Source organism: Tachyglossus aculeatus, chromosome 23 (genome assembly GCF_015852505.1).
Source record: "Tachyglossus aculeatus isolate mTacAcu1 chromosome 23, mTacAcu1.pri, whole genome shotgun sequence".
Taxonomy (NCBI): Eukaryota; Metazoa; Chordata; class Mammalia; order Monotremata; family Tachyglossidae; genus Tachyglossus; species Tachyglossus aculeatus.
In genome coordinates this window covers 38,637,783-38,764,665 of record NC_052088.1, presented here as the reverse complement: position 1 = coordinate 38,764,665, position 126,883 = coordinate 38,637,783, and the positions used below count along the sequence as shown (strand labels likewise).

Sequence of the window (126,883 nt, the reverse complement as noted above, 5' to 3'; positions counted from 1 at the left end):
GGTAATCAGGCTCTGTCCCACATGAGGATCGCAGTCTTCACCCCCCCATTTTCCAGATGAGGGAACTGAGGCCCAGAGAATATTCATTCATTCATTCATCCAATCATATTTATTGAGCACTTACTGAGTGCAGAGCGCTGTACTAAGCGCTTGACCATATTTGTTAAGCGTTTCCTGTGTGTCAAGCGCTGTTGAGGTAGATATCAAGGTAATCAGGCCCTGTCCCGCATGGGGATCACAATCTTCACCCCCCCATTTTCCAGATGAAGGAACTGAGGCCCAGAGAATATTCATTCATTCATTCATCCAATCATATTTATTGAGCGCTTACTGTGTGGAGAGCGCTGTACTAAGCGCGCTTGACCGTATTTGTTAAGCGGTTCCTGTGTGTCAAGCACTGTTGGGGAAGATACCAAGGTAATCAGGCCCTGTCCTGCATGAGGATCGCAGTCTTCACCCCCCGCCATTTTCCAGATGAGGGAACTGAGGCCCAGAGAATATTCATTCATTCATTCATCCAATCATATTTATTGAGCGCTTACTGTGTGCAGAGCACTGTACTAAGCGCGCTTGTCCGTATTTGTTAAGCGTTTCCTGTGTGTCAAGCGCTGTTGGGGTAGATACCAAGGTAATCAGGCTCTGCCCCACATGGGGATCACAGTCTTCACCCCCCACCCCCCCATTTTCCAGATGAGCGAACTAAGGCCCAGAGAATATTCATTCATTCAATCATACTTCTTGAGCGCTTACTGTGTGCACAGCGCTGTACTAAGCGCGCTTGACCATATTTGTTAAGCGTTTCCTGTGTGTCAAGCGCTGTTGGGGTAGATATCAAGGTAATCAGGCCCTGTCCCGCATGGGGATCGCAGTCTTCACCCCCCCATTTTCCAGATGAGGGAACTGAGGCCCAGAGAATATTCATTCATTCAATCGTATTTCTTGAGCGCTTACTGTGTGCAGAGTGCTGTACTAAGCGCTTGACCGTATTTGTTAAGCATTTCCTGTGTGTCAAGCGCTGTTGGGGTAGATACCAAGGTAATCAGACCCTGTCCCACGTGGGGATCGCAGTCTTCACCCCCCCATTTTCCAGATGAGGGAACTGAGGCCCAGAGAATAATGATAATTATGATATTTCAATCCATCAATCAATCAATCATATTTATTGAGTGCTTACTGTGGGCAGAGCACTGTACTAAGCGCTTGGGAAGTACAAGTTGGCAACATCTAGAGACAGTCCCTACTCAACAGTGGGCTCACAGTCTAAAAGGGGGAGACAGAGAACAAAACCAAACATGTGCCAAGCACTGTTCTAAGCGCTGGGGTAGATACAATAATAATTATTATTATTATGGTATTTGTTAAGTGCTTATTATGTGCCAAGCACTGTTCTAAGCACTGGGGGAGATACACTAATAATAATAATAATGGTATTTGTTTAGTGCTTACTATGTGCCAAGCACTGTCCTAAGCGCTGGGGTAGATATAATAATAATAATTATTATTATTATGGTATTTGTTAAGTGCTTATTATGTGCCAAGCACTGTTCTAAGCGCTGGGGGAGATATACTAATAATAATAATAATGGTATTTGTTTAGTGTTTACTATGTGCCAAGCACTGTTCTAAGCACTGGGAGTGATACAATAATAATAATAATAATGTACTTCCCAAGCGCTTATTACAGTGCTTTGCACACAGTAAGTGCTCAATAAATACAATTGAATGAATAATAATGGTATTTGTTTAGTGCGTACTATGTGCCAAGCACTGTTCCCAGCACTGGGGGAGATACAATAATAATAATTATAATAGTAATAATAATAATAATAATAATATTTGTTTAGTGCTTACTGCAAGCACTTAGTACAGTGCTCTGCACACAGTAAGCACTCAATAAATACAACTGAATCAATGTGCCAAGCACTGTTCTAAGCACTGAGGTAGATACAATAATAATTATTATCATTATGGTATTTGTTAAGTGCTTACTATGAGCCAAGCACTGTTCTAAGTGCTGGGGGAGATACAATAATAATAATAATAACAATAATAATAATAATATTTGTTTAGTGCTTACTATGTGCCAAGCACTGTTCCAAGCGCTGGGGGAGATACAATAATAATAATAATAATAATAATGATAATGGTATTTGTTTAGTGCTTACTATGTGCCAAGCACTGTTCCAAGCACTGGGGGAGATACAATAATAACAATAATAATAATAATGGTATTTGTTTAGTGCTTACTACAAGCACTTAGTACAGTGCTCTGCACACAGTAAGTGCTCGATAAATACGATTGAATGAATGTGCCAAGCACTGTTCTAAGCGATGAGGTAGATACAATAATAATAATTATTATTATTATTATGGCATTTGTTAAGTGCTTACTATGTGCCAAGCACTGTTCTAAGCGCTGGGGGAGATACAATAATAATAATAATATTGGTATTTGTTAAGTGCTTACTATGTGCCAAGCACTGTTCTAAGCGCTGGGATAGATACAATAATAATAATAATAATTGTATTTGTTAAGTGCTTACTATGTGCTAAGCACTGTTCTAAGCGCTGAGGTAGATACAATAATAATAATAATAATAATAATTATGGCATTTGTTAAGTGCTTACTATGTGCCAAGCACTGTTCTAAGCGCTGAGGTAGATACAATAATAATAATAATATTGATATTTGTTAAGTGCTTACTATGTGCCAAGCACTGTTCTAAGCGCTGGGATAGATACAATTATTATTATTATTATTATTATGGCATTTGTTAAGTGCTTAGTATGCGCCAAGCACTGTTCTAAGCGCTGGGATAGATGAAATAATAATAATAATAATAATTGTATTTGTTAAGTGCTTACTATGTGCCAAGCACTGTTCTAAGTGCTGGGATAGATACAATAATAATAATTATTATTATTATGGCATTTGTTAAGTGCTTACTATGTGCCAAGCACTGTTCTAAGCGCTGGGGGAGATACAATAATAATAATAATATTGGTATTTGTTCAGTGCTTACTATGTGACAAGCACTGTTCTAAGCGCTGGGATAGATACAATAATAATAATAATTGTATTTGTTAAGTGCTTACTATGTGCTGAGCACTGTTCTAAGCGCTGGGGGTGTTACAATAATGATAATAATGGTATTTGTTAAGCGCTTACTATGTGCCAAGCACTGTTCTAAGCACTGGGGGAGATACAATAATAATAATAATGGTATTCGTTAAGCGCTTACTATGTGCCAAGCACTGTTCTAAGCGCTGGGATAGATACAATAATAATAATGATAATTGTATTTGTTAAGTGCTTACTATGTGCTAAGCACTGTTCTAAGCACTGGGGGGGATACAATAATAATAATAATGGTATTTGTTAAGCGCTTACTATGTGCCAAGCACTGTTCTAAGCACCGGGGTAGATACAAGGCAATCAGGTTGCCCCACGTGGGGCGCACAGTTTTAATCCCCATTTTACCGATGAAGTAACTGAGGCACAGAGAAGCGAAATGACTTGCCCAAGGTCGCACAGCGGACAAGCGGCAGAGCCTGGATTAGAACCCAGGACCCTCGAATCCATGACCCTATGTAGGACAGGGATGATGATGATAATGGTATTTGTTAAGCGCTTACTATGTGCCAGGCGCTGTCCTAAGTGCTGGGGTGAACACAAGCCAATGGGGTTGGACACAGTCCCTGTCCTAATAATAATAATAATAATAATAATAATAATAATAATATTAACAATAATAACAATAATAATAATAATGGCATTTGTTAAGCACTTACTATGTGCCAGGCACTGTTCTAAGCACTGGGGGTGAACACAAGCCAATCGGGTTGGACACAGTCCCTGTCCCTATAATAATAATAATAATAATAATAATAATAATAATAATAATAATAATGGCATTTGTTAAGCACTTACTATGTGCAAGGCACTGTTCTAAGCGCTGGGGAGCATACGAGGTGATCAGATTGTCGCACACGGGGCTCACGGTCTCCATCCCCATTTTGCAGAGGAGGTAACTGAGGCCCAGAGAAGTGAAGTGACTAGTCACACAGCTGACAATGGGTTGAGCCGGGATTTGAACCCATGACCTCCGACTCCCAAGCCCGGGCTCTTTCCACTGAGCCCCGCTGCTGGGGCTCACAGTCTTAAGCCCCATTTTACAGTTGAGATAACTGAGGCACAGAGAAGAGAAGCGACTTGCCTAAGGTCACACAGCAGAGATGTGGCGGAGTCGGGATTAGAACCCATGACCTTCTGGCTCCAGGCCCTTGCTCTATCATCATCATCATCATCAATCGTATTTATTGAGCGCTTACTATGTGCAGAGCACTGTACTAAGCGCTTGGGAAGTACAAATTGGCAACATCTAGAGACAGTCCCTACCCAACATTGGGCTCACAGTCTAAAAGGGGGAGACAGAGAACAAAACCAAACATACTAACAAAATAAAATAAATAGAATAGATATGTACAAGTAAAATAAATAAATAGAGTAATAAATATGTACAAACATATATACATATATACAGGTGCTGTGGGGAAGGGAAGGAGGTAAGATGGGGGGATGGAGACGCTTAGTACAGTGTTCTGCACACAGTAAGCGCTCAATAAATACAGTTGAATGAATGAACATGCTCCTCCTCAGGGATTGTGTCCAACCCGATTTGTTTGTATCGACCCCAGTGCTTAGTACGGTGCCTGGCACATAATAAGTGCTTAACAAATGCCATCATTATTAGTAGTAGTACTATTATTATTATTCACTAATAATAATAATAATAATGATGGCATTTATTAAGCGCTTACTATGTGCAAAGCACTGTTCTAAGTGCTGGTCTCCCAACGCCCCTCCACATTGTGAGGTGGAGAGTGCAGATCTTTCTCATCTCCATAGAGAAGCAGCGTGACTCAGTGGAAAGAGCCCGGGCTTTGGAGTCAGAGGTCATGAGTTCGAATCCTGACTCCGCCACTTGTCAGCTGTGTGATCTTGGGTAAGTCACTTCACTTCTCTGGGCCTCAGTTCCCTCATCTGTCAAATGGGGATTAAAGCTGTGAACCCCCCGTGGGACAACCTCCTCACCTTGTAACCTCCCCAGCGCTTAGAACAGTGCTTTGCACATACTAAGCACTTAATAAATGCCATCGTTATTATTATTATTATCCCCATTTTTCAGTTGAGGAAACTAAACCCTGCAGAGATTTTGACTTGCCCAAGTGACAGAGCCAGCAGAGTGGCAGAGTTGGAACTAGAGTGCTCATAATAATGATAATAATGTCATTTATTATAATGATGGCATTTTATTAAGCGCTTACTACGTGCAAAGCACTGTTCTAAGCGCTGGGGAGGTTACGAGGTGATCAGGTTGTCCCACAGGGGGCTCACCGTCTTAGTCCCCATTTGACAGATGAGGGAACTGAGGCCCAGAGAAGTGAAATGACTTGCCCAAAGTCACACAGCTGACAAGTGGCGCAGCCAGGATTATTCATTTCATTCATTCATTCAATCGTATTTATTGAGCGCTTACTGTGTGCACAGCACTGTACTAAGCGCTTGGGAAGTACAAGTTGGCAACATATAGAGATGGTCCCTACCCAACAGTGGGCTCACAGTCTAGAAGATAATAATAATAATAATGGCACTTATTAAGCACTGACTATGCGCAAAGCACTGTTCTAAGCGCTGGAGAGGTTACAAAGAGATCAGGTTGTCCCACGGGGGGCTCACAGTCTTAATCCCCATTTGACAGATGAGGGAACTGAGGCCCAGAGAAGAGAAGTGACTTGCCCAAAGTCACACAGCTGACAAGTGGTGCAGCCAGGATTAGAACCCATGACCTCTGACTCCCAAGCCCGGGCTCTTTCCACTGAGCCACGCTGCTTCTCCTAACTGTACTGCACTAACAGCTTAGAACAGTGCTTGGAACATAGTAAGCGCTTAACAAATATCATAATAATAATTATTATTATTATTACAGTACCTGGCACTTAGCACTTAACAAATACCATAATTTCCTCTTCTCCCACTCCCTTCTACTTCACTCTGACTTCATTCATTTAATCATATTTATTGGGCGCTCACTGTATGCAGGGCACTGTACTAAGCGCTTGGGAAGTACTTGCTCCCTTTTTTCTTCCCCCCTCCCATCCCAACGGCATTCATTTCAGCCGGAATTTGAACCCATGACCTCTGACTCCAAAGCCCGGGCTCTTTCCACTGAGCCACGCTGCTTCCCTTATTCATTCGTTCATTCATTCAAATTTATTGAGCGCTTACTGTGTGCAGAGCACTGTACTAAGCGCTTGGGAAGTCCAAGTTGGCAACATCTAGGGACGGTCCCTACCCAACAGCGGGCTCACGGTCTAGAAGGGGGAGACAGACAACAAAACAAAACATATTAACAGAATAAAATAAATAGAATAAATATGTACAAGTAAAATAAATAGAGTAATAAATCCGTGCAAACATATATCCATATATATAGGTGCTGTGGGGAAGGGAAGGAGGTAAGGTGAGTGGGATGGAGAGGGGAGGGAGGGGGAGAGGAAGGAGGGGGCTCAGTCTGGTTACTGAGCTCTCAGTAGGGCCTTATTAAGCGCTTATTAAGCGCTTACTATGTGCAAAGCACTGTTCTAAGCGCTGAGGAGATTACAATCAATCAATCGTATTTATTGAACGCTTACTGTGTGCAGAGCACTGTACTAAGCGCTTGGGAAGTCCAAGTTGGCAACATATAGAGACAGTCCCTACCCAACAGTGGGCTTACAGTCTAGAAGGGGGAGACAGAGAACAAAACAATCAATCAATCAATCAATCGTGTTTATTGAGCGCTTACTGTGTGCAGAGCACTGGACTAAGCGCTTGGGAAGTCCAAGTTGGCAACATATAGAGACAGTCCTTACCCAACAGTGGGCTCACAGTCTAGAAGGGGGAGACAGAGAACAAAACCAAACATATTAACACAATAAAATAAATAGAATAGATATGTACAAGTAAAATAAATAAATAGAGTAATAAATCCGTACAAACGTATATACATATAGACAGGTGCTGTGGGGAAGGGAAGGAGGTAAGATGGGGGGGATGAAGAGGGGGACGAGGGGGAGAGGAAGGAGGGGGCTCAGTCTGGCTGCTGAGCTCTCAGTAGGGCCTTCTTAAACGCTTATTAAGCGCTTACTATGTGCAAAGCACTGTTCTAAGCGCTGAGGAGGTTACAAGGTGATCAGGTTGTCCCACGGGTGGGGGGCTCACAGTCTTCATCCCCATTTGACAGAGAGCTCACCTCCTCCAGGAGGCCTTCCCAGACTGAGCCCCTTCCTTCCTCTCCCCCTCGTCCCCCTCTCCATCCCCCCCATCTTACCCCCTTCCCTTCCCCACAGCACCTGTATATAGGGATATATGTTTGAACATATTTATTACTCCATGTATTTATCTATTTATTTTACTTGTACATATCTATTCTATTTATTTTATTTTGTTAGTATGTTTGGTTTTGTTCTCTGTCTCCCCGTTTTAGACTGTGAGCCCACTGTTGGGTAGGGACTGTCTCTAGATGTTGCCAACTTGTACTTCTCAAGCGCTTAGTACAGTGCTCTGCACATAGTAAGCGCTGAATAAATACGATTGATTGATTGATTGATATACGTTTGCACATATTTATTACTCCATTTATTTATTTATTTATTTTACTTGTACATATCTATTCTATTTATTTTATTTTGTTAGTATGTTTGGTTTTGTTCTCTGTCTCCACCTTTTAGACTGTGAGCCCACTGTTGGGTAGGGACTGTCTCTAGATGTTGCCAACTTGGACTTCCCAAGCACTTAGTCCAGTGCTCTGCACGCAGTAAGCGCTCAATAAATACGATTGATTGAGTGATTGATATATGTTTGTACATATTTATTACTCCATTTATTTATTTATTTACTTGTACATATCTATTCTATTTATTTTATTTTGTTAGTACGTTTGGTTTTGTTCTCTGTCTCCCCCTTTTAGACTGTGAGCCCACTGTTGGGTAGGGACCGTCTCTATATGTTGCCAACTTAGTACAGTGCTCTGCACACAGTAAGTGCTCAATAAATACGATTGATTGTTTGATTGATTGATTGATTGATTGATGAGGGAACTGAGGCCCAGAGAAGTTAAGCTCATCTCCTGGACTGCTCAGTAATGAGAGGGGGACAGAGAGGAGGAGGAAGGAGAGGGAGGGAGGGAGAGGGAGAAAGTGTTTGTGTCTGTGTGTGTGTGTGTGGGAGTATAGGGCTGGCATAAAAAGCACTTTAGCTGCCCCTGGAAAATTAAATTATCCAGGCCCTGGGGGGCAGGAGAAAGTTCCGCTCCTTAAAAAGCCACCCCCTCCTTGGAAGTCTTTGATTACCAGGTCCACTGTCTGGGGAGGTGGGTGGTTTAAAGGATGGAGCTGCTGCAGTGGACCATACCTCGGCTCCTGAAATTCATTCATTCGCTCCATCGTATTTATTGAGCGCTTACTGGGTGCAGAACACTGGACTAAGCGCTTGGGAAGTCCAAGGTGGCAACATAGAGAGACGTTCCCGTCCCCACAGCGGGCTCACGGTCTGGAAGGGGGAGCCGGGGAACAGAGCAAAGCCTATTAACAACATAAAATCAATCAGTCGTATTTATTGAGCGCTTACTGTGTGCAGAGCACTGGACTAAGCGCTTGGGAAGTACAAGTTGGCAACATATAGACACGGTCCCTACCCAACAGTAAGCACTCAATAAATACGATTGAATGAATGAATATACATGCACTATATATATATATACACACACACACACACACACACACACACACATATACATACACACTATATATACTATATATGCTATATGTGCTATATATACTATGTAGTATATACACATATATACACTATGCACTATATACTATATACATACTATACTATATATATATGCATGCTGTATATGCTATATATAGTATAGTTCTACATATACATATATACTATATATGCTATATATATATGCTATATATACTACATACTATACTATATATATACATATGGTATTTACTATATATATAGTATAGTATATACACCATATATAGTATATAGTACATATATACTATATACACACACTATAGTATATACTATATATAGTGTATATGCTATACTATACTATATATAGTGTATATGTGTATATATGTTTGTATGTATTTATTACTCTATTTTATTTGTACATATTTATTCTATTTATTTTATTTTGTTAATATCAATCAATCATATTTATTGTTTTGTTTTGTTGTCTGTCTCCACCTTCTAGACTGTGAGCCCACTGTTGGGTAGGGACTGTCTCTCTATGTTGCCAATTTGGACTTCCCAAGCGCTTAGTACAGTGCTCTGCACACAGTAAGCGCTCAATAAATACAATAGAATGAATGAATATACATGCACTATATATACCATATATATACTATATACAGTATATATGTATATATGTTTGTACATATTTATTACTCTATTTTATTTGTATCTATTTATTCTATTTATTTTATTTTGTTAATATGTTTTGTTTTGTTGTCTGTCTCCCCCTTCTAGACTGTGAGCCCACTGTTGGGTAGGGACCATCTCTATCTGTTGCCAATTTGGACTTCCCAAGCGCTTAGTACAGTGCTCTGCACACAGTAAGCGCTCAATAAATACGATTGAATGAATGAACAGTGGGCTCACAGTCTAGAAGGGGGAGTGAATGGAATAAACGTGTACAAATAAAATAAATAAATAGAGTAATAATCACCCCCAGCCTGAGGCTGCGGGACCCCGCTTCCCACTGAAGCGGAGGAGAGTGTAGGGGGGCTCTGCCGGCTGGCAAAGAGGGGGTCCAAAATGTTCCCCCTTCACCTTCCTGGAAACCAGTACTGCTTGGCCATGGGATCCAGAGAGAACCAGTGAGAGCCAGAACAAAAGAGGAATGTGAGGCCTGGCCTTCCAGTAGGCCTCTCCTCAAGCCCCACATTGATCCATTCAATCAATCAATCAATCAATTAATCGTATTTATTGAGCGCTTACTGTGTGCAGAGCACTGTACTAACCGCTTGGGAAGTACAAGTGGGCCAAGTACCATTCATCCATTTAATCATACTGATTGAGTGCTGACTGTGTGCAGAGCGCTGTACTCTCATTCCTCCCAGTCTCTGACCGGGAGAGCTGCCTGCCAACTTTCCATCAATCAATCAATCAATCAGTCGTATTTATTGAGCGCTTACTGTGTGCAGAGCACTGTACTAAGCGCTTGGGAAGTACAAGTTGGCAACATATAGAGACAGTCCCTACCCAACAGTGGGCTCACAGTCTAGAAAGTGGGCTCACAGTCTAGAAACTTGCCCACCAGCCTCTTCCTTGCCCATTTTCACCGCCATGATGATGACAATGGTAATAACAATAATAATAATAATGATGGCATTTATTAAGCGCCTACTACGTGCAAAGCACTGTTCTAAGCGCTGAGGAGGTTACAAGGTGATCAGGTTGTCCCCCGGGGGTGGGGGGGGAGCTCACAGTCTTCATCCCCATTTGACAGATGAGCACTGTTCTAAGCGCTGGGGATGTTGCCAGGTGATCAGGTTGTCCCATGGGGGGCTCACAGTCTTCATCCCCATTTTACAGATGAGGTAACTGAGGCACAGAGAAGTTAAGGGTATTTGTTAAGCGCTTACTATAATAATAATAATGGCATTTATTACGCGCTTACTATGTGCAAAGCACTGTTCTAAGTGCTGGGGAGGTTACAAGGTGATCAGGTTGTCCCACGTGGGGCTCACAGTCCTCATTCCCATTTTACAGATGAGGGAATTGAGGCGCAGAGAAGTTAAGTGACTTGCCCAAAGTCACACAGCTGACAACTGGCAGAGCTGGGATTTGAACCCATGACTTCTGACTCCAAAGCCCACCCTCTTTTCCACTGAGCCACGCTGCTTCTCCTGGATTCAATCTGATGCTCTCAGTGGATCAGCAGCAAGAGGCAGCAGCTCCCATTGGGAAAAGCCACACCAGGTGGGAGGGAGTCCTGGCATTCCGGGGAGGGAAGGGATCCAGAGACCAAGAGGTGGGAATGATGGATCAGAGGCTGAGAAATCGAGGGGAAAGGAGCGGGAACTTGGATACACTGGAAGAGGGGTAGATGGCAAGCAAAGTAGGGTCCGCCCTCAATGTGTTGGCCTGGATTTTTGACTTGACAAGCTGGGCCCTCTGACTGAAAAGGCTTAGGCTTTGGGGATGAGAATCGCTGCAGCAGCGTGGCTCAGTGGAAAGAGCACGGGTTTTGGAGTAAAAGGTCATGGGTTCAAATCCCACCACTGCCACTTTCATTCATTCAATTGTATTTATTGAGCACTTACTGTGTACAGATCACTGTACTAAGTGCTTGGGAAGTCCAAGTTGGCAACATATAGAGACGGTCCCAACCCAACAGCTGGCTCACAGTCTAGAAGGGGGAGGCAGACAACAAAACAAATCATATTAACAAAATAAAATAAATAGAATAAATATGGGCAAGTAAAATAAATAGAGTAATAAATATGTACAAACATCTATACAGGTGCTGTGAGGAGGGGAAGGAGGTAGGACGGGGGGATGGGGAGGGGGAGAGGAAAGAGTGGGCTCAGTGTGGGAAAGCCTCCTGGAGGAGGTGAGCTCTCAGTAGGGCTTTGAAGGGAGGAAGAGAGCTAGCTTGGCGGATGTGCGGAGGGAGGGAATTCCAGGCCAGGGGGAGGACATGGGCCGGGGGTCGATGGCGGGACGGGCGAGAACGAGGCCCAGTGAGGAGGTGAGCGGCGGCAGAGGAGCGGAGGGTGCGGGCTGGGCTGGAGAAGGACAGAAGGGACGGGAGGTAGGAGGGGCCACTTAGCTGTGTGACTTTGGGCAGTCACTTCACTTCTCTGGGCCTCAGTTCCTTCATCTGTAAAATGGGGATTAAGACTGTGAGCCCCACATGGGACAACCTGCTCACCTTGTAACCTCCCTAGTGCTTAGAATAGTGCTTTGCACATAGTAAGCGCTTAATAAATGCCATTATTATTATCATTATGAATGGAAAGAGCATGAGTGTGAGAATTGGAAGACCTGAGTTCTAATCCCAGCTCCACCACAGCGTGGCTCAGTGGAAAGAGCACCGGCTTTGGAGTCGGAGGTCATGGGTTCAAATCCCGGCTCTGCCAATTGTCGGCTGTGTGACTTTGGGCAAGTCACTTCACTTCTCTGCACCGCAGTTCCCTCATCTGTAAAATGGGGATTAAGACTGTGAGCCCCCCATGGGACAACCTGATCACCTTGCATCCCCCCAGCGCTTAGAACAGTGCTTTGCACATAGTAAGAGCTTAACAAATACCATCATTATTATTATTATTGTCTGCTGTGTGACCTTGGACAGGTCAGTTCACTTCTCTGTGCGTCAGTTACCTCATCTGCAAAATGGGGTTTGAAACTGTGAGCCCTGTGTGGGACAGGGACTGTGTCCAACCCGATTAACTTGTATCCACCTCAGCATTTAGTACAGTGCCTGGCACATAGTAATAATGATGGCATTTGTTAAACGCTTACTATTTGCAAAGCACTGTTCTAAGAACTGAAGGTAAGTTCTTAGTATTTTAATGGTATTTGTTAAGCACATAGTAAGTGCTTAACAAATACCATTAAAAAAAACTCCCCTGCTGCACTGCAGAAGCACTAGGGTAAAAAAAAAAAGTGAAAGGAGGAGGTAGAATGAGGATAAAACACTTTCCAGAGCTTTGGAGATAAGTTGGGTTGGGAGGAGAAACGGAAAGAAGTTGTATTCTCCCACACACTTAGTACAGTGCTCTGCACACAGTAAGCGCTCATTCACTTATTCATTCAATCGCATTTATTGAGCGCTTACTGTGTGAGAAGCACTGTACTAAGCGCTTGGGAGAGCTCACTAAATACGACTGAAAGAATGAAAGAGAAGAGGCAGGAGGAGAGGGGGAAGCTTTCCTGGCAATCGCCACGGCTTTGCCAACTTGTACTTCCCAAGTGCTTAGTACAGTGCTCCGCACACTGTAAGCGCTCAATAAATACGATTGATTGATTGATTACCGGAGGACGGGGAGACTGGAACGGTCCAGGGAAGTGTCACAGAGTCGCCAGGGCCATTGCCGCGGCTGGTTCTGGCTCTCTGCAGGTCTGGGGACCCCCAGAAACATTCATCAATCATCTCCTGGGGGGCAAGACGCGCCTCACGATGATGAGCGACTGGGTCGACGCTACAGAGACAGAGAGATTCATTTGGGGGGGGCGTTAGAACTGATGTACTCGGCCCCAAAATTGGCTTTTCAATTAATTTCATGGATTTCTATCTTCTTTCCTGCTCTCACCCAAGACGGCTGCGTCTCCCGGAGGACTTCAGGATGAGGAAATCCTTCTGAGGCCCCCCATCGACTCGGATCTTTTCAGATCCAACCCCGACCTGTTTAGTGGTCTGCTTTTCCAATCTCCCGTGCCCGGCTTGTATTTCCATCCCTTCCTGGGTTAACATCATCTGCAAATAATGAATGGGATTTCGCATTCCTCCTCCACATCGGCTACCGAAACGTTAGTGAAACAGAATCCACGCCAGACTCTTGTGGGATATCGCTTAAAGGGAAGTCACTGAAAGGGGCTTGCTTCCTCTGGGTTGGGAAGCCATGTTATGATCATTATTATATTTATTATTATTAATAATCGCATTTATTGAGCGCTTAGTGTGTGCAAAGCACTGTACTGAGCGCTTGGGAGAATACAATATAACATCGAACAATTCCCTGCCCACAGCGAGCTCACAGTCTAGAGGGAGATCTCCATTCAGAGCACCTGATGGTGTTTGACTTCAAAACCATTCACTCCTCTTCCCCCATTCTTTCATTCATTCAATCGTATTTATTGAGTGCTTACTGTGCGCAGAGCACTGTACTAAGCGCTTGGGAAGTACAAGTTGGCAACATATAGAGACGGTCCCTACCCAACAACGGGCTGTCCCATTCGGGGAAGGCCTCCGCCAAACAGTCAGCTAGGGAAAATATTCCCAGATGCTGCCCTGATCCACTAAAAACAGATAATAAGAATAATAATAATAATGGCATTTATTAAGCACTTACTATGTGCAAAGCACTGTTCTAAGCGCTGGGGAGGTTACAAGGTGATCAGGTTGTCCCACGGGAGGCTCGCAGTCTTCATCCCCATCTTACAGATGAGGTAACTGAGGCCCAGAGAAGTGAAGCGACTTGCCCAAAGTCACACAGCTGACAATTGGCAGAGTCGGGATTTGACTCCAAAACCCATGCTCTTTCCACTGAGCCACACTGCTTCAACTTATTGGGTTTTCCAGGCCTAAGATAAAGGCTACTGAAGTAAATCACACTCCTGATGTGATATGACAGAGAACAACCGGTGCATTTAAGCACTTGCTGTACCAAGCCCAGGGGGGAGATACAAGATAATCAGGTTCCACATGGGGCTTCCAGTCTAAGTAGGAATTCCAGCTACTGAATTCCCATTTTGCAGATGAGGGAACTGAGGCCCAGAGAAGTGAAGTGACTTGCCCGAGGTCACGCAGCAGACAAGTGGCGGAGCCGGGATTAGAACCCAGGATCTCTGATGCCCCGATCCATGGTCTTTTCATTAGGCCATGCTGCTTCTCACTTTCTCTAGACTATAAGCTCCTTGTGGGTAGGAATTGTGTCTACCAATTCCATTCAATTGGGAGAGCTCAATAAATACGACTGAAAGAATGAAAGAGAAGAGACAGGAGGAGAGGGGGAAGCTTTCCTGGCTTCCTTGTTTCCCTTTCCTTGTTTTTTCCCAAGTGTCTAGTACAGTGCTCTACATGCAGAAAACACTATAAATATCACTGAAGGATTGTTTCTCCGAAGTCCAGTCTCACCATCTCATTTACACCTCCCTCCCTGTCCGGATCCTCCCGCCTCCGCCCACCCCCAACACACCTCTGGTCTCCCGTCCCCTCACACGGAGTCGCTCCGGAGTGAAATTTGCCGGACCGGTCGTCTGGCCCCCTAAAATAGGGGCTTTCTGTTCCCCCCCGCGTACGTGGCTCGGGACAAATTTCCCATATTCCCTACTAGACTGGGAGCCCACTGTTGGGTAGGGACCGTCTCTCTATGTTGCCAAGTTGTACTTCCCAAGCGCTCAGGACAGTGCTCAATAAATACGACCGAATGAATGAATCCGCCCGTGATTTCAATTCTCCTGAGAGAGAGTCCTTGCCAGGACAACTCCCCATCTTAGAAGCTTTCCCCTCTCCAGCCCTCCTGTACAACTGACTCACGGGCAAGACGTCCGGAAGCCCCTCCGGAAGAGGTCTGCAGGCGGCAGAGCAAGTAACCATCACAAGTAATGCCTTCAAAGACGGGCCTCCACACTCCTTTCAAAGTAATAGGAAGGGAGAGTCGCCCCCCACCCCTAAACCCCCACTCCCCACCTCCCCTAGCTAAACATTTCTAGCATTCAACTGCCCCACCAAAGAATGTTTCCCTAATGTTTAACCCAGCCATGCAGGTGGTTAACCCCAGTCCATGGTTGCCAAGATGAATGGCGGAGGAAGGGGAAGGGGGGCAAAGAAGGGGGACGGTCCCCTTGGATGGAGATGGCGGAGTCACATATCCCGACCCCTTCCTGACCACAGGATCCAATAGTCCTCGGGGCTGAGAGGGGTAAACAATAAAAAGCTTGTTTCATATCTGATTAGCGCTTTTTTTTCCTAGGCATCAGAAGGACCTGGATTCTTGTCTCCTTTGTGACCTTGGCCAAGTCACTTCACTGGACCTCAGTTCCCTCATCTGTAACATGGGGATTAAGACTGGGAGCCCCACATGGAACAGGGACTTGGTCCCATTTGATAAGCTTGTATCTACCCCAGTGCTTAGAACAGTGCTTAACACATGGTAATAATAACAATAATAATTCTCTAGTAATCACTGAACAAACACCATCATTATTATTATTATCAGATTCCCAGAGTGGGTGGGTCCAGGAGCTCATCTCTATTGATCAATCAATCACTGGTATCTATTGAGTGCTATGTGCAGAGCACTGTGCTAAGCGCTTAGGAAAGTTGGCCGACCTGTTCCCTGCCCTCAACAAGCTTACGGCCTATTCATTTATTTATTCATTCAATCGTATTTATTGAGCGCTTACTGTGGGCACAGCACTGTACTAAGCGCTTGGGAAGTCCAAGTTGGCAACATAGAGAGACGGTCCCTACCCAACAGTGGGCTCACAGTCTAGAAGGGGGAGACAGACAACAAAACAAAACATATTAACGAAGTGAAATAAATAGAATAAATATGTGCAAATAAAATAAATAGAGTAATAAATATGTACAAATATATATACAGGTGCTGTGGGGAGGGGAAGGGGCAGAAGGTCTAGAGGATGAGGCGCTTAAAACTTCTCTATCGCTTCTGTTGTTGGATGGAGGTGACTACTTTGAGCCTAAGAAGAGAGGGTCTGAAAGGATTTGGGATGGAGGTCTTGGCCCAGACGTAGATGCACTCCAATAAAAAAAGAAAAGAAAAATCCTCTCAATCTCACCTATCACGGGCCCGGCCGGTTGCCAGGATGAGATCGGCGTGGCGTGCAGGACTTTAAGAATGCCAGAAAATTCAGAAAGCCCACAGGACAGAGATAGTAAATTATTCTGGATTGGGATCCGCCATCTGCGTCCTCGGGACTTGGGAAATTGGTGGAGGGGAGGGGGAAGGAAGCAGCGTGGCTCAGTGGAAAGAGCCCGGGCTTTGGAGTCAGAGGTCCTGGGTTCGAATCCCGGCTCCACCACATGTCTGCTGTGTGACCTTGGGCAAGTCACTTCACTTCTCTGAGCCTCAGTTACCTCATCTGGAAAATGGGGATTAAAACTGTGAGCCTGCGTGGGACAACCTGATCACCTTGCATTCCCCCCCCAGCGCTTAGAACAGTGCTTTGCACATAGTAAGCGCTTAACAAATGCCATTATTATTATTAAGAGATTTGCAAGATTAACCAGAAAAATGAGGGGTCAGCCTTCCGAAGTATATAGGCAACTTGAGTGGAAATACTTGGCTAGGAATTGAAAAGTGGATTATGAGACTGCTGGAATAAAGATACATATAATCCCCATCCCCCCCGCCCTACCTCCTTCCCCTCCCCACAGCACCCGTATATATGTACAGATTTATTACTCTATTTATTTTACTCATACATATTTACTATTTATTTTGCCAGTGATGTGCTGCTAGCTTTACTTCTATGTATTCTGATGACTTGACACCTGTCCACATTCATTCATTCATTTATTCAATCGTATTTATTGAGCGCTTACTGTGTGCAGAGCACTGGACTAAGCGTTTGGGAAGTACAAGTTGGCAACATATTGAGACGGTCCCTACCCAACTGTGGGCTCACAGACTAGAAGGGGGATAGAGATGAGTCCCTGGACATGTTTTGTTTTGTTGTCTGTCTCCCCTTTCTAGACTGTGAGCCCGCTGTTGGGTAGGGACCGTTTCTATATGTTGCCAACTTGTACTTCCCAAGCGCTTAGTCCAGTGCTCTGTAAACAGTAAGTGCTCAATAAATACGATTGAATGAATGAATATAATTGTGGTCTCTGTTATGCACTTACTATGTGCCAGGCATTGTACTAAGCGCTGGGGTAGAAACAAGCTAATCGGGTTGGACGCAGTTCCTGTCCCACAGGAGGCTCACAGTCTTAATTCCCATTTTACAGATGAGAGAACTGAGGCACCGAGAAGTGAAGTGACTTGTCCTAGGTCACACGGCAGACATGTGGTGGAGCTGAGATTAGAACCCAGGTCCCTCTGACTCACAGGCTTCTGCTTAATAATAATAATAATAATAATAATAATAATAATAATAATAATAATGGCATTTATTAAGTGGTTACTATGTGCAAAGCTCTGTTCTAAGCGCTGGGGAGTTTACAAGGTGATCAGGTTGTCCCACGGGGGGCTCACAGTCTTAATCTCCATTTTACAGATGAGGGAACTGAGGCCCAGAGAAGTGAAGTGACTTGCCCAAAGTCACACAGCTGACAATTGGCAGAGGCAGGATTTGAACCCATGACCTGTGAGACTGTGAGCCCACTTTTAGACTGTGAGCCCACTCTTTTAGACTGTGAGTCCACTATTGGGTAGGGACTGTCTCTATCTGGTGCCAACTTGTACTTCCCAAGCGCTTAGTACAGTGCTCTGCACACAGTAAGCGCTCAATAAGTACGATTGATAATGATGATGATGATGATGACCTCTGACTCCAAAGCACTAGGGCACACGGCTTCCGTTGATGATGACTAGACCCTTACCTATTGGTAAAACCTGATGACGGGAGAGAGAATGAGCAGGTGCCTGGAGGCGGAAAAACCAAACACAAGATGCTCCTTTGAAGGTGGCCTTTTTCTTCATGCAAGCGCTTAGTACAGTGCTCTGCACACAGTAAGCGCTCAATAAATACGATTGAATGAATGAGAATCCCGTTGTTGGGTAGGGACCGTCTCTATATGTTGCCAATTTGTACTTTCCAAGCGCTTAGTACAGTGCTCTGCACACAGTAAGCGCTCAATAAATACGATTGAATGAATGAGAATCCCGTTGTTGGGTAAAGACCATCTCTATATGTTGCCGATTTGTACTTTCCAAGCGCTTAGTACAGTGCTCTGCACACAGTAAACGCTCAATAAACACGATTGAATGAATGACAATCCCTTTGTTGGGTAGGGACCGTCTCTATATGTTGCCGACTTGGACTTCCCAAGCGCTCAGTACAGTGCTCTGCACACAGTAAGCGCTCAATAAATACAATTGAAAGAATGAATCACAGAGCTCCAGAGGCAAGGGAGGCCACCCTAGCTGGAGAATAATAAAGGTTTTTTGACACTGCAACTTTTTCTGCTCAGCGCGAGGACAATACATTCTGGTCGGTAGTTTTCCATTTTTGATCAAGCACACTCCAACCTCCGGCTTCATCACACGGTACTTGGCACATCACAGCAAAAAACATATATCAGACCTATAAAATGGGGGGAAAAAATGCCCCAGCTGTTTTATGACAGGGACTCTGGCGGAAAGCCCAACATCCGCGCACAGGAATAACAAATCTCCCTTTTCTCCCCTTGCAGATCTAGTTTCAAGAATGGGAGAGAAAATGAGCCATTCCCCTCGGCGACTTGGAGATGTTACAATCACCAGTCATCAGTTTTTAGACCGTGAGCCCACTGTTGGGTAGGGACTGTCTCTATATGTTGCCAATTTGTACTTCCCAAGCGCTTAGTACAGTGCTCTGCACCTAGCAAGCGCTCAATAAATACGATTGACGATGATGATCAGTTGCCTTGATCGAGCGCTTACAGAGCACTGTACTAAGCATTTGGGAGAGTACAACACAACAGAGGTGGTAGAGAAGTTCCTGGCCGTGGCGAGCTTACCATCTTAGAGCCCGCTGTTGGGTAGGGACCGTCTCTATATGTTGCCAACTTGGACTTCCCAAGCGCTTAGTACAGTGCTCTGCACGCAGTAAGCGCTCAATAAATACGATTGAATGAATGAATCTTAGGGCTGGAATAGCTAAGACTCTTCTGGCACCCAGCAGCCTGATGAACAGGGTGTGATGGGTTGACGGGGTTTTCTGGCTGCCGTTTTGTTTTTTTTTTTATAGCATTTATTAAGCACTTACTATGTGCAAAGCACTGTTCTAAGCGCTGGGGAGGTTACAAAGTGATCAGGTTGTCCCACAGGAGGCTCACAGCCTTAATCCCCATTTTACAGATTGTGGCTCTGGAATGACAACCAGGAAGGATTTCTGGCCAAGGCCATTATGGGAAACCCAAAAAGCAATCGCGACCCCTGAGATTCATTCATTCAGTCGTATTTATTCCCCTCGTCCCCCTCTCCATCCCCCGCATCTTACCTCCTTCCCTTCCCCACAGCACCTGTATATATGTATATATGTTTGTACATATTTATTACTCTATTTATTTATTTATTTTACTTGTACATATCTATTCTATTTATTTTATTTTGTTAGTATGTTTGGTTTTGTTCTCGGTCTCCCCCTTCTAGACTGTGAGCCCACTGTTGGGTAGGGGCTGTCTCTATATGTTGCCAACTTGGACTTCCCAAGCGCTTAGTCCAGTGCTCTGCACACAGTAAGCGCTCAATAAATACGACTGATTGATTGATTGACTGTCTCTATATGTTGCCAACTTGTACTTCCCAAGCTCTTAGTCCAGTGCTCTGCACACAGTCAGCGCTCAATAAATACTATTGATTGATTGATTGACTGTCTCTATATGTTGCCAACTTGTACTTCCCAAGCGCTTACTCCAGTGCTCTGCACACAGTAAGCGCTCAATAAATACGATTGATTGATTGATTGGCTGTCTCTATATGTTGCCAACTTGTACTTCCCAAGCGCTTACTCCAGTGCTCTGCACACGGTAAGCGCTCAATAAATACGATTGATTGATTGATTGACTGTCTCTATATGTTGCCAACTTGTACTTCCCAAGCGCTTAGTCCAGTGCTCTGCACACAGTCAGCGCTCAAAAAAACGATTGATGATGATGATGATGATTTATTGAGTGCTGACTGTGTGCAGAGCACTGGACTAAGCGCTTGGGAAGTCCAAGGTGGCAACATAGAGAGACGGTCCCTACCCAACAGTGGGCTCACAGTCTAGAAATCAATCGTGCCCTCTGGTCTCCAGGGGAGGGGACAAGTTGGTGCTCCTTAGACCACTCCAGCAGCCTTGGTCCAAGTGTGGGGAGCACTAGGGAGCACCTTCTGGCTCCAGAGCACTGCATTAAGTGCGTTCAGTGTGTTGAGAGCAGAGCACTTTATGGCAACAGTTAGAAGACATGATCCCTGCCCTCACGGAGCTTACCGTCAAATGGGAGAGGCCTCCACAGAGTCATTTCTACAGGAAAGAAGATGAGAATGGAAAGGATGAGTAAAGTGCTTAAATAGTAAAGCCTTTAATCTTTTACAATCAATCAATCAATCAATCGTATTTATTGAGCGCTTACTGTGTGCAGAGCACTCTACCAAGCGCTTGGGAAGTACAAGTTGGCAACATATAGAGTCTTTTAGTCTTTTAGACTGTGAGCCCACTGTTGGGTAGGGACTGTCTCTATATGTTGCCAATTTGTACTTCCCAAGCGCTTGGTACAGTGCTCTGCACATAGTAAGCGCTCAGTAAATACGATTGATGATATAGAGACGGTCCCTACCCAACAGTGGGCTCACAGTCTAAAAGACTTTTACAGGAAGCAGCGTGGCTCGGTGGAAAGAGCCCGGGCTTTGGAGTCAGAGGTCATGGGTTCAAATCCCGGCTTCGCCACTTGTCCGCTGTGTGGCTTTGGGCAAGTCAGTTCCCTCATCTGGAAAATGGGGGTGAAGACTGTGAGCCCCCCGTGGGACAACCTGATCACCTTGTAACCTCCCCAGCGCTTAGAACAGTGCTTTGCACATAGTAAGTGCTTAATAAATGCCATTATCATTATTTATTATAAGTCACTTCACTTCTCTGGGCCTCAGTTCCCTCATCTGTCAAATGGGGATTAAGACTGTGAGCCCCCCGTGGGACAACTTGATCGCCTTGTAACCTCCCCAGCGCTTAGAACAGTGCTTTGCACATAGTAAGCGCTTAATAAATGGTATTATTATTATTGTTATTTAAGTCATAGCGACAGAAGTGCTACAGGAGGATGGGAGGGCATAAGTGTGGAGGTGACTCAGAGATACTAGGGTGGAGTTTGGGAGGATCGGGACCTGGGGAGAATCAATCAATCGTATTTATTGAGCGCTTACTGTGTGCAGAGCACTGTACTAAGCGCTTGGGAAGTACAAGTTGGCAACAAAAGAGAAGAAACATTGAGGGAAGCCTCCTGGTTTAAACCCCAACCCATTCTGACCCTAGGCTCAGGGGGAAAGCAGGACAGGATGAGCTATATGAAGCAGCATGGCAGAATGGAAAGAGCGTCGCTTGGGAGTAAGAGGACGTGGGTTCAAATCCCGGCTCCGCCACTTGTCGGCTGTGTGACTTTGGGCAAGTCACTTCACTTCTCTGTGCCTCAGTTACCTCATCTGGAAAATGAGGATTAAAACTGTGAGCCCCATGTGGGACAACCTGATTACCTTATATCTACCCCAGGGGTTAGACCACTGCTTGGCAAATAGTAAGCACTTAACAAATACCACTATTATTATCCGCTAATCAATCAATCAATCAATCAGTGGTATTGGTTGAGCACTTACCATGTGAGAGAGTAGTATATAACAGAGTTGGTAGACACATTCCCTGCCGACAAGGACCTTAAAGCCTAGAGCGGGAGACAGAGATCAAAACAAATTATGGACATGGACATAAATGCTGTGGGGCTGAGGATGGGCTGAATATCAAGTGCTTAAAGTGTACAAATCCCAGTACAAGAAGCAGCATGGCTCAGTGGAAAAAGCCCGGGCTTTGGAGTCAGAGGACATGGGTTCAAATCCCGGCTCTGCCACTTGTCAGCTGTGTGACTTTGGGCAAGTCACTTCACTTCTCTGTGCCTTAGTTACTTCATCTGTAAAATGAGGTTAAAACTGTGAGCCCCAGGTGGGACAACCTGATCACCTTGTAGCCTCCCCAGCGCTTAGAACAGTGCTTTGCACATAGTAAGCGCTTAATACATGCCATCATCATTATTATTATTATTATTACAAGGGCAATGCAGGAGGGAGAGGGAGTAGGGGAAATCAGGGCTTGGTTGGGGAACGTCTCTTGGAGAAGATATGCTTTTAATAAGGCTTTGAAGGTGGGGAAAGTAGTGGTCTGCTGGATCTGAAGATAAAGGGAGTTCCACACGGGAAAAGGCTCAGCAGCGAGACGGACGATATCAATCAATCAATCAGTCGTATTTATTGAGCGCTTACTGTGTGCAGAGCACTGTACTAAGCGCTTGGGAAGTCCAAGTTGGCAACATATAGAGACAGTCCCTACCCAACAGTGGGCTCACAGTCTAAAAGGGGGAGACAGAGAACAAAACCAAACATACTAACAAAATAAAATAATAGAATAGATATGGACAAGTAAAATAAATAAATAGAGTAGAGTAACGATATCAAGGTAGAGTGAGCAGGTTGGTGTTAGAGGGGTCAAGCGAACAGGCTGGTTTGAAGAAGGAAGCGTGTGAAAGTGTAAGAGTGTTAGAGTGTACGTTCTCTGTGGATAGGGGATATGGTACTTTGTAAGCCTCATACGCTTATGTCAGTGAACTGCATCCAGTGATCGCTCAAGAAATACTATTCCTACCATTCCTTATTGGTTGCTGAGAGCCCTCCCTCTAGGCTGTAATCAATCAATCAATCAATCATATTTATTGAGCGCTTACTATGTGCAGAGCACTGTACTAAGTGCTTGGGAAGTACAAATTGGCAACATATAGAGACAGTCCCTACCCAACATTGGGCTCACAGTCTAAAAGGGGGAGACAGAGAAAAAAAAAAAAAACCAAACATACTAACAAAATAAAATAACAAAACAAATAAAAAAACAAAATAAAATAAATAGAATAGATATGTACAAGTAAAATAAATAAATAAATAGAGTAATAAATATGTACAAACATATATACATATATACAGGTGCTGTGGGGAAGGGAAGGAGGTAAGATGGGGGGACGGAGAGGGGGACGAGGGGGAGAGGAAGGAAGGGGCTCAGTCTGGGAAGGCCTCCTGGAGGAGGTGAGCTCTCAGCAGGGCCTTGAAGGGAGGAAGAGAGCTGTAAGCTCGCTGTGGGCAGGGAACATATCTACCAACCCCGGGATATTGTGCTCTCCCAAGTGATGATGGTGATGATGGTATTTGTTAAGCGCTTACTACGTGCCAAGCACTATTCTAAGCACCGGGGTAGATACAAGGTAATCAGGTTGTCCCATGAGGGGCTCACGGTCTTAATCCCCACTTTACAGATGAGGTGACTGAGGCCCAGAGAAGTGAAGTGACTTGCCCAAAGTCACACAGCTGACAAGTGGCGGAGCTGGGATTAGAACCCATGACCTCTGATGCCCAAGCTCAGGCTCTTTCCACTAAGCCAGACTGCTTCCCTAAGTGCTGTAAGTGCTCAGTAGAGTAGAGTATAGTACTATGCACACAGACAATGCTCAATAAATATCATTGGTTGATTGATTGATTGATCGATTGAGCATTGAAAGAAAGTGACTTTCTTTCAATACCGCGAGCTAGAATTTCCCGAAATCTTGAGAAGCAGGAGATAAGGCCAGAGCATGGCTAGAACACAGTTGGGTTCTCTGTGAGCTCGTTGTGGGCAGGGAAAGAGTCTGTTTTTTGTCAGATTATACTCTCCCAAGCGCTTAGTACAGTGCTCAGCACACAGTAAGTGCTCAATAAATACATTGATTGAATAAACAATGCAACATGCCCACAGGCTGGAAGGAACAGTGCCCTGTCAACTCCAAAATCAGCTGCTGAAGAGAGGGGGAAAAAAGGTTAAATTCTAACCTCACGATTACTGGTCTCGGCATAGTTGAAGACCCAAATATTTAGACAGGATTCAGCTTGCTACTCCTGCTGCCACCGCCGTCACAGCAACTATCGAATCTCCTGTTAGAGCCTTGATTAAGTCCTTATTTCCGTCAAAGGGCATAGTCCCGATAATAATAATAATAATAATGGTATTTATTAAGCGCTTACTACATGCAAAGCACTATTCTAGGCGCTGGGGAGGTTACAAGGTGATCAGGTTGTCCCACGGGGGGCTCACAGTCTTCACCCCCGTTTTCCAGATGAGGGAAATGAGGCGCAGAGAAGTGAAAGTCACAAAGTCACACAGCTGACAATTGGCGGAGCGGGATTTGAACCCAGGACCTCTGACTCCAAAGCCTGGGCTCTTTTCCACTGAGCCACGCTGTTTCTCGAAAACTGATCCCAACTGTCCCCTTCTCAGTGTTCTTCAGCAACCTAAATATGGTGGTTCCAGCACATTTGAGAGCATTTTGACCACAGAGGCTTTTCTCTCTGCGGCATAGAGGTCACTAAGGCTCAGAAGTGTGCCCAAGGCCCCTCATTCATTCACTCAATCATATTTATTGAGCGCTTACTGTGTGCAGAGCGCTTGGGAAGTACAAGTCGGCAACATATAGAGACGGTCCCTACCCAACGACGGGCTCACAGTCTAGAAGGGGAAGACGGACAACAAAACAAAACATGGAGACAGGTGTCAAAGTTGCCAGAATAAATAGAATTATAGCTATATGCACATCATTAACAAAATAAATAGAACAGTAAATATGTACAAGTAAAATAAATAGAGTAATAAATCTGTACAAATATATATACAGGTGCTGTGGGGAGGGGAAGGAGGGAGGGCGGGGAGGATGGGGAGGAGGAAAGGAAAAAGGGGGGGCTCAGTGTGGGAAGGCCTCTTGGAGGAGGTGAGCTCTCAGTAGGGTTTTGAAGGGAGGAAAAGAGCGAGCTTGGCAGATGTGTGGAGGGAGGGAATTTCAGGCCAGGGGAAGGACGTGGGCCGGGGGTCGATGGCGGGACGGGTGAGAACGACGCCCAGTGAGGAGGTTAGCAATGGCAGAGGAGCGGAGGGTGCGGGCTGGGCTGGAGAAGGACAGAAGGGACGGGAGGTAGGAGGGGGCGAGGGGATGGACAGCCTTTTTTGGGGCCGAGGCTCCTCCTGCCCCTCAGCCTGGGCCAAAATAGTGCTGCCTCTTTAGAAATTAACTCTCCCCCATTCCCTAGTGGGTGCACATCCCTCTAATTTGCAGGGATGCCCTGCAGTTTGAAGATGACGGCTAGGCTGGAGGCGAGATGGAATCAATCAATCAATAATAGCTTTTATTGAGCACTTACTATATACAGAACACTCTACTAAGCACTTGGGAGACTACAACAGAGCTAGCAGACGCCCACTGTTGGGTAGGGACTGTCTCTATATGTCGCCAATTTGTACTTCCCAAGCGCTTAGTACAGTGCTCTGCACACAGTAAGCGCTCAATAAATACAATTGATGATGATGATGATTAACAAATACCAGCAGAACACTCTACTAAGCACTTGGGAGACTACAACAGAACTAGCAGACGCGTTCCCTGCCCGCAGTGAGCGGACAGGATGTTCATTCATTCAATCGTTATTTACAGGACAGTGCTTGGCACATAGTAAGCGCTTAACAAATACCAGCAGAACACTCTACTAAGCACTTGGGAGACTACAACAGAACTAGCAGATGCGTTCCCTGCCCGCAGTGAGCAGACAGGGTGTTCATTCATTCAATTGTTATTTATAGGACAGTGCTTGCTTCACAAATCCCATCATCATTTATTGAGTGCTTACTGTATGCACAGCGTTGGGTAGGGACTGTCTCTATATGTTGCCAATTTGTAGTTCCCAAGCGTTTAGTACAGTGCTGTGCACATAGGAAGCGCTCAATAAATACGATTGATGATGATGATGATGATTTATTGAGTGCTTACTGTGTGCAGAGCACTGTACTAAGTGCTTGGGAAGTACAAGTTGGCAACATATAGAGACGGTCCCTACCTAACAATGGGCTCACAGCGCTGTACTAAGTGCTTGGAAGAGAACAATAGAAGCAATAGAACAACAGATAGACAGTTTTGGGCGGTGGAGTGGGTGAGCCAGACATCAATATAAATAAATAAATGAAAGATATGTACGTAAATGCTGCGGAGGTGGGAAGGGGGGAGAACAAAAGGAGTAAGTCAGGGTGATGCAGAGGGGAGTGGGAGAAAAGGAAAGGGGGGAATTAGTCTAGGAAGTCCTCCTGGAGGAGATGGGCTTTGAATAAGGCTTTGAAGTGGGGGAGAGTCACTGTCTGTGGGATTTGAGGAGGGAGGGCATTCCAGGCCAGAGACAGGGCTGAGGGTCGGAGGCCAGATCCAAGCCGTCACCAAAACCTGCCAGTCTCAGGTCCGCAACATTGCCAAGACCCACCCTTTCCTCTCCATCCTGACCGCTACCCTGCTCATTCAAGCTCTCATCCTATCCCGTCTGGACTACTGCATCAGCCTTCTCTCTGATCTCCCATCCTCGTGTCTCTCCCCACTTCAATCCATACTTCATGCTGCTGCCCGGATTGTCTTTGTCCAGAAACGCTCTGGGCATGTTACTCCCCTCCTCAAAAATCTTCAGTGGCTACCAATCAATCTGCGCATCAGGCAGAAACTCCTCACCCTGGGCTTCAAGGCTGTCCATCGCCTCGCCCCCTCCTACCTCCCCTCCCTTCTCTCCTTCTCCAGCCCAGCCCGCATCCTCCGCTCCTCTGCTGCTAATCTCCTCACCGTACCTCGTTCTTGCCTGTCCCGCCATCGACCCCCAGCCCACATCCTCCCCCTGGCCTGGAATGCCCTCCCTCTGCCCCTCCGCCAAGCTAGCTCTCTTCCTCCCTTCAAGGCCCTACGGAGAGCTCACCTCCTCCAGGAGCCTCCCAGACTGAGCCTCTTCCTTCCTCTCCCCCTCGCCCCCCTCTCCATCCCCCCCATCTTACCTCCTTCCCTTCCTCACAGCACCTGTATATATGTATATATGTTTGTACATATTTTTTACTCTATTTATTTATTTATTTATTTTACTTGTACATATCTATTCTATTTATTTGATTTTGTTAGTAAGTTTGGTTTTATTCTCTGTCTCCCCCTTTTAGACTGTGAGCCCACTGTTGGGTAGGGACTGTCTCAATATGTTGCCAACTTGGACTTCCCAAGCGCTTAATACAGTGCTCTGCACACAGTAAGCGCTCAATAAATATGATTGATTGATTGATTGATTGGGACACTTTGTTCATAAAAATACAGTTGCACTTTTTCCGCATGAGCATCGCTCAGGCATCAAGTCGGAGAAAGGTCTGTTCCCTGCCGGCAGGCTAATAAGAATAATGATAATTACAGTACTCGTTAAGTGCTTACTCTGTGCCAAGCGCTGCCAAGTGCTGGGGCAGACACAAGTTAATCAGGTCGGACACAGTCCCCGTCCCACGTGGGGCTCACTCTCTTAATCCCCCTTTTTTACAGATGAGGGAACTGAAGCACAGAGAAGTGAAATGACTTGACCCAGGCCGCAGCAGACGTGGCAGAACAGGATTAGAACTCAGGTCCTTCTGACTCAGACTGAGCCCCCTTTTTCCTCTCCTCTTCCCCATCCCCCACCCTACCTCCTTCCTCTCCCCACAGCCCCTGTTTGTACAGATTTATTACTCTATTTATTTTACTTGTACATATTTACTATTCTATTTATTTTATTCTGTTAATATGTGTTGTTTTGGAGGCCTTCCCAGCCTGAGCCCCTTCCTTCCTCTCCCCCTCGTCCCCCTCTCCATCCCCCCATCTTACCTCCTTCCCTTCCCCACAGCACCTGTATATATGTATAGATATTTGTACATATTTATTACTCTATTTATTTATTTATTTTACTTGTACATATCTAGTCTTTTTATTTTATTTTGTTAGCATGTTTGGTTTTGTTCTCTGTCTCCCCCTTTTAGACTGTGAGCCCGCTGTTGGGTAGGGACTGTCTCTATACGTGTTGCCAATTTGTACTTCCCAAGCGCTTAGTACAGTGCTCTGCACATAGTAAGCGCTCAATAAATACGATTGATGATGATGATGATGATGATGTTTTGTTGTCTGTCTCCCCCTTCTAGACTGCGAGCCCGCTGTTGGGTCGGGACCGTCTCTATATGTTGCCAGCTTGTACTTCCCAAGCGTTTAGTCCAGTGCTCTGCACGCAGTGAGCGCTCAATAAATACGATTGAATGAATGAATGCATGGACGACTCGTAGGCCGGTGCTCTACCCGCCAAGCCACTCTGCCCGAGTTGTTTAAGCCGTTAGTAGTGGGGTGGTTTGGACTGAGTCATCCACCCACCCGTGTCCAGTGGCACGAGAAGGATGGTAGGAAAAAGAGAACGGGGGCAGACTGCGGTCCCGGAAGGGAACGCTGCACGGAACAGAGGATTACGGGGTTTTGGTCAAAGCAACAGAAAGGGAAGCAGCCAGGCAGGAGTCCAAGAGGCCTTAGCTCCCACTCAGGCCACCTCACTGGAGAAAAAGTTGGAGAAACGACAGGGAAGGTTTCCTGTCTCTTTGGAAAAACGCTAATCTGTCGGGTACTGGTGAGTCAAAAACATAAAAATAAAAAAAAAAAAAAAACCCTGATATCCCTGATGTCTGGACTTCGGACAAGTCACTTGTCATCTGTAAATAATCCAAGAGTGGGCAAACACTTCTTGCTCTCTAACTGTCCCTGCATTTTGAGGTGAACACTGGATCTTCAGCTTTGTGGTTCTTTTTTTAATTAAATCATATTTATTGGGCGCTTACTGGGTGCAGAGCACTGTACTAAGAGCTGGGGAGGTTACAATAATAATAATGATGGCATTTATTAAGCGCTTGCTATGTGCAAAGCACTGTTCTAAGCGCTGGGGAGGTTACAAGGCGATCAGGTTGTCCCCCGGGGGCTCCCAGTCTTCATCCCCATTTTCCAGAGGAGGGAACTGAGGCCCAGAGAAGTGAAGTGACTTGCCCAAAGTCACCCAGCTGACAAGTGGAAGAGTCGGGATTTGAACCCATGACCTTTGACTCCAAAGCCCAGGCTCTTTCCACTGAGCCACACTGCTTCTCTAGAGCACTTACTGTGTGCAGAGCACTGTACTAAGCACTGGGTAGGCTACAAGGTGATCAGGTTGTTCCTCGGGGGGCTCCCAGTCTTCATCCCCATTTTACAGATGAGGGAACTGAGGCCCAGAGAAGTGACTTGCCCAAAGTCACCCAGCTGACAAGTGGCAGAGTCGGGATTTGAACCCACGACCTCTGACTCCAAAGCCCAGGCTCCTTCCACTGAGCCACACTGCTTCTCTAGAGCACTTACTGTGTGCAGAGCACTATACTAAGCACTGGGGAGGTTACAAGGTGATCAAGTTGTTCCCCGGGGGGCTCCCAGTCTTCATCCCCATTTTAAAGATGAGGGAACTGAGGCCCAGAGAAGTGACTTGCCCAAAGTCACCCAGCTGACAAGTGGCGGAGTCGGGATTTGAACCCATGACCTCTGACTCCAAAGCCCGGGCTCTTTCCACTGAGCCACGCTGCTTCTCTAGAGCACTTACTGTGTGCAGAGCACTGTACTAAGCGCTGGGGAGGTTACAAGGTGATCAGGTTGTCCCCTGGGGGGCTTCCAGTCTTCATCTCCATTTTCCAGAGGAGGGAACTACGGTTCTTTGCGAGTGGACGCAACAATAATAATAATAATAATAATAATAATAATAATAATGGCATTTGTTAAGCGCTTACTATGTGCGAAGCACTGTTCTCAGCGCTGGGAAGGATACAAGGTGATCAGGTTGTCCCATGTGGGGCTCACAGTCTTAATCCCCAGTTTGCAGATGAGGTAACTGAGGCCCAGAGAAGTGAAGTGACTTGCCCAAGGTCACACAGCTGACAATTCATAGAGTAGGAATTTGAACACATGACCTCTGACTCCCAAGCCCGTGCTCTTCCCACTGAGACACGCTGCTTCCCGTAATAATAAATAATAATAATAATAATAACTGAGGCACAGAGAAGTGAAGTGACTTGCCTAAAGTCACACAGCTGATAAGTGGCGGAGCCGGGATTAGAACCCACAACCCCTGACTCCCAAGATCTTTCCACTAAGCCACGCTGCTTCTCAATGCGCTGCTTGGATGAATATCCAGAAAGGAAAGCGCTTAGCACAGTGCTCTGCACATAGTAAGCGCTCAATAAATACGATTGATGATGAAAGGAAAGGAAATTTTGAAGCCCACTTCTCATCAAAGAGCTCATTTTACAACGGATGACATGGGTTACTAAATTCCATTGATTGGTTGATCATCATCATCATCATCATCATCAATCGTATTTATTGAGCGCTTACTATGTGCAGAGCACTGTACTAAGCGCTTGGGAAGTACAAATTGGCAACATATAGAGACGGTCCCTACCCAACAGTGGGCTCACAGTCTAAAAGGGGGAGACAGAGAACAAAACCAAACGTACTAACAAAATAAAATAAATATTGATTGACTAGTACTGGACAGAATGGGAAGTCAGTCAGTCAAATGTATTTATTGAGCGCTTAATGTGTGCAGAACACTGTACTAAGTGCTCGGAGACTACAATATAACAACAGACACATTCCCTGCCCACAACAAACTTGCAGTCTGCTCATTGTGGGCAGGGAATGTGTCTGTTATGTTGTCATATTGTACCCCAAGCGCTTAGTACAGTGCTCTGCGCACAGTAAGCGCTCAATAAATATGACTGACGTGCAGTCCCCAGGACTCCCTGCCAAATAGCATCGACACCAACCCCTGGAGGACTGCTGATACACTTTAATGTTAACACTCTTGGCATTGATTAAATGTTTTCTCTGTGCCAAGCACCCGGCTAAGTGCTGGGGTAGGGATCATCATCATCATCATCAATCGTATTTATTGAGCGCTTATTGTGTGCAGAGCACTGTACTAAGCGCTTGGGAAGTCCAAGTTGGCAACATATAGAGACAGTCCCTACCCAACAGTGGGCTCACAGTCTGAAAGGGGGAGACAGAGAACAAAACCAAACATACTAACAAAATAAAATAAATAGAATAGATATGTATAAGTAAAATAAATAAATACATAGAGTAATAAATATGTACAAACATATATCCATATATACAGGTGCTGTGGGGAAGGGAAGGAGGTAAGGCGAGGGGGATGGAGAGGGGAGGGAGGGGGAGAGGAAGGAAGGGATGAGACAATCAGATCAGTTGCAGCCCCTGACCAACATGGGGGTCCTAGTCTAATAATAATAATGGTATTTGTTAAGCGCTTACTATGTGCAAAGCACTGTTCTAAGCCCTGGGGGGATACAAGGCGATCAGGTTGTCCCACGTGGGGCTCACAATCTTAATCCCCATTTTACAGATGAGGGAACTGAGGCCCAGAGAAGTGAAGTGACTTGCCCAAAGTTACCCAGCTGACAATTGGCAGAGCCGGGATTCGAACCCAAAATAATAATAATAATGGCATTTATTAAGCACTTACTATGTGCAAAGCACTGTTCTAAGCGCTGGGGAGGTTACAAAGTGATCAGCTTGTCCCACAGGGGGCTCACAGTCCTAATCCCCATTTTACAGATGAGGGAACAGAGGCACAGAGAAGTGAAGTGACTTGCCCAAAGTTACCCAGCTGACAATTGGCGGAGCCGGGATTCGAACCCATAATAATAACAATGGCATTTATTAAGCACTTAGTATGTGCAAAGCACTGTTCTAAGCGCTGGGGAGGTTACAAAGTGATCAGCTTGTCCCACGTGGGGCTCACAGTCTTAATCCCCATTTTACAGATGAGGGAACTGAGGCCCAGAGAAGTGAAGTGACTTGCCCAAAGTTACCCAGCTGACAATTGGCGGAGCCGGGATTCGAACCCATGACCTCTGACTCCAAAGCCCGGGCTCTTTCCACTGAGCCACGCTGCTTCTCTAAGAGGTGGGGGAAGTAGGGGTCATCCCCGTTTCACACGACGCATCTGAGACGCTCCTGCGTCCAACGCCTCGCTTCCAGGTCTCTCTTGGCCCCCAGAGCTACCAGACTTCACACCATTTCCCACCATCTCTATATGTTGCCCACTTGTACTTCCCAAGCGCTTAGTACAGTGCTCTGCACACAGCAAGCGCTCAATAAATACGATTGAATGAATGAATGAATCTTTAAAATCTTCCTAAAAAGAAAACCCTCTCCTCCTCCAAGAATTGTTTCACCTTCTCCGAATAATTCACACTACTGGCATCACACCAACCTCTCAGCCACCCTTAGCACTTAGGGATTTGATTCCTATCAGCACTTCTGACCCTATGTATATTTTTATTCCGATTTGCATTTGTACATTCAATTATTTAACTATTTCATCCTATGTTTCTTCTACCATCTATTACTACCACTACTAGTAATAATAATAATGATGGCATTTGTTAAGCGCTTACTATGGGCGAAGCACTGTTCTAAGCACCGGGGAGGATACAAGGTGATCAGGTTGTCCCAAGGTGGGCTCACAGTCTTAAGAATAATAATAATAATAATAATAATAATGGCATTTATTAAGTGCTTACTATGTGCAAAGCACCGTTCTAAGCACTGGGGAGGATACAAGGTGATCAGGTTGTCGCACATGGGGCTCACAGTCTTAATAATAATAATAATAATAATAATGGCATTTATTAAGCACTTACTATGTGCAAAGCACCGTTCTAAGCACTGGGGAGGATACAAGGTGATCAGGTTGTCCCACGTGGGGCTCACAGTCTTAATAATAATAAGAAGAATAATAATAATAATGGCATTTATTAAGCGCTTACTATGTGCAAAGCACCATTCTAAGCACTGGGGAGGATACAAGGTGATCAGGTTGTCCCACATGGGGCTCACAGTCTTAATAATAATAATAATAATAATAATAATGGCATTTATTAAGTGCTTACTATGTGCAAAGCACCGTTCTAAGCGTTGGGGAGGATACAAGGTGCTCAGGTTGTCCCACGTGGGGCTCACAGTCTTAATCCCCATTTTCCAGATAAGGTAACTGAGGCTGAGGTAACTGAGGGACCGTCTCTATATGTTGCCAACTGGTACTTCCCAAGCGCTTAGTACAGTGCTCTGCACACAGTAAGCGCTCAATAAATATGATTGATGATGATGATGATGATAATAATAATAATGATGGCATTTATTAAGCGCTTACTATGTGCAAAGCACCGTTCTAAGCACTGGGGAGGATACAAGGTGATCAGGTTGTCCCACGTGGGGCTCACAGTCTTAATAATAATAATAATAATGATGGCATTTATTAAGCGCTTACTATGTGCAAAGCACCATTTTAAGCACTGGGGAGGATACAAGGTGATGAGGTTGTCCCACGTGGGGCTTACAGTCTTAATCCCCATTTTCCAGATGAGGTAACTGAGGCCCAGAGAAGTGAAGTGACTTGACCAAAGTCACCCAGCTGACAAGTGGCAGAGCTGGGATTCGAACCCACTGCCTCTGACTCCAGAGCCCGGGCTCTTTCCACTGAGCCACGTTGCTTCTCTAAGATTGTCTTGAATCTCGATTATCTTGTATCCTCCCCAGTGCTTAGAACGGTGCTTTGCACATAGTAAGCGCTTAATAAATGCCATCATTATCGTTAGCATTCATTCATTCTTTCAATCGTATTTATTGAGCGCTTACTGTGTGCAGAGCACTATACTGAGCGCTTGGGAAGTCCAAGTTGGCAACATATAGAGACGGCCCCTACCCAACAGTGGGCTCACACTCACATTCTAGTCACATTATTACTCTCCCAACAGCTTAGTGCCGTGCCAAGCAAACAGAAGGTGTTTAACAAATTTATTCTATTTATTTTATTTTGTTAATATGTTTTATTTTGTTCTCTGCCACCCCCTCCTAGACTGTGAGCCCGCTGTTGGGTGGGGACCGCCTCTCTATGTTGCCAACTTGGACTTCCCAAGCGCTTAGTCCAGTGCTCTGCACACAGTAAGCGCTCAATAAATACGATTGAATGAATGAATGAATGCTCTCTCATCGATGATGAAAGACAAAAAATTAAAAAATTCAGATAGCGAGTGTGGCTGAACAGGACTCCAGCAGTAGGATGCTTCAGCTGACGTTGCCTGATGTGAAATGTTTCTGTAGCTCAGGGACTACGTGGGATTGTGGCTAGAGCCCGGGCCTGGGAGTTGGAAGGTCATGGGTTCTAATCCCGGCTCTGCCACCTCTCTGCTGTGTGACCTTGGGCAAGTCGCTTCACTTCTCTGTGCCTTGGTTACCTCGTCTGTAAAATGAGGATCGAGCCAACTTGTACTTCCCAAGCGCTTAGTCCAGTGCTCTGCACACAGTAAGCGCTCCATAAACACGATTGAATGAATGAATGAATGACACAGGAAATGGAATGAATGAATGAATCCTTGATCAGGCGACACAAGAAACAGTGTGGTCTAATGGAAAGAGCCCGGGCCTAGGAATCAGAGGGCGTGGGTTCTAATCCCGGCTCTGCCACACGTCTGCTGTGTGACCTTGGGCCAATCGCTGCGCTTCTCTCTGCGCCTCAGTGACCTCATCTGTAAAATGGGGATGAAGAGCATGAGCCCCATGTGGGACAGGGACTGTGTCCAACCTGATTACCTTGTATCTGCCCCAGCGTTTAAAACAGTGCTCGGCACGTTGTAAGCGCTCAACAAATGGCGCTATCGATATTATTATTCCCATTATCGGGAAGCAGAGGAGAGGCGGCTCAGCTGGAGCAGGTGGAAAAAGCAATTATTTTATTATTACCGGTTGGAGTCACGGTCGTCGTGCACGAAGCCCGAGAATGTCAGGCCGAATCTCCGCGTCAAGATGGAAAGAATATCGACCCCAAGCTCCGTTCTCCGGCAGGAATTGTTCTGCCGGGGGCAACTGGCCTGGGAAACTGCTTATAGGCCTCGTTTCCTAGGAACGTTTCTTTGGAAACGGCATCTCCGGGACGAGTTCCCCCCCGTCTTCTCCATGACTTTAATTACCCTTGGAATCGAAGTACTTCCAACGGACAAATTAGGCGGCGGGGGGAAAAACAACTCTTGCTCGTTCCTTTTTTTAGATCTGTGTAATTAGCCGTGCTGGAAGGTACGGACTTATTTTAGGGATTTGCCGCTTTTAACATCGGTGGTGTGATCTCCGTGCGGCGGGTTTGGGGCTGAACCCGCAGCCTGTCTGTCTTCTGAGAGTTTTCTTTCCAACAGGGAAGACTTCCTCAGGGGTGGCATGTTTCGAGAAGCAGCGTGGCTCGGTGGAAAGAGCCCGGGCTTTGGAGTCAGAGGTTATGGGTTCAAATCCTGGCTCCTCCAGCTGTCAGCTGTGTGACCTTGGGCAAGTCACTTAGCTTCTCTGGGCCTCCGTTCCCTCATCTGGAAAATGGGGATTAAGACTGTGACCCCCATGTGGGACAATCTGATCACCTTGTATCCTCCCCAGTACTTAGAACAGTGCTTTGCACATAGTAAGTGCTTAATAAATGCCATCATTATTATTATTATTATTATGTTTTGATCCTGTGTGTAAGCAACACTCCCCCTGGTCTCCCCCACAACTCACATACATCTCCCCACACTTGTGCAGAGAAGCAGCATGGCCTAGTGGCTAGAGCACAGGCCTGGGAATCAGAAGGACCTGGGTTCTAATCCCGGCTCTGCCACGTGTCTGCTGTGGGACCTTGGGCAAGTCACCTCACTTCTCTGTGTCTCAGTGACCTCATCTGTAAAATGGGGATCGAGACTGCGAGCCCCATGTGGGACAGGGACTGTGTCCAACCCAATTTGCTTGTATCCTCCCCAGCACTTAGTACAGTGTCTGACATATAGCAAATGCTTAACAAATACTATTATTATTATCATTATTAGCAGCGTGGCTCAGTGGAAAGAGCCCGGGCTTTGGAGTCAGAGGTCGTGGGTTCTAATCCCACCTCCGCCACTTGGCAGCTGGGTGACTTTGGGCAAGTCACTTCACTTCTCTGGACCTCAGTTCCCTCATCTGTCAAATGGGGATGAAGACTGTGTGCCCCCCGTAGGACAACCTGATCACCTTGTAACCCCCCCAGTGCATAGAACAGTGCTTTGCACATAGTAAGCGCTTAATAAATGCTATTATTATTATTATAGAGCCACGCTATTATGCCTACTATCATTCATTCATTCAATCGTATTTATTGAGCGCTTCCTGTGTGCAGAGCACTGTACTAAGCGCTTGGGAAATACAAGTTGGCAACATCTAGAGACGGTCCCTACCCAACAGCGGGCTCTATCAGTATTATTATCATTATCTGTCAGCTGTAGTGGTCTCCCAACCGTCAGCTGCGCCACTGCTTCACTGAGCCTTTAAAATACTAATTACCTGGCACCCAAATATCAAACATTGGGCTTTGAAGAGCACACGGACAAATACAAGCCCGGCCCAAGCAAATACCGCCGCCTTGCAGAGAGCAACTGCCCTGCTTGGCTTGGTTGGGGAAGTGGGAAAGAGAGCCAGTCGAATGATAAATAATAATAATAATAATGACGGTATTTGCCTAATCGGTTACATATCTATCCCTTTCAAATGGCAGGTTTGTCCCGAATCACCGGGTGTGAGAAGGAGAAGGGGATTAAATTCCAGTCTAGTCTCCTTCTAGACTGTGAGCCCGCTGTTGGGCAGGGACCGGCTCTAAATGTTGCCAACTTGGACTTCCCAAGCGCTTAGTACAGTGCTCTGCACACAGTAAGTGCTCAATAAATACGATTGAATGAATGAATGAAATAGGGACAGCATCTACCAACCCTGTTATATTGGACTCTCCCAAGCCTCAGTACAGTGCTCCGCACTCAGTAAGTGCTCAATAAATATCATTGATGATGATTGACATATTGGATCAATATCTGGCTTACCTCACCTACCATTTCTTTGGTTCTACCTACCTCGGCTTCAAAGCTGTCTATCCACTCGCCTCCTCCTACCTCCCGTCCCTTCTGTCCTTCTCCAGCCCAGCCCGCACCCTCCGCTCCTCTGCCGCCGCTCACCTCCTCACCGGGCCTCGTTCTCGCCCATCCCGCCGTCGATTCCCAGCCCACGTCCTCCCCCTGGCCTGGAATTCCCTCCCTCCGCACATCCGCCAAACTAGCTCTCTTCCTCCCTTCAAAGCCCTACTGAGAGCTCACCTCCTCCAGGATGCCTTCCCACACTGAGCCCCCCTTTCCTCTCCTCCTCCTCTCCTCCCCATCACCCCTGTCCCTCCCTCTACCCTATCCCCTTCCCCTCCCCACAGCACTTATGTGTATTTGTACATATTTATTACTCTATTTTATTAATGATGTGTCTATAGCAATAATTCTATTTATTCTGATAATAATAATAATAATAATGGCATTTATTAAGTGTTTACTATGTGCAAAGCACTGTTCTAAGCGCTGGGGAGGTTACAAGGTGATCACGTAGTCCCACGTGGGGCTTACAGTCTTAATCCCCATTTTACAGATGAGAGAACTGAGGCCCAGAGAAGTGAAGTGACTTGCCCAAAGTCACCCAGCTGACAATCGGCAGAGCCGGGATTTGAACCCATGACCTCTGACTCCAAAGCCCGGGCTCTTTCCACTGAGCCACGCATTGACACTTGTCTACTTGTTTGGTTTTGGTGTCTGTCTCCCCCTTCTAGACTGTGAGCCCATTGTTGGGTAGGGACCGTCTCTATATGTTGTCGATTTGTACTTCTCAAGCACTTAGTACAGACAGTAAGCACTCAATAAATATGATTGAATGAATGAATTTCTTTAAATTCTTTGCACACGTGTAGTCGTATGTTGCATTTTTCTTCTCTTCTACCTAGTAGATCTGGAATAGAGGCTCCGAATTTTTTACCTGTAAAGAAAACGAAATAGCCGATAGAAAAATGTACAGTAGATTTCTGGCTTTCCGGAACACAATCTGGGACGTGGACTGTCTCCAATCTGACTAGCTCTTAACAAATACCATTAAAAAAAAAAGAGGGAGAACAGGTATCGAATCTCCAATTTTGCAGATGTGGGAACTGAGGCACAGAGAAGTGAAGTGACTTGCCCAGGTTCACAAGGAAGACGAGGGAATATACAATAAAAATTGAAGAAAAGTAGAAGCCACAGACCTCACAGACTCTCGGGAGAGACGAGCTCCTTCCTCTCCCCCTCCTCCCCGTCTCCATCCCCCCTGCCTTACCTCCTTCCCTTCCCCAAAGCACCTGTATATATATATATATATATATATATACATATGTTTGTACGGATTTATTACTCTATTTATTTATTTATTTTACTTGTACATATCTATTCTATTTATTTTATTTTGTTACTATGTTTGGTTTTGTTCTCTGTCTCCCCCTTCTAGACTGTGAGCCCACTGTTGGGTAGGGACCGTCTCTATATGTTGCCAACTTGTACTTCCCAAGTGCTTAGTACAGTGCTCTGCACACAGTAAGCGCTCAATAAATACAATTGATTGATTGATTGATTGATTTACAGATCGCGTACACTGAGAAGCGGCCTGGCCTAGCGGAAAGAGCCCGGTCCTGGGATCCAGACATTACTGAAACAACAGTCTGGTCCAGGCCTTCAATCAATCAATCCATCAATCGTATTTATTGAGCGCTTACTGTGTGCAGAGCACTGTACTAAGCGCTTGGGAAGTACAAGCTGGCAACATATAGAGACAGTCCCTACCCAACAATGGGCTCACAGTCTAAAAGATTCTTTTAGACATTACTGGGATCCAGACATTACTGAAACAACAGTCTGGTCCAGGCCTTCAATCAATCAATCAATCAATCAATCGTATTTATTGAGCGCTTACTGAGTGCAGAGCACTGTACTAAGCGCTTGGGAAGTACAAATTGGCAACATATAGAGACAGTCGCCACCCAACAGTGGGCTCACAGTCTAAAAGATTCTTCGAAGCCAAGCGTTAAGGTTGGGAAAGAACACAAAGCAAGAAGCAGAATTGAAAGTGACGAGACAACCTGCGAAGGGGGGATTGAGCAGGGAAGCGAAGGGACTTTTCGGAGAGAGGGCCTAGTCGGTAGATTTCTATCTTCACTCTTCCTCAGATAAAGATACCTCCCTTCTTCAAAATCCCCTCTCAGGGTGGCACCCGGAGAGTTTCCCGTCCTCTACCAGTCTCGGCTACGGGAGGGAGAGTCACGCAGAGGCCTACCCATTCCATTCCTAGCTTGGGCAGGAATTCCTAGCTTTTTAGACTGTGAGCCCACTGTTGGGTAGGGACCGTCTCTATATGTTGCCAACTTGGACTTCCCAAGCGCTTAGTACAGTGCTCTGCACACAGTAAGCGCTCAATAAATACGATTGATTGATTGGGCAACGGCTAGCGAGTGCCACAAGCCAAAACTCGCCCACGCCGGGCAGCGGCGTCGCGGGAGAGAGTCGAGGGCGGAGACTCGAGTTTACTGCGCGGAAGGCGGCACCGGCAGACCACTTGCGTATTTTTCCCAAGAAAAGTCTGCGGATCCGCCACCAGAACGACCGGAGATGGACAGCGGGGCGTTCCGGGAGCGATGCGTCCGTGGCGTCGCTTCGGGTCGGAAGCGACTCGACGGCATAAGGCAAGATTTCTTCAAACGTGAAGGAGACACTCACATGAGCGTGCGCTCCTGGTAGTGGCTTGTGTGCGCTGTGGAAGGTGACGCTCAGCACTGGGCAGAGCGCTGTGTCGGTCGTCATCATCATCATCATCATCATCAATCGTATTTATTGAGCGCTTACTATGTGCAGAGCACTGTACTAAGCGCTTGGGAAGTACAAATTGGCAACAGTGGGCTCACAGTCTAAAAGGGGGAGACAGAGAACGAAACCAAACATACTAACAAAATAAAATAGAATAGATATGTACAAATAAATTAAATAAATAAATAAATAGAGTAAAAAAAATATCTACAAACGTATACACATATATACAGGTCGTCATGTCAAACCTGCACAAACAGCCGTCTGAGCTGCTTGAAGCAACACAGAACCATCCACGCTCAGCACAGGACGGGAATACGAAAACACACAGACACGGGTTCGAAAACCCCCGCACACCCCTAGCCAAAGGTAGGTGGAAAGATGTGTTATTATATGGGCGAATCTGAAACAGTAGAGATAGTCTAAATCATCATCAACGTCCTTCGCCGACGTCCTATTGTGGTGCTGAACAATGAACTGAGCACTCTGATTCATTCGTTCGTTCATTGTCGTATTTATTGAGCGCTTACTGTGTGCAGAGCACTGTACTAGGTGCTTGGGAAGTCCAAGTTGGCAACATATAGAGACAGTCCCTACCCAACAGTGGGCTCACAGTGGGCTTACATATCTATTCTATCTATTTATTTTATTTTGTTAGTATGTTTGGTTTTGTCTCCCCCTTTTAGACTGTGAGCCCACTGTTGGGTAGGGACTGTCTCTATATGTTGCCAATTTGTACTTCCCAAGCGCTTAGTACAGTGCTCTGCACACAGTAAGTGCTCAATAAATTGATTGATTGATTGTACTAAGCGCTTGGGAAGTCCAAGTTGGCAACATATAGAGACGGCCCCTACCCAACAGTGGGCTCGCAGTCTGATGAAGGTCTACCACGTAGGGCATTTTTCTTACAATAGGCAAATGCTTCATTCATTCATTCAATTGTATTTATTGAGCGCTGACTGTGTGAGGGCTCTGTACTAAGCGCTTGGGAAGTCCAAGTTGGCAACATAGAGAGACGGTCCCTACCCAACAGCGGGCTCACAGTCTAGGAGGGGGAGACAGACAGCAAAACACATTAACAAAATAAAATGAATAGAATAAATATGTACAAGCAAAATAAATAGAGTAATAAATAGAGTAATAAATCTGTACAAACATATATACATATATACAGGTGCTGTGGGGAGGGGAAGGAGGTAAGGCGGGTGGGATGGGGAAGGTAAGCTTGAGATCTTACCATGGAAACAGAAGACGACCCTTGCCTTCAAGAATCACACAATCTGGATCATTTAAGAGAGGAAAATCCTCCACCACTCACGATGGTCACTTGCGTATCTTCAATCAATCACATCAGCACCTATATATATGTATATATGTTTGTACATATTTATTACTCTATTAATTTATTTATTTTACTTGTACATATCTATTCTATTTATTTTATTTTGTTAGTATGTTTGGTTTTGCCTCCCCCTTTTAGACTGTGAGCCCACTGTTGGGTAGGGACTGTCTCTGCATGTTGCCAATTTGTACTTCCCAAGTGCTTAGTACAGTGCTCTGCACACAGTAAGTGCTCAATAAATGTGATTGATTTATTGAGCGCTTACTATTTACTGAGCAGCAGCATGGCTCGGTGGCAAGAGCCCGGGCTTGGGAGTCAGAGGTCATGGGTTCTAATCCTGACTCCTCCACTTGTCAGCTGGGTGACTTCGAGCAAGTCACCCAACTTCTCTGGTCCTCAACTACCTCATCTGTAAAATGGGGATTAAGACTGGGACAACCTCATCGCCTTGTATCCCCCCCAGCGCTTAGAACAGTGCTTCGCACGTAGTAAGCATTTGACAAATGCCATCATCATCATTATTATTATTATTATTTTGTGGATAATAATGGACTGTGAGCCTTCTAGACTGTGAGCCCACTGTTGGGTAGGGACTGTCTCTATGTGTTGCCAACTTGTACTTCCCAAGCATTTAGTACAGTGCTCTGCACGCAGTAAGCGCTCAATAGATAAAATTGATTGATTGATTGATTGGAGAGTGTGGCACTAAGCACTTTGGAGAGTGGGTAGACGCCCACGATGGGCTTACAGTTCGGAGGACTAGCTTCGATCACGCGCTCATTTTCTGGGAAGAAATGCATTTAAGTTGGACCAGCTCAGGGAAGACAGTGACCAGATAGATGTCCAATCCAATTTGCTTGCGTCCACCCTGATGATGACGATGATGGCATTTGTTAAGCGCTTACTATGTGCAAAGCACTGTTCTAAGCGCTGGGAAGGATACAAGGTGATTAAGTTGTCCCACGTGGGGCTCACAGTCAATCCCCGTTTTACAGATGAGGTAACTGAGGCTCAGAGAAGTTAAGTGACCTGCCCAAGGTCACACAGCAGACATGTGGCGGAGCCGGGATTCGAACCCCTGACCTCAGACTCCAAAGCCCATGCTCTTTCCACTGAGCCAAGCTGCTTCTCACCCTGGCGCTTAGTACAGTGCCCGGCACATAGCAGACGCTTAACAACTACCACAATTATTATTATTATTATTATTATGAGAAGTAATCTTGGCTCAGTGGCAAGACCCCGGGCTTTGGAGTCAGAGGCCATGGGTTCAAATCCCGACCACTGCCAACTGTCAGCTGGGTGACTTTGGGCAAGTGACTTCACTTCTCTGGGCCTCCGTTCCCTCATCTGTAAAATGGGGATTAAAGCTGTGAGCCCCACCGTGGGACAACCTGATTACCGTGTCACCTCCCCAGCGCTTAGAACAGTGCTTTGCTGTTATTATTATTATTATTATGAGACTGCCTCCCCACCTGCTCCCTTCCAAAAGGATACGGCTCGCCGAGGGCAGGGAAGGCGTCCGTTTATTGTTACAGCGTGCTCTCCCAAGCGCTCAGTACTGCGCTCTGCACACAGCAAGCGCTCAGTAAATAAGACTGAATGGACGAGTGAATGAAAAGCAAGTACTCAGGGCGGGCAGGCCAGGGCTGCCCGTATTCACCAGGAATTCCTCGCCGTTCACCCAGGCCGCTCCGGTAAGGAACGCTGATCCGCGGGCAGCGTGGCCTCCAGCGGCCCGATGAAACGAGACCTGCATTCCGACGCTATAGGAATGTCACCAAAATTACATTTGTCCTGGCTCACCCCCCCTTCCCTTTCCCAACCTCATCTGGCACACCTGCGCCGGGAACGGCTTCCAAAAAGAGAAGGCGAGATTCGGTTTCATTGGCCACGGTAAATTTTTGTAAAGCGCAGATTTTTCAGCTTCGAGAGAACAAAGAACTTCTTGTAACTCTGGCTGATTGTAATTACGGAGAGTCCCTCGCTGCGGATTTGCCCTGGAATATTCATTGTTTAACCTGGAAACGATTTGGAGGGAGACAGAGGGGTGGCCTTGCCCAAGAATATGTATGAAGATGGAGGCTTCCAGTATCTTAATCGCAGGAATTTCACCTTTGGGATTGGAAAAATGTTTTGATGGGTGACCAAAGGGGGAAAAAAAAAAAGATTATTATTCTAGTTTGGTGGCTATAGGGGTTGAGAGAGCAAAGGAATTTGGAAAGCGCTGGCTTTTTTAGAAAGCACAGTCACGGGGGAGGGAGAGGGCTCAAATGAAAGACCCTTTTGGCGGGGCCATGCCATTCACTCATTCATTCATTCAATCATATTTATTGAGCGCTTACTGTGTGAAGAACACTGTACTAAGCGCTTGGGAGAGTACAATACAACAATAAATAGACACATTCCCCGCCCACAACGAGCTTACAGTCTAGAGGAGGGGAACAGACATTAATAAAAATAAATAAAGGATGATGATGATGGCATTTATTAAGTGCTTACTACATTCTAAGCACTGGGGAGGTTACAAGGGGAAGCAGCGTGGCTCAGTGGAAAGAGCCCGGGCTTTGGAGTCAGAGGTTAGGGGTTCAAATCCCGGCTCCGACAATTGTAGGCTGCGTGACTTTGGGTAAGTCACTTAACTTCTCTGGGCCTCGGTTACCTCATCTGTAAAATGGGGGGTGAAGACTGTGAGACCCCGGGGGACAACCTGATCATCTTGTAACCTCCCCAGCGCTTAGAACAGTGCTTTGCACATAGTAAGCGCTTAATAAATGCCATCATTATTATTATTATTATTACAAGGTGATCAGGTTGTCCCACAGGGGGCTCGCAGTCTTAGCCCCCATTTTACAGATGAGGTAACTGAGGCACAGAGAAGTTAAGTGACCTGCCCGAAGTCACACAGCTGACCATTGGCGGATGTCAGTTGTCATCTGTCAAATAAATGACAGATATGGTGCTGTGGGGCTGAGAAGGGGGAAGAACAAAGGGAGCGAGTCAAGGCAACGCAGAAGGGAGTGGGAGAGGGGGAAAAGGGAGCTTAATCAGGGAAGGCCTCTTGGAGGAGACATAGTTGAACCCCAGAGAGAGCAGGAGCAGACTAGGAGCCCCCCAAAAGCCCCCCTAGGCAGGCAGTCCTAAATCTAGTGGGGTGTAGTGGGCTCAGGGTCGGGGGAAGAGGGAGAGGGCAGGACTTCGAAAGATCAAGCCAAGTTTTGATCCCCAGAAATGACTCAGAAGGAGCTGGGCAGGAGAGGTCATTCATTCAATCGTATTTACTGAGCGCTTACTGTGTGCAGAGCACTGTAATAATAATAATAATAATAATGGCATTTATTAAGCACTTACTATGTGCAAAGCACTGTTCTAAGCGCTGGGGAGGTTACAAGGTAATCAGGTTGTCCCACGGGGGGCTCACAGTCTTCATCACCATTTTACAGATGAGGTAACTGAGGCCCAGAGAAGTGAAGTGACTTGCCCAAAGTCACACAGCTGACAATTGGCAGAGCCGGGATGCGAACCCATGACCTCTGACTCCAAAGCCCGGGCTCTTTCCCACTGAGCCACGCTGCTTCTCTCTCACCGTACTAAGCGCTTGGGAAGTACAAGTCGGCAACATAAGTCGACTTCACCCCGGCCGGTCCACCGGCTTTCAGACGGAGCGACCACCTGGAACGCCGGCGTGGACTCCCATCCGGAGTCACGGCGACGACTCGGCCATGTGGGAGGGAGGCGTGCGGCACCCCGTTTTACGGACGGGGGGGATGTGGGGAGCCGGAGCAGCGACCCGCCCCCATTTTCCAGCAGCAGGCGGGAACGGTGCCAGCGGAGCGGCTCAGTTCTCCCAGCTCGCCTGAGCCTCCTTTCCAAGGAGACCACACTTCCTCCCGGACACGCCAGGATTACACACAAGAGCTCTCAACTCCCACTCCTGGGCCTCGGCCACACCGCTTCCCACCTACCCCCTCCGGGATTTGGGCCAGACAAGTCAAATTCACCCTGCGATCTGCCAGGACAGTCCATGCCACACAAACATGAACTCAAATAACCTCCCTGGAGGAAGACCAAAATGCCCTCCGAGGCCCGGCGGAGAAATTTGCCACTGTCTCCCCGCTCTCCACCCCCGGCCCGGAGCTCTGCTCCGTCTCCTGTAGTTGATCCTAGACTTCCGCTGCCATGAATCCACATGGGCCGGAGAAAGTAGCCTTCCCCCATTTTTCATTTGTTTTCATGGTCAAAAGTTTGGCGCTTACTATGTGTCAAACGCCGTTCTACGTGCTGGGGTAGGTGTAAGATAATCAGGCAGGACACATGGGGATCGCAGTCAAATAAGGGGGAGAACAGATACACAGTACGTGGTAATGTGTGCTTTACTTTGGTTCTGATCTGCTGTGTGACCTTGGGATCGTCACTTCACTTCTCTGTGCTTCAGTTACCTCCCCTGGAAAATGGGGATTAAGACTGTGAGCCCCATGTGGGGCTACATATTTATTACTCTATTTATTTATTTATTTATTTATTCATTCATTTATTTTACTTGTACATATCTATTCTATTTATTTTATTTTGTTAGTATGTTTGGTTTTGTTCTCTGTCTTCCCCTTTTAGACTGTGAGCCCACTGTTGGGTAGGGACTGTCTCTATATGTTGCCAACTTGGACTTCCCAAGCGCTTAGTACAGTGCTGTGCACATAGTAAGCGCTCAATAAATACGACTGATTGATTGATTGATTGACAGACAGACGTGTCTCCAGTCAAGGGATCTGTCAGCGTACATTCGGCTCACCCAAGCTCCTACTGGCATTTTGGCCAGCTAAGGATATTTTTTCAGCTCCTGAATGCTAAGCTGTTTTACTGAGCACTTGAGAGACGGCAAGGACCGCACAATTCTGGGAACTACCGAAGCAAGGACCTTGCAATCTTTTGGGGGTTCCCAAAGGAAGGGGTTGGAAGGCAGACAAATTGTTTTTACAAAAGGGGAGGCAAGGAAGAACAAGGATATAGTCGAAGTAGCTGAATTGATAATTGCGTGTACAGATAAGTAAATAATAGTATACCCGTGTACATAAATGTCAGGGAAGGGAATAAAACGCACAGTCACCTTATAAACCACCCCTGCCTCAATTTATTTCTCATTTGTTGACACAATAACTTCCCATTTGTTGACAAAAAATCAGTGTGGTCTATTGGATAGAGCCCGGGCCTAGGAGTCCAAAGGACCTGGGTTCTAATCCCGACATATTTATTACTCTATTTATTTATTTTACTTGTACATATCTATTCTATTTATTTTATTTTGTTAGTATGTTTGGTTTTGTTGTCTGTCTCCCCCTTTAAGACTGTGAGCCCACTGTTGGGTAGGGACTGTCTCTATATGTTGCCAACTTGTACTTCCCAAGCGCTTAGTACAGTGCTCTGCACACAGAAAACGCTCTCCCCCTCATCCCCCCTCCATCCCCCCCATCTTACCTCCTTCCCTTCCCCACAGCACCTGTGTATATGTTTGTACATATTTATTACTCTATTTATTTATTTATTTTACTTGTACATATCTATTCTATTTATTTTATTTTGTTAGTATGTTTGGTTTTGTTCTCTGGCTCCCCCTTTTAAACTGTGAGCCCACTATTGGGTAGGGACTGTCTCAATATGTTGCCAATTTGTACTTCCCAAGCGCTTAGTACAGTGCTCTGCACATAGTAAGCACTCAATAAATACGACTGATTGATTGATTGATTGATTGATTGACTCCATCACTTATCTGCTATGTTATCTTGGGCAAGTCACTTAACTTCTCAGTGTCTCAGTTACCTCATCCGTAAAACGAGGATTAAGACTGCGAGCCCCACGAAGGACAGGGACTGCGTCCAACTGATTTTTTTGCTTGTACCCACCCCACTTAGTACACGCCTGGCCCATAGTAAGTGCTTAACAAATGCCGCAATTAATTATCCAACTGTCCAGTAGTGAATCAGGCAAAAACTCCTCACTCTCGGCTTCCAGGCCGTCCATCCCCTCGCCCCCTCCTACCTCACCTCCCTTCTGTCCTTCTCCAGCCCAGCCCGCACCCTCCGCTCCTCTGCCATCGCTCACCTCCTCACTGGGCCTCGTTCTCGCCCTTCCCGCCGTCGACCCCCGGCCCACGTCCTTCCCGTGGCATGGAATTCCCTCCCTCCGCACATCCGCCAAGCTCGCTCTCTTCCTCCCTTCAAAGCCCGACTGAGAGCTCACCTCCTCCATGAGGCCTTCCCAGACTGAGCCCCCTTTTTCCTCTCTTCCTCCCCACCCCCCTGCCCTACCTCCTTCCCCTCCCCACAGCACCTGTATATATATTTGTACAGATTTATTACTCTCTTTATTACTTGTACGTATTTACTATTTATTTTCTTAATGTTGTGCATCTAGCTTTAATTCTATTTGTTCCGACAATTTTGACACCTGTGCACGTTTTGTTCTGTTGTCTGTCTCCCCCTTCTAGACTGTGAGCCCATTGTCGGGTAGGGACCGTCTCTATCTGTTGCCGACTTGTACTTCCCAAGCGCTTAGTCCGGTGCTCTGCACACAGTAAGCGCTCAATAAATACGATTGAGTGAATGAATGAATGAAATGAGTGGGTAGCACCAGAAGATGTAAAGCCACTAATTCTGGGCCTCCAAGTGTCCCAACCGAGGACTCGGAGAGGAAGAATCAGTGAGATGCAAGGATGATTCTTCCTCCTTCCTCTCCCCCTCCCCATTCCCCCCACCCTACCTCCTTGCCCTCCCCACAGCACCTGTATAGATGTTTGTACAGATATATTACTCTATTTTACTTGTACATATTTATTATTCTATTTATTTTATTTTGCTAATATGTTTTGTTTTGTCGTCTGTCTCCCCCTTCTAGACTGTGAGCCCGTTGTTGGGTAGGGACCGTCTCCATATGTTGCCAACTTGGACTTCCCAAGCGCTTAGCACAGTGCTCTGCACACAGGAAGCGCTCAATAAATACGATTCAATGAATGAATGAATGATGCAGAGTGAGTGAGTGTGTGTGTGAGACAGAGACAGAGACAGAGAGACAGAAAGAGAGACCTTCCTCTAAACACATGGTACAGATTGTCTTCTTGGGTGGTTACGCAGTTGGGAACTGATCTTTTTTTTCCCGAGGTTTTCCACTGATTGGTTAATAATAGTGGGCAAATTTCGCCCAATTCAGTTCATTTCCTCATCATTAGCTACAAACGATCATATAGTTTTTATTACGTGGCTCAGTGGAAAGAGCCCGGGCTTGGAGTCGGAGGTCATGGGTGCCAATCCCGGCTCCGCCACTTGGCAGCTGGGTGACTTTGGGCAAGTCACTTCACTTCTCTGGGCCTCAGTTCCCTCATCTGGAAAATGGGGATGAAGACTGTGAGCCCCCCCTGGGACAACCTGATCGCCTTGTAACCTCCCCAGTGCTTAGAACAGGGCTTTGCACAGAGTAAACGCTTAACAAATGCCATCATTATTATGATAATTATTATTCTCTGGGCCTCAGTTCCCTCATCTGGAAAATGGGGATGAAGACTGTGAGCCCCCCGTGGGACAACCTGATGGCCTTGTAACCTTCCCAGTGCTTAGAACAGGGCTTTGCACAGAGTAAACGCTTAACAAATGCCATCATTATTATGATAATTATTATTCTCTGGGCCTCAGTGCCCTCATCTGGAAAATGGGGATGAAGACTGTGAGCCCCCCTGGGACATCCTGATCGCCTTGTAACCTCCCCAGTGCTTAGAACAGTGCTGTGCACAGAGTAAGCGCTTAACAAATGCCCTCATTATTATGATAATTATTATTCTCTGGGCCTCAGTGCCCTCATCTGGAAAATGGGGATGAAGACTGTGAGCCCCCCGTGGGACAACCTGATCGCCTTGTAACCTCCGCAGTGCTTAGAACAGTGCTTTGCACAGAGTAAACGCTTAACAAATGCCATCATTATTACTATTATTGGTAAACGCCAAATGGTTCTGGTTAAAAATGCAGGCTTGCCACCATCTAGTGGTGAAAGGAAAGTTGGAAAAAAAATCACTTTGGTCAATTACAGATAATTATTGGCAAAAGTGCGATGGGAAAATGCAGCTTTCTGCTTCAAATTATTGATAATAATAATAATGGCATTTGTTAAGCGCTTACTATGTGCCAAGCACTGTTCTCAGCACTGGGGGGCATACAAGTTAATGAGGTTGTCCCACATGGGGCTCACAGTCTTCATCCCCATTCTCCAGATGAGATAACTGAGGCCCAGAGAAGTGAAGTGACTTGCCCAACGTCACACAGCAGGCAAGTGGCGGAGTCAGAATTAGAACCCACGACCTCCGACTCCCAAGCCCAGGCTCTTGCCACTGAGCCACGCTGCGTCTCTAATTACAACCCTGGGAAGCAGCGTGGCTCAGTGGAAAGAGCCCGGGCTTTGGAGTCAGAGGTCATGGGTTCAAATCCCGGCTCTGCCAATTGTCAGCTGTGTGACTTTGGGCAAGTCACTTCACTTCTCTGGGCCTCAGTGACCTCATCTGTAAAATGAGGATTAAGCCTGGGAGCCTCAAGGACCCCAGTATATATGTATATATATCAATCAATCATTCATTCAATCGTATTTATTGAGTGCTTACTGTGTTCAGGGCTCTGTACTAAGCACTTGGGAAAGTACCATACAACCATAAACAGACACATTCCCTGCCCTCAGTAAGATTTCAGTCTAGAGGGAGGCAGGCATCAATGCAAATAAATGTCAGACATGTACATAAGTGTACATAAATGACAGACATGTACATAAGCTCCATTTTGCACCTGTATATATGTATATATGTTTGTACGTACTTATTACTCTATTTATTTATTGTACTTGTACATATTTATTCTATTTATTTTATTTTGTTTAATATGTTTTGTTTTGTTGTCTGTCTCCCCCTTCTAGACTGTGAGCCTGTTGTTGGCTAGGGACCGTCTCTAGATGTTGCCAACTTGGACTTCCCAAGCGCTTAGTACAGTGCTCTGCACACAGTAAACGCTCAATAAATACAATTGAATGAATGAATATACGTTTGTACATATTTATTACTCTTTATTTATTTTACTTGTACATATTTATTCTATTTATTTTGTTTAATGTTTTGTTTTGTTGTCTGTCTCCCCCTTCTAGACCGTGAGCCCGCTGCTGGGTAGGGACCGTGTCTATATGTTGCCAACTTGGACTTCCCAAGCGCTTAGTACAGTGCTCTGCACACAGTAAGTGCTCAATAAATACGAATGAATGAATGAATGAATGAGGATTAAGCCTGGGAGGTGCAAGGACCCCTGTATATAGGTATATATATCGATCATTCATTCAATCATATTTATTGAGTGCTTACTGTGTGCAGGGCACTGTACTAAGCACTTGGGAAAGTACCATACAACCATAAACAGACACATCCCCTGCCCTCAGTGAGATTTCAATCTAGAGGGAGGGAGACAGACATCAATACAAATGACAGACATGTACATAATAATAATAATAATAATAATAATGGCATTTATTAAGCGCTTACTATGTGCAAAGCACTGTTCTAAGCGCTGGGGGGATACAAGGTCATGAGGTTGTCCCACGTGGGGCTCACAGTCTTCATCCCCATTTTACAGATGAGGGAACTGAGGCCCAGAGAAGTGAAGGGACTGGCCCAAAGTCACCCAGCCGACAAGGGGCGGAGCCGGGCTTTGAACCCATGACCTCTGACTCCAAAGCCCGGGCTCTTTTCCACTGAGCCATGCTCCATTTTGCCCCTGTATATATGTATATGTTTGTACGTATTGATTACTCTATTTATTTATTTATTTTACTTGAACATATTTATTCTACAAGTCGGCAACATATAGAGACGGTCCCTACCCACCAATGGGCTCACAGTATAGAAGGGGGAGACAGATGACAAAACAAAACACATAGACAGGTGTCAAAATCATCAGTATGTGCAGAGCACTGTACTAAGTGCCTGGGAGAGCACAATACAAAGGAAGTAGCAGGCACACTCCCTGCCCGTAACAAACAGAGTCTAGAGGGGGAGACAGATATTAATAGGAATAAACAAGTAACTTATAATCGAGTTCTACGAGTTTGCAATCAACAACTGTGTCTGGAGCGGTGAACCGTCCAAAGACTATGTCCCCCAAATCCTATTTAACGTGGATTTTTTGATTATTGAATTTTTACTTTGCATTGTTGTTTGGGTAATTCTCAAAAACTACGTGGGTCTGATTTCCACCAGTTAAAATGGAAGGGCTTATGAGCCAGGCATGATCCGTTAACATCTAACGGGTTTGGGACAACCGGATCACTTTGTAACCTCCCCAGCGCTTAGAACAGTGCTTTGCACACAGTAAATGCTACATATTTACTATTCTATTTATTTTTTAATTTATTTTACACTCTATTTTACTTGTACATATCTATTCTATTTATTTTATTTTGTTTATGTTTGGTTTTGTTCTCTGTCTCCCCCTTTTAGACTGTGAGCCCACTGTTGGGTAGGGACTGTCTCTATATGTTGCCAACTTGGACTTCCCAAGCGCTTAGTACGGCGCTCTGCACACAGTAAGCGCTCAATAAATACGATTGATTGATTGATTGATTTTATTTTGTTAATATGTTTTGTTGTCTGTCTCCCCCTTCTAGACCGTGAGCCTGCTGTTGGGTAGGGACCGTCTCTATATGTTGCCAACTTGTACTTCCCAAGCGCTTAGTACAGTGCTCTGCACACAGTAAGCGCTCAATAAATACGATTGATTGATTTTATTTTGTTAATATGTTTTGTTGTCTGTCTCCCCCTTCTAGATTGAATGAATGAATGCCCCGCAAACCATCCACAATGGCTTCTACCGGCAGGCCAGGCAGGATCTGTTACCTTGGATGAGTTCATTCATTCATTCTTTCAATCGTATTTGAGCGCTTACTGTGTGCAGAGCACTGTACTAAGCGCTTGGGAAGTCCAAGTTAGCAACATCTAGAGACGGTCCCTACCCAACAATGGGCTCACAGTCTAGAAGGGGGAGACAGACAATCAATCGTATTTATTGAGCGCTTACTGTGTGCACAGCACTGTACTAAGCGCTTGGGAAGTCCAAGTTGGCAACATATAGAGACGGTCCCTACCCAACAGTGGGCTCACAGTCTAAAAGGGGGAGACAGAGAACCAAACCAAATATACTAACAAAATAAAATAAATAGAATAGATATGTACAAGTAAAATAAATAAATAAATAAATAAATAAGAGTAATAAATATGTACAAACATATATACATATATACAGGTGCTGTGGGGAAGGGAAGGAGGTAAGATGGGGGGAGGGAGAGGGGGACGAGGGGGAGAGAGAGACAACAAAAGCAAACCACGGCCTCTAGGCGGGGATTCAAGCGCTTAGTACAGTGCTCTGCACACAGTAAGCGCTCAATAAATACGATTGAATGAATGAATGAATGACTCGATTCCCCCATCCTGGAATCGGGGATCATCTGTCCACCCCGGGCCAGCCCCCACAAGCTGACGGAGAAGTTTGGTGCAACCACTCGGGCGTAACTACCGAGACTTTATTTAGGGTTAATATAAAACACAGCCTTAAACACAATCCACAGTCGATTTTCCTCCAGGACGGTGTTTGGGCCGGGGGTCTCCTCACAGCAAGGCAGCCCAGTTCCCAGGTGCTCTGCGGAAAGTGGGCACGGGGGCCTTTTCACTGGTGGAAGGCTTCTAAGCGAATTCGATTAGGATCCTCCGGGTGCCTCAGCGCAATCCCACTCCGCAGCAGCAGCTCGATGTAAGGGGGCCAAAAGGACTCGGCAATTGCCACGTACGGCTCGTGCGGGGTGGTCAGTAATTTGCTTATGAGAATCTAGGGGAAGGATGAAATTCGAAATACACACGTTAGCCGCGCAGTCACGCGAACTCAAGAGAGGCTTGGACATCGTTCGCTTAGCTTCCTTTTCCAAGAGTGAAACGCCGCCGGAGTCATAGGGGCATCTTTAGAAAACTCACAAGCCATTTCTGCTGTTCTGAAATGAGCTCCTTCAATGGTTACATGGAGGAAGGGGGCTTTTACATTTCTGGCTAATTTCTAACTTCCCTTGGAAATCTTCAAGCAGAAGGGAGGAGGAGCCCCTCCTTGCAGAGAACTCCCCATCTTAGGTTTCAAGAGCTTCCTACAGTGCTCTGCACACAGTAAGTGCTTAATATAGGCCATTAATGAAGGTCTACCCCGAGACGGGTCTCTGCCTGGGAGAATCTGGCTTTCTGGGTTGAACTTGGATTTCTATGAGCGCTTAGTACAGTGCTCTGCACACAGTAAGCCCTCAATAAATATGATGGAATGAATGAAAACTAGCCTCCTTTCCAAACATATTAGAAATTATTTATATTATTGCAGTCTCCCCCTCTAGACTGCAATCTTGTTTTGGGCAGGGAAGGTGTCTGCCAACTCTGCTGTATTTTACTCTCCCAAGCGCTTAGTACAGTGCTCTGCACCTAGTAAGCACTTAATAAATATCACTGATTCACTGACGCCCTGAAATGGGTAAGCATTATAGAAATAAAAGCCTATGCTCCAGACTGCTAAGACGATAGTTAAATTAAGGTATTTTTTACACAACTTGAGTTCATCTAAACTTAGCAACAATGTTGTACCTTATGTCTTCTCTTCTTATTACTCTATTTATTTTACTTGTACATATCTATTCTACTGATTTTATTTTGTTAATATGTTTTGTTTTGTTCTCTGTCTCCCCCTTCTAGACTGTGAGCCCACTGTTGGGTAGGGACCGTCTCTAGATGTTGCCAGCTTGGACTTCCCAAGCGCTTAGTACAGTGCTCTGCACACAGTAAGTGCTCAATAAATATGATTGATTGATTGGTTCTCCGCTCTTTTACAACCACACAGATCGACTTCATCAAAATATGCTATATTACCCCAGACCCTCACCCTTCACCTCCTGCTAATTTTATTGTGTCTTCAAACCTTGCCCAACTTGGCATTTGCCGAAATGCCAAGATATTTCCAAGGACACAGCATGAACTTTGAGTTCTCTGACTGGACTGCTAACTCGGGCTGGGCTTTAAAAGGAAAGCACAACCGTGTCAGCCCGAGCGGGAAGCTGAGGTGTCAACGCCAGAAAGTCGGAATTCTTCGATCCTTGAATCCTAAGAGAAGTTTGGTGATATTTGTGGAGCATCTCGTCCGATTCTGTGGAACTCTCCGGGGAGAATCCCTGAGCCCGACATACCCCGCGTTCACCGTCCACAATTTGCAGTGTTCGCCGAAGGTGGGCTCAAATCGGGATGATGCGTTTTACCACCATGGCTATTCGTCAGAAGGAAAACTCAAAGTGGGAGCGTCGGGGCAGTCAGTGTCACTCTGCCTTCCGTTGGGCTGGAGGGGTGGGAGTAATAATAATAATTATGGCATTTGTTGAGCCCTTAATATGTGCCGGGCACTGTACTAAGCGGAGGGGTGGATACAAGCAAAGCGAGTTGGACACACTCCCTCTCAACATCATCAATCGTATTTATTGAGCGCTTACTGTGTGCAGAGCACTGTACTAAGCGCTTGGGAAGTCCAAGCTGGCAACATATGGGGCTCTCAGTCTTACCCCCCATTTTACATTTACATTTTCCAGTCTTAATCCCCATCTTCCAGTGCTTAGAACAGTGCTTCGCACGTAGTAAGCGCTTAATAAATGCCGTTATTATTATTATTATTATACAGATGAGGTGGCTGAGGCCTAGAGAAGCGCAGTGACTTACCCAAGGTCACGCGGCAGGCAAACGGCAGAGTCACGATTAGAACCCATGACCTTCTGGATCCCAGGCCCGGGCTCTATCTAGGCCATGCTGTTTCTCATTGTAGATGCAGTTTGGGGTGGGGGGGGGGGGGTCACCAATTGGGGAAGGGAGGGAAGTTCCCTCTCTCCTAGGGGACGCAGGATTTTTTAGAAGCCTTCTGCTTCTGCTAGCGCATCTCTTTCATTCATTCATTCGATCGTATTTACTGAGCGCTTACTATGTGCGGAGCACTGTACTAAGCGCTTGGGAAGCACAAATCGGCAACATATAGCGACGGTCCCGACCCAGCAGTGGGCTCGCAGTCTAGTCTCCCTGGTAGGGTCAGAAAGCAGGAGCTGAGAGTTTGAGTGGAAGTGTTAGGGTCAGAGTTTTGCAGGCTTTAGGCCCAGGGGGTCTAGGGATACGAGAAGCAGTGTGGCTTAGTGGAAAGAGCACAGGCTTGGGAGTCGGAAGATCTCACACTTAATAATAATAATAATAATGATGGCATTTGTTAAGTGCTTACTATGTGCACAGCACTGTTCTAAGCGCTGGGGGGGATACAAGGTGATCAAGTTGCCCCACGTGGGGCTCACAATCTTTTAATCCCCATTTTACAGATGAGGTAACTGACTTGGACTCACCACTCTAGCCTGTGAGCCCACTGCTGGATAGGGACCGTCTCTATATGTTGCCAATTTGTACTTCCCAAGCGCTTAGTATAGTGCTCTGCATATAGTAAGCGCTCCATAAATACGATTGATTGATTGATTGCACTTTCGTTCATTCATTTCTTCAGTCGTATTTACTGCGCGCTTACTGTGTGGCAGAGTACAATCAACAGACACGTTTCCAGCCCACAACGAGCTTACGGTCTAAAGGGCAGGGGGAGGCCGACATTAATATAAATAAACGACAGATACGGACATAAGTGCTGTGGGGATGGGAAGGGGGATGAACAAAGGGAGCAAGTCAGGGTGAGGAAGAAGGGAGTGGGAGAAGAGGAAAGGCGAAGGCCTCTTGCAGGAGAGGTGTCCTTAATAAGGCTTTGAAGTGGGGGACGGGAATTGTCGGTCGGATTTGAGGAGGAAAGGCGTTACAGGCCAGAGGCAGGACGTGGGCGAGGGATCACTTGGATTTGTATCCTTTATTCCTCCCTCCGACCCACATCACTTATGTACATATCCATAATTTATTTATATTAACGTCTGCGTCCCTCTCTTGACTGTAAGCTCATTGTGGGCAGGGAACGTTTCTACCGACTCTATGTTGCACTCTTCCAAGCGCTCAGTGGCTTGCACAGAGTAAGCGCTCAATAAATACGACTGATGGATTGATGGTTCCAATCCTGGCTCCGCCAACTGTTCGTTGTGCGGCTTCGGACACGTCACTTAACTTCTCTGGGCCTCAGCTGTAAAATCCGGATTAAGATTGTGAGTCCCGTGAAGGACATGGATAGTGTCCAACTTGCCTATCTTTCCTCTGTCTCAACGGTTATTACAGTGCCTGTGAAGTAGAAAGTGCTTAACAAATGCCATTTAAAAAAAAAAAACTGATAAAAACTTGTCTTGTGACTACCGTGGGGGCATCTGGATCTAAAGCCGGGTTAGAAGGTGACTCTGGATCCTCACAAAATCCTTTAAAAAAGTCAAATCACAATACTTCAAAAAGACCATTCTGAGATTGTTACTGCAATAAAATGGCAGTAACGATTGTGACTTAAAGCTGACCAACTGAAACGAGTAGGACAATGTTGGATTTTACGGTATATCTTGAGAAGCAGCATGATTTAGTGGATAGAGGATGGGCCTGGGAGTTAAAAGGACGTGGGTTCCAATCCCAGCTCTGCCAAATGTCTGCTGTGTGATCTTGGGCAAGTCCCTTCATTTCTCTGGGCCTCAGTTATCTTGTCTGTAAAATGGAGATTAATGATAATAATAATAATAATGGCATTTATTAAGCGCTTACTCCGTGCAAAGCACTGTTCTAAGCGCTGGGGAGGTTACAAGGTGATCAGGTTGTCCCCCGGGGGGCTCACAGTCTTAATCCCCATTTTACAGATGAGGGAACTGAGGATTAACACTGTGAGCCCCATGTGGGACAGGGACTGTGTCCAATCTGCTTAACCCCAGGACTTGGCACATAGTAAGCACTTAACGAGTACCATAATAATTATCATTATTATTCATTCATTCATATTTATTGAGCGCTTACTGTGTGCAGAGCACTGGACTAAGCGCTTGGGAGGTACAAGTCGGCAACATATAGAGACGGTCCCTACCCACCAACGGGCTCACAGTCTAGAAGGGGGGGACAGACAACAAAACAAAACACGTGGACAGGTGTCAAGTCATCAGAATAAATAGAAATAAAGCTAGATGCACATCATTAACAAAATAAATAGAATAGTAAGTATGTACAAGTAAAATAAATAGAGTAATAAATCTGTACTGTATCTTCAATTCTGCTGCAAAGTTAGTTTTCTCTCTCAAGTCCCGGAGAGTCTCTCAACTGTGCTTGGTTATAAAATGACTTTGGATGCAAAAGTCTTTGACTCCAAGACATTTCCTCCTAAGCAGAGCGATGATGAGAAGCACTGTGGCCTAGTGGATAGAGTTTGGGCCTGGGAATGAGAGGGACTTGGGTTCTAAACCCAGATCTGCCACTTGTCTGCTGGGTGACCTTGGCCAAGTCACTTCACTTTTCTGGGCTTCAGTTCCCTCGTCTGTAAAATGGGGATTAAGACTATGGACCCCATGTGGGACATGGACTGTGCCCAACATGATTAACTTGCTTCTATTCCAGAAATTAGTACAGCTCCTGGCACACAGCAAATGCTTAACAAATACCATTTTTTGTAAAAAGTGCCTAACAAATAGCATAAAAAACAAACCAATAAGATCCCACTACTTTCAGATTGGCTGCAAGTCACTGTCCGGGGAAGAAAACAGAATACCCCAAGGTACTCACCTCTAAAATTTCATGCAGCGTTATTAGCTGTACGGTTGGTTCTGCAAGCTTTTTCTATAGCAGAGGAAAGGGGGAACGGGGAGGGGAAAAGAGATAGGATTAATTGTATAACTTCCCAAATACTACTGCTCAGTCGACGAATTTTTTCTCTTCTCATACTTCGACCGTCAGGAGGTAATCCGGTAGATTAAATTAGAACATTTTAATAAGACGTTGAAATGATTTGTACAAATTATCCACGATATTGAACTGCATATAGTGACTACCAAGCTAGAAAATGCAATATACAGTTCAAAGCATCTCAGTAATCGTATTACGGCTGCAAAGAAGTTTCACGAAGGGTTTTTCCAAAGTTCTGTCAACGTGTTATTAGCACAGAGCGCTGATCTTTGGGCGCGTGTCCCCACTTCTGGCTGCGTGAGCAAAGAGTGTGTAACACTGGACTAAACAACGCTCTTTCGCAGTTTGAGGTCAGACCATTAATGTCCATTTTTAATGGTACTGCATTCAGTTCTGGTAAAACCCTGCCCACCACCAAGGCAGAAAAAAATTCATTACATGAGGATGGGCTTTTTCTATCCCCTTGAAATGTGACGATCAATCAATCAATCGTATTTATTGAGTGCTTACTGTGTGCAGAGCAGGATGTGAGGAGGGACAGCAGGGAAAAGAGTGAGCACTGGTGAGGAGAAGTAGGAGCCAGGTGGAAAGCCAGGCGGGGACGGGGAGACCCATTACGGAGAGGCAAGATGGTTTGGGACAGGGATTCCTGGAGAAGGGGAAGAGGAAGGAACGGGGCCAGTGGAGGCCTGCAGAAGGTCAGGAGGAGAAGTGGCTGTCTACAGGGAATGGGAGATGCAATGAGGAAAAGAGAGAAAAAGAGGCAAAGAGAGGGTCTGGAGCAGGGCGGTAAAGGAGGATCTGGGTTAGCAGGGGGATTAGGATGCTTGGGAAGAAGGTAGAAGAAACAGGTGACTGGGATGGCTCCACAGCTATGGGTGGAAGGAGATCTAGTGGCTGGGAGGAAGTGAGGAGGGGAGGAAGGAGGGAATCAAGGCCAGGATGCCCATCTTAGTTATTCCAGGGACCAAAAATGCACGGCACTAAATTATCCGGCGGCCCACCGGACTCTGCTCAGGGTCAGCCAGTCGACTTTGGCCTTGAGCATTCCCCGATTTCTCGGCCTACTTTGGAACCCTCATTTTGGCCAGGGCAGAACCGGGGGAGGATACATCTTTTGGGAAGAGCCTAAGCGGGGCCCAGTTCGTGACAAAAAAAATTCAAGAGCAACTTTTTCCATATGGTCACTTGGGTCACTCCAAGCTGGAGTAGACCGTCCCAGTCCTCTGCCTGGAACTGCCCCAAACCTGGGGTGTGGAGGAGAGGGACGGTAGTGTTAGGAGACAGCAAACCCACTCTTGGATTTTAAACACTCATGGATTCTTTTTTTAATCTATCCACAAGGAGAGTCCCCATCGTCATCCACAAAACCACCCCGACCATAATGCTCTCAAGCATACCTTTTTCTTCTTTTTGACATTTTCATCTTCTTCAGGGAGAGGGAAGTGATTGTCCAGAAATTCGCCCAAGGCGCTCAGTAGTTCCTCCTTATACGCTTTGATTTTAATCATCTTACTTTTCAGTTCCCGAACGGCTCTGCCAGGAGATCGTAAAAAGGGGCACGGTGACTGACGCGCCGAGTAAAACACCGATTTTGATTTCCTTGACTCGCCCAGTTCACTAATTCCCTTCAAGACTCCAATCGGGCCCCCAAAGTCCCCGCCTGGGAGTAAAACGGGCACTTTGGGCGAAGTCTTTCGGGCAGCTAGGGGACTGACCAGAACAGGGGTGGGCAGTTATTCCAGCCGGCAGGCTACCTCTTCCTTTTGGAGAGCTCCGCCGGGCCGTGATCACAGTCGAAGACCGTTACTGGTTTGGTGATGGGGAAGGCAAGTTTCGGCTGAGCCTCATCACTTACCAACCGGCGTGTGAAGGGGTGATCAGGGGGGTCCGAGTTAGGGATGCAGATCACAAGGCCTCGAGCCCCAATTTCTCCCTCTCCTCAACTGCCTATTTGGCTCAATCCTCACCCTACCTCGGACACGCGCTAAGCCTCGGCGCTCGCTGTCGATACCTTTGTTCCGAAAAGTGAACCTCTTGGGTTTTCAGCTCATCGTGTGCCACCTTAAGAGACTCTACTAGCTGCTCCTGCTCATTCAGCCACTGCTGCTCTCTGCAGGGGGGAAGGAGACAACAGAGTCGAGGAAAAGGATGACGGATTCAATGGCGGGGAGGAAAGCCCAGAGGACCATTGCCTGTTCCGGCCCGGGGCCACCAGGGAAGCGGGTCTTCGATCAGTCGACCAGTCGTATTTCTAGCACGTACCTCCTCAGATCTTCCTTCAGCTTCATGTTCTGGGCCTGAACTGCAGACAGCACCATTTCAAGATCCTGGTCTAACTTTTGCAGCTACAAGAGAAAACAGCAAATGGAAAGTTGCACGGGGCTTGGAGTAGGCAATGTCAAGGACTCCGCTATGTCCGCCCTTAAAATTTCCACGCAGAGGACGGGAGGGCCATTTTTCTACAAAACTTCGCGCCTCTTTTCCCCACTCCTCAAGAACCACTAGCAGTTGCCCACCCAACTCCGCATCCAACAGAAAGTCCTCAGCAATGGTTTTAAAGCACTCAATCACTTCGCCCCCTCCTACCTCGCCTCACCGCTCTCCTACAACCCAGCCCACACACTTGACTCCTCTAATTTCAACCTACTCACTGTACCTCCATCTCATCTACCTCGCCCTCATCTTCCCTCTGGCCTGGAATGCCCTCCCACTTCATAAAAGACAGACGATCACTCTCCCTACCTTTAAAGGCTCATCGCTAAGAGGTCTTCCCCAACTAAACAGGCTCATCGCTAAGAGTTCTTCCCCAACTAAACCCACGATGTCCAATGAGGAGTTCCTACCCAACTGCGAATCCCGTTTCTCCCCGTTAAATTTATACAATGTTTTCTTACGCTGATTACTGCAGCCCTGGGATCACAGGAGTGAAGCTGCCATGACATACAGTTCCTTTGTGCTAGGGAATAATAGTAACAAAAATAATAATACAAAAACGGCGCTCAGACTGATTTGATAAGCTCTCGTCCGCCGCAGCGGGAACTGATGAGAGTCTGAATTGTCCATGGGTCCCAGGCCGCCTGTCCCCTGGGGGTCTTTTTGAAGCGAATGGCTTGTTCTTGAGTCACTGTCTTTGAGACATTTTTTCATTCCCCAAAGATTTTACTACAGTTTCAACGGCTTAATATCGGACTTACCTCTTCCTTCCCTAAGGCTGAGAGGATATCTTGATTGTTTGGGACTACTGGGGAAACAAAAAACAAACAAACCAAATAACATGTGCGCGTATATCCTCAGCTTGTCTGAATCCAAGACTTTTCCTGGAAAAGTTTCAATTTAGCCCAACGAAGAGTCTGCGGAAGCCCAGGATGTTACATAAGATGGCACTTGTGCGTCTCCACTTAAATATTTTAGCTTTTTGGCAGAGCCGGGCTCGCCACTCGGCTGTAGTTTCCTTGGGCCTTTCCCGCGTTTGAAGCCAGTGGATTGTTGAGAGCCGTGGCTCGCCGGGACAGACGGTCCGGCCCGCGGACCGAACCGCACCCCAAGCAGGTGACTGAGACCCCCGAATTCCAGGGGGATTTCCCGGGCCTGAGGAGGGAAGGAGGAGCCGGGAGCTGCCCGGATCCCGGACCCTGACCCCACTATTCCGGGCTGCCTCGCCTTCCCCAGTGGGAGCGCCCTGCCCCTGGAGGATTCCCCGGGGTCTGGAGAGGCGGGAATCCTGGAGCCACTGGGGTCGGGGCGACCCTCGGGTTCTCTGAGGGAAGAAGCAGTGGAAAGAGACCGGGCTTTGGAGTCAGAGGTCACGGGTTCAAATCCCGGCTCTGCCAACTGTCAGCTGGGTGACTTTGGGCGAGTCACTTCACTTCTCTGGGCCTCAGTTGCCTCATCTGGAAAATGGGGGTGAAGACTGTGAGCCCCACAAGGGACAACCTGATCACCTTGTAACGCGCTTAGAACAGTGCTGTGCACATAGTAAGCACTTAATAAATGCCATTATTATTCTCTGTGCCTCAGTTACCTCATCTGTAAAATGGGGGTGAAGATGGTGAGCCCCACGAGGGACAACCTGATGACCTTGTAACGCGCTTAGAACAGTGCTGTGCACATAGTAAGCACTTAATAAATGCCATTATTATTCTCTGTGCCTCAGTTACCTCATCTGTAAAATGGGGGTGAAGATGGTGAGCCCCACGAGGGACAACCTGATGACCTAGTAACCTCCCCAGTGCTTAGAACAGTGCTTTGCACATAGTAAGCGCTTAATAAATGCCATTATTATTCTCTGTGCCTCAGTTACCTCATCTGTAAAATGGGGGTGAAGACAGTGAGCCCCACGAGGGACAACCTGATCACCTTGTAACCTCCCCAGTGCTTAGAACAGTGCTGTGCACATAGTAAGCGCTTAATAAATGCCACTATTATTATTATTATTACTCTCCCAATTATTATTATTATTATTACTATTATTATTATTAAGAAGGCCAGGCCAGAATTCCCACCCGAAATCCCCTGGTCAGAAACAGCATCTGGGAAGCAGGCGCCTACATCTCTCTAGGCGCTTCCCAAAAGCCCTTTGGAGGGAAGAAGACAGGGAAAAGGAGTGGAGTAGAAGAAAACGGGGGATACGGCCCGAGCCCGAGGACCTGGGTTCTAATGCCGACCGCCACTTGTCCACTGTGTGGCCTTGGGCAAGTCGCTTCACTTCTCTGTGCCTCAATTCCCTCATCTGTAGAATGGACATTAATAATGTGAGCCCCACGTAGGGCTTGGACTGTATCCAACTTGATTACTTTGTACCTAAAACAGAGTTTAGTACAGTGCCGGACACCTAGCAAGCGCTTAGCAAATACCCGGGGGGAAAAAAAGGAGATGGGGAGGAAAAGGAAGATGAGGGGAAAGCGAAAGGGAGGGTGGGGGATGGAAGACCAGTGCTGCTTTATCCAGCGATCCTGGTCAATCAATCAATCGTATTTATTGAGCGCTTATCATCATCAATCGTATTTATTGAGTGCTTACTGTGTGCAGAGCACTGTACTAAGTGCTTGGGAAGTACAAATTGGCAACATATAGAGACAGTCCCTACCCAACAGTGGGCTCACAGTCTAAAAGGGGGAGACAGAGAACAAAACCAAACATAACATACTATAGTATGTTATAGTGTCCAGAGCACTGCACTAAGCGCTTGGGAGAGTAATAATAATACTAATAATAATGATGGCATTTATTAAGCACTTACTAGGTGCAAAGCACTGTTCATTCATTCAATCGTATTTATGGAGCGCTTACTGTGGGCACAGCACTGTACTAAGCGCTTGGGAAGTCCAAGTTGGCAACATCTAGAGACGGTCCCTACCCAACAGCGGGCTCACAGCCTACAAGGGGGAGACAGACAACAAAACAAAACATATTAACAAAATAAAATCAATAGAATAAATATGTACAAGTAAAATAGAGTAACTAATATGTACAAAGATATATCCATATATACAGGTGCTGTGGGGAGGGGAAGGAGGTAAGGCGAGGAGGATGGGGAGGGGGAGGAGGGGTCACCGTTCTAAGCGCTGGGGAGATACAAGGTGATCAGGTTGTCAATCAATCAATCAATCAATTGTATTTATTGAGCGTTTACTGTGTGCAGAGCACTGTACTAAGCGCTTGGGAAGGACAAGTTGGCAACATATAGACACAGTCCCTACCCAACAGTGGGCTCACAGTCTAAAAGGGGGGGGAATCAGCCCCTGAGAGGGCGAGCAGAATTTCTAGCTTCCTCATCTCCAAAGATTCCCTTTCCAGTTTCCATTCCGTTTCTTTTTCTCCACCGTTGCCTCGTCCCGCATCTCCCGCCCGGGGCATTTTCATCATCATCATCATCAATCATATTTACTGAGCGCTTACTGTGTGCAGAGCACTGTACTAAGCGCTTGGGAAGTCCAAGTTGGCAACATATAGAGACGGTCCCTACCCAACAGTGGGCTCACAGTCTAAAAGGGGGAGACAGAGAATAAAACCAAACATACTAACAAAATGAAATAGAATAGATATGTACAAGTAAAATAGAGTAATAAATATGTACAAACATATATACAGGTGTTGTGGGGAAGGGAAGGAGGTAAGATGGGGGGGATGGAGAGGGGGACGAGGGGGAGAGGAAGGAAGGGGCTCAGTCTGGGAAGGCCTCCTGGAGGAGGTGAGCTCTCAGTAGGGCCTTGAAGGGAGGAAGAGAGCTAGCTTGGCGGATGGGCAGAGGGATTGGGGGCATTCCAGAGAAATTTTCATTTCTCTTTTCTTAGCAACCCTTTCCCTTGAGCACCACAGTTGGAAGGGAGACTCGGAGCGCTGAATGTGAACAGGGCCAAAGCGGGGGAAAACACCGCTTGGACATGCTCTCCCGTGTGGGCCGCGTCCGGCCATCGCTCCAGATCGATTACACGGTCACGCTCCGCGCGCCTCCTTTTCCGTATTTGGTCTGACCCACCGTGTTAAGTCACAGTGGGGCTGGGGTTTTTGGGTCTGTTTTTTTTTTTTAATTCCACGGGGCTCCGTCTGCCTCTTTTCACTCTGTTCTCCTTCCCTTTTATGGTTCATGCCCACCATGTGTCACCCAACCATCTCACTTGGAAGAGACGCAATTGACATCAATTAATCCTCACTTTGTTTCGTTCCTATGAACCACTTTTTCCATTCAATTTACTTAAACCCAAATCAAGGGAGCAGGGGAAAATCTCTATATAAGGCAAACGGGCCATCTACGAAGGGTTTTTTCTAAAAAAAAAAAACGGCACAATAAACATCCGCATCTCTGACTCGCATTTCCTGATTTTTCTGTGCCTTTGGCGGAAACCGGGCTCGCGATCCAGACGGCTCCACCGACACCGGTGGGTGATTTCCGCTCTTCCGCAGAAAGCAGCGCCAAGACACCGGGAGGTGTGATGCAACTTGTACTTCCCAAGCACTTAGTACAGTGCTCTGCACACAGTAAGCGCTCAATAAATACGACAATGAATGGAGAGAACGGAATTCGGGCTCGCTCTGTCACGGTCGCTTTTGAGTCAAGGAAATACAGTCACGTAGCTAAGGGTCCACTTAGAGTTAGCGCAGGGCCAAGGAGGGCAGAGTTCATTCACTCAGTCGTTATTTACTGGGCGCTTACTGTGTGCAGACCACTGTACTAAGCGCTTCAAAGTTCACTTCACAATCGGCAGCCCTACAAAGGGGCACTCGGCCTTTTTTCTTGTACCGACACACTACGGAGTGGGGCAGGGAAGGGTGTTACTGGGCTCAGAAAGGCAACGAAGCGTTTTTAGGATTGATTGGCTTCTTGGAGGCCTCATCATCTTAAATTGGGCCAAAAAATCCGGGAAGTGCTTAAAGGTGAAGATGCCTCTCATCGCGTTCATTCATTCGTTCATTCAATCGTACTTAATGAGCGCTTAATGGGTGCAGAGCACTGTACTAAGCGCTTGGGAAGTACAAGTTGGCAACATATAGAGATGGTCCCTACCCAACAGTGGGCACCCAGAGGTCTAATCTGCAGCCCTGAACAATCCAGGACAAGCTCCACTGGGTGGGGAGAAGGGAGGGAGGATGGAGAAGTCTGGCTTAATAATAATAATAATAATAATGATGGCATTTATTAAGCGCTTACTATGTGCAAAGCACTGTTCTAAGCGCTGGGGAGGTTACAAGGTGATCAGGTTGTCCCCCGGGGGGCTCACAGTCTTAATCCCCATTTTACAGATGAGGTCACTGAGGCACAGAGAAGTGAAGTGACTTACCCAAAGTCACACAGCTGACAATTGGCGGAGCCATCATTTGAACCCATGACTTCTGACTTCAAAGCCTGGGCTCTTTCCACTGAGCCACGCTGCTTCTCTAGAGCACGGGCCTGGGAGTCGGAGGATCTGGGTTCTAATCCCGGCTCCGCCACTTGTCCGCTGGGTGACCTCGGGCAAGTCACTTCACCTCCTCTGTGCCTAATTTACTTCATCTGTAAAATGGGGATTAAGGCTGCGAGCCCCATGTGGAGCATGGACCGTGTCTCACTTGACTAGCTTGTATCTTCCCCAGTGTCTACTAAAGTCCCTGGCACATAGTAAGTGCTTAACAGATACCATTGGGGAAAAAAAACAACTCTCTGAGCCCGTTACCTCATCTGTGAAATGGGGATTAAGACAGTGAGCCCTAATTGGGACACGGACTGTGTCCAACCTGATTCTCGTGTATCTACCCCAGTGCTTAGCATAATAAAGATGGCATTTTTATTAAGTGCCTACTATGTGCAAAGCACTGTTCTAAGCGCTGGGGAGGTTACAAGGTGATCAGGTTGTCCCACGGAGGGCTCACAGTCTTCATCCCCATTTTACAGATGAGGCCACTGAGGCCCAGAGAAGTGAAGTGACTTGCCCAAAGTCACCCAGCTGACAATTGGTGGAGCGGGGATTTGAACCCAAGAACTCTGACTCCAAAGCCCGGGCTCTTTCCACTGAGCCACACTGCTTCTCTGGCATATAGTAAGGGCTTAAAAACACCATTAAAAATAATAAAAATCACAGGGATCATGGTTAATTTCCACCTGCAAATTCTTTCCCCAAACTTAGTTCAGTGCCCTTCACACAATAAGGGATTAATAAATACTATTACTACTACTAATAATAATGGCATTTATTAAGCGCTTACTATGTGCAAAACATTGTTCTAAGCGCTGGGGCAGTTACAGGGTGATCAGGTTGTCCCACGGGGGGATCACAGTCTTCATCCCCATTTTCCAGATGACGGAACTGAGGCCCAGAGAAGTGAAGTGACTTGCCCAAAGTCACACAGCTGACAATTGGCGGAGCTGGGATTTGAACCCATCACCTCTGACTCCAAAGCCCGGGCTCTTTCCACTGAGCCACGCTGCTTCTCTGGCACATAGTAAGGGCATAAAAAACATCATTAAAAAAAAATTAAAATCACAGGGATCATGGTTAATTTCCACCTGCAAATTCTTTCCCCAAACTTAGTACATTGCCCTTCACACAATAAGGGATTAATACATACTATTACTACTAGTACTACTAATAATGGCCATTTATTAAGCACTTACTATGCACAAAGCACTGTTCTAAGTGCTGGGGCGGTTACAGGGTGATCAGGTTGTCCCATGGGGCGCTCACAGTCCTCACCCCCATTTTCCAGATGAGGTCACTGAGGACCAGAGAAGTGAAGTGACTTGCCCAAAGTCACCCAGCTGACAAGTGGCGGAGCCGGGATTTGAACCCAAGAACTCTGACTCCAAAACCCGGGCTCTTTCCATTGGGCCACGCTCCTTCTCTGGCATATAGTAAGGGCTTAAAAAACACCATTTAAAAAAAAAAAAAATCACAGGGATCATGGTTAATTTCCACCTGCAAATTATAGTAAGCGCTTAACAAATACCATCATTATTATTATTATTATTATTTCCCCAAACTTAGCACAATCACTTCGCACTATAAGGGATTAATAAATACTATTACTAGTATGAGCCCTCCCCGTCACCCCCACTCCCTCCCTCTCATCAGCATCATCAATCGTATTTATTGAGCGCTTACTATGTGCAGAGCACTGTACTAAGCGCTTGGGAAGTACAAATTGGCAACATATAGAGACAGTCCCTACCCAACAGTGGGCTCACAGTCTAAAAGGGGGAGACAGAGAACAAAACCAAACATACTAACAAAATAAAATAAATAGAATAGATATGTACAAATAAAATAGAGTAATAAATATGTACAAACATATATACATATATATGTACACCCTTTCCTCTACCCCCTTCCCCTCCCCACAGCACTTGTGTGTATTTGCACATATTTATTACTCTATTTTATTAATGATGTGTATTTGTCTATAATTCCATTTATTTTGATGGGATACTTGTTCGGTTTTGCTGTCTGTCTCCCCCCTTCTATTCATTCATTCAATTGCATTTATTGAGCGCTTACTGTGTGCAGAGCACTGTACTAAGCGCTTGGCAAGTACAAGTTTGCAACATATAGAGACGGTCCCTACCCAACAGCGAGACTGTGAGCCCGTTACTGGGCAGGGACCGTCTCTATATGCTGCCGAATCGCACTTTCCAAGCGCTCAGTACGGTGCTCCGCACACAGTAAGCGCTCAATAAATACGACTGAATGACTGAGGGGAATGTCGAGCAACAGCTGGGCTGATTCGCTTTCCATCGCTCGTCTCCCTCGTACCCCTCCTGCAGTTCTGGAACCCAAATCCACGTGGGGGGAAATCCGAGGCTTCGTCCGAGGGTGTCGACGATTTGTGGGACGTCCCTCGGGTGCGTCAGGGCCAATGCTGACCGTAATAAAATATCGTGAGCAGCAGCGTGGCTCAGTGGAAAGAGCCCGGGTTTGGGAGTCAGAGGTCATGGGTTCGAATCCCGGCTCCGCCGCCTGTCAGCTGGACTTTGGACAAGTCACTTAACTTCTCTGGGCCTCGGTTACCTCATCTGTAAAATGGGGATGAAGACTGTGAGCCCCACGAGGGACAACCTGTTTATATTGTATCTACTTCAGCGCTTAGAACAGCGCGTGGCACATAGTGAGCACTTCACAAATACCATCATTATTATTATTATCACAAATACCATCATTATTACCCCAGAACTTAGTACAGATAATGGTACATCGTAGGTGCTTAACAAATACCATAACAAAAAAAATAGTAACAAAAAACCCATCAAGCTGAGGTTGGGTGCCCGAAAGCCAGATTTTACAGTATGTCCTACAAAATGGAGCGCCCTTTTCTTCAGAATTTCAGGGGCACGATAACTAATCAATCAATCAACCAATCGTATTTATTGAGCGCTTACTATGTGCAGAGCACTGTACTAAGCGCTTGGGAAGTACAAATTGGCAACACATAGAGACAGTCCCTACCCAACAGTGGGCTCACAGTCTAAAAGGGGGAGACAGAGAACAGAACCAAACATACCAACAAAATAAAATAGGATAGAAATGTACAAGTAAAATAAATAAATAAATAAATAAATAAATGAATGAATGAATGAATAAATAAATAAATAACTACCAGTTCATCGGGAGTCAGTTCTTTGTGCTTCACCTCATGAAAATAAATCATCCTGAATTCCGGCACAGTCCTCTTTAAGCAGAAATTCCACCCGGCGGCACGGACAATGAACCCCGAATGTCCTCACCGCACTGGCATCCCGGGCCCCGACAAAGGATCGGTCGTTTTTCTTCTAAAGGGTCGCAGCGCAGCTCGAAAACTGATGTGCGTTCATCGCCAGCACAGCCAAGGCATTTTGAACTCGTAAAGATAGCCATCAGGAGTTTAGATAGCGGCGTGGCTCAGTTGGAAGAGCCCGGGCTTTGGAGTCGGAGGTCATGGGTTCAAATCCCGGCTCCGCCTACTGTCAGCTGGGTGACTTTGGGCAAGTCACTTCCCTTCTCTGGGCCTCAGTTCCCTCGTCTGTAAAACGGGGATTAAGACTGGGAGCCCCACGTGGGACAACCTGATCACCCTGTATCCTCCCCAGCGCTTAGAACAGTGCTTTGCACATAGTAAGCGCTTAATAAATGCCAATTATTATTATTATTATTATTCTCTGGGCTTCAGTTCCCTCATCTGCAAAATGGGGATTAAAACCGTGTGCCCCTCGTGGGGCAACATGATCACCTTGTAACCTCCCCAGCTTAAAAAATACCATTAAAAAAAAACAAAACACTCCCCTAGGAGCCAAGCGGCATTTAAAAATGAGCTTCAAAATGAGATCGGATACCTACCCGACTGGACTTCCACTGAAGTACAGTCTTTTAGACTGTGAGCCCACTGTTGGGTAGGGACTGTCTCCATGTGTTGCCAATTTGTACTTCCCAAGCGCTTCGTACAGTGCTCTGCACATAGTAAGCGCTCAATAAATACGATTGATGATGATGATGATGACATCTATTCTACTTATTTTATTTTGTTAGTATGTTTGGTTTTGTTCTCTGTCTCCCCCCTTTTAGACTGTGAGCCCACTGTTGGGTAGGGACCGTCTCTATATGTTGCCAATTTGTACCTCCCAAGCGCTTAGTACAGTGCTCTGCACATAGTAAGTGCTCAATAAATACGATTGATGATGATGATGGACGCTCAGAGCCCGTAGCTGCCCCATTTCGTCAGCATCTCCTACCGAGAGTCGTCGCCGGTGACAGTCTGTCAGTTACCGATGGTGCTCGGACAGAACTTCCTACTTGCCGAGCATTGGATAAAGCACTGGGGATAGATTCGGGATGGTCAGCCGGGACACAGGGCCGGGTCGGGGTTCGCTTTCGGTCGGCCGGGGCCCCCGACTTGTACTTCCAACTTGTCCTTCCCGAGCGCTTAGTCCGGTGCTCTGCACACGGTAAGCGCTCGATAAATACGGTTGAATGAATGAATGAATGAACCTCGGAACCAAGTAGGTCCCGACTGCGGGTGTCGGAGCCGGGAAAAGCTGGTGGGAGTTTGTCCTGCTCCGGTGTCGGGATTGGTGGTTTATCGTGGCAGGGGGAAGAGGAGGAGGATGAGGAGAAGGAAAAGAGAAGGGGAGGGGGATTCTGACGATTTTGACCCGTCTCCATGTTTTGTTCTGCTGTCTGTCTTCCCCTTCTAGACTGTGAGCCCGTTGTGGGGTAGAGACCGTCTCTATATGTTCCCGACTTGTGCTTCCCAAGCGCTTAGTCCAGTGCTCTGCACAAAGTAAGCGCTCAATAAATACGATCGAATGAATGAATGAATCATGGCAGGGGGAAGAGGAGGGGGGAAAGGAGGAGGATGAGGAGAAGGAAAAGAAAAGGGGAGGAGGAAGAAGGGGAGGAGGATTCTGACGATTTTGACCCTGTCTCCATGTTTTGCTCTGTTGTCTGTCTTCCCCTTCTAGACTGTAAGCCCGTTGTTGGGTAGGGACCGTCTCTATATGTTGCCGACTTGTGCTTCCCAAGCGCTTAGTACAGTGCTCTGCACACAGTAAGCGCTCAATAAATACGATTGAATGAATGAATGAATCATGGCAGGGGGAAGAGGAGGGGGGAAAGGAGGAGGATGAGGAGAAGGAAAAGAGAAGGGGAGGAGGATTCTGACGATTTTGACCCCTGTCTCCATGTTTTGCTCTGTTGTCTGTCTTCCCCTTCTAGACTGTGAGCCCGTTGTTGGGTAGGGACCGTCTCTATATGTTGCCGACTTGTGCTTCCCAAGCGCTTAGTCCAGTGCTCTGCACACAGTAAGCGCTCAATAAATACGACTGAATGAATCACTGCTCCACCACCAACTTCCGTCTGACAACCACAGTAGCCTCAAATGAGCCCCTGGAAATGCTGAAGATTTGGCTTGGAGCAAAATGAGTCCGTGAGGGTAACAATACCGAACGGCTGGTTTAAAACTGGCCGCGACTAATGGAGTCCGCGACATTGGGCTTATTTCTTTTAAGCCTGTTTGGCAGCTCGGAGCCGTGGACCCCTTTGCCCAGCGAGTGGTCCCGAGCCTCAGGGACGTGACCGACTCAGTTCTGAAGGATGCCTGCTGTTCATTCACTCATTAATTCTTTCAATCGTATGTACTGAGCGCTTACTGGGCGCAGAGCACTGCTCTGAGCACGTGGAAAGGACAATTTGCCGATAAAGAACCTAGAGGTTCTAGATCTTGGCATTCGCCCCACCCTCAGGTCCACGTTCATTCATTCATTCAATCGTATTTATTGAGTGCTTACTGTGTGCAGAGCACTGGACTAAGCGCTTGGGAAGTCCAAGTTGGCAACATATAGAGACGGTCCCTACCCAACAGCGGGCTCACTGTCTAGAAGGGGGAGACAGACAACAAAACAGATTAACAAAATAAAATAAATAGAATAAATATGTACAAATATGCCCGGCGAGAGGTCCCGAGCCCCAGAGACGTGACTGACTCAGTTCTGAAGGATGCCTGCTGTTCATTCACTCATTAATTCTTTCAATCGTATGTACTGAGCGCTTACTGGGCGCAAAGCACTGCTCTAAGCACGTGGAAAGGACAATTTGCCAATAAAGAACCTAGAGGTTCTGGATCTCGGTATTCGCTCCACCCTCAGGTCCACATGCATTCATTCATTCATTTATATTTATTGAGCGCTTACTGTGTGCACAGCACTGGACTAAGCGCTTGGGAAGTCCAAGTTGGCAACATATAGAGATGGTCCCTACCCAACAGTGGGCTCACTGTCTAGAAGGGGGAGACAGACAACAAAACAGATTAACAAAATAAAATAAATAGAATAAATATGTACAAATATGCCCGGCGAGAGGTCCCGAACCTCAGAGACGTGAATGACTCGGTGCTGAAGGATGCCTGCTATTCATTCGTTCGTTCAATCGTATTTATTGAGCGCTTACTGGGCGCAGAGCACTGCCCTAAGGACGTGGAAAGTACAATTTGCCAATAAAGAACCTAGAGGTTCTGGATCTTGGTATTCGCCCCACCCTCAGGTCCACAGCATTTCTGTATATATCCGGAACGTAATAATTTATAGTAACGACTGTCTCCCCTGTGATCGTCAGCTCCTTGTGGGTAGGGAATGTGATTACCAACTCTGTTAAATCGAACTCTCCAAAACACTGAGTATGGTGCTCTGCGCACGGTAAGCACTCAGTAAATACCACTGATTGAAGGATTGATTCTCCAGAACAAAAGCATATATATATATATACACACACACATATATATATGCATAATGTATATATGTATATGTATGTGTGTGTATATATATGCATGATGTATATATGTATATGTATCTATATATATATAATGTATATAGCTTACATATATATAGAGAGAGAGAGCATATAGCTTTAATTCTATTTGTTCTGATGACTTTGACACCTGTCTACATATTTTGTTTTGTTGTCTGTCTCCCCCTTCTAGACTGTGACCCCGTTGTTGGGTAGGGACCGTCTCTGTGTGTTGCCGACTTGGACTTCCCAAGCGCTTAGTACAGTGCTCTGCACACAGTAAGCGCTCAATAAATACGATTGAATGAATGAATGAATGATTAGGATGGCATTCCAACCATGGTCACCACTAAGCACTGACACGTGACCACCCGAGTTCATTCACTCATTCAATCGCATTTATTGAATGCTTATAGTGTGCAGAGCACTGTATTCATTCAATCAATTGTATTTACTGAGCGCTTACCGTGAGCAGAGCACTGTATTCATTCAATCAATTGTATTTACTGAGCACTTACTGTGAGCAGAGCACTGTATTCATTCAATCAATCGTATTTACTGAGCGCTTACTGTGAGCAGACCACTGTATTCATTCAATCCATCGTATTTACTGAGCGCTTACTGTGAGCAGAGCACTGTACTAAGCACTTGGAAAGTTCAATTCAGCAATAAAGAGAGGTAATCCCTGCCCACACCACACTTACAGTCTAGAAGGGGGGAGAAAGACCTCAAAACCAATAAACAGGCATCAATATAAACAGAATTCTTGATATAAACAGTGCTCTGCACACAGTAAGCGCTCGATAAATACGATTGAATGAATAAAACAAGTAAACAGGCATCAATATAAATAAGTACAGTTATAGATAGATACCTAGAGAAGCAGCGTGGCTCAGTGGAAAAGAGCCCGGGCTTTGGAGTCAGAGGTCATGGGTTCAAACCCCGGCTCTGCCAATTGTCAGCTGTGTGACTTTGGGCAAGTCACTTAACTTCTCTGTGCCTCAGTTACCCCCTCTGTAAAATGGGGATTAAGACTGTGAGCCTCACGTGGGTCAACCTGATCAACTTGTATCTACCCCAGCGCTTAGAACAGTGCTTTGCACATAGTAAGCGCTTAACAAATACCAACATTATTATTATTATTATAAATGCTGCGGGGCATGGAGGGGGGTAGAGAAAAGGGAGTGAGTCCAGGCGACGTGGAGGGGAGGGGGAGCTGTACTAAGCGCTTGGGAGACTACAACAATAAACAGACATAGAGTGTCCTTTTCTGCTGGTGAAGATGAGTGGGGAAGCACTGACTCTCAGCCCTCTTTGCACACAGTAAGCGCTCAGTAAATACGACTGAACGAATGAATGACATTCCCTTCCTTCAGCGTGCCCGCGCAATCGACCGTCCGGACGGTATTCTCGGAAACCGTTCACAGGTAGAGACGGTATTTGACTCTAACCTTCGGCGAAATGCGGCCAAGCCAAAAGCGAGTCTTACTTTCGGGAGTCCTTTTCTGCCATTGATTGCGTTCGGCGGTCAGACCTTTAACTCGCAGAATTAATAATGAGAGCTACGAAGAAAGCAGGAAAAAAAAAGAATTACCAAACCACACTCGACACGGACTGACAACGGCAGGACAACATATCTGGAGACCGAACACTTTGGGGAGGACGGAGCCCGGGGCCCGTCCTATTTATTTATTTTACTTGTACATACCTATTCTATTTATTTTATTTTGTTAGTATGTTTGGTTTCGTTCTCTGTCTCCCCCTTTTAGACTGTGAGCCCGCCGTTGGGTAGGGACCGTCTCTATATGTTGCCAACTTGTACTTCCCGAGTGCTTAGTCCAGTGCTCTGCACACAGTAAGCGCTCAATAAATACGATTGATGATGGGGGGTGGTAGGAGAGGACAGTGGTCTAAGATGGGCACCTTTTTGTGAGCCCAGGGTGCCAGACGCTTCTGCGGAGCTGAACTTACCGTGCCCCTTCAAAACTCTGCCAACTCCAACTCAGAAACCCTGCCTAACAGCAGTAACTGGCTTATGGCCCCTGGAAACATTCCCAAACCCCTTTCCTTTCAAAGACAGAATTCAGAATTGTATTACTTGCTTCAGGCAAACAATCGTAGCTAGGTTTACGGCCCAGGACTTCGGGGAGATGTTACCGCCCGGGTGAATTAAGCTCATCTTTATCTAGAGCCTACTAAAAAATGAAAAATGGGGCAGCGGCACAGCCTCTTGCCAACGTTTTTGAAAGAGCTCACAGAGTCCCTGGAAACAAATGGGTATTTAAGTGCACAATGTGCTGAACGTGGTAATGCGTTCCACAACACATTGCACCAACACAATTTGGCTTTTGTGGTACTGAAGAATTCAAAAAGCAACCGCGTTACTGGAGCCTCGGCCAGCTTCATGTGTTAAAATGACCTGGCAGGGGAGGAAAGAGCTTATTGAAGATAAATGGCTCCTTTTTGAGGCTTTTAAGAAAACATTTCCTTTACAAGATCGCACGGTGCCACTGGGCTATGGCTCCTTGAGGGCAGGGACCAGGTCATCCAACGGAAAAATAATCACTCTCCCCTCCCGCAAAGCCTTACTGAAAGCACATCTCCTCCATGCATTCATTCAATCGTATTTATTGAGCGCTTACTGTGTGCAGAGCACTGTACTAAGCGCTTGGGAAGCCCAAGTTGGTAACATCTAGAGACGGTCCCTACCCAACAGTGGGCTCACAGTCTAGAAGGGGGAGACAGAGAACAAAACAAAGCATATTATTCATTCATTCATTCATTCAATCGTATTTATTGAGCGCTTATTGTGTGCAGAGCACTGTACTAAGCGCTTGGGAAGTCCAAGTTGGCAACATATAGAGACGGTCCCTATCCAACAGTGGGCTCACAGTCTAGAAGGGGGAGACAGAGAACAAAACAAAACATATTATCCATTCATTCATTCAATCGTATTTATTGAGCGCTTACTGTGTGCAGAGCACTGTACTAAGCGCTTGGGAAGTCCAAGTTGGCAACATATAGAGACGGTCCCTATCCAACAGTGGGCTCACAGTCTAGAAGGGGGAGACAGAGAACAAAACAAAACATATTATCCATTCATTCATTCAATCGTATTTATTGAGCGCATACTGTGTGCAGAGCACTGTACTAAGCGCTTGGGAAGTCCAAGTTGGCAACATATAGAGACGGTCCCTACCCAACAGTGGGATCACAGTCTAGAAGAAGCCTTCCCCATCCTAGGTATCATGATCTCTTCTCCCACTCCCTTCTGTGTCGCCTGCAGAAATGGCAGAAAGATACGGAAATTTTCAGTAAAATACTTTTTTTTTAATGGCATTTATTAAGCGCTCACTCTGTGCAAAGCACTGTTCTAAGCGCTGGGGAGGTTACAAGGTGATCAGGTTGTCCCACGGTGGGCTCACAGTCTTAATCCCTGCATTAAGCGGGAGTCGCCCCAGCATGCGTGGCCCTCTTCCCACCCAGAGGAAATGTTCCTGGGAACAAACCTGCCTGCATTTCCACGATCACAAAGGAGTTGTCTTTAGTGGGAAAATTAAAAATGAAATCTTCACTCCTACATCCTCCATTATTGCCTTTTTTACAGAACGCTGCACATAGTAACCACGACAATTATCTGTACAATGCAGGGCTCAGACCTGATAACCTCCCCAGCGCTTAGAACAGCGCACATAATAAGCGCTTAATAAATGCCATCATTAAAGCAAGCTCAGGGCTGCTATTCCACTGCTACGTTGCCGCATGGTGAACCCGATTTAACAATTTTCAGCACCAGGGGCCGAATTGTGAATGGACGAGCTTGTTTCTGAGTCTTTTATGGTATTTAGAGAAGCAGCGTGGCTCAGTGGAAAGAGCCCGGGCTTTGGAGTCAGAGGTCATGGGTTCGAATTTCGGCTCCTCCACATGTCTGCTGTGTGACCTTGGGTAAGTCACTTTTAACTTCTCTGGGCCTCAGTTGCTTCATCTGTAAAATAGGGATTAAGACTGTGAGCCCCATATGGGACAACCTGATCACCTTGTAACCTCCCCGGCGCTTAGAACAGTGCACACAGTAAGCGCTTAATAAATGCCTTCATTAAAGCAAGCTCAGGGCTGCTATTCCACCGCTACGTTGCCGCACGGTGAACCCGATTTAACAATTTTCAGCACCAGGAGCTGAATTGTGAACGGACGAACTAGTTTCCGAGTCTTTTATGGTATTTAGAGAAGCAACGTGGCTCAGTGGAAAGAGCCCGGGCTTTGGAGTCAGAGGTCAGGGGTTCAAATCTCGGCTCCTCCACATGTCTGCTGTGTGACCTTGGGCAAATCACTTTTAACTTCTTTGGGCCTCAGTTCCCTCATCTGTCAAATGAGGATTAAGACTGTAAGCCCCCCGGGGGACAACCTGATCACCTTGTAACCTCCCCGGCGCTTAGAACAGTGCACATAGTAAGCGCTTAATAAATGCCTTCATTAAAGCAAGCTCAGGGCTGCTATTCCACCGCTACGTTGCCTCACGGTGAACCCGATTTAACAATTTTCAGCACCAGGGGCTGAATTGTGAACGGACGAACTAGTTTCTGAGTCTTTTATGGTATTCAGAGAAGCACCGTGGCTCAGTGGAAAGAGCCCGGGCTTGGGAGTCAGAGGTCATGGGTTCGAATCTCAGCTCCTCCACACGTCTGCTGTGTGACCTTGGGCAAATCACTTTTAACTTCTCTGGGCCTCAGTTCCCTCATCTGTAAAATGGGGATGAAGACTGTGAGCCCCCCGGGGGACAGCCTGATCACCTTGTAACCTCCCCAGTGCTTAGAACAGTGCTTTGCACAGAGTAAGCGCTTAACAAATGCCATTATTATTATTATTTTATGTTAGGTGGAGAACAAGGTCAGTAAAATCAGTAAAGAACCAAACGGGTGGAATCGGCCGACTTCTTTTTAATCTGTGTCCATCTCCCGCCAGCGTTTTCTGACTCATGCTACATATCTGTAGGCCCTGCTGAGAGCTCACCTCCTCCAGGAGGCCTTCCCAGACTGAGCCCCTTCCTTCCTCTCCCCCTCGTCCCCCTCTCCATCCCCCCCATCTTACCTCCTTCCCTTCCCCACACAGCACCTGTATATATGTACATATGTTTGTACATATTTATTACTCTATTTATTTAATTATTTTACTTGTACATATCTATCCTATTTATTTTATTTTGTTAGCATGTTTGGTTTTGTTCTCAGTCTCCCCCTTTTAGACTGTGAGCTCACTGTTGGGTAGGGACTGTCTCTATAGGTTGCCAATTTGTACTACCCAAGCGCTTAGTACAGTGCTCTGCACACAGTAAGCGCTCAATAAATACGATTGATGATGATGATGATCTGTTTGCGGCTTAGGACATCCGCATATGCTAGCTTCGGGAAAAGAAATTCATCTCCAGCAACCTCGAAGCAAGAGCGGCTCATCGCCGGCTAAAGAAATTCATCTCCTGAAGAACCTACGCGGCTCTGCCGGCGGTTTCGGTTTTTAAAATGTTCTGCCAGGAGGCGACGGAGGATAGGCGAGGAGGAAATGAGGAGGGCTGGAAAATAAACATTCTTTGGTCTGCTAAAACCAGTAGTAACAGTGTAACCTCCTCTCCCCCTCACCCTGGAGACCTCTTGGGCTTTGAAATAATAAGGCAGAAATATGTTTTCCTTTGTCTGCAATAAGATACAATTACTTGCAGCCAACAAGCCTTGTGAAGGCTGCTATTCTGGGCAGCTGGCGATTATCAATCAATCAATCAATCAATCGTATTTATTGAGCGCTTACTATGTGCAGAGCACTGGACTAAGCGCTTGGGAAGTCCAAGTTGGCAACATATAGAGACGGTCCCTACCCAACAGTGGGCTCATGTGGATTTGGTGATTTTTGAACTCTTAGCAACCCGTCCAGCCTATCCCCCCCGGCACCCTGCTCCCAAGGAAGCCACTCGTCAGATCATCCGCTGCAGCGGCATTTATTGAGCGCTTACGGAGCACTGCACTGAGCGCTACAGAACAGTGCTTGGCACATAGTAAGCACTTAATAAATACCATTATTATTATTATTATATAGCTTTAATTCTGTTTGTTCTGATGATTTGGACAACTGTCTACATGTTTTATTTTCTGTCTCCCCCTTCTAGACTGTGAGCCCACTGTTGGGTAGGGACCGTCTCTATATGTTGCCAACGTACGCTTAGTACAGTGCTCTGCACCCAGTAAGCGCTCAATAAATACGATTGATTGATTGATTGCTCGGGAGAGCACTGCCCACAGTGAGCTTACAGTCTAGATTTATTTTATTTATTTAATGGCATTTATTAAGCGCTTACTATGTGCAAAGCACGGTTCCAAGCGCCGGGGAGGTCACAAGGTAATCAGGTTGTCCCACGTGGGGCTCACAGCCTTCATCCCCATTTTACAGATGAGGTCACTGAGGCACAGAGAAGTGAAGTGACTTGCCCAAAGTCACCCAGCTGACAATTGGCAGAGCTGGGATTTGAACCCATGACCTCTGACTCCAAAGCCCGGGCTCTTTTCCATTGAGCCACGCTAGATGCCACTGACTGTCACCTCTCTGGAGCGGATCACCTGTGCTACTTCTGGCCATTAAATAATAAATAATAATAATAATGGCACTTCTTAAGCGCTTACCATGTGCAAAGCACTGTTCTAAGCACTGGGGAGGTTACAAGGTGATCAGGTTGTCCCACGGGGGGCTCACAGTCTTCATCCTCATTTTCCAGATGAGGAAACTGAGGCCCAGAGAAGTGAAGTGACTCGCCCAAAGTCACCCAGCTGACCATTGGCAGGGCCGGGATTTGAACCCATGACCTCTGACTCCAAAGCCTGGGCTCTTTCCACTGAGCCACGCATGGATAATCTAAATAATAGTAATAATAATGGTATTTCTTAGGTGCTTATGATGTGCCAGGCATTGTTCTAAGCGCTGGGGTAGATACAAGACAATTGGGTTGGACACAGTCCCTGTTCCACAGAAGGCTCACGGTCTTCGTCTCCATTTTCCAGATGAGAGAACTGAGGCCCAGAGAAGTGAAGCGACTTGCCCAAGGTCACTCATTCATTCAATCGTATTTATTGAGCGCTTACTGTGTGCAGAGCACTGTACTAAGCGCTTGGGAAGTACAAGTTGGCAACACATAGAGGCGGTCCCTACCCAACAACGGGCTCACAGTCTAGAAGGGGGAGACAGACAATAAAACATGTAGACAGTTGTCCAAATCGGCAGAACAAACAGAATTAAAGCTATATAATAATAATAATAATGGTATTTATTAAGCGCTTACTATGTGCCAAGCACTGTTCTAAGCACCGGGGAGGCTACAAGGTGATCAGGTTGTCCCATGGGGGGCTCACAGTCTTAATCCCCATTTTCCAGATGAGGTAACTGAGGCCCAGAGAAGTGAAGCGACTTGCCCAAGGTCACTCATTCATTCAATCGTATTTATTGAGCGCTTACTGTGTGCAGAGCACTGTACTAAGCGCTTGGGAAGTCCAAGTCGGCAACATCTAGAGACGGTCCCTACCCAACAGTGGGCTCACAGTCTAGAAGGAGGAGAGACAATAAAACATGTAGACAGTTGTCAAAATCGTCAGAACAAACAGAATTAAAGCTGTATAATAATAATAATAATAATAATAATAATAATAATAATAATAGTATTTATTAAGCGCTTACTATGTGCCAAACACTGTTATAAGCACTGGGGAGCCCACGGGGGGCTCACAGTCTTAATCCCCATTTTCCAGATGAGGTCACTGAGGCCCAGAGAAGTGAAGTGCCTTGCCCAGAGTCACCCAGCTGACAATTGGCGGAGCCGGGATTTGAACCCATGACCTCTGACTCCACTCATTAACAAAATAAATAGAACAGTAAATAGGTACCAGTAAAATAAATAGCAGACGGTGGCAGAATCAGGAGTAGAACCTAGACTGTTCAAGTATCTAGAACTCTTCAACACTGTGAGCCCGCCGTTGGGTAGGGACCGTCTCAATATCAATCAGTCGTATTTACTGAGCGCTTACTGTGTGCAGAGCACTGTACTAAGCGCTTGGGAAGTCCAAGTTGGCAACATCTAGAGACGGTCCCTACCCAACAGTGGGCTCACAGTCTAAAAGACTCTATATGCTGCCAACTTGGACTTCCCAAGCGCTCAGTCCAGTGCTCTGCACACAGTAGGCGCTCAATAAATACGACTGAACAAAGGAACGAACCCATAACCCGTAACCTTCCGCCGCTCCTGTTCGAGGCTGCCCCGTGCCACGGCGAAAAGAAATTATTTACGGTGCAAGGAGAGAGGCTGCGGAAAGAGGACCCGGCTGCTATTTGGAGCCACAAGGGACGGGGCGTCCATTACACAGTCAGACGCCGCCGCTCGACCCGGGAGACCCGGGTGTTTATCAGGACAGTGCTCTGCACACAGTAAGCGCTCAATAAATACGATTGATTGATTGATTGATTGAATAAAGCCCCGCTTGTCTTCCACCGAGGAGATTGTTTGGACGGATTTTTTTTTTTTTTACCACAGCTATTCAGCTCAGTGGGACGGTAGAGAGGGAGGGATGAAGCTGGTTCGGAAAAATCCACGAGTCCGCAAATTTCCTGAGTCAAAAAGGAGCTAAAAGTCCATTTTGCGCTAAAACCCAACTCATCGCCTCCGGTTTCACTTTCCAGGCAGGACCGGCAAATCAAAACCAAGCGAGAAGCTTCGGATGGGGAGGGACGCGTACTGGACGCCTGTCTACTTGGGAGGTGATAAATCAAAAACCAAGCAAGAAGCTTCGGATGGGGAGGGACGCTACTGGATGCCTGTCGACTTGTGAGGTGATAAATCAAAAACCAAGCAAGAAGCTTCGGATGGGGAGGGACGCGGACTGGACGCCTGTCTACTTCATCATCATCATCATCATCAATCGTATTTATTGAGCGCTTACTATGTGCAGAGCACTGTACTAAGTGCTTGGGAAGTACAAATTGGCAACATATAGAGACAGTCCCTACCCAACAGTGGGCTCACAGTCTAAAAGGGGGAGGTGACAAATCAAAAACCAAGCAAGAAGCTTCGGGTGGGGAGGGACGCGTACTGGACGCCTGTCTACTTGGGAGGTGACAAATCAAAAACCAAGCAAGAAGCTTCGGATGGGGAGGGACGCGTACTGGACGCCTGTCTATTTGTGAGGTGATAAATCAAAACCAAGCAAGAAGCTTCGATACTTGGGAGGTGACAAATCAAAAACCAAGCAAGAAGCTTCAGATGGGGAGCGACGCGTACTGGACGCCTGTCTACTTGGGAGGTGACAAATCAAACCCAAGCAAGAAGCTTCGATATTTGTGAGGTGACAAATCAAAAACCAAGCAAGAAGCTTCGGATGGGGAGCGACGCGTACTGGACGCCTCTCTACTTGGGAGGTGACAAATCAAAACCAAGCAAGAAGCTTTGATACTTGTGAGGTGACAAATCAAAAACCAAGCAAGAAGCTTCGGATGGGGAGTGACGCGTACTGGACGCCTGTCTACTTGGGAGGTGATAAATCAAAAACCAAGCAAGAAGCTTCAGATGGGGAGGGACGCGTACTGGACGCCTGTCTACTTGGGAGGTGATAAATCAAAAACCAAGTAAGAAGCTTCGGATGGGGAGGGACGCGGACTGGACGCCTGTCTACATCATCATCATCATCAATCGTATTTATTGAGCGCTTACTATGTGCAGAGCACTGTACTAAGTGCTTGGGAAGTACAAATTGGCAACATATAGAGACAGTCCCTACCCAACAGTGGGCTCACAGTCTAAAAGGGGGAGGTGACAAATCAAAAACCAAGCAAGAAGCTTCGGATGGGGAGCGACGCGTACTGGACGCCTGCCTACTTGGGAGGTGACAAATCAAAAACCAAGCAAGAAGCTTCGGATGGGGAGCGACGCGTACTGGACGCCTGTCTACTTGGGAGGTGACAAATTAAAAACCAAGAAAAAAGCTTCGGATGGGGAGGGACGCGTACTGGACACCTGTCTACTTGGGAGGTGATAAATCAAAACCACGCAAGAAGCTTTGATACTTGTGAGGTGACAAATCAAAAACCAAGCAAGAAGCTTCGGATGGGGAGCGACGCGTACTGGACGCCTGTCTACTTGGGAGGTGACAAATCAAAACCAAGCAAGAAGCTTCGGATGGGGAGGGACGCGGACTGGACGCCTGTCGACTTGTGAGGTGATAAATCAAAAACCAAGCGAGAAGCTTCGAATGGGGAGCGACGCGTACTGGACGCCTGTCGACTTGTGAGGTGATAAATCAAAAACCAAGCAAGAAGCTTCGGATGGGGAGGGACACGTACTGGACGCCTGTGTACTTGTGAGGTGACAAATCAAAAACCAAGCAAGAAGCTTCGGATGGGGAGGGACGCGTACTGGACGCCTGCCTACTTGTGAGGTGACAAATCAAAAACCAAGCAAGAAGCTTCGGATGGGGAGCGACGCGTACTGGACGCCTGCCTACTTGTGAGGTGATAAATCAAAAACCAAGCAAGAAGCTTTGGATGGGGAGCGACGCGGACTGGACGTCTGTCTACTTCATCATCATCATCATCAATCGTATTTATTGAGCGCTTACTATGTGCAGAGCACTGTACTAAGTGCTTGGGAAGTACAAATTGGCAACATATAGAGACAGTCCCTACCCAACAGTGGGCTCACAGTCTAAAAGGGGGAGGTGACAAATCAAAAACCAAGCAAGAAGCTTCGGATGGGGAGGGACGCGGACTGGACGCCTGTCTACTTGGGAGGTGACAAATTAAAAACCAAGAAAAAAGCTTCAGATGGGGAGGGACGCGGACTGGACGCCTGCCTACTTGTGAGGTGACAAATCAAAACCAAGCAAGAAGCTTCGATACTTGTGAGGTGACAAATCAAAAACCAAGCAAGAAGCTTCAGATGGGGAGCGACGCGTACTGGACGCCTGCCTACTTGTGAGGTGACAAATCAAAACCAAGCAAGAAGCTTCGATACTTGTGAGGTGACAAATCAAAAACCAAGCAAGAAGCTTCAGATGGGGAGTGACGCGTACTGGACGTCTGTCGACTTGTGAGGTGACAAATCAAAAACCAAGCAAGAAGCTTCGGATGGGGAGGGATGCAGACTGGACGCCTGTCTACTTGGGAGGTGACTGAGGCCCAGAGAAGTGAAGTGACTTGCCCAAGGTCACAGGGCGGACAAGGGAGAAGCAGCGAAGAGCAGAGTGGCTCGGTGGAAAGAGCCCGGGCTTGGGAGTCCGTGGTCATGGGTTCCAATCCCGGCTCTGCCAATTGTCAGCTGTGTGACTTTGGGCCAGTCACTTCACTTCTCTGGGCCTCAGTTCCCTCATCTGAAAAATGGGGATGAAGACTGTGAGCCCCCCGTGGGACAACCTGATCACCTCGTAATCTCCCCAGTGCTTAGAACAGTGCTTTGCACATAGTAAGTGCTTAATAAATGCCATCGTTATTATTATTACGTTTTTTGTTTCATTGTCTGTCTCCCCCTTCTAGACTGTGAGCCCGTTGTTGGGTTGGGACCGTCTCTATGTGTTGCCAGTTTGTACTTCCCAAGCGCTCAGTACAGTGCTCTGCACACAGTAAGCACTCAATAAATACGACTGAATTGAACTGAATTATGACTGAAAATATACATCATGGTCATGATATAGGTGTGTGCATGTTGAGCTTCTTTACACACCCCCACATACGGCAGGGAATGTGTCTGTTCTGTTGTTATAATTGTCAGCTGTGTGACTTTGGGCAAGTCACTTCACTTCTCTGGGCCTCTGTTACCTCATCTCTACAATGGGGATGAAAACCGTAAGCCCCCCGTGGGACAACCTGATCACCTCATAATCTCCCCAGTGCTTAGAACAGTGCTTGGCACATAGTAAGCGCTTAATAAATGCCATCATTATTACTTTTTTTGTTTCGTCACTTCACTTCTCTGGGCCTCGGTTACCTCATTTGTAAAATGGGGATGAAGACTGGGAGCCCTCCACGGGACAACCTGATCATCTTGTAGCCTCCCCAGCACGTAGAACAGTGCTTTGCACATAGTAAGCGCTTAATACATGCCATCATCATCATCATTATTATTATATTGTACTCTCCCAAGCACTTAGCATAGTGCTGTGCACACAGTAGGCACTTTTAGACTGTGAGCCCACTGTTGGGTAGGGACTGTCTCTATATGTTGCCGATTTGTACTTCCCAAGCGCTTAGTACGGTGCTCTGCACACAGTAAGCGCTCAATAAATATGACAATTGAATTGAATTATGACTGAAAATATACATCATGGTCATGATATAGGTATGTGCATGCTGCGCTTCTTTACACACACGCACACACGGCAGGGAATGTGTCTGTTCTGTTTTTATAATTGTCAGCTGTGTGACTTTGGGCAAGTCACTTCACTTCTCTGGGCCTCTGTTACCTCATCTGTAAAATGGGGATGAAGACTGGGAGCCCCCCGTGGGACAACCCCATCATCTGGTAGCCTCCCCAGCGCATAGAACAGTGCTTTGCACTTAGTAAGCGCTTAATAAATGGCATCATTATTATTATTATTATTATATTGTACGCACACAGTAGGTGCTTTCAGACTGTGAGCCCACTGTTGGGTAGGGACTGTCTCTATATGTTGCCAACTTGTACTTCCCAAGCGCTTAGTACGGTGCTCTGCACACAGTAAGCGCTCAATAAATATGACAAATGAATTGAATTATGACTGAAAATATACATCATGGTCATGATATAGGCGTGTGTATGTTGCGCTTCTTTACACACACGCACACATGGCAGGGAATGTGTCTGTTCTGTTTTTATAATTGTCAGCTGTGTGACTTTGGGCAAGTCACTTCACTTCTCTGGGCCTCTGTTACCTCATCTGTAAAATGGGGATGAAGACTGGGAGCCCCCCGTGGGACAACCTCATCATCTTGTAGCCTCCCCAGCGCATAGAACAGTGCTTTGCACTTAGTAAGCGCTTAATAAATGGCATCATTATTATTATTATTATTATTATATTGTACACACACAGTAGGTGCTTTTAGACTGTGAGCCCACTGTTGGGTAGGGACTGTCTCTATATGTTGCCAACTTGTACTTCCCAAGCGCTTAGTACCGCGCTCTGCACACAGGAAGCGCTCAATAAATACGATTGACTGATTGATGAATCCGACTGACTCCCAAACACACACATTTTTACTTCCAGAGAAAAAAAAATAATAATAATGAATTCCACCAAGGCTTACCTGAGCATCTGAATCGGTGAGAGTTTCGGGTCCAAGGGAGCTTAACTTATTCTGACACTAAATTTCAAAAAAATCAAAGAAGACCAGTTACATTCTGCGCCGTCCAGATTGTCCATTCCTTTCCTCCATTCACACGGCCGGTTCAGCACGCTTCCCGAGAAAATGCCGCTGGGATCTTAGCATTAAAGGGCAATTCCCGGCGGAGCAATCCCGGCTCCGCCAACGGTCGGCTGTGTGACTTTGGGCAAGTCACTTCTCTGAGCCTCAGTTACCTCATCTGTAAAACGGGGATTAAAACTGTGAGCCCCCCTTGGGACAACCCGATTGCCTTGTTACCTCCCCAGCGCTTAGAACGGTGCTTTGCACGTAGTAAGCGCTTAACAGATTTCATTATTATTATTATTATATTAATTCATTCTGATCTCTGGCTTCCTGGGGCCCGGAGAGGCAGCCTGTCGAAGGGGCCGCAGGCCGACGTCAGGAGGGATTTGGGGGCCGCGGCAGGCTGAGGGAGCGTGAGGAGGAGGAGGAAGAGGAGGAAATTTAAGGGTCGTCGCCGACCAAGGGAGCAATACGGAGGGAAAAGCGGCATCTGGGGAGAGTGGGAGACGCCAGACCCTTGGATGATGGCAGCCAAGAAAAACTCCCGCTCCACAGAGCGGCTGGGAACTGGGCGCATCCAAAGGGAAAACACCAAACAGGAGGAGCCCTTTCATCATCATCATCATCATCAATCGTATTTATTGAGCGCTTACTATGTGCAGAGCACTGTACTAAGCGCTTGGGAAGTACAAATTGGCAACATATAGAGACAGTCCCTACCCAACAGTGGGCTCACAGTCTGAAAGGGGCTTCCTCTCCCCCTCGTCTCCCTCTCCATCCCCCCATCTCACCTCCTTCCCTTCCCCACAGCACCTGTATAAATGTATATATGTTTGTACATATTTATTACTCTATTTATTTATTTTACTTGTACATATCTATTCTATTTATTTTATTTTGTTAGTATGTTTGGTTTTGTTTTCTGTCTCCCCCTTTTAGACTGTGAGCCCGCTGCTGGGTAGGAACTGTCTCTATATGTTACCAACTTGTACTTCCCAAGCGCTTAGTACAGTGCTCTGCACACAGTAAGCGCTCAATAAATACGATTGATGAGGAGGAGGAGGAGGAGGAGACACATTCACTGTTATTCTTTTTTTTAATAATGAACGCTAAACAAGCTAGAAGTGGGAGGCGGCGAGGCCTGGTGGAAAGAACACGGAATAGAGAGGCAGGAGGGCCGGGTTTTGAACCCATCTCCGTCGCTGGCCGACTGGGTGACCCTGGGCGAGACAGTCAAACTCTCTAGGCCTCAGTTTCCTCATTTATAAGTAATAATGGCATGTATTAAGCACTTACTATGTTCTAGGCTCATTTAAGCGCTTAGTACAGTGTTGTAGTAGTAGTAGTAGTAGTAGTAGTAGTGTAGTACTCTCTCTCCCCCTCGTCCCCCTCTCCATCCCCCCCATCTTACCTCCTTCCCTTCCCCACAGCACCTGTATATATGTATATATGTTTGTACATATTTATTACTCTAGTTATTTATTTATTTATTTTACTTGTACCTATCTATTCTGTTTATTTTATTTTGTATGTTTGGTTTTGTTCTCTGTCTCCCCCTTTTAGACTGTGAGCCCACTGTTGGGTAGGGACTGTCTCTGTATGTTGCCAATTTGTACTTCCCAAGCGCTTAGTACAGTGCTCTGCACACAGTAAGCGCTCAATAAATACGATTGATGATGATGATGATGATAGTAGTAGTACTGTACTTAGTACAGTACTTAGTACAGTACAATAAATGCGATTGATTGATTATAAAACATCATTTATTTATATTAATGTCAGTCTCCCCCTCTAGGCCGGCCGGCTGGGTGACCTTGGGCGAGACAGTCAAACTCTCTAGGCCTCAGTTTCCTCATTTATAAGTAATAATGGCATTTATTAAGCACTTACTATGTTCTAAACTCATTTAAGCGCTTAGTACAGTGTAGTAGTAGTAGTAGTAGTGTAGTAGTAGTACTGTACTTAGTACAGTACAATAAATGCGATTGATTGATTATAAAACATCATTTATTTATATTAATGTCAGTCTCCCCCTCTAGGCCGGCCGGCTGGGTGACCTTGGGCGAGACAGTCAAACTCTCTAGGCCTCAGTTTCCTCATTTATAAGTAATAATGGCATTTATTAAGCACTTACTATGTTCTAAGCTCATTTAAGCGCTTAGTACAGTGTAGTAGTAGTAGTGTAGTAGTAGTACTGAACTTAGTACAGTACTTAGGACAGTACAATAAATGCGATTGATTGATTATAACACGTCATTTATTTATATTAATGTCAGTCTCCCCCTCTAGGCCGGCCGGCTGGGTGACCTTGGGCGAGACAGTCAAACTCTCTAGGCCTCAGTTTCCTCATTTATAAGTAATAATGGCATTTATTAAGCACTTACTATGTTCTAAGCTCATTTAAGCGCTTAGTACAGTGTAGTAGTAGTGTAGTAGTAGTACTGAACTTAGTACAGTACTTAGTACAGTACAATAAATGTGATTGATTGGTTATAAAACATCATTTATTTATATTAATGTCAGTCTCCCCCTCTAGGCCGGCCGGCTTGGTGACCTTGGGCGAGACAGTCAAACTCTCTAGGCCTCAGTTTCCTCATTTATAAGTAATAATGGCATTTATTAAGCACTTACTATGTTCTAAGCTCATTTAAGCGCTTAGTACAGTGTAGTAGTAGTAGTAGTGTAGTAGTAGTAGTACTGTACTTAGTACAGTACAATAAATGCGATTGATTGATTATAAAACGTCATTTATTTATATTAATGTCAGTCTCCCCCGCTAGGCCGGCCGGCTGGGTGACCTTGGGCGAGACAGTCAAACTCTCTAGGCCTCAGTTTCCTCATTTATAAGTAATAATGGCATTTATTAAGCACTTACTTCTAAGCTCATTTAAGCGCTTAGTACAGTGTAGTAGTTGTAGTAGTGTAGTAGTCGTACTGTACTTAGTACTAGTAGTACTGTACTTAGTACAGTACTTAGTACAGTACAATAAATGTGATTGATTGGTTATAAAACATCACTTATTTATATTAATGTCAGTCTCCCCCTCTAGGCTGTAAGCTCATTGTGGGCAGGGAATGTGTCCGTTTATTCATTCATTCATTCATTCAGTTGTATTTATTGAGCGCTTACTATGTGCAGAGCACTGGACTAAGCGCTTGAGTCCCCGCCTAGAGACCGTGGTTTTGTTTTGTTGTCTGTCTCCCCTTTCTAGACCGTGAGCCCGTTGTTGGGTAGGGACCGTCTCTAGATGTTGCCTACTTGTGCTTCTCAAGCGCTTAGTACAGTGCTCTGCACACAGAAAGCGCTCAATAAATACGATTGAAAGAATGAATGAGTGAACTCATCCAAGGTAACAGATCCTGCCTAGCCACCTGGTAGAAGCCATTGTGGATGGTTTGCGGGGCATTCATTCATTCATTCATTCAATCGTATTTATTGAGCGCTTACTGTGTGCAGAGCACTGTACTAAGCGCTTGGGAAGTACAAGTTGGCAACATATAGAGACGGTCCCTACCCAATAACGGGCTCTCAGTCTAGAAGGGGGACAGACAACAAAACATGTGGACAGGTGTCAAGTCGTCAGAACAAATAGAAATAAAGCTCGATGCACATCATTAACAAAATAGATTAGTAAGTAAATATGTATAAGTAAAATAAATAGAGTAATAAATCTGTCCAAACATCTATACAGGTGCTGTGGGGTGGGGAAGGAGGTAGGGCTGGGGGGATGGGGAGGAGGAGAGGAAAAAGGGGGCTCAGTCTATTGTTGTATTGTACTTGCCTAAGCGCTTAGTACAGTGCTCCGCACACAGCAAGCGCTCAATAAATTCAATCGAACGAATGAATGGGATAAGACTCCTATTTTATAATGATGGTATCTGTTAAGCGCTTACTATGCGCCAAGCACTATTCTAAGCACTGGGGTAGATACAAGGTAATCAGGTTGTCTCACATGGGGCTCACAGTCTTCATCATCATCATCAATCGTATTTATAGAGCGCTTACTATGTGCAGAGCACTGTACTAAGCGCTTGGGAAGTGCAAATTGGCAACATATAGAGACAGTCCCTACCCAACAGTGGGCTCACAGTCTAAAAGTCATCCCCATTTTAGAGATGAGGGAACTGAGGCCCGGAGACGTTAAGTGACTTGCCCACGGTCACACAGCAGACACGTGGCGGAGGCGGGATTAGAACCCATGACCTATGGCTCCCCAGCCCGGGCTCTTTCCACTAAGCCACGCTGCTTCCTATTTAATGAATGGGCTAATCGCAGCTCCACCACGTGTCTGCCGGGTGACCTTGGGCAAATCACTTTACTTCTCTGGGCCTCAGTTCCCTCATCTGTAAAACGGGGAATGAGACTGTGAGCCCCGTGTGGGACAGGGACCTGATTTGCTCTTAGCCACCCCAGCGCTTAGTACAGTGCCTGGCACACAGTAAGCACGTAACAAAAACCACAATTATTAGAGAAGCGGCGTGGCTCAGTGGAAAGAGCCCGGGCTTTGGAGTTACGGGTCACAGGTTCAAATCCTGGCTCTGCCAATTGTCAGCTGCGTGACTTCGGACAAGTCACTTCACTTCCCTGGGCCTCAGCTACCTCATCTGGACAATGGGGATTGAGACTGTGAGCCCCCCGTGGGACAACCTGATCACCTTGTATCCCCCCGAGCGCTTAGAACAGTGCTTTGCACATAGTTAAGTGCTTAACAAATTCCCTTATTATTATTACTATTACTCTCCCTACTTCTTAGGGAACTTGTATGGGACAGAAACTGTAGAATAATAATTATAATGGCATTTATTAAGCACTTACCATGTGCAAAGCACTGCTCTAAGGGCTGGGGAGGTTACAAGGTGATCAGGTTGACCCACGGGGGGCTCCCAGTCTTCATCCCCATTTTCCAGATGAGGTCACTGAGGCCCAATAATAATAATGGCATTTATTAAGCGCTTACCACGTGCAAAGCACCGTTCTAAGGGCTGGGGAGGTTACAAGGTGATCAGGTTGTCTCACGGGGGGCTCCCAGTCTTCATCCCCATTTTCCAGATGAGGTCACTGAGGCGCAGAGAAGCCCCAAAGTCCCCCAGCTGACAATTGGCGGAGCCGGGATTTGAACCCCCGACCTCTGACTCCAAAGCCCGGGCTCTTTCCACCGAGCCACGCTGCTCCTCGTTGAGCGCAGCGAACTGGAAGATTAATAATAATAATAATAATGATGGCATTTATTAAGTGCTTACTAATAAAGCACTTATTAGCGGAGTGGCTCAGTGGGAAGAGCCCGGGCTTTGGATTCAGAGGTCATGGGTTCGAATCCCGGCTCTGCCAATTGTCAGCCGTGTGACTTTGGGCAAGTCACTTCACTTCTCTGGGCCTCAGTTACCTCATCTGTAAAATGGGGATTAAGACTGTGAGCCCCACGTGGGACAACCTGATCCCTTTGTATCCCCCCCCCAGCGCTTAGAACAGTGCTTTGCACATAGTAAGCGCTCAATAAATACGAACGAATGAATGAATGAATGAAATGGTGGATAAATATCATAATTACATTACAGAAAATTTGGGGGGTACCTACTCGCGCACCCCAGGGATCCCAGGCTGTGCAACTCACCGCACTCTTCCTACGCTTTCATTCATTCAATCGTATTTATTGAGCGCTTACTGGGTGCCGAGCACTGTACCAAGCGCTTGGGAAGTACAAGTTGGCAACATAAGCGATGGCTTACCACTGGATAGCTATTTCCCCGCCACCCCTCATCCGCGGCCCAAATCCACTATTTCCGAGGCGAGAATCCCCCAGCGCGGGAAGGAGTCCGCTTGCCCCGGGAGTATTTCCCCTCTGAGCTTTCCCCTACAATAATAATAATAATAATAATAATAATAATAATAATAATAATAATAATAATAATGGCATTTGTTAAGCGCTTACTATGTGCACAGCACTGTTCTAAGTGCTGTGGGGGGGATACAAGGTGATCAAGTTGTCCCACTTGGGGCTCACAGTCTTAATCCCCATTTTACAGATGAGGGAACTGAGGCTCAGAGAAGTTAAGTGACTCGCCCGAGGTCACACAGCGGACGTGTGGTGGAGCCCGGATTCGAACCCACGACCTCTGACTCCAAAGCCCGGGCTCTTTCCACTGAGCCAGGCCGCTTCTCTACAACTCTCTACAAGAGAGTTGCGTCCCGTGTGTCGTCTAAGCAGGTGTGGTTCTGATCCTTACTTCTTCCATCTGTTTCCAGAGTTCCTCACACTCGTTGATCAGGGCCTCCTTGGCATCCGCGGCATATTTGGCGTTTGCGGTGATGTCCGGGGCCAGCTCCTGCTGGTAGACCGACATGCGTTTCGCTAGCCTCTCGGCCTAAAGGCGACAAAACAGTAGTCGGCAATGGCGTTCAAAGCAGATGCCCGCGGCCATCCATCGACACAAGCTGCGGCGTGCCCGTCCCCCTGATGATGATGATTATGGTGCAAAGCGCTCAATAAATATGATTGAATGAATGAATGAATAATAAATCTGTACAAACATCTATACAGGCGCAGTGGGAGGGGAAGGAGGTCGGGCAGGGGGGATGGGGAGAAGGAGAGGAAAAAGGGGGCTCAGTCTGGGAAGGCCTCTTGGAGGAGGTGAGCTCTCGGTAGGGATTTGAAGGGAGGAAGAGAGCTAGTTTGGCGGATGTGTGGAGGGAGGGCATTCCAGGTCAGGGGATGGACGTGGCTTCAGGTTATTATTATAATGGCATTTATTAAGCGCTTACTATGTGCAAAGCACTGTTCTAAGCGCTGTGGGGGGATACAAGGTGATCAGGTTGTCCCACGTGGAGCTCACGGTCTTCATCCCATTTTACGGATGAGGGAACCGAGGCACGGAGAAGTGTCCCACGGCTGACAAGTGGCGGGGCCGGGATTCGAACCCATGACCTCTGACTCCAAAGCCCAGGCTCTCTCCACCGAGCCACGCTGCTTCTCCGAGTGGCCCCCTGGCCACTAGGCCTACAGTTGAAGCCACGCAGAAACCAAGGAGGGATAGGAGGGATTAAGGTCGTTCCTTGGGCTCTCGTCAATCAATCAGTCAATCGTGTTTATTGAGCGCTTACTGTGTGCAGGGCACTGTACTAAGCACCCACCCTGTAGTTTCAAGACAGATAAGGGGGAATGAGGCGGACTCCCCCTCCTTCCTCCAAGGTCCTCCTTGTCCGTTTGGGGCATAGCGGCTGTCAGCAAGCCTGACCCCCCACGCTCAGGAACCCCAAGAACCAGCATGAGAACCAGCCGTGACTCAGTGGAAAAGAGCCCGGGCTTTGGAGTTGGAGGTCACGGGTTCCAATCCTGGCTCCGCCACGTCAGCTGGGTGACTTTGGGCAAGTCACTTCACTTCTCTGGGCCTCAGTTCCCTCATCTGGAAAATGGGGATGAAGACTGGGAGCCCCCGTGGGCCAACCTGATCACCTTGCAACCTCCCCAGCGCTCAGAACAGTGCTTTGCACATAGTAAGCGCTTAATAAATGCCATTATTATTATTATTATTACAAGGTGATCAGGTTGTCCCACGGGGGGCTCACACAATTTTAATCCCCATTTTACATATGAGGTAACGGAGGCCCAGAGAAGTGAAGCGACTTGCCCAAAGTCCCACCGCTGACGATTGGCGGAGCCGGGATTTGAACCCATGACCTCTGACTCCAAAGCCCGGGCTCTTTCCACTGAGCCACGCGCTTGCCCAAGGTCACGCAGCTGATAAGTGGCGCAGGCGGAATTAGAACCCACATCCTCTGATTCCCAAGCCCGGGTTCTTGCCACTGAGCCATGCTGCTTAGTTCCTGAATTACTGAGGAATGACCGTTCATTAGTTTTTACCCAAGTTTACAAAACATTAAAGTTCTCTTGGGTACAATATAATTCATTTCATTTACTTAATAATAATAAAAGGCATTTGTTAAGCGCTTACTATGTGCAAAGCACATAGTATTATTAAAGCACTGTTCTAAGTGCTGGGGAGGATACAAGGTGATCAGGTTGTCCCACGGGGGGCTCACAATCTTCATCCCCATTTTACAGAGCAGGGAACTGAGGCCCAGAGACGTGAAGTGACTTGCCCAAAGTCACACGGCTGACAAGCGGAGGAGCCGGCATTTGAACCCACGACCTCTGGCTCCCGAGCCCGGGCTCCTTCCACTGAGCCCGGGCTCGGGCTTACTGTGCTTTTAGGCTGTTAGCTTTAAGGCTTTTAGACTGTGAGCCCACTGTTGGGTAGGGACTGTCTCTATATGTTGCCAACTTGTACTTCCCAAGCGCTTAGTACAGTGCTCTGCACACAGTAAGCGCTCAATAAATACGATTGATGATGATGATGATGATGATGAGCCACGCTGCTTGCTGATTTATGAACCAAAAACAAAGGAAAAATGAAGACTGCGCTTACCCCCTTCAATAGTTCTTCTTGTTGCTCCTGAAACAAAAGGACAAAAGTTACAGTGGATCAAAATGCCTTTAAAATAAACTCAAAAATAACAAGCTGCCCTGCTTCAAAGCCCAATCTTACGCTCTCTGGCTTATTCTGGGACCCCTTTAAACAACTCATCTGCAAATCAGCGCTTAGAACAGTGCTTTGCACATAGTAAGCGCTTAATAAATACCATTAAAAAAAACAAAAAACCCCGTAATTTCCCTCCCAAATCAGAACAGTTCATCCCATGTGGAAAATTCGAGTTGAGGGGGCTGCCGGATAGATTGGCGGACTAGCGGAACACAATGGGTCACTGGAGGGGAAGGAGTCAGGGATGGTGAGGACCGAGTTAGAGCTGTTGGATCCTCCAGGTTGGGTCACTGGGAAGAAAAGACGGAGTCAGGGACGGAGAGGAGAGAGTCAAGGGTGTTGAAGAATAACAATAATTATTATTATTAGTATTTATTGAGCGCTTACTGTGTGCAGAGCACTGTAGTAATAATAATGATGGTATTTGTTAAGCGCTTACTATGTGCAAAGCACTGGGGAAGATATAAGGTGATCAGGTTGTCCCACGTGGGGCTCGCAGTCTTAGTCCCCATTTTCCAGTTGAGGGAACTGAGGCCCAGAGAAGTGAAGTGACTTCCCAAGGTCACCCCAGCTGACAAGTGGCAGAGCTGGGATTCGAACCCGTGCCCTCTGACTCCAAAGCCCAGGATCTTTCCACTGAGCCACAGCTGCTTCTCTAGTAAGCGCTTGGGAAGTCCAAGTTGGCAACGTACAGAGACGGTCCCTACCCAACAGTGGGCTCACAGTCTAGAAGGGGGAGACAGAGAACAAAATAAAACATATTAACAAAATCAAATAAATAGAATAAATATGTACAAATAAAATAAATAGAGTAATAAATATGTACAAACATATATACAGGTTAGGGTTAATATATATATATATATATATATATATATATATACACAAATATAATAATATACTAAGCCACAGCTGCTTCTCTAGTAAGCGCTTGGGAAGTCCAAGTTGGCAACATACAGAGACGGTCCCTACCCAACAGTGGGCTCACAGTCTAGAAGGGGGAGACAGAGAACAAAATAAAACATATTAACAAAATCAAATAAATAGAATAAATATGTACAAATAAAATAGAGTAATAAATACGTACAAACATATATACATATATACAGGTTAGGGTTATGTATATATATATATATATATATATACAAATATAATAATATACTAAGCCACAGCTGCTTCTCTAGTAAGCGCTTGGGAAGTCCAAGTTGGCAACATACAGAGACGGTCCCTACCCAACAGTGGGCTCACAGTCTAGAAGGGGGAGACAGAGAACAAAATAAAACATATTAACAAAATCAAATAAATAGAATAAATATGTACAAATAAAATAGAGTAATAAATACGTACAAACATATATACATATATACAGGTTAGGGTTATGTATATATATATATATATATACAAATATAATAATATACTAAGCCACAGCTGCTTCTCTAGTAAGCGCTTGGGAAGTCCAAGTTGGCAACATAGAGAGACGGTCCCTACCCAACAGTGGGCTCACAGTCTAGAAGGGGGAGACAGAGAACAAAATAAAACATATTAACAAAATCAAATAAATAGAATAAATATGTACAAATAAAATAAATAGAGTAATAAATACGTACAAACATATATGCATATATACAGGTTAGGGTTATGTATATATATATATATATATATATATATATATATATACACAAATATAATAATATACTAAGCCACAGCTGCTTCTCTAGTAAGCGCTTGGGAAGTCCAAGTTGGCAACATAGAGAGACGGTCCCTACCCAACAGTAGGCTCACAGTCTAGAAGGGGGAGACAGAGAACAAAATAAAACATATTAACAAAATCAAATAAATAGAATAAATATGTACAAATAAAATAAATAGAGTAATAAATACGTACAAACATATATACATATATACAGGTTACGGTTATGTATATACATATACAAATATAATAATATACAATTATTACTATGGCATTTGTTAAGCGCTTACTACATGCCAAGCACTGTTCTAAGAACTGAGGTAGATACAAGCTAATCAGGTTGTCCCATGTGGGGCTCACGCTTTTAATCCCCATTTTACAGATGAGGAAACTGAGGCACGGAGAAGTGAAGTGACTTGCCCAAGGCCACAGAGCAGATAAGTGGCAGAGGCAGGATTAGAACCCACGACCTCTGACTCCCAAACCTGGGCTCTTTCCACTGAGCCAGGCTGCTTGAATGGTTCGGGCTGCGTCACCACTGCGGATCAGTCGGGGATATTTGTTGATTTAGTCGTATTTATTGAGCGCTTACTGTGTGCAGGGCACTGGACTAAGCGCTTGGAAAGTACAATTCGGCAACAGAGACAACCCCTACCCAACAATGGGCTCACAGTCTAGAAGGGGGAGAGACAGACAACAAAACAAAACAAGCAGACGGGTGTCAATACCCTCAAAATGGATAAATATCATTATCAATCGTATTTATTGAGCACTTACTGTGTGCAGAGCACTGTACTAAGCGCTTGGGAAGTACAAGTTGGCAACATCTAGAGACAGTATAGATGTTTACACATCATTAATAAATTCAGTAATAAATATGTTCAAATATACACAAGTGCCGTGGGGAGGGGAAGGAGGTAGGGCCGGGGGGATGGGGAGGAGGAGAGGATAAAGGGGGCTCCGTCTGGGAAGGCCTCCTGGAGGAGGTGAGCTCTCAGTAATAAATAAATAAATAATGATGGCATTTGTTAAGCGCTTACTATGTGCAAGGCACTGTTCTAAGCGCTGGGAAGGTAACAAGGTGATCAAGTGGTCCCACGGGGGGCCCACGGTCTTCATTCCCATTTTCCAGATGAGGGAACTGAGGCCCGGAGAAGTGAAGTGACTTGCCCAAAGTCACCCAGCTGACAACTGGTGGAGCTGGGATTTGAACCCATGACCTCTGACTGAGCCCCTTCCTTCCTCGCCCCCTCGCCCCCCTCTCCATCCCCCCATCTTGCCTCCTTCCCTTCCCCACAGCACCTGTATATATGTATATATGGTTGTACATATTTATTACTCTATTTATTTATTTATTTATTTATTTATTTTACTTGTACATTTCTATCCTATTTATTTTATTTTGTTGGTATGTTTGGTTCTGTTCTCTGTCTCCCCCTTTTAGACTGTGAGCCCACTGTTGGGTAGGGACTGTCTCTATGTGTTGCCAATTTGTACTTCCCAAGCGCTTAGTACAGTGCTCTGCACATAGTAAGCGCTCAATAAATACGATTGATTGATTGATTGATTAAAGCCCGGGCTCTTTCCACCGAGCCACGCTGCTTCGGTAGGGCTTTGAAGGGAGGAAGGGAGCTAAGAGAGGGGATAGAGAGGGGAGAATCAGGGATGTTGGCTAATCTATCCATTCATTCAATTGTACTTATTGAGCGCTTACCGTGTGCAAAGCCCTGCCCTAAGCGCACGGGAGCGGACACTATAAGCACTATAAGAATTTACAATCTAGAACGGGAGACAGACATAAGTGTAAATTTAAAAAAAATGGAAAAAGTAAAAAACAAACAAATAAATAAATAAATTACAGATCCATCCTGGGGAATGGTAAGGGATAGCAGTGCTCTGCACACAGTAAGCACTCAATAAATACGATTGAATGAATGAATGAGGGGAGAGTCCTGGGTGTTGGCTAATTCATGCTGGGTCACCACTGGAGAACGGTCAGGGATGGAAACGGCTAATCTGGGCTGGAAAACTGGGAGAAAGTTGGGGTTTTCCCATGATCCATCCATAACCATGAGGAAGGTTGCCCCCATTTTCACATATCAACCGCTGCTTGCCTTCGCACCAACCCAGCCCTTTTTATCCTAAACACTGGTCTCTTTACGCTCAGGGACCAGCACACGTTTCAACAGTTTCCTCAGGGAATCATCGTCCGAGGAAGCGACTTCCTCGGGGAATCACGAAGCAATTTCCTCAGGGAATCATCACCCGACGAAGCGATTTCCTCGGGAAATCATCACCCAAGGAAGCCATTTCCTCGGCACCATCATCACCCGAGGAACCGATTTCCTCAGCAGCAGCATCACCCGAGGAAGCGATTTCCTCAGGATCATCATCACCCGAGGAAGAGATTTCCTCAGCATCATCATCGCCTGAGGAAGCCATTTCCTCAGCATCATCATAGCTCGAGGAAGCGAGTTCCTCAGGGAATCACTACCCGAGGAAGCGATTTCCTCAGGGAATCACCACCCGAGGAAGCGATTTCCTCAGGGAATCACCACCCGAGGAAGCCATTTCCTCAGGGAATCACCACCCGAGGAAGCAATTTCCTCAGGGAATCACCACCCAAGGAAGTGATTTCCTCAGGGAATCATCAACCGAGGAAGCGATTTCCTCAGGCAATCGCCACCCGAGGAAGCGATTTCCTCAGGGAATCGCCACCCGAGGAAGCGATTTCCTCAGGGAATCATCAACCGAGGAAGCCATTTCCTCGGCATCATCATCACCCGAGGAAGTGATTTCCTTAGCATCACTGTCACCCGAAAAAGCGATTTCCTCAGGGAATCATCACTCGACGAAGCGATTTCCTCGGTATCATCATCGCCTGAGGAAGCGATTTCCTCAGCATCATCATCGCCCGAAGAAGCTACTTCCTCAGCATCATCATCGCCCGAGGAAGCGATTTCCTCAGGGAATCATCACCTGAGGAAGCCATTTCCTCAGGGAATCACCACCCGAGGAAGCAATTTCCTCAGGGAATCACCACCCGAGGAAGCGATTTTCTCAGGGAATCACCACCCGACGAAGGAATTTCCTCAGGGAATCACCACCCGATGAAGCAATTTCCTCAGGGAATCACCACCCGAGGAAGCAATTTCCTCCGGCAATCACCACCCGAGTAAGCGGTTTCCTCAGGGAATCATCACCCTAGGAAGCGATTTCCTCGGCATCATCATCACCCGAGGAAGCGATTTCCTTAGCATCATCATCACCCGAAGAAGCGATTTCCTCAGGGAATCACCACCCAACGAAGCGATTTCCTCGGCATCATCATCGCCCGAGGAAGCGATTTCCTCAGCAGCAGCATCGCCCGAGAAAGCGATTTCCTGAGCATCATCATCGCCCGAGGAAGCCATTTCCTCAGGGAATCACCACCCGACGAAGCGATTTCCTCGGCATCATCATTGCCCAAGGAAGCGATTTCCTCAGGGAATCACCACCCGAGAAAGCGATTTCCTCAGGGAATCACCACCCGAGGAAGCGATTTCCTCAGGGAATCACCACCCGAGGAAGCGATTTCCTCAGGGAATCACCACCCGAGGAAGCGATTTCCTCAGGGAATCACCACCCGAGGAAGCGATTTCCTCAGCATCATCATCACCTGAGGAAGCGATTTCCTCAGGGCATCACCATCACCTGAGGAAGCGATCTCCTCAGGGCATCACCACCTGAGGAAGCGATCTCCTCAGGGAATCACCACCCGAGGAAGCGATTTCCTCAGGGAATCACCACCCGAGGAAGCGATTTCCTCAGGCAATCACCACCCGAGGAAGCGATTTCCTCAGGCAATCACCACCCGAGGAAGCGATTTCCTCAGGCAATCACCACCCGAGGAAGCGATTTCCTCAGGCAATCACCACCCGAGGAAGCGATTTCCTCAGGCAATCATCACCCGAGGAAGCAATTTCCTCAGGGAATCATCAACCGAGGAAGCGATTTCCTCGGCATCATCATCACCCGAAAAAGCGATTTCCTTAGGGAATCATCAACCGAGGAAGCGATTTCCTCGGCATCATCATCACCCGAAGAAGCGATTTCCTTAGGGAATCATCAACCGAGGAAGCGATTTCCTCGGCATCATCATCACTCGAGGAAGCGATTTCCTTAGCATCATCATCACCCGAAAAAGCAATTTCCTCGGGGAATCACCACCCAATGAAGCGATTTCCTCGGCGTCATCATTGCCCGAGGAAGCGATTTCCTCAGCATCATCATTGCCCGAGGAAGCGATTTCCTCAGCATCATCATCGCCCAAGGAAGCGATTTCCTTAGCATCATCATCGCCCAAAGAAGCGATTTCCTCAGGGAATCACCACCCGAGGAAGCAATTTCCTCAGGGAATCACCACCCGAGGAAGCGATTTCCTCAGGGAATCACCACCCGAGGAAGCGATTTCCTCAGGGAATCATCACCCGAGGAAGCAATTTCCTCAGGGAATCACCACCCGAGGTAGCGATCTCCTCAGAGAATCATCACCCGAGGAAGCGATTCCTCAGGGAATCACCACCCGAGGAAACGATTTCCTCAGGGAATCACCACCCGAGGAAACGATTTCCTCAGGAAATCGCCACCCGAGGCAGCGATTTCCTCAGGGAATCGCCACCCGAGGAAGCGATTTCCTCAGGGAATCGCCACCCGAGGAAGCGATTTCCTCAGGGAATCACCACCCGAGGAAGCGATTTCCTCAGAGAATCGCCACCCGAGGAAGCGATTTCCTCGGGGAATTGCTACCCGAGGAAGCGATTTCACCGGGGAATCCGCCACCCGAGGAAGCGCTTTCCTCGGGGAATCGCCACCCGAGGGAGCGATTTCCTCGGGGAACGTCCCCTCAATCTCCACCTTTCACTCAGCCCATCCCAGTCTTACCCTCCCAACACTCCTCCCCCTCCCATATTCAACCCCTTCCCAGCCCTTTCCTCCACATCCCTCTCATCCTGTCCCAGCACCACCCTTTATATTCCATTCCCTGAGCCAACTCTTGTCAACTCACTCCCACCCAAACCCTTCCCACCCCTTTCCTCCGCATCCCACTCATCCTGTCCCAGTGCTACCCCTTTCATTCATTCATTCATTCAGAGAAGCAGCGTGGCTCAATGGAAAGAGCCTGAGTTTGGGAGTCCGAGGTCGTGGGGTATAATCCCGGCTCTGCCACTTATAATAATAATGATGGCATTTGTTAAGCGCTTATTATGTGCGAAGCACTGTTCTAAGTGCTGGAGGGATGCAAGGTGATCAGGTTGTCCCATGTGGGGCTCACAGTCTTCATCCCCATTTTACAGATGAGGTAACCGAGGCTCAGAGAAGTGACTTGTCCAAGGTCACACAGCAGACATGTGGCGGAGCCGGGGTTATCAGCTGTGTGACTTTGGGCAAGTCACTTCACTTCTCTGTGCCTCAGTGTCTCATCTGTAAAATGGGGATGAAGACTTTGAGCCCCATGTGGGACAATCTGATTACTCTGGATCTACCCCAGCGCTGTGAACAGTGCTTGGCACACAGTGAGCGCTTAACAAATAGCAACATTATTATTCATTCAACCACCTTTATTGAGCACTGGCTGTGTGCAGAGCACTGGACTAGGTGCTGGGGAAGTCATAAATAAAGCAATAAAGAGAGATAATCCGTGCCCAGAGATGGGCCCTGGACCCGGCCTGGACGGTGGGGAGAGCAAGTTTCCGGGCATCGCTCGGGGCTTGTGCCAAGGCCGCCGGGCTCAGGCCAGGCCTGGGCCCATGCCTTCCTCTCGAGAAGCAGTGTGGCTCAGTGGAAAGAGCCGGGCTTTGCAGTCAGAGGTCATGGGTTCAAATCCCGGCTCCGCCACTTGTCAGTTGTGTGCCTTTGGGCAAGTCGCTTAACTTCTCTGGGCCTCAGTTACCTCATTTGGAAAATGGGGATTAAGACTGTGAGCCCCCCGTGGGACAACCTTGATTACCTTGTATCCCCCCAGCGCTTAGAACAGTGCTTTGCACATAGTAAGCGCTTAATAAATGTCATTATTATTATCATTCTCTGTGCCTCAGTTCCCTCTTCTGTAAAATTGGGATTAAGACTGTGAGCCCCCCGTGGGACAAGCTTGATTACCTTGTAACCTCTCCAGCGCTTAGAACAGTGCTTTGCACATAGTAAGTGCTTAATAAATGTCATTATTATTCTCTGTGCCTCAGTTCCCTCATCTGTAAAATGGGGATGAAGACTGTGAGCCCCCCGTGGGACGACCTGATCACCTTGTTACCTCCCTAGTGCTTAGAACAATGCTTTGCACATAGTAAGCGCTTAATGTCATTATTATTATTATTATCATTATTATTCTCTGGGCCTCAGTTCCCTCATCTGTAAAATGGGGATGAAGACTGTGAGCCCCCCGTGGGACCACCTTGATTACCTTGTAACCTCCCCATCGCTTAGAACAGTGCTTTGCACATAGTAAGCGCTTAATCAATGCCATCATTGTTGTTATTATTATTATTCCCCTTCGCCAGGCACCCACCATGGCGGAGCAGCAGGAGGCTTTTCCGACGCTCACGAGGGCCGGGACGGAGCCGAGCCGAAGCCGAACCGAAGTCGAGCCGAAGCCGGAGCCGAAGAGGAGCCGAAGCCGAGCCGAAGCCGAACCGAGGTCGAGCCGAAGCCGGAGCCGAAGAGGAGCCGAAGCCGGACGGGAGCCGAAGCGGAGCCGAAGCCGAGCCGGAGCCGAAGAGGAGCCGAAGCCGAACCGAGGTCGAGCCGAAGCCGGAGCCGAAGAGGAGCCGAAGCCGAACGGGAGCCGAAGAGGAGCCGAAGCCGAGCCGGAGCCGAAGAGGAGCCGAAGCCGAACCGAGGTCGAGCCGAAGCCGGAGCCGAAGAGGAGCCGAAGCCGAACGGGAGCCGAAGCGGAGCCGAAGCCGAACCGAGGTCGAGCCGAAGCCGGAGCCGAAGAGGAGCCGAAGCCGAACGGGAGCCGAAGCCGAGCCGGAGCCGAAGAGGAGCCGAAGCCGAACTGAGGTCGAGCCGAAGCCGGAGCCGAAGAGGAGCCGAAGCCGAACGGGAGCCGAAGCGGAGCCGAAGCCGAACCGAGGTCGAGCCGAAGCCGGAGCCGAAGAGGAGCCGAAGCCGAAGTGGAACCGAGGTCGAGCCGGAGCCGAAGAGGAGCCGAAGCAGAACCGAAGCCGAAGAGGAGCCGAAGCCGAGCCGAAGCGGAGCCGAAGCCGAACGGGAGCCGAAGCCGAACCGAAGCCGAGCCGGAGCCGAAGAGGAGCCCGAGCCGAGGTCGAGCCGGAGCCGAAACGAAGCCGAAGAGGAGCCGAAGCGGAGCCGAAGCCGAGCCGAGGTCGAGCCGGAGCCGAAACGAAGCCGAAGAGGAGCCGAAGCCGAACCGAGGTCGAGCCGAAGCCGAAGAGGAGCCGAAGCCGAGCCGAAACCAAGCCGAAGAGGAGCCGAAGCCGAAGCGGAGCCGAACCGAGGTCGAGCGGGAGCCGGAGCCGAAGAGGAGCCGAAGCCGAACCGAGGTCGAGCCAGAGCCGAAGAGGAGCCGAAACGAAGCCGAAGAGGAGCCGAAGCCGAAGAGGAGCCGAAGCCGACCGAGGTCGAGCCGGAGCCGCAGCCGAGCCGAGCCGAAGCGGAGCCGAAGCCGAACCGAGGCCGAGGCGGAGCCGACTCCCCGTCAAGCCGCCCCCGCCCTCCGAACGAGTCCCCCCTGCTGGGCGCGCAAAGCCTTCCGCGCGCGCTTGCCGTTGATTGGCTGCCGGGACCGGTCCCCGCGGCCAATGGCCGGGCCCGAGGGGGGGCCGTGACGTCATCTCCGGGCGCGGCGGCGGTGGGCGTCGCGGGGCGGTGACGTAGGCGGCGGCGGCGGAGGGATGGCGGCCCCTGGTCGCAGCGGGAAGCGGCCGGAGCCGGAGCGGGAACGCTCGGGATCGGGATCGGGATCGGACGGCGGGCGGGAAAAGCCGGGAAGACGGGACAGGGAACACCACCACAGGCGCCGGGAGCAGGAAGAGCAGGAAGAAGATGGAGAGCGGTGGGTGGGGCCCCTGCCCGTGGAGGCGGCCCCCACCAAAAAGCGCAAAGGTAATCATAAGAAACATAACGATAATAATAATAACAGGGATGGCATGGACATCACAAACAGTGGGGGAGATGAATCTTTGGAAACTAGGAATCAATCAGTCGTATTTATTGAGCGCTTAACGGTGTACTTAACTGTACACTTAACTCCACACTTAACTGTGTGGAGAAGCAGCGTGGCTCAGTGGAAAGAGCCCGGGCTTTGGAGCCAGAGGTGGTGGGTTCGAATCCTGCCTCCGCCACTTGTCAGCTGTGTCACTTTGGGCAAGTCGCTTCACTTCTCTGGGCCTCAGTTCCCTCATCTGGAAAATGGGGATGAAGACCGTGAGCCCCCCCCCCCCGTGGGACAACCTCATCACCCTCCCCAGCGCTTAGAACGGTGCTTTGCACAGAGAATAATAATAACAGTGATGATTGTTATTTGTATTTAATTGTATTTGTTCTGACGATTTTGACAGCTGTCCACGTGTTTTGTTGTCTGTCTCCCCCTTCTAATCAATCAGCCAATCGTATTGAGCGCTTACTGTGTGCAGAGCACTGTGCTAAGCGCTTGGGAAGGACAAGTTGGCAACATCAATCAATCAATCGTATTTATTGAGCGCTTACTATGTGCAGAGCACTGTACTAAGCGCTTGGGAAGGACAAGTCGGCAACATCTAGAGACGGTCCCTACCCAACAGCGGGCTCACAGTCTAGAAGGGGGCTCAGCCCGTTACTGGGTAGAGACCGTCTCTATATGTTGACGACTTGTACTTCCCAAGCGCTTAGTACAGTGCTGTGCACACAGTAAGCGCTCAATAAACACGATTAAATGAATGAATTTATTAAGCACTTACTATGTGCAAGGCACTGTTCTAAGCGCTGGGGAGGTTACAGGGTGATGAGGTTGTCCCCCGGGGGGCTCACAGTCTTAATCCCCATTTGACAGATGAGGGAACTGAGGCACAGAGACTAATAATAATGATGATGGCATTTATTAAGCACTTACTATGTGCACAGCACTGTTCTAAGCGCCGGGGAGGTTACAAGGTGATCCGGTTGTCCCACGGGGGGCTCACAGTCTTAATCCCCATTTGACAGATAAGGGAACTGAGGCATGGAGAATAATAATAATAATAATAATGATGGCATTTATTAAGCGCTTTCTATGTGCCAAGCACTGTTCTAAGCGCCGGGGAGATTACAAGGTGATCCGGTTGTCCCACGGGGGGCTCACAGTCTCCATCCCCATTTGACAGATGAGGGAACTGAGGCCCAGAGAATAATAATAATAATAATGATGGCATTTATTAAGCGCTTTCTATGTGCCAAGCACTGTTCTAAGCGCTGGGGAGATTACAAGGTGATCAGGTTGTCCCACAGGGGGCTCACAGTCTCCATCCCCATTTGACAGATGAGGGAACTGAGGCCCACAGAATAATAATAATAATAATGATGGCATTTATTAAGCACTTACTATGTGCCAAACACTGTTCTAATCGCTGGGGAGGTTACAAGGTGATCAGGTTGTCCCACAGGGGGCTCACAGTCTCCATCCCCATTTGACAGATGAGGGAACTGAGGCCCACAGAATAACAATAATAATAATAATAATAATGGTATTTATTAAGTGCTTACTATGTGTCCAGCACTGGTCTAAGCGCTGGGGAGGTTACAAGGTGATCAGGTTGTCCCACAGGGGTGCTCACATTCTTGATCCCCATTTTACAGATGAGGGAACTGAGGCACAGAGAAGTGAAGTGACTTGCCCAAAGTCACTCAGATGACAATAATAATAATAATGGCATTTTTAAGCACTTACGATGTGCAAAGTGCTGTTCTAAGTGCTGGGGGGAATACAAGGTGATCATGTTGTCCCACGTGGGGCTCACAGTCTTAATCCCCATTTTACAGATGAGGTAAGTGAGGCCCAGAGAAGTGAAGTGACTTGCCCAAAGTCACACAGGTGACAATAGTAATAATAATAGCAGCATTTTTAAGCGCTTACTATGTGCAAAGCACTGTTCTATGCACTGGGGAGTTTACAAGGTGATCAGGTTGTCCCACAGGGGGGCTCACAGTCTTCATCCCCATACAGATGAGGGAAGTGAGGCCCGGAGAAGTGAAGTGACTTGCCCAGAGTCACCCAGCTGACAAGTGGCGGAGCCGGGATTAGAACCCATGACCTCTGAGTCCAAAGCCCGGGCTCTTTCCACTGAGCCGTGGGGAAGGCCTCTTGGAGAAGATGTAATAAGCCTTTGAGGGTGGGGAGAGCGGTTGTCTGGCATAAATAGACGGGGAGCCCAGGGGGACGGGGTGGGAGAGACTTTGGGGCGACAGAAAAGAGATCGGGGCACAGCCAGTAAACTAATCCCACTCCCTTCCGCGTCACCCTGACCTGCTCCCTTTATTGCCAATTTCATGCCAATTTGTACTTCCCAAGCGCTTAGTATAGTGCTCTGCACATAGTAAGCGCTCAATAAATACGATTGATGATTCATCCCCCGCTCCCAGCCCCACCACATTTATGTACACGTCTGTAATTTATTTATTTCTCTTAATGTCCGTCTCCCCCTCTAGACTGTCAGCTCTGTTCGCTGGTAACGGACGGATGTTGACACGTTGTTTTGTCCTTGGTGTCTCCCCCAGTTCAGGTGGGTCGGGGGGGAGAGAAGCATCGTGGCTCAGTGGGAAAATCAATCGATCAATCAGTCATATTTATTGAGCGCTTACTATGTGCAGAGCACTGTACTGAGCGCTTGGGAAGTACAAATTGGCAACATATCGAGACAGTCCCTACCCAACATTGGGCTCACAGTCTAAAAAAGCAAGGACTTGGGAGGCCAAGGTCATGGGTTCTAATCCCCGCCCCACCACTTGTCAGCTGGGTGACTTCGGGCAAGTCACTTCACCACTTCTCTGCGCGTAGTACAGTGCTCTGCACACAGTAAGCGCTCAATAAATACGATTGATTGATTCTCTGGGCCTCAGTGACCCCATCTGTAAAACGGGGATTAAGACTGGGAGCCCCACGCGGGACAACTTTGATTACCTTGTATCCCCCCCGAGCGCTTAGAACAGTGCTTGGCCCATAGTAAGCTCGTAACAAATAGCAACATTGTTATTATTGAGGATTCCTTCCTTGTGGTAATAATAATAATAATCATGGCATTTACATTATTATTATTGAGGATTCCTTCCTTGTGGTAATAATAATAATAATGGCATTTATTAAGCGCTTACTATGTGCCACTGTTCTAAGCGCTGGGGAGGTTACAAGGTGATCAGGTTGTCCCACGGGGGTGCTCACATTCTTGATCCCCATTTCCCAGATGAGGGAACTGAGGCCCAGAGAAGTGAAGTGACTTGCCCAAAGTCACCCAGCTGACAAGTGGCGGAGCCAGGATTTGAACCCATGACCTCTGACTCCAGAGCCCGGGCTCTTTCCACTGCGCCACGCTGCTACTGTCCCAAATTCCCTGGGCCTGGACGTAGGGGGAGAGGGGAATGAGGGGGCCAGTACAGTCCGCTCCCAAGCGCTTAGTAGGGTGCTGTGCACACATTAAGCGCTCAGTAAATACCAGTGATTGATTGGACGCAGTCCCTGTTCCAAGTGGGGTTCAGAGTTAATTAAGTGCATTTAGTGCACACTGGAAAGTTGTCAAAGGAGGCTTGTATCCTAAGAATGAGGGGGGGAGAAAGGGCAGAGATCAGTGTACGTTATTGTACTTTACCAAATTTTTTTAATGTTATTTATTAGGTACTTACTACTACTACTAATAATAATAGTGGCATTTGTTAAGCACTTACTATGTGCAAAGCACTGTTCTAAGCGCCGCGGGGGGGATACAAAGTGATCAGGTTGTCCCAGGTGGGGCTCACAGTCTTAATCCCCATTTTACAGATGAGGGAACTGCGGCTCAGAGAAGTGACTTGCCCAAGGTCACACAGCAGACATGTGGAGGAGCCGGGATTCGAACCCACGACCTCGGACTCCAAAGCCCGGGCTCTTTCCATTGAGCCACGCTACTAGGCACTGTACTATGCGTTGTGAGCCCGTTGTTGGGTAGGGACCGTCTCTCTATGTTGCCAACTTGTACCTCCCAAGTGCTTAGGACAGTGCTCTGCACACAGTAAGCGCTCAGTAAATCCGATTGAATGAATGAATGAATGCAGGCATGTCCCACCGTCTTTAGCCCCAGTTTACAGATGAGGTAAGAGCGGCACAGAGAAGTCGAGTGACTTGCCTGAGGGTCACACAGCGGACAAGTCGGTGGGGTCTGAATCAGAACTTCTAGACCGTGAGCCCGTTGTTGGGGAGGAACCGTCCCTAGATGTTGCCGATTTGCACTTCCCAAGCGCTTAGTCGCGGCGTGCCTCCGTGGAAAGAGCCCGGGCTTTGGAGTCCGAGGTCACGGGTTCAAATCCCGGCCCCGCCACTTGTCAGCGACTTCGGGCGAGTCGCTTCCCTTCCCTGGGCCTCGTTCCCTCATCTGTAAAATGGGGACTAAGACCGTGAGCCCCCCGTGGGACAACCTTAATCACCTTGTATCCCCCCGCAGCGCTTAGAACAGTGCTTTGCACATAGTAAGCGCTTAACAAATACCGCCATTATTAGTAGTAGTAGTAGTAGTCCAGTGCTCTGCACACAGTAAGCGCTCAATAAATACGATTGAATAAATGAACCCGGGTCCTTTGAATCTCAGGCCCGTGCTTTGTCCACTAGACCCTGCTGCTTCTGGATTAAAAAGTAGTAATAATCATAAATATTATGATTATATAGAGAAGCAGCGTGGCTCGGTGGAAAGAGCCCGGGCTTTGGAGTCAGAGGTCATGGGTTCAAATCCCAGCTCCGCCAACGGTCAGCTGTGTGACTTTGGGCAAGTCACTTCACTTCTCTGGGCCTCAGTTTCCTCATCTGGAAAATGGGGATTAAGGCTGTGAGCCCACCGTGGGACAACCTGATCGCCTTGTAACCTCCCCAGCGCTTAGAACAGTGCTTTGCACACAGTAAGCGCTTAACAAATGCCAACATTATTATTATTAAATACCATTGGGCAATTGAGCGGAGGGGGATATATGTGTATATATATGTGTATGTATATATGTTTGTACATATTTATTACTCTATATATATATTTATTTATTTTACTTGTACATATCTATTCTACTTATTTTATTTTGTTAGTATGTTTGGTTTTGTTCTCTGTCTCCCTCTTTTAGACTGTGAGCCCACTGTTGAGTAGGGACCGTCTCTATATGCTGCCAACTTGGACTTCCCAAGCGCTTAGTACAGTGCTCTGCACACAGTAAGCGCTCAATAAATATGATTGATTGATTGATTGGCGACACACGCTTCCCAGTCCGGTAGACCTGCAGGCTCCTCCTTCCTGGAGGACGGGGATATGTTTCCAACTTGTACTTCCCAAGCGCTTAGTACAGTGCTCCGCACACAGTAAGCGCTCAATAAATACGACTGAATGAATGACTCCCCACAGCACATATGTATCTATCTGTATATATCCGTAATTTATTGTTTTATCTATTTGTATTAATGTCTGTCTCCCCCTCTAGACCGTGAGCTCGTTGTTGGGTAAGGACCATCTCTATATGTTTCCAACTTGTACTTCCCAAGCGCTTAATACAGTGCTCCGCACACAGTAAGCGCTCAATAAATACAGCTGAATGAATGAATGAATGTCAGCTGATCCCTTTGTGCTCTCCCCGGGAGTAGAACGGGGTTGTGAAGAGGATGGTATTTTTTAGGCGCCTACTATGTGCCAGGCACCGTACTAAGCGCCGGGGTGGATACAAGCAAATCAAGTCGGACACGGTCCCTGTCCCATGTGGGGCTCACAGTCTCACTCCCCATTTTACAGATGAGGTATCTGAGGCCCAGAGAAGGGAAGTGCTTCCAGCGCTTAGTACAGCGCTCTGCACACAGTAAGCGCTCAATAAATACGCTTGAATGAGTGAAAGTGACTTGTCCAAGGTCACCCAGCAGACACGTGGATCTTCTGATTCCCGGGATCGTGCTGTAGCTGCTCCCTGAAGAGCGCTTATCAATCCATCAATCAATCGTATTTATTGAGCGCTTACTGTGTGCAGAGCACTGTACTGAGCGCTTGGGAAGTCCAAGTTGGCAACATATAGAGACGGTCCCTACCCAACAGTGGGCTCACAGTCTTCCTCTGGGGCATCTGGCTCACCAAGGGGCCGCAGTGGGGTGGCCTCCCCCCCGCAAGACCCCCAGGATTCCCGTCGGGGAAAACCAAGACTTTTGATGAGGGCGAACGGGGAGGACGCGGGCCCTGCCGGGTGACAGCTTTTCTTCTTTCGCCTCTTCCGCAGTTCTGGAGTTCGAACGGGTCTATCTGGAAAACCTTCCCAGCGCCTCCATGTACGAACGCAGCTACATGCACAGAGACGTCATCACTCACGTCGCGTGTACCAAGTAAGCCCTTTTCTCTCCCACTTTCCGCCCTTTACCGAAGGGAGGTGGGTGGGGGGGAGGTTGTATTTGCAGAGAAAAGGAGATTCCCCGCCGTCCTTCTCACCAGGGTGTCCGGTGAAAACAGTGCGTTCCAGTACCCATCATCATCAATCGTATTTATTGAGCGCTTACTATGTGCAGAGCACTGTACCGAGCGCTCGGGAAGTACAAATTGGCAACATCTAGAGACAGTCCCTACCCAACAGTGGGCTTACAGTCTAAAAGACCCAGTCCAGCCTGCCCCAGGCCGGCGAGCGTAAGGCGCGTAACCGCTCCGTCCCGTCTGCTCGTTCATTCAGTCGCGTTTATTGAGCGCTTACCGTATGCAGAGCGCTGTACTGAGCTCCACCCGGAAGCACGTGCCGGGGGAAGGATTCTCCAGCGGGACTCTTGGATCGCCGGCCCCGCTCGTTTCCCCGCGTTACGGTAAGCGGGTCCGGTTGATCGCTTCTATTCCCACAGGACGGATTTCATCATAACGGCCAGCCACGACGGGCACGTCAAATTCTGGAAGAAGGTGGAAGAGGGGATCGAGTTCGTCAAGCACTTCCGCAGCCACCTCGGTGAGACTCCCTCCTCCCGCTGACGGCCGCCTCGCCGGTTCCCCCCCCAGCCCCACGCGCACGGTTTCTCCCCCGTGGGCATCCCCCCCCCAGTTGCCGGGACCCTCTCTCGTTTTGCCGCGACAGGAGTGGTGGAGAGCATCGCGGTCAGCTCCGAAGGCGCGCTCTTCTGCTCGGTCGGGGACGACAAGGCGATGAAGGTGTTCGACGTGGTGAACTTCGACATGATCAACATGCTGAAGCTCGGGTGGGTCTGGACGGGGAGGGAGCCGGGGGCTCCGTTGGGCCCGGATCGGGCGGCTGGTCTGGCGTCTCTCGGTCTCACGGCTTCCCTTCGGGAATTCGGGGGGGGAATAGCTTGACGCTCCCTCCGCCCGGGATCGGTTCCCGAGTCTCCGGCGTCAGGGGCCAACTGGGGAGAGAGAGAGGAGAGCGAGGCGGCTCTTCGGCGCGGTCGGGGCGGCTTCTGAGCCTCCAACCGGCCGCAAAAATGGCAGCCGGAAAGTCGGGGGGCAAAGCCGGAGTCCGCGGAGGGGGAGACGGCCGTCTTTTGGGGTGGCGGTGGGGCAGGTGCTCCCTCGTATACGACATGCAACTCAAACGGCCCAGAGACTTGCTGTCCTCCAGCAAGCGGCCTTACCCCTTCTGCGGGGGGAGTCTGAGGTCAAAGGGCGGGAGCTGCTGCTCTCCCTGCATCCCTCTCCCACCATTCATTCATTCAGTCGTATTTATGGAGCGCTGACAGTGTGCCGAGCTCTGGACTAAGCGCTTGGGAAGCACAAGTTGGCAACATATAGAGACGGTCCCTACCCAACAGTGGGCTCACATTCATTCATTCATTCAATTGTATTTTTTGAGCGCTTACCGTGTCCCTACCCGACAGCGGGCTCACAGTCTAGGGGTAGCGGAGGAGGGGGCTGGTGTGGTGTGGGTGGGTATCGATCGTTTTCCGTAGCAATGAGGGAGCTCCTAGACTGTAAGCTCGGCGTGGGCAGAGCGCGTCACCGGCTCTATTATGTTGTAATCTAGAAGCGTTCATTCACTCAATCGTCTTTATTGAGCGCTTACTGTGTGCGGAGCACTGGACTAAGCGCTTGGGAAGTAGAAGCCGGCAAAGCAGCGTGGCTCAGTGGAACGAGCCCGGGCTTGGGAGTCCAGATCGTGGGTTGATAATAATAGTGATAGCGTTTATTAAGTGCTTACTATGTGCAAAGCACTGTTCTAAGCGCTGGGGAGGTTCCAAGGTTGTCCCACGGGGGGCTCACAGTCTTAATCCCCATTTTCCAGATGAGGTGACTGAGGCCCAGAGAAGTCCAGCGACTTGCCCAAAGTCACGCAGCTGGCGGAGGTGGGATTTGAACCCATGGCGCCTGACTCCAAAGCCCGGGCTCTTCCCACTGAGCCACGGTTCTGATCAGCAGCGTGACTTGGGGCAAGTCACTTCACTGGGCCTCAGTTCCCTCATCTGTAAAACGGGGATGAAGACTGTGAGCCCCCCACGGGACAACCCGATCACCTCGCACCCTCCCCAGCGCTTAGGACGGTGCTTTGCACATGGTAAGCGCTTAATAAATGCCATCGTTGTTATTCAGAGAGAACAGCAGGAGTCCAGCTGGCGCAAGGACCAGTGGACTGAGCCCAGAACTAAACCAGACCGAATGTGCCGATTGTCTCCTCTGGCATTTCTGTTGCCGGGAATCTTGGATACAAATTTTCCACTCGTGCGTGTCAAGGCGGTGGTAAGGGCATCTGCTTGACCCTTTATTATCATTAATCTCTCACGCACTTAGTGCAGTGCCTTGCACCCGGTAAGCGCTCAGTAAAAACCACCGAGTGATGGATCGGTTGAACCGGGGCCTGCCAATTTGTACTTCCCAAGCGCTTAGTACAGTGCTCTGCACATAGTAAGCGCTCAATAAATACGATTGATTGATTGATTGGTGGGTAAGGGAAGATTGTCAGACCGTCGTCTTCCTCCTCCTCCTCCTCCTCCGTCCCAGCTACGTCCCCGGGCAGTGCGAGTGGGTGTACTGCCCGGGAGACGCCATCTCCGCCGTGGCCGCCTCGGAGAAGAGCACGGGGACCATCTTCGTGTACGACGGGCGAGGAGACCACCAGCCCCTCCACGTCTTCACCAAGCTGCACGCGGCGCCGCTCACCCAGATCCGCCTCAACCCCGTCTTCAAGGCGGTGGTGTCTTCCGACAAATCCGGGATGATCGAGTACTGGACGGGGCCTCCCCACGAGTACGGCTTCCCCCGGAACGTGGCCTGGGAATACAAGACGGACACGGACCTGTACGAGTTTGCCAAGTGCCGGGCGTATCCCACCAGCCTCTGCTTCTCGCCCGACGGGAAGAAGGTCGCCACGCTCGCCTCCGACAGGAAGGTCAGGATTTTCCGGTTTTTGACGGGGAAGCTCATGAGAGTCTTCGACGAGTCTTTAAGCGTGAGTGAAGCCGCCCCGGGGGCCGTCGCGGGGGCGGCGGGGGTGGGATTAGAACCCACGACCCGTGACCCGAGTCGGGTGGCCGTGTCTTCCCCAGATGTTCACGGAGCTGCAGCAGATGCGGCAGCAGCTGCCGGACATGGAGTTCGGGCGGAGGATGGCCGTGGAGCGGGAGCTGGAGAAGGTGGACGCCGTGCGGCTCATCAACGTCGTCTTCGACGAGACCGGGCACTTCGTCCTCTACGGCACCATGCTGGGCGTCAAGGTCGTCAACGTGGAAACCAACCGGTAAGGGGGCTGCACCGCTCTAGACCGTGGGCTCGTCGCGGGCGGGGGACGGGCCCGTTTTGGTCATTCGGTCGCATTTATTGAGCGCCTACTGTGTGCAGGGCACTGGACTGAGCGCTTGGGAAGTCCAAGTGGCCAACAAATAGAGACGCTCCCTACCCAACAACGGGCTCGCAGGCTAGAAGGGGGAGACGGACGACAAAACAAGCAGACGGGCGTCAAAACCGGCAGAATAAATAATAATAACGGCCTTTATTAAGCGCTTACTATGTGCAAAGCACTGTTCTAAGCGCCGGGGAGGTTACAAGGTGATCAGGATGTCCCACATGGGGCTCCCAGTCTTCACCCCCATATTACAGATGAGGGAACTGAGGCCCAGAGAAGTGACGTGCCCAAAGTCACCCAGCTGACAGGTGGCGGAGCCAGGATTTGAACCCATGACCTCTGACTCCAAAGCCCGGGCTCTTTCCACTGAGCCACGCTGCTTCTCTGTAGCCACATAGTCCTCTCCCGAGCGCTTAGCACAGTGCTCTGCACACAGTAAATGCTCAAGGAGTACCACTGGCCAACTGACTGGGGGGGGGGTCATCCCCCCTCACCAGCCCCCACATTCCGGCAGCGTGGCTCGGTGGAAAGAGGCCGGGCTTGGGAGCCGGAGGTCGTGGGTTCAAATCCGGCTCCGCCAACTGTCAGCTGCGTGACTTTGGGCGAGTCGCTTCACTTCTCTGGGCCTCGGTTCCCTCATCTGTAAAATGGGGATTAAGAGTGTGAAACCCCCCCCCCGTGGGACAACCTGATCACCTTGGCACCTCCCCAGCGCTCAGAACAGTGCTTTGCACATAGTAAGCGCTGAATAAATGCCGTCATCGCAGCAGTCAGCCTCCCGCAGGCCGGGGCATCGCGGAGCTCCCGGTTGTCCGGGGGAGGGCCGGCCTGTCTCCTCCACATCATCTTATCCCGCCTCGTCCCCCCCCAGGTGCGTGCGGATCCTGGGCAAGCAGGAGAACATCCGCGTCCTGCAGCTGGCTCTGTTCCAGGGGGTGGCCAAGAAGCACCGGGCGGCCGCCACCATCGAGATGAAAGCGTCGGAGAACCCCGTGCTGCAGAACGTGCAGGCCGACCCCACCGTCGTCTGCACCTCTTTCAAAAAGAACCGCTTCTACATGGTACGTTGGTGTCATCCTCATCAATCGTATTTATTGAGCGCTTACTGCGTGCAGAGCACTGAACTGAGCGCTTGGGAAGTAGAAATTGGCAACATATGGAGACAGTCCCTACCCAACAGTGGGCTCACAGACCGCGGACGGTCCCCCCAAACCGAGCCCCCTCGCCCGGCGCGACTTCCCCACGCTGCGCGAAGCGCTCGGGAGAGGATGAAGCCGAGAAGGGAAGCTTCCATCCACGGCGGCCCGTGTTCCCGTCTTTCCCTCTCGCCTCCCCCCGCCCCCCGCTTCTGTCGGCATTGGGGTCTTCCCAACTCCGCCGTGTGTTGTTCAAGACAACGTCGACCTCGAGGGCAGTCGCTCCTGCCAAGATCGTCATCTTGCAGCGATAACAACACTTCAGACTTTTCAGCTCCGACTTTTCCACGTCGGTCAATCAGTCATTCATTCATTCAGTCGTATTTATTGAGCGCTTGCTGTGTGCGGAGCACTGGACTAAGCGCTTGGGAAGTACAAGTTGGAAACGGCGTATTTATTGAGCGCTTACTGTGTGCAGAGCACTGGACTAGGCGCTTGGGAAGTCCAAGTTGGCAACATCTGGAGACGGTCCCTACCCAACAACGAGCTCACGGTCTAGAGGGGGAGACAGACATTAAGACAGATAGATAAAACGATCAATTACAGATCTATACAGATAGATACATATGTGCTTTGGGGAGTCATTCATTCAGTCGTATTTATTGAGTGCTTACTGTGTGCGGAGCACTGTACTAAGCGCTTGGGAAGTCCAAGTCGGCAACATGTAGAGACAGTCCCTACCCAACAGTGGGCTCACAGTCTAAAAGGGGGAGACAGAGAACAAAACCAAACATACGAACAAAATAAAATAAATAGAATAGATATGTACAAGTAAAATAAATAAATAGAGTAATAAATATGTACAAACATATATACGGGTGCCAAAGGGTTGCTGACTTACAAAACTCCACCTTCCTGGGGGAAATTTATTTTATTTTGTTAGTATGTTTGGTCTTGTTCTCTGTCTCCCTCTTTTAGACTGTGAGCCCACCGTTGGGTAGGGACTGTCTCTGTATGTTGCCAATTTGTACTTCCCAAGCGCTTAGTACAGTGCTCTGCACATAGTAAGCGCTCAATAAGTACGATTGATGATGATGATGATGATGAAATGGAGGGGGGGCATTCTTATTTGGGAGTAGCAACAGGGTCCCTAAATACCCGAAGACAAAGGTCAGGAAAGCCCAAGTGCCTTGGACTAAATCCCACAGGAAGCCGAGAGGATTAGGACGTTTGGGAAAGGCCGAGTTTACTTGAGGATCTTGCCGGTCCTCAACTGCCACCAGCCAGATTCTGCTCAAAGGGGTCTAATAAGCTCACCGTGGGCAGGGAACATGCCTACCAACTGCTGAGAAGCGGCGTCTTTCGGGTTGGCACCCCGGCTACGCGGGCGTTGCGGGTGCCAGGCTCAGGGGGCCTCCTCGATGATGATACGTTCCCAATCGGGCCCGAGACACTCTGCCTGCCATCCTTTCTGCCTTTCTTCCCCTTTTAGACTGTGAGCCCACTGTTGGGTAGGGACTGTCTCTATATGTTGCCAATTTGTACTTCCCAAGCGCTTAGTACAGTGCTCTGCACATAGTAAGCGCTCAATAAATATGATTGATGATGATGATGATGCCGTCTCCCGATGTCTCCACAACCCAGCCCGCACACTTGGCTCCTCTAGTACGAACCTTCTCCCTGATCTCGCCGCTGACCCCTCACCCGTGTCCTGCCTCTGGCCTGGAACACCCTCCCTCCTCAAATCTGACACAATTTCTCTTCCCCCCCAACACTGCAAAGTCTTACCGAAGGTCCATCTCCTCCAAGAAGCCTTCCCTGACTAAGCCCCCCGTTTTCTCTTCTCCCACTATCCCGATTTGCTCCTTCCCAGGGGCCGAGAACGGCATCCTGCCCATGCCGGGCACTCTGCCACAACCCCAAGGGAGCCCGTTTTGGGGTAGGGACCGTCTCTACACGTTGCCGACCACCCAGGCGCTTAGTCAATCAATCAATCAATCGTATTTATTGAGCGCTTACTATGTGCAGAGCACTGTACTAAGCGCTTGGGAAGTACAAATCGGCAACATATAGAGACAGTCCCTACCCAACGGTGGGCTCACAGTCTAAAAGGGGGAGACGGAGAACAAAACCAAACATACTAACAAAATAAAAAGAATAGATATGTACAAGTAAAATAGAGTAATAAATCTGTACAAACATATATACAGGTGCTGTGGGGAAGGGAAGGAGGTAAGATGGGGATGGAGAGGGGGACGAGTGCTCTGCACACAGTAAGCGCCCAGTAAATACGACTGACCGAGCGAGCGAATGAACCAGCCACGCCAGGTCGGTTGGTTTGCGAGCCGGAAAACCCCAGCGCCGGTTGTGTGACTCGACCTCCCTCCCCCAGTTCACCAAGCGCGAGCCGGAGGACACGAAGAGCGCCGACTCCGACCGCGACGTGTTCAACGAGAAGCCGTCCAAAGAGGAGGTCATGGCGGCCACGCAGGCCGAGGGGCCCAAGCGGGTCTCGGACAGCGCCATCGTCCACACGAGCATGGGAGACATCCACATCAAGCTCTTTCCGGTCGAGTACGTACGGGGCCGATCATTCAATCGTATTTATCGAGCGCTTACTGCGTGCAGAGCACTGGACTAAGCGCTTGGGAAGCACAAGTTGGGCCACCAGTTTTTCCTGGCGATCCCTTGGCCTGCAGACGGACCGAGGATTGACCGCTTTTCAGCTAGGCCTCCCCCGCATCAAACACTTTACTAAGCACAGAGTAGGGCCAGGTTAATCGGGTCGGACACAGTCCCTGTGGAAACGAAGTAGAAGGGAGAACAGCCTTTTAATTCCCATTTTACAGTTAGGAAACGGAGGCACAGAGAATAATAATGATGATGATGATGGCTGTGAGCCCCATGTGGGACAGGGACTGTGTCCAATCTGAATAGTTTGTATCTAACCCAGAGCCTCGGACAGTCTGTGGCGCATAGTAAGCATTATGTAAGTTAAGTAAGCACTTGACAAAGACCATGAAATGCACAGAAAAAAAACCAAAACCTGAGTGACCACTGTGTACGTTAAGTAAGCATGTAACAGTGCTTTGCAATCAATCAATCAATCAATCGTATTTATTGAGCGCTTACTATGTGCAGAGCACTGTACTAAGCGCTTGGGAAGTACAAATTGGCATCACATAGAGACAGTCCCTACCCAACAGTGGGCTCACAGTCTAAAAGGGGGAGACAGAGAACAGAACCAAACATACCAACAAAATAAAATAAGTAGGATAGAAATGTACAAGTAAAATAAATAAATAAATAAATAAACAGAGTAATAAATATGTACAACCATATATACATATATACAGGTGCTGTGGGGAGGGGAAGGCGGTAAGGCGGGGGGATGGAGAGGGGGACGAGGGGGAGAGGAAAGAAGGGGCTCAATCTGGGAAGGCCTCCTGGAGGAGGTGAGCTCTCAGCAGGGCCTTGAAGGGAGGAAGAGAGCGAGCTTGGCGGGTGGGCAGAGGGATTGGGGGCATTCCAGGCCCGGGGGAGGACGTGGGCCGGGGGTCGATGGCGGGACAGGCGAGAGCGAGGTACAGTGAGGAGATTAGTGGTGGAGGAGCGGAGGGTGCGGGCTGGGCAGTAGAAGGAGAGAAGGGAGGTGAGGTAGGAGGGGGCGAGGTGATGGACAGCCTTGAAGCCCAGGGTGAGGAGTTTCTGCCTGATGCGCAGATTGATCGGTAGCCATTGGAGGTTTTTGAGGAGGGGAGTAAGCGCTTGCACACAGTAAGCGCTTAACAAATACCATTATTATCAATTATTAACAAAGACCATGAAATGCAAAAGAAAAAAAAAAACCTGAGTGACCACTGTCTACATTAAGCATGTAACAGTGCTTTGCACACAGTAAGCGCTTAACAAATACCATTATTATTATTATTATTATTATTAACAAAGACCATGAAATGCAAAAGAAAAAACCTGAGTGACCACTGTGTACGTTAAGCATGTAACAGTGCTTTGCACACAGTGAGCGCTTAACAAATATTATTATTATCAATTATTAACAAAGACCATGAAATGCAAAAGAAAAAAAAAACAAAACCTGAGTGACCACTGTGTACATTAAGTAAGCATGTAACGGTGTTTTGCACACAGTGAGTGCTTAACAAATATCATTATTATTATCAGTTATTAACAAAGACCATGAAATGCAAAAGAAAAACAAAACCTGAGTGACCACTGTGTATAAGAAAGCATGTAACAGTGCTTTGCACACAGTAAGCGCTTAACAAATACCATTATTATTATCAATTATTAACAAAGACCATGAAATGCAAAAGAAAACAAAACCTGAGTGACCACTGTGTACATTAAGTAAGCATGTAACAGTGCTTTGCACACAGTAAGCGCTTAACAAATACCATTATTATTATCAATTATTAACAAAGACCATGAAATACAAAAGAAAAGAAAACAAAACCTGAGTGACCACTGTGTACGTTAAGTAAGCATGTAACAGTGCTTTGCACACAGTAAGGGCTTAACAAATACCATTATTATTATCAATTATTAACAAAGACCATGAAATACAAAAGAAAAGAAAACAAAACCTGAGTGACCACTGTGTATGTTAAGTAAACATGTAACAGTGCTTTGCACACAGTAAGCGCTTAACAAATACCATTATTATTATCAGTTATTAACAAAGACCATGAAATGCAAAAGAAAAAAAAACAAAACCTGAGTGACCACTGTGTACGTTAAGTAAGCACGTAACAGTGCTTTGCACACAGTAAGCGCTTAACAAATACCACTATTATTATCAGTTATTAACAAAGACCATGAAATGCAAAAGAAAGAAAAACAAAACCTGAGTGACCACTGTGTACGTTAAGTAAGCATGTAAGGGTGCTTTGCACACAGTAAGCGCTTAACAAATACCATTATTATTATCAATTATTAACAAAGACCGTGAAATGCAAAAGAAAACAAAACAAAACCTGAGTGACCACTGTGTACGTTAAGTAAGCATGTAACAGTGCTTTGCACACAGTAAGCGCTTAACAAATACCATTATTATTATTATTATTGTTATTAACAAAGACCATGAAATGCAAAAGAAAAAAAAAAAAACCCTGAGTGACCACTATGTACGTTAAGTACATCCACCAAGCTAGCTGTCTTCCTCCCTTCAAGGCCCTACTGAGAGCTCACCTCCTCCAGGAGGCCTTCCCAGACTGAGCCCTTTCCTTCCTCTCCCCCTCGTCCCCCTCTCCATCCCCCCCATCTTACCTCCTTCCCTTCCCCACAGCACCTGTATATATGTTTGTACATATTTATTACTCTATTTTACTTGTGCATATCTATTCTATTTATTTTATTTTGTTAGTATGTTTGGTTTTGTCCTCTGTCTCCCCTTTTTAGACTGTGAGCCCACTGTTGGGTAGGGACTGTCTCTATGTGTTGCCAATTTGTACTTCCCAAGCGCTTAGTACAGTTAGTACTATTACTACTTAGTACTTAGTACTTAGTTAGTACTTAGTACAATTGATTGATTGATTGATGATGATGAAAGGGCGCCCAAATCCTCTCCTCCTGCATTGTAGGTGCCCGAAGACGGTGGAAAACTTCTGCGTCCACAGCCGCAACGGTTACTACAACGGGCACACGTTTCACCGCATCATCAAGGTAACGAGCGTCCCCTTTGCGGCCGGTCGGGGCTCCGGGGGCGGAAAGAGCCGCCACATCCCGCGGAGCTCGGGAACCCGGAAGAGTTGCTTTTTTAGTGGCCTCTGGGATCTTGGTTCGTGCGGTTTGCAAGGTAGTAGTGAAGGGGCCTCAAATCCTCATCATCATCATCAATCAATCAATCAATCAATCGTATTTATTGAGCGCCTACTGTGTGCAGAGCACTGTACTAAGCGCTTGGGAAGTACAAATTGGCAACCTATAGAGACAGTCCCAACCCAACAGCGGGCTCACAGTCTAAAAGGGGGAGACAGAGAACAAAACCAAACATACTAACAAAATAAAATAAATAGAATAGATATGTACAGGTAAAATAAATAAATAAATAAATAGAGCAATAGTAAAATAAATAATAGATAGATGATAGAGAGATAGATAGATAGATAGAGAGTTCCTCGAAAGGAACACTCCCCTCCCCGCCCCCAGATGGAAACGCGGCGGACGCTAATAATAATAATGATAGTGTTTGTTAAGCGCTTACTGTGTGCAAAGCACTGTTTTAAGCGCTGGGGAGGTTACAAGATGATCAGGTTGTCCCACAGTCTTAATCCCCATTTTACAGATGAGGGAACTGAGGCCCAGAGAAGTGACGTGCCCAGAGTCACCCAGCTGCCAAGTGGCGGAGCCGGGATTTGAACCCAGGACCTCTGACTCCAAAGCCCGGGCTCTTTCCACCGAGCCACGCTGCTTCCCGACTCCCAGGGTGGTCTTCGGGGGCGTCTCATCGCTGAGGTTGAGCCGAGGCAGGGCCGGTCGGGCCCGGAAATGGGTGGCGTGGCTCGGTGGAAAGAGCCCGGGCTTTGGAGTCACAGGTCACGGGTTCGAATCCCAGCTCCACCACGTCTGCTGTGTGGCAAGTCACTTCACTTCTCTGGGCCTCAGTTCCCTCATCTGTAAAACGGGGATGAAGACTGTGAGCCCCATGTGGGACAACCTGATCACCCTGTATCCTCCCCGGCGCTTACAACAGTGCTTTGCACGTAGTAAGCGCTTAACAAATGCCGATTATTATTATTATTATTATTGTTATCACCCCTCCCGACCGCGCCGAGGAGTGCCGGAGTGACACCGTGGGCCTCTCGGGTAGAGGGTGGTCGTTTGCTGCTGTGGACCCCCAGGGCTCAGCCGCCGGCTTCCTTCCCAGGGCTTCATGATCCAGACCGGAGACCCGACCGGCACCGGCATGGGAGGCGAGAGCATCTGGGGAGGAGAGTTCGAGGACGAATTCCACTCGACCCTGCGGCACGACCGCCCGTACACGCTCAGCATGGCCAACGCCGGCTCCAACACCAACGGATCCCAGTTCTTCGTCACGGTTGTCCCCACGGTGAGTCGCGGGCCCGAGGAGACTGCGCTGCCTCCTCCCACGCTCCTTAGCCACCCTGGTGCCCGGCGCACGCTGCTCCGCCACCTCGGAAGCATTAAATAATAATAATGATGGCATTTGTTAAGCGCTTACTATGTGCAAAGCACTGTTCGAAGCGCTGGGGACGATACAAAGTATGTTGTCCCACGGGGGGGGCTCACGGACTTAATCCCCATTTTCCAGATGAGGGAACTGAGGCTCAGAGAAGTGAAGCGACTTGCCCAAAGCCACCCAGCTGACAAGTGGTGGAACCGGGATTTGAACCCATGACCTCTGACTCCAACGCCCGGGCTCTTGCCACTGAGCCACAGCTGCTTCTCTAATTATAATAATAATAATGGTGGTATTATGCGCAAAGCACTGTTCTAAGCGCTGGGGTAGATCCAGGGTCATCAGGTTGTCCCGCGGGGGGCTCCCGGTCTTCATCCCCGTTTTCCAGGTGAGGGAGCTGAGGCCCAGAGAAGCGAGGTGACTCGCCCAAAGCCACACAGCTCACCAGTGGCGGAGCCGGGATTTGAACCCACGACCTCGGACTCCAAAGCCCAGGCTCCTTCCCGCTGAGCCGCAAAAACCGTAATTTAAGTAGAAGTAGCGCGGACTCCCGGGCATGGGAGGCGGAGGGCCTGGGTTCTAATCCTGGCTCTGCCTCGTGCCTGCTGGGTGACCTTGGGCAAGTCACTGAACTTCTCGGTGCAAGTGGCGGAGCCGGGATTGGAATCCAGGTCCCCCGTCTCCCAGGCCGGGGCTCCTCGTATCGTAATGGCCATCCCCCAGTTGTCTCCTTGAAATATCGACCATTTTAGCCGGTACTTTACCAGCCACGTGCGGCTCCGGGCCCCAAACCACCCACCTTCACGCGGAGAATCATTCTCCTCTTCGCAAACTTCCACTATTCATTCAGTCGTATTTATTGAGCGCTTACTGTGTGCACAGCACTGTACTAAGCGCTTGGGAAGTACAAGTTGGAAACATCTAGAGATGGTCCCTACCCAACAACGAGCTCACGGTCTAGAGGGGGAGACAGACATTGACAAATAGATAGAACGATAAATTACAGATATATACAGATACATATGTGCTGTGGGGAGTCATTCATTCAGTCGTATTTATTGAGCGCTTACTGCGTGCGGAGCACTGTACTAAGTGCTTGGGAAGTACAAGTTGGGAACATCTAGAGACGGTCCCTACCCAACGACGAGCTCACGGTCTAGAAGCGGAGACTGACATTAAGACAAATAGATAAAACGATAAATTACAGATCTATACAGATAGATACATATGTGCTGTGGGGAGTCATTCATTCAGTCGTATTTATTGAGCGCTTGCTGTGTGCGGAGCACTGTACTAAGCGCTTGGGAAGTACAAGTTGGAAACATCTAGAGACGGTCCCTACCCAACAATGAGCTCACGGTCTAGAGGGGGAGACAGACATTAAGTCAAATAGTTAAAACATTAAATTATAGATATATACAGATAGATACATATGTGCTATGGGGAGTCATTCATTAAGTCGTATTTATTGAGCGCTTACTGCGTGCGGAGCACTGTACTAAGCGCTTGGGAAGTACAAGTTGGCAACATCTAGAGACGGTCCCTATCCAACAACGAGCTCACGGTCTAGAGGGGGAGACTGACATTAAGACAAATAGATAAAACAATAAATTACAGATCTATACAGATAGATACATATGAGCTGTGGGGAGTCATTCATTCAGTCGTATTTCTGGAGCACTTACTGTGTGCAGAGCACTGTACTAAGCGCTTGGGAAGTGCAAGCTGGCAACATATATTTTGTTAGTGTGTTTGGTTTTGTTCTCTGTCTCCCTCTTTTAGACTGTGAGCCCACTGTTGGGTAGGGACTGTCTCTATATGTTGCCAATTTGTACTTCTCAAGTGCTTAGTACAGTGCTCTGCACACAGTAAGCGCTCAATAAATATGATTGATGATGATGATATAGAGACGGTCCCTACCCAACAACGAGCTCACAGTCTAGAGGGGGAGACAGACATTAAGACAAATAGATAAAACGATAAATTACAGATATATACAGATAGATACATATGTGCTGTGGGGAGTCATTCATTCAGTCGTATTTATTGAGCGCTTACTGTGTGCGGAGCACTGTACTAAGCGCTTGGGAAGTACAAGCTGGCAACATCTAGAGACGGTCCCTACCCAACAACGAGCTCACGGTCTAGAGGGGGAGACAGACATTAAGTCAAATAGATAAAACAATAAATTATAGATATATACAGATAGATACATATGTGCTATGGGGAGTCATTCATTCAGTCGTATTTACTGAGCGCTTCCTGTGTGCGGAGCACTGTACTAAGCGCTTGGGAAGTCCAAATTGGCAACATCTAGAGACGGTCCCTACCCAACAACGAGCTCACGGTCTAGAGGGGGAGACAGACATTAAGACAAATAGATAAAACGATAAATTACAGAGATATACAGATAGTTACCCACACAGAAGCAGCAAGGGTTCGCGTTTGTGGTGACCCGACACAGTCTTCCAGACCGTGAGCCCGCTGTTGGGTAGGGGCCGTCTCTATATGTTGCCAACTTGGACTTCCCAAGCGCTTAGGACAGTGCTCTGCATCATCATCAATCGTATTTATTGAGCGCTTACTGTGTGCAGAGCACTGTCCTAAGCGCTTGGGAAGTACAAATTGGCAACATATAGAGACGGTCCCTACCCAACAGTGGGCTCACAGTCTAAAAGGGGGAGACAGAGAACAAAACCAAACATACCAACAAAATAAAATAAATAGGATAGATATGTACAAGTAAAATAAATAAAGTAATAAATATGTACAACCATATATACATATATATATATATATATATATATAAACAAAAAAACCCATCTTCAACAAAGCACTCAGTGGATTCTCCTTCAATTCAAAGCCATCAAAGGTACAGCACCGTTCGGCACCTTCGGATATGGCTTTACTGAATATTCCTGACTACCCTTAATTGTGGCTTCCTATTTCTGAAAGCTCTCAATCCCGGGTTTCTATTTCGGTTGCTTGCCATGTTCCTTAGCGTGATCTCCCACCTCTACACCCATGCACTCCCAAAGTCTGCACACGGTAAGCGCTCAATAAATACGACCGAATGAATGAATGAATGAATGGCCGCGTTCTCCAACGCGCTAACCCCCGCGCCCCCGGGTTCGTTCCCTGCCCCAGCCGTGGCTCGACAACAAGCACACCGTGTTTGGCCGAGTGACCAAGGGGATGGAGGTGGTCCAGCGGATCTCCAACGTCAAAGTCAACCCCAAGACGGATAAGCCCTACGAAGACATCAGCATCATCAATATCACGGTCAAGTGAAACGGGGAAAAGCGGCGGGGGGACGTCGCTTTCGGACACAACCCTAATGACGCGTCGAGAGACTCTTTCACTAAAAGCTACCTTTAAAGCCGAGCCTGCCATGCCTCGATGGACGACTGGTGGGTTTTCTCAGCGGGGCGAGTCGGGGAGGAGGGCCTAGTCGTGGCGTCCGGGCTGAGGGAAAGCGGCAGTGAGTCAGGAAGACCTGGGTTCTAATCCCGGTTCCATTGCTTTTCTGCCGTGGGGGACCTTGGGCGAGTCCCTGGCGTGGGCCCCACGCGGGACGGGGACTGCGGCCAATCTGGATAGCTGGTATCTAACCCAGAGCCTCGTACGGTCCGTAGCACATAGTAAGCATTATGTAAGTGAAGTACTTGACAAAGACCATGAAATG

General features: G+C 47.5%; 2 protein-coding genes across 3 annotated transcripts; one reads left to right on the top strand and one right to left on the bottom strand.

Moving 5' to 3' along the window:
- Positions 1–53,319: 53,319 nt before the first annotated feature.
- CENPK (centromere protein K) lies at positions 53,320–103,542 on the bottom strand. Of its 2 annotated transcripts, none has more exons than XM_038765791.1 (11): positions 103,472–103,542; positions 95,124–95,150; positions 92,925–93,062; positions 86,598–86,654; positions 74,791–74,863; positions 61,776–61,822; positions 60,844–60,926; positions 60,593–60,691; positions 59,979–60,114; positions 58,459–58,512; positions 53,320–53,566 (listed from the first exon to the last, which is right to left on the bottom strand). In XM_038765791.1, the coding sequence occupies exons 1-11, from the start codon at positions 103,472–103,474 to the stop codon at positions 53,408–53,410; spliced, it is 876 nt and encodes a 291-aa protein (XP_038621719.1). In that variant the 5' UTR covers positions 103,475–103,542; the 3' UTR covers positions 53,320–53,407. The 2 variants fall into 2 exon arrangements, with proteins under 2 accessions (XP_038621719.1, XP_038621720.1); XM_038765792.1 differs by having other exon boundaries at positions 61,776–61,819.
- A 1,318-nt stretch (positions 103,543–104,860) lies between these two features.
- Positions 104,861–126,598, top strand: PPWD1 (peptidylprolyl isomerase domain and WD repeat containing 1). The gene is made up of 11 exons (XM_038765634.1): positions 104,861–105,030; positions 111,358–111,460; positions 111,962–112,062; positions 112,189–112,309; positions 114,063–114,510; positions 114,608–114,798; positions 115,775–115,964; positions 118,432–118,613; positions 121,640–121,721; positions 122,926–123,108; positions 126,346–126,598. The coding sequence occupies exons 2-11, from the start codon at positions 111,405–111,407 to the stop codon at positions 126,487–126,489; spliced, it is 1,698 nt and encodes a 565-aa protein (XP_038621562.1). The 5' UTR covers positions 104,861–105,030; positions 111,358–111,404; the 3' UTR covers positions 126,490–126,598.
- The last annotated feature ends 285 nt before the right edge of the window (positions 126,599–126,883 follow it).

What these genes read in the sequence shown, in the direction of transcription:
- CENPK (XM_038765791.1), bottom strand. An exon ending in TCTGGAAACAGATGGAAGAA is followed by an intron (nt 86,655 to 92,924) that starts GTAAGGATCAGA and finishes TTTGAAATTTAG; the next exon opens with TGTCAGAATAAGTTAAGCTC. An exon ending in TCACCGATTCAGATGCTCAG is followed by an intron (nt 74,864 to 86,597) that starts GTAAGCCTTGGT and finishes CTTTCTTCGTAG; the next exon opens with CTCTCATTATTAATTCTGCG.
- PPWD1 (XM_038765634.1), top strand. Translation starts at nt 111,405, where the DNA reads ATGTACGAACGCAGCTACATGCACAGAGACGTCATCACTCACGTCGCG. An exon ending in TCTTCGACGAGTCTTTAAGC is followed by an intron (nt 114,511 to 114,607) that starts GTGAGTGAAGCC and finishes TGTCTTCCCCAG; the next exon opens with ATGTTCACGGAGCTGCAGCA. An exon ending in AAAAGAACCGCTTCTACATG is followed by an intron (nt 115,965 to 118,431) that starts GTACGTTGGTGT and finishes TCCCTCCCCCAG; the next exon opens with TTCACCAAGCGCGAGCCGGA.